At 44.9% G+C, this 105766-nt stretch overlaps 1 protein-coding gene across 1 annotated transcript; it reads left to right on the forward strand.

Moving 5' to 3' along the window:
- The first annotated feature begins 21779 nt into the window (after positions 1–21779).
- Positions 21780–103347, forward strand: Fam160a1 (family with sequence similarity 160 member A1). Its single transcript, XM_032898151.1, has 11 exons — positions 21780–22002; positions 35091–35717; positions 42513–42671; positions 44574–44660; positions 74252–74419; positions 79744–79823; positions 86935–87125; positions 89730–90866; positions 97298–97476; positions 97784–97922; positions 102062–103347. The coding sequence occupies exons 1-11, from the start codon at positions 21898–21900 to the stop codon at positions 102313–102315; spliced, it is 3126 nt and encodes a 1041-aa protein (XP_032754042.1). The 5' UTR covers positions 21780–21897; the 3' UTR covers positions 102316–103347.
- Positions 103348–105766: the final 2419 nt, after the last annotated feature.

Below are 105766 nucleotides of genomic sequence, written 5' to 3' on the forward strand. Positions count from 1 at the left end.
AAATATATTGCTTTCCTCTTTCTTTCCAAAACACACTCTCCTTGGGTAAGAACATTTTAGAGACATTTGTCACCAAATCAGCAGGAGTGTGGCCTTTAATGGAACTTGAGGTTCTGAGAAGTGGTTTGATTGGTAAGAACCCATTTTTGTTTCCTTTTCCTTGACTTCGGCCCTCAAATCTGATAACAAAAACAACTCCTTTATTCTTCCCTGTCCTTTCTTTTCTCTTCCCTGAAACAAGAGTATCAGATTTCATCGAATTTTGTATGGCAGCATCTGTTGTCCCTTTTCTTTCCTGCCTTGAAGGGAAGAAGAAGCTCAAAGGAGTACAGAGGAAATTAAATTATGAAGAAAATAGTCTTCGAGTTAAACAAGACCAACCAAGGTTTGGGAACAGATTTGGAAGGATCGCCACATTGTTGTAGAGTCTAATCCATGCTTCAGAAAGTGTTACTCGTGTTGACAGACCACTGATTTGACTAATTACTCCATAGGCTGGGTGGCTGATTCAATTGCTCAAGTCACCTAGTAATTTTGATCAAATCAACGAGTAATTATGGTTTTTTTTGCAGGCAATAAATATAGAATACTGATTATATTAGATGAAGGTGATAAAAGTCCTGGAAAGAATAGGAATTCAAGGCCCATACCTAAACATAGTAAAAGCCATATACAGCAAACCAGTTGCTAACATTAAACTAAATGGAGAGAAACTTGAAGCAATCCCACTAAAATCAGGGACTAGACAAGGCTGCCCACTCTCTCCCTACTTATTCAATATAGTTCTTGAAGTTCTAGCCAGAGCAATCAGACAACAAAAGGAGGTCAAGGGGATACAGATCGAAAAGAAGAAGTCAAAATATCACTATTTGCAGATGATATGATAGTATATTTAAGTGATCCCAAAAGTTCCACCAGAGAACTACTAAAGCTGATAAACAACTTCAGCAAAGTGGCTGGGTATAAAATTAACTCAAATAAATCAGTAGCCTTCCTCTACACAAAAAGAGAGAAACAGGCCGAGAAAGAAATTAGGGAACTGACACCCTTCATAATAGATCCAAATAATATAAAGTACCTCGGTGTGACTTTAACCAAGCAAGGGAAAGATCTGTACAATAAGAACTTCAAGACTCTGAAGAAAGAAATTGAAGAAGATCTCAGAAGATGGAAAGATCTCCCATGCTCATGGATTGGCAGGATTAATATAGTAAAATGGCCATTCTACCAAAAAAATCTACAGATTCAATGCAATCCCCATCAAAATACCAATCCAATTCTTCAAAGAGTTAGACAGAACAATTTGCAAATTCATCTGAATAACAAAAACCCAGGATAGCTAAAACTATCCTCAACAATAAAAAAGGACTTCAGGGGAATCACTATCCCAGATCTCAAGCAGTATTACAGAGCAATAGTGATAAAAACTGCATGGTATTGGTACAGAGACAGACAGATAGACCAATGGAACAGAATTGAAGACCCAGAAATGAACCCACACACCTATGGGCACTTGATTTTTGACAAAGGAGCCAAAACCATCCAATGGAAAAAAGTTAGCATTTTCAGCAAATGGTGCTGGTTCAACTGGAGGTCAACATGTAGAAGAATGCAGATCGATCCATGCTTATCACCCTGTACAAAGCTTAAGTCCAAGTGGATCAAGGACCTCCACATCAAACCAGATACACTCAAACTAATAGAAGAAAAACTAGGGAAGCATTTGGAACACATGGGCACTGGAAAAATTTCCTGAACAAAACACCAATGGCTTATGCTCTAAGATCAAGAATCGACAAATGGGATCTCATAAAACTGCAAAGCTTCTGTAAGGCAAAGGACACTGTGGTTAGGACAAAACGGCAACCAACAGATTGGGAAAAGATCTTTACCAATCCTACAACAGATAGAGGGCTTATATCCAAAATATACAAAGAACTGAAGAAGTTAGACAGCAGGAGGCAAATAACCCTATTAAAAAATGGGGTTCAGAGCTAAACAGAGAATTCACAGCTGAGGAATGCCGAATGGCTGAGAAACACCTAAAGAAATGTTCAACATCGTTAGTCATCAGGAAATGCAAATCAAAACAACCCTGAGATTTCACCTCACACCAGTGAGAATGGCTAAGATCAAAACTCAGGTGACAGCAAATGCTGGCGAGGATGTGGAGAAAGGAACACTCCTCCATTGTTGGTGGGGTTGCAGACTGCTACAACCATTCTGGAAATCAGTCTGGAGGTTCCTCAGAAAATTGGACATTGAACTGCCTGAGGATCCAGCTATACCTCTCCTGGGCATATACCCAAAAGATGCCCCAACATATAAAAAGACACGTGCTCCACTATGTTCATATCGAGCCTTATTTATAATAGCCAGAAGCTGGAAAGAACCCAGATGCCCTTCAACAGAGGAATGGATACAGAAAATGTGGTACATCTACACAATGGAATATTACTCAGCTATCAAAAACAATGACTTTGTGAAATTAAGTAGGCAAATGGTTGGAACTGGAAACTATCATCCTGAGTGAGCTAACCCAATCACAGACATACATGGTATGCACTCATTGATAAGTGGCTATTAGCCCAAATGCTTGAATTACCCTAGATGCCTAGAACAAATGAAACTCAGGACGGATGATCAAAATGTGAATGCAGATCGCTCCTGAGAGACACAGCCAGAATACAGCAAATACAGAGGCGTATGCCAGCAGGAAACCACTGAACTGAGAACAGGACCCCTGTTGAAGGAATCAGAGAAAGAACTGGAAGAGCTTGAAGGAACTCGAGACCCCATATGTACAGCAATGCCAACCAACCAGAGCTTCCAGGGACTAAGCCACTATCCAAAGACTATACATGGACTGACCCTGGACTCTGACCTCGTAGGTTGCAATGAATATCCTAGTAAGAGCACCAGTGGAAGGGGAAGCCCTGGGTCCTGCTAAGACTGAACCCCTAGTGAACTAGACTGTTGGGGAGAGGGCGGCAATGGGGGGAGGGTTGGGAGGGGAACACCCATAAGGAAGGGGAGGGGGGAGGGGGATGTTTGCCCGGAAACCGGGAAAGGGAAGAACACTCGAAATGTATATAAGAAATACTCAAGTTAATAATAATAATAATAATAAAAAAGAAAGCAAGATACAAAAAAAAAGAAAAAAAAAGAAAATTTCTAAGCCTGAGTGTAAATGAAAAAATAAATCATACATTTTCTAATTAATAAAAACTTATGAGATATTAAAAAAAAAAATTTCTCTCTAGATGAAGGATGTTTCTGTGATAGAGTCATGTAAAATATCTCATTCCAGCACTCCTCTACTTTTTTTTTATTGATGAAACTCTCACAATAGATAATAGAAAAAGTTGTGCCAATTTTTTCGGAGCTGGGGACCGAACCCAAGGCCTTGTACTTGCTAGGCAAGTGCTCTACCACTGAGGTAAATCCCCAACCCACGCTCTTCTTTCAACAAACAATATATTTATATGCAATATTCTATGATAGTAACAAAACACTCAGACTTTAAAAGTCTTTAGATATGATCAAAATAGTTTTGGGAGCCCAAACAACCACACATGCCCAGATTTAAAATAAAAATTCTCTTTCTAACTCTCACATAAAAACCCTATAGATTAGCTGGAATTTATGTCTGCTAATTTCTCTGCTTATTTATTAGATGAATTCTAATACCTGAAACCCAGATACTTATACTGTTTGTTTCTGTTCTGTAATTATCCTTTCCTTGCCTTTTGAAAAATATTTCAATAGAGCATCCTGTTTAATACAGAATTTCTAATTGGCAGTGGTTTTAATACTATATTTGTGGGGATAAGTTTAAAATATTTTAGAAACAGAGACATGTTTACATAGTGGAAAAATCTGTCTTCTAATTTTATCTGAGCTGTCTGTTGGATGGCTTGTCAGCATTAGAGTCCTTGCCTATGAAAACAGAAAACATGTGTATATGTGATGTGCATGGAACTTGGTGCACATTGTGGTACACAGAATTCCTGTCTGTGGAGCTTCTCCGGGGTAACTGCGGTGAAAATGTGTTGTGAAGCCCATTGCCTGTGTTCTTGGCTCCTCCATGTCCTCCATTCAAAAAGCAAGGGGCAAAATAAAACCCAGAGACTGAGGAAATACAGGACAGTGAATTCTGAGGTTCAGGCCATTTTGAACATTCTTGAAGGACTATAAGTATCCACTAGCTGTGTCCTTGCCTCGGTGCAGTTTCTACATGCTACCTCCCCGTGGTGAAAGTAATTTTTGCACCCAATGACATGTATTTTTATTTATTTATTTTTTTGCAACCCTGAATCACACACCAGTTGCTTTGTTGGGTTCTTAACCATTTATCCACCTTAACAAGAAAGAAGTATGTTGGCTTCTTTAAAGTACCTTGTTAAGGGACTGTTGGTCATAATTTTGAATATTTTTCATGCCTTGCCTTATATAATGTTATAATGTAGTCTCCAGAGAAGTTGCAGATATACATCCTAGTAGGATAGAATCTGATCATCAATTTTTGATAATTCTCTAGGGCAGATAGACAGCAGAGTGAATCATCACACATCTATAGACTAATATTATAGAAAATTGTTTTCGCAAAAGAAAAAAGTACTAGGCTTCCCTTTTGCTTCCATATTCCCTTCACAATGCCTTTGATTTATCTGGGTTATTTGTTTGTGTGTGTGTGTGTGTGTGTGTGTGTGTGTGTGTGTGTGTGTGTGTGTGTGTTTAATGTGGTGCCAGGGGTCAAATCTAGGGCCCTACTTGTGCTAGACAAGAGCCCTGTGTGTGAGCTGCATCCCAGGCCTTCTTTGCATTTGAAAGTTAATTGAGTCTACAGTGCAGATCACTTTGTAGTGGAAATAGGAACCGGTGCCTGTTCTTAGACACTGTTTCTACCTGAAGCGCCAACTCCAGGAGCCATAAGACACCAGCGTGAAATGTGTCTGAGGTACGACTTAATTTAGAACCGTCTTTGATTTTTCTTTTCTTGTTCCTCCCTCCTAATAAAGACATTGCCACACATGTATTAATGTAGTGAAGTTTAATTAAAGAAATACAGACAGCCTGGAACCATCTAGACTGTGCCCGGTGCCGCAAAGGCAGGAATACACAAACCGAGGCAGATGCAGGATAGCTGCCACTTCCAGTTGCTTTGGGCCTTTCTCCTCATGAGGCCGGCCTCTTCGCAGGTCTGCTTGGCAGGCAGTAGTGGCAGCCAGCCAGCCAGTCTCACTGTGACAGAGGAATTTCTTAATAGAAGTCATTTTAGCCTTTGCTATTATTTCTTGCACAAGTAGGAAGCCTAAATTCTGGACCCTGAAGCAGACATTGGCGCCTTCCTTACTGCTCAGAGCAGATTACACAAGAGCTTTTCTGCTGTCTGGCCCCTGAAAGGTCAGCCACTGATGGTTAGTCCTCACCCCTGTGTGCTGAGGTGGAAGTGCATGTACATGTGGGCGTGTGACCAGTGCACAGCCTGTGTGCCTCACTTTGCCATATCGCCACTCTCTGAAGAGGGGTGGCCAATCTCTTGCCAAATTCTGCCTTAGAATTCTACCAAATGGTGACAGTGGCAAAAAGAAGCCGACCTTCGAAGCAGTCAGATCTGCTCTTACTGACAGAGTGATTTGAAAAGAGAAGGTTTAAGAAGCAGTCAGGGTCTGGAGAGGTGGCCCAGTGGTTAAGGGAGGACATTGTCCTTCCACAGCATCCAGGCTTGGTTCTCAGCACCCGCGTGGCAGCTCAGAGGACTCAATGCTCTCTTTTGGCATCTGTGGGTGCTAGGCACATGGAACACTGACATATATGCAGGTTAAAAACACCTACACATAAACGAAAAGAATTGCCTATATTTATAGGTAATGGTAATTGACTTTTATCATGTCTTTAGTCTTTAAAAAAAATAAGCCAGATTTTATAGAAGTTTTACAAAATCCCGTAAGAATGTCCAAAGCAGAAGAGTTGGGAAGGCAGTGTTGAAGACGCTGCAGTGTGACTGTGGGAGGTGGCAGTGCAGGACTCTGTCTGTGTGGGGAGACATCTTTGAAGGGAGCTGTTTATGTTGACTCACTTGACTCTCTCTCTCTCTCTCTCTCTCTCTCTCTCTCTCTCTCTCTCTCTCTCTCTCTCTCTCTCTCTCTCCTCACCATGTTGTCTAACCTGCTCTTTGAACTCATGGTCCTCTTGCCTTGCCTTCTAAGTGCTGGGATTATAGACATGTGTCACTGCATCCAGCTTCACTGTCATTTCTCTTAAAAAGAGGTCCTTGAAAAAATGTACTGAGAATCTTTGGAAGTCAACTTGGGGGGACCTCGGGACTGTATTTGCTGATCCTCTGATGTCTTTGACAGAAAGCTTGATAAAACATTAACTTCACGATCACTAGAGCTACAAATGCCACAGACTCCAAACAAGATGTGTGAAGTTAATTCCGCCGCTGTTATTGCACAGAAATATTAAAATAGCTTTTAAAATCAGTGCTGTGTAAAGATGGGGTCGATACTCTTAACCTTTACCCTTTCCTAACACGTGGGTTTGGTCCATATTTATCGCACTGGACTTTAACTGCCTCACCGCTACAGATGTGCAGCAGGTCCTTTCTGTCTCAGCAGGTCCACATCCACGGACTCAACCGACTACAGTTGGAAAACATTCAATAATAAGAACATTGCGTCTGTGATGAACGCATACAGACATTTCTCTTGTCTTTGCTCCCTTAACAACACAGCATAGCAACTGTTGATATGGCTTTTAAGTTATGAGTGCTCTAGAGATGATCTTCTGTGCGGTGCGGATGTGGAGCTTGGCATTACCGAGGTCCTGGAACCAGTCCCCTAGGCATGCTGAGGGACCGCACACGTTGGCTTTCCTTTGCAGGTGTTTGTTTTAAATGTTTTTTCAGCATTTCATGGCAGTGAGATATAGTCTTAAGTGACTGAGTCTCCCAGCAAACTGCTGTCATTGTGCAGATACTTTGACTTTCTCCAAGGGCTCAGAAGACACTGAAGAATGTTATTTTTGCTGTGCTTCAGTTAGACGTGGGAACTTTTCCTTTTGTTTAAGATAGTCTTTTTTATTACATTATTTTATTTATTTGCATTCCAAAAGTTGCCCCTCTTCCTTGTCCCCTTGCCCCAGCCTCTGTGAGGGTACTACTCCCCTACCTGGCCACAGCCCCATCACCCTTCTTTCCTGGGGTATCGAGTTTCCACAGGATTAAGCACATGCTCTCCCACTGAGGCATCTGCTACCCATGTGCCGGGGCCCAAACATATGCTCCTTGGTTTTTTGCTTAGTCTCTGGGAGCTCTGAGGGGTCCGGGTTAGAGGACACTGTTGTTCTTCCTATGGGGTTGCCATCCCCTTCAGCTCCTTTAGTCCTTCCTCGCTAATTCTTCCATATTGGTCCCCAACCCTCAGTCCAATGGTTGGCTATGTCAGTCAATTTGTCTCAGTCAATCGCTGGTAAAGCCTCTCTCAGAAAAGCTATGCCAGGCTCCTGTCTGCAAGCACAATATGGCTTCAGGTAATAGTGTCAGGATTTGATGTGTGTGCAGCCAAGTTGGGCTGGTCACTGGGTGGCCTTTCCTTCAGTTTCTGCTCCATATTTGTCCCTGCATTTCCTTTAGACAGGAACAATTCTGCGTTAAAAATTTTGAAGATGGGTGGTGGTCTCCTGCCTCGACTGAGGTCATGTCTGTCTACTGGGGTCATGTCTGTCTACTGGGGTCATGTCTGTCTACTGGGGGTCATGTCTGTCTACTGGGGTCATGTCCGTCTACTGGGGTCATGTCTGTCTACTGGGGTCATGTCTGTCTACTGGGGTCATGTCCGTCTACTGGGGTCATGTCTGTCTACTGGGGTCATGTCTGTCTACTGGGGTCATGTCCGTCTACTGGGGGTCATGTCTGTCTATTGGGGTCATGCCCGTCTACTGGGGTCATGTCTGTCTACTGGGGACGGTCTCTGCAGGTTCCATCTGCTGGGCACTCTGGCCCATTGGGTCCTGGTAGCCTCTTACATCCCAGGTCTCTGGGACTCTCTAGAGGTTCCCCTCCTCCCCTAACCCCACCTACTGCACATTTCGATTAATTCTCCTGGCCCTCTGGGTTCCCTGCCTGTTTCCCCCCTACCTGATCTTGTTTGCCCTTTTCCCCTTCCCCCTCCCCTCTTCCTCCAAGTTCCCTCCCTCCCTCTGTCTCCCATGATTATTTTGTTCCCCTTTTCAGGTATCTGTACTTGAGCTTTCCTTCTTGTTAAGCTTCCTACCATCTGTGATTTGTATCATGGGTAGTCTGAACTGTTTGGCTGGTATCCACTAAACAGTCAGTACATACCATGCATGTCCTTTTGGGTTTGGATTACCTCACATCAGGATGATATTTTCTAGTTCCATTCATTTGCCTGCAAAATTCATGATGTCTTCATTTTTAATAGCTGAAAAATTCCAGTGTGTAAATGAACTATATTTTCTGTATCCATTTTCCAGTTGAGGGACATGTAGGTTGTTTCCAATTCTGGCTATTACAAATAAGGCTGCTATGAGCATAGTGAAGCACGTGTCCTTGTTATATGTTGGAACATCTTTTGGATATATGCCCAGGAGTGATATATCTGGGTTTTCAGGTAGAACTATTTTTAGTTTTCTGAGGAACAGCCAGATTGTTTTCCAAAGTGGTTGTACCAGCTTGTCCCTAAGCTGAGCTTTATTCCTGGAGGTGGGAGGAGAGAACCATCTCTTTATAACTTTCCTCTGACTGTCATACATGTACCATAGCATACATTCCCTCCACAACTCCTGAACACACACACCACACACACACACACACACACACACACACACACACACACACACACACACACTAATTAGTTAATTATTGGACATCTGCTACGTGGTAGTTCTTTTTCACATTGTTGTGACACAACACCTGGCACAAACAAGTTGAGGGTTTCCTTTACCTCTGTATTTGGGGAATGCAGCCCATCCTGTCAGGGAGAGACTGCAGCGAGTGGTGTATGACTGTGGGGACAGAAGCATGAGCTGACTGGTTACACTGAAGGGACAGGCCGGAGGTCGAGAGCTTGGGCTGGAATCAGAGCCAAGGCAGAACATGGGATCTATGCCCATTACCCAGTTACCCTCTTCTTTTCTTTCATCTAAGTTTCAGTATTAAAGGTTCTACAGTGTCCCCAAACAATGCTGCCCATTGCAGAGGACTAACTGTTCAAACACTTGAGTCTATGGAAGACATTTTACATTCAACCACGCCATCTTGCCCCTGACTTCCACAGGCTTATGACCATCTCGTAAGGTAAAGTACATTCTGTCTAACTTTAAAAGTCCCCGTAGTTTTACAACTCCAGCACTGTTCAAAGTCTGCTCTGTAACTCAAGGTGATCTTTTAACTCTGAGCCCCTGGAAATCGAAGACAAAGCTCTACGCTTCCCATTTTCAGTGGCACCGACTCAATATTCTGATTCTAGATGGGAGAAATGGGGGTACAACAAGGAAAAGAACAGATCAAACAAAATCTAAACCTACCTGGGCGAACACCAATTCATGCAGTTTCATGTCTGACACCCAGAGCTCCAACAGGCTTGGGTGGCCCTGATCCTACAGCTCTGATTTCTATAGCAAATGTAGACTCCTCCTTGCAGTCGGTTCAACTGGGAATCTACAGCTTGTCGCAGCGGACGTGCTGCTTTCTCAGCACCTTAAGCAATGGGGTTCCCACTGAAACTTGGGTTTCAATTTAATGCCATCACACACATTCCCAGTTAGGAGCTTCAAAGAGGGAATGCTACTCAGTTATGTGTAGCCTGTCTTCAACAGCTTGGTGTAAGCCTTCACAACACTATAAAGCGTATGTTCTATGTTTTTGCAAAAGGGCATCATGGGGGTGCTCCTGCCACATCCAGCTTGAGATGTAGCCTGGCCCCCTTCTTCCACAGCTCCAGTGGCCTTTGAGCACTGAGCCAGAGAAGACATTTGCTTTGGCAGTCTATGGAAGGCTGTGCAGGCTCTCTACTTTCTCAGGCGCGATCTACTTCTTCCTTTCAAGAGGATTTATATTTTTATATACTAGATGAATGGAGTCTTGTCCTTCAGGGACCTTTCCCATCATCCCAACAGAGAGTGGGGAAGGTTCTCTTTAATTGCACTCAGTCTCTTAATGATAACGACCATGTTGTCTGCATCCTTAAGCTTACTCTCCATCCCTTGCCAACCTGCACATTTTTCACATCTTTCTCCTCCGAGTTCTGCTCGTTCATGTAAATGTGACTAAGAGCAGTGAACGGTAACTTGAATGCTACCCTGCATCGACATTTCCTCCACCAAGCAAGAGCTCTTGGGCCCCTCTAGAATGGCACAAGCACAGACCTTGCTGTGTATTTGTGTTGACTCTGTGGTCTTCTCAGCTCCCAGCAGAATAGCCGAGTAAGCTCCGCCTCCAGCATTCTAGGACTTCTGTCACCTGAAGCCCCAAACTCCTCCCCCTTCCCCTGAGAACACTTCTGATATTCTACAGACCACATGGCTAGGTTTTTTTCACAACAAAAACGTATTCAGTGATCCTAATTTTCTGCATTAGTTACTTTTCTTATTTCACTGACAGAATGCCTGAAAGACATAGCTTTAAATAGATTATTCTGGTTCACAGTCCTGGAGATTTAGTGAATCACAGCAGTGATGATCAAGATGCAGGGTGTTGGGCCAGAACGAGGGATGGGCTGCAACCAACAGTTCTGCTTCTTGGCAGCCCACTTCCTGCAGCTCGTCCCAGCTCTAAAGCTTCCCAACCTTTCTATGTTGCATGCAATCCGGAGAGAAAGTGTGCAGTTATGTGAGCCTGTGGAATATTTCACACTCAAAGCATCATAATAGCTCACGAATGCAGTACGTGATTTAAAAAGTGGAAAGGGCATAGAGTGAAATAAGTCTCCCTCTCACTGCAGCCCCATCACCACCTAATGTCCCACAGGCTTCCGGTTCCTGTGTCTTCATACGACCATTTCAGTTTTATAGGTATGTGGAAGAGTGCTCTGCTGCTCCCCATTAAGTATGGCATACTGTCTTTGGTATTTTATATCCTTGCATTCTTTCCATATGTATACATTGTAAAAATTAATATATACATAATACATTATATGTAACATTTAAGAACCACCTCTTTTAAAAATTGTGACTTAGTATTCATTATATGGAAATACCATAATTTATTTAACCAGACCATGTTGAAAAATCTACAGTTGCTTGGCTGTATAAATAGTGCTACATTGTATGCCACTGGAGGTAGAGAGATAATAATGATTAAAGTAATGTGTCTGAGGTCTGACTTGACAGTCGCAGACTCCTGTCTGAGGCCTGAATTAGTCTGTTTGTATGGTGTTTGTTGTTAGAAGTCACACACCACCCAACTCTCACTAAAGCCATACCTTTAGGATCTGAACTACTAAGCTCTCTATGTATTCTACACATTTTTTACAATGAACAAATCTTTGAAGTGGCTTTTAGACTTTATTGAAGGAGAAGAGTTGATATGCCTAGTGCCTTAAATAGCTTTAAAAGTCTGGAACCAAATTTCAAGTATAAATTTGCATATTAATTTTGATTTTTTCCTTTTGTTTTTGATTCTGCTTATCGTTCAGTTGTAGAGAACTTGGATGTGACCTAGTTGGAAGGTTGCCTGTTTTTGTAAAATCAATGGGTAAAAACATGGCGGGATTATTCCTTGGTGTATTAACTGTGCCCTGCAATCTTGTTAACTGTTTTGAAGCTTGCACTTATCACAGCGTGAAGCCATTTGGAATGTGTGCATTGGGAGAGTTTTCTTTGTGCACATTCTGTGTATTAACCAGTGATCTGCAAGGTGGCAAAGTGAACGGTTACTTCCTTACTGAAATGATGCCCACTGGGCAGTGGGTGGGTGAGAGCCAGACCGTGGCATATTGAGGCAAGCACAGGAGAATCAGAGGCCTGCTCCGTTTCTCTGGTCTAGCATTGCCACTCAATACTATGAGAGAGGCAGGGCATGGGATGGGAGTGGGGTGGACTGGACGGGGCCAGAGGATTAGAGCATGGAGAGCATTTCAATTTAATAAGATTTTGTTGGACTCTAAGAGGTTGTTTGAGGAAGTTGTGTCCAAAATGATCCCCCTCTGCTATTAGCTGTAATTGAGGGCAACGAGTTCACCTCTCTTCAGGTGTTCCCAATATTTGAAGAGTCGTCACCCTTAGATAGGATTTTATGTGGTAAGCACATTTACGGTAATAGACTTTTTATGTATTTAGTAGCAACCAATTTAGAGCATTCCAAATGTGCATTCTAAAACAATGAGTTTTCTACTGACAGTTGCTCAGAAAAAAGCAAAGATTGATTACTGATCTCAGAATTAGAGCCGAGTGGGTTGGCTACAGATTCCTGAAAGGCAATGTTCTCCAACAGTGAAGACATTACAGATACAAACTCATTAGCAACTAGAATTCCTGTAAAGGTTGTCATCCAAAGGCCTTTATATTTCTTTGATGGTTATCTGATTGTAACAGCTTTGATCAAGGACATAAAATAATTATTTGAGCTGGAAGAGACCCATGAAACAAAGATTGAGTCCTAACCACTTACCTCCGTGGTTTTAAAATGAAGACCTCCCACCTTTGCTCCTTAAGGTCTCACAGCTCCTAGAGACGGAGCTCAAGTCTGTACCCCATTTGCTAGCTTCAAGGCTGAGTTCTGAAGTTGAGACTTAACGCTTTTAGTCCCCACGCTCGGAACTCTCAGCTTTCTGCAAATCAACAGGCCATCAGGAGGGGACAAAGTAGAAATCTAAAGGGAGCCTGCCTTGCCTTTCCAGGGTTCTAGGTACTGCTCTGACCTGGCAAGTCAACCCTGATGATGCAGCACTCCCCATCTGTGTTCCTGACCTACTTTTCTTCTGCTCCATTTGGTCCTTTGGAACCCTTTGTCTTATATCTTCAAATCCCTCAAGTACATAGGCTCCTTCTAAGTAGGTTTGCAAATATAGGCAAGGTTCCCCTTAATAAAATCTTGATTTGACTCTGTTCTTGTTAAAGATAGCCATCCCTTTGCTTAATTTTTAAAAAAAAATGATTTGGAGTGAGAATTTTGGTTTCTTTGAAAAACACGGAAATATTCTGGGAATATGCTTTCGTTTTGACCCCAGGTGTGGGAGATGGGGCTGCTCCATATTATTCACACGAGCTAAGATTTGCCTCGTGCTCTAGCAGGGGTGTGATTTTGCCAGCTGCAGATAGCTTCTGTGATTCTGTGACCTTGGATTCTGGGGACTTCTCAGAAGGTATATAAATGCTAGGGCCCCAAGAAGGAGGTGTGTGTGTGTGTGTGTGTGTGTGTGTGTGTGTGTGTGTGTGTGGTGTTGATCGGTTGCAGTTTGTTAAGTAGTGGTGTGCAAAGAAGAAGAAATTAGATCTCCTCACAGCGAAGAGCAAACCTGCCTCAAGGAGCTGGCGCCCTGCCCCAGTCAGTAGGAAGTAGTTTAATAACAAGTCCCCCTCCCCCTCTCTCCTTTTTCACTCTTACTGGGGTTGAAAAGATTGGAGAAAACCAAAACAAAGTTGCAAAGTCTGGCTATAGTAATTCATTGTGAGAAGTTAATTATTTTTAAAAGATAAAAGCAGCAAGACTAGTATGAGATTATATGTAACTAAATGCCAAAACTTTCATAGTTTGTATTCACTCTGCTAGTGAGAGAGTGATATGTCAAAAATAATTACTGGGGCTTCCTGACAATGTGAGTTTTTGACACATGCCTAACTTTCCTAAGTGTTAGAGCTTTCTAAAGAGTAGGGAGGGGTCAGGCTGCCTGGGCCCCCAGGAGCCACCAGGCTATGATCCGGAAGAGCAGGACCTCAGCTTACATGAAGCATGGCCTTCACTGTGACATTTTCTCCATGCACGGGACTGTACTTTGTTCTCATTTATCTCGTTTTCTTGATAGTCTGCTTCTGAGGCTATAGGGAAAAGGGAGCCTTAGGACTTCTACTTCGATGATTACGTCTCATACTGTAAAGTTTTGTAATATGGAGCATATTTTTATTCTTTCATAACCAAATACTAAAATATACATCCAATCAAAACAGGGCCAGTAAACCACATGTCATTCTATGGCTCCTAATCCTGTTACCATTTATATTTAATATAAATTTTCTTTCCGTATTGATGAGACAAAACATTTCCATATGTAATATTAATGATAGAAATGTAACCAATCGCAATGTCTTTGGAAATTATGTAGATGGTTCTGGTTTCGTTGTGAAGTTTTTGTGATTAAATTCTAGGCTGTTATAAATGTGTTTTGACAAGCTATCTTTTTTATCCTTACCCCTTCAAATAAAGAATTAGCAACTACACCCTGAAACCCTGAAACCTGTTTGTTACCACTGTTACAAACAGTATTCTGAGTAGTGTGTGTGTGTGTGTGTGTGTGTGTGTGTGTGTGTGTGTGTGTGTGTGTCTGTATTAGTGATTTGTTTGAAGAAAGAAAACAATAACTTGTACAGGTCAGAATATTGTGTAGAGCTCTCTTAAGCATGAAATTTGAGTTGCTAGGCACATGTGTACTTATGGAAAGTGTTTGGCTCTGTATGAAGAGTGACAAAGGTCACCCTAACTGTCCCAATACCACATTTGGCTTTCTTTTGTCTCTGCTTCATTTGTTTCCTTTGGTCATGATCTGGAAATGCAGAAAAATGAAGGGAATAACATAAAACTGGGAAAATACAGGAAAATGTAGACAATGTATTGAAACTGGCAATCTAGGAAGTGTGTGTCTGATATAGCTCTCAGAAATATGGAGCTGTCTCTCTCAGCTTTGTATTGCCCCAGAGAACACAGGGATTTAATTCTCTAGTACCTGGGCAAGGAGGGTGCATGAAACCATCTTGTGTGGAACCATTGTAGTGTTTGTGGCTATGTTGAGGATCTTCTGGAACAACTTTTCTGTCTCCTGTTTAGGTTATCTAACGTGCTTCGTTTCTTCTTTCTCTTCCAGGTTTTCTTTTTGTTATGGTTTCTATATCTATGACACAATTTGAGTCTTTGACCCCCTGCCTCAGAAAGTGTGATTGGAAAAGTATAAACCAACAGAGCTCTGTTTTCCTAGAAAAGATGGACTCCTTGAGGGAATCGGGACAGGGATGTACTGTAGCCCAAAAGGAGAACGTAATGTCTTAGAAAGTGCTTTGGTCTTGGGAACCAGAGACTTAATGTTCTTTTTCTATGAAAGCTGTCTTGTAAGCTCAGAGCCTTGGCTAAGGTGTTTTCCTCCGCATTGTATTCTTCGATCCCAGAGAATACTAAATAAATATAAGTCCTCTCTGAGAAGTGTATTAAAGCACCTTAGAAAACACCATTCTTCCCCCTTTTCCATTTTCTTTACTCAGAGGTGATCTGGAGGATGTATGCTTTAAAGAAGGACTTTTAAATCCTGGAGTTGGAAAGCATCTTAAGAAGTCTTGCGGTTTTCTGATCTCTGGGATAGACTAGGTGCTTTGATTTTGCTTCATTATCACTTTTAGCCTCTGGATAAAGGTATTGGTGGTGTCTTAGAGACATAATGCTTGGGACAGTGAGGACATTGACTCATAATCCAGTTTTATCACATGCAGCGAATCTAAGCATTGATAAGCGATGGTCAGGTAATCTAGGCCAAGTAAGGAGCCCAGGAGTTGGGGTCAGAGGGAATAGGAGAACTCGTGTTCTGAAAACATGGGCTGTGCTCCCATTGTTTAAAACATCAGCTGGCAGTCAAGCTGCAGGAGCCCTGCGGTCCAGACTGACCCCGGTTCTGAACGGACCCAGTCAAACAGCTCCCTGCACCCAAATCCCGTGGGAGGGAGAACTAGACCTTCAGAGGGGCAGATATGCCTGGGAAACCAGAGGAGACTACTCTCTGCCCACATTTCTGACTCTAGAGGAAAACACCTAGCGCCATCAGGGTCCCCTGTGCACAGGGACCCAGAAGTAGGGGCAGGCCCTGCTGGTTGCTGCCCTCACGGAGAGCTGAAAACCAGCCCCAAGGAGCGACTTCAGGCCTGAGACCAGAGATTAGACCAACTTTTCTGCTCCAAGTGACCTGCCTGGTGGACTCAGGACGCACGCCTACAGAAACAGCTGAAAGCCAGTGGAAATGAATGACTACACACCTGAAAGCAAAACGCTCTGTTCCCATAACTGGCTGAAAGAAAAAAAGAAAACAGGTCTATAGCACTCCTGACACACAGGCCTATAGTCAAGCCACTGTCAGAAATAGCAGAACAAGGTAACACCAGAGACAACCTGATGGCGAGAGGCAAGCGCAGGAACCCAAGCAACAGAAACCAAGACTATATGGCATCATCAGTAACCAATTCTCCCACCAAAGCAAACACTGAATATCCAAACACACCAGAAAAGCAAGATCTATATTTAAAATCACACTTGATCATGATGATGGAGGATTTTAAGAAAGACATAAAGAACTCCCTTAGAGAAATACAGGAAAACACAAGTAAACAAGTAGAAGGAGAGGAAACACAAAAATCCCTGAAAGAATTACAGGAAAACACAATCAAACAGGTGAAGGAATTGAAAATGGAAATAGAAACAATAAAGAAAGCACAAAGGGAGACGACCCTGGATATAGAAAACAAAAGGAAGAGACAAGGAGCCATAGACACAAGCATCAAATCACAAGGATAATAGGTATAGAAGAGAGTGAAGACTCCCAACTCAAAGGACCAGTAAATATCTTCAACAAAATCATAGAAGAAAACTTCCCTAACCTATAGAAAGAGATGCCCATAAACATACAAGAAGCCTACAGAACTCCAAACAGATTGGACCAGAAAAGAAACTCCTCTCATCACATAATAGTGAAAACACCAAATGCACAAAACGAAGAAAGAATATTAAAAGCAGTAAGGGAAAAAGGTCAAAGTAACATATAAAGGCAGACCTATCAGAATCACACCAGACTTCTCACCAGAGACTATGAAAGCCAGAAGATCCTGGAGAGATGTCATACAGACCCTAAGAGAACACAAATGCCAGCCCAGGTTACTGTATCCAGCAAAACTCTCAATTAACATAGATGGAGAAACCAAGATATTCCATGACAAAACCAAATTTACACAATATCTTTCTACAAATCCAGCACTACAAAGGATAATAAATGGTAAAGCCCCACACAAGGAGACTAGCTACACCCTAGAAAAAGCAAGAAACTAATCGTTTTGCAACAAAACATAGAGAAGACAAGCACAAACAAAATCTCACCTCCAAATACAAAGATAACAGGAAGCAATAATCATTATTCCTTAATATCTCTCATCATCAATGGATTCAATTCTCTAATAAAAAGATACAGATTAACAAACTGGATACGTAATAAGGACCCAGCCTTTTGCTGCCTACAGGAAACACATCTCAGAGACAAAGACAGACACTACCTCAGAGTAAAAGGCTGGAAAACGACTTTCCAAGCAAATGGTCTGAAGAAGCAAGCTGGAGTAGCCATTCTAATATCGAATAAAATCGATTTTCAACTAAAAGTCATCAAAAAAGATAAGGGAGGACACTTCATATTCATCAAAGGAAAAATCCACCAAGATGAACTCTCAATCCTAACTATCTATGCTCCAAATACAAGGGCACCTACAAACATAAAAGCTAAAACTCAAAACACACATTGCACCTCACACAATAATAGTAGGAGATTTCAACACCCCACTCTCATCAATGGACAGATCATGGAAAAAGAAATTAAACAGAGACATAGACAGACTAAGAGAAGTCATGAACCAAATGGACTTACAGATATTTATAGAACATTCCATCCTAAAACAAAAGGATATACCTTCCTCATGGTATATCCATACATCACCTCATGGTACTTTCTCCAAAATTGACCATATAATCAGGCACAAAACAGGCCTCAACAAATACAGAAAGATAGAAATAGTCCTGTGCGTCCTATCAGACCACCATGGGATAAAGCTGGTCTTCAATAACAATAAGGAAAGAACACCCACATATACATGGAAGTTGAACAATGCTCTACTCAATGATAACCTGGTCAAGGCAGAAATAAAGAAAGAAATTAAAGACTTCTTTGAATTTAATGAATATGAAAATACAGCATACCCAAACTTATGGGACATAATGAAAGCTGTGCTAAGAGGAAAACTCATAGTTCTGAGTGCCTGCAGAAAGAAACAGGAGAGAGCATATATCAGCAGCTTTACAGCACACCTAAAAGCTCTAGAACAAAAAGAAGCAAATACACCCAGAAGGAGTAGCAGGCAGAAAATAAACTCAGAGCTGAAATCAACCAAGTAGAAACAAAAAGGACTATACAAAGAATTAATAGAAACAAAAGCTGGTTCTTTGAGAAAATCAACAAGATAGATAAACCCTTAGCCAGATTAAGCAGAGGACACAGAAAGTGTGTCTAAATTAACAAGATCAGAAATGAAAAGGGAGACATAACAACAGAATCAGAGGAAATTAAAAAAATCATCAGATCCTACCACAAAAGCCCATATTCAACAAAACTTGAAAATCTGAAGGAAATGGACAACTTCCTAGACAGATATCAGGTACGAAAGTTAAATCAGGAATAGATAAACCATTTAAACAACCCCATAACTCCTAACAAAATAGAAGCAGTCATTAAAGGTCTCCCAACCAAAAAGAGCCCACATCCAGATGGGTTCAGTGCAGAATTCTATCAGACCTTCATAGAAGACCTTATACCAATACTATCCAAACTACTCCACAAAATTGAAACAGATGGAACACTACTGAATTCCTTCTATGAAGCCATAATTACTCTCATACCTAAACCACACAAAGACCCAACAAAGAAAGAGAACTTCAGACCAATTTTCCTTATGAATATTGACGCAAAAATACTCAATAAAATTTTTGCAAACCGAATCCAAGAATACATCAAAACAATCATCCATCATGATCAAGTAGGCTTCATCCCAGGCATGCAGGGATGGTTTAATATACGGAAAACCATTAACGTAATCTACTATATAAACAAACTGAAAGAACAAAACCACATGATCATTTCATTAGATGCTGAGAAAGCATTTGACAAAATTCAACACTCCTTCATGATAAAAGTCCTGGAAAGAATAGGAACTCAAGGCCCATACCTAAACATAGTAAAAGCCATATACAGCAAACCAGTAGCTAACATCATACTAAATGGAGAGAAACTTGAAGCAATCCCACTAAAATCATGGACTAGAGAAGGCTGACCACTCTCTCCCTACTTATTCAATATAGTTCTCGAAGTCCTAGCCAGAGCAATCAGACAGCGAAAGGAGATCAAATGGATACAGTTTGGAAAGGAGGAAGTCAAAATATCACTATTTGCAGATGATATGATTGTAAATTTAAGTGACCCCAAAAGTTCTACCGGAGAACTACTAAAGCTGATAAACACCTTGAGCAAAGTGGCTGGGTATAAAATTAACTCAAATAAATCAGTAGCCTTCCTCTACCCAAAAGAGAAGCAAGCCGAGAAAGAAATTAGGGAAACGACACCCTTCATAATAGACCCAAATAATATAAAGTACCTCGGTGTGACTTTAACCAAGCAAGTAAAAGATCTGTATGATAAGAACTTCAAGCCTCTGAAGAAAGAAATTAAAGAAGACCTCGGAAGATGGAAAGATCTCCTATGCTCATGAATTGGCAGGATTAATATAGAAAAAATGGCCATTTTACCGAAAGCAATCTACAGATTCAATGCAATCCCCATCAAAATACCAATCCAATTCTTCAAAGAGTTAGACAGAACAATTTGCAAATTCATCTGGAATAACAAAAAACCCAGGATAGCTAAAACTATCCTCAACAATAAAAGGACTTCCAGGGGAATCGCTATCCCTGAGCTCAAGCAGTATTACAGAGCAATAGTGATAAAAACTGCGTGGTATTGGTACAGGGAAAGGCAGATTTCCATTTTATGACTAATCCCTGCTTTGAAAACCCTTTCATCATGAGTTGCCCTGCCACAACTGTAGAAGTTCTTGCTTTTGAATGCTTCATGTTCTCTTGTGTTTAATTCTACACTTACAAAGAACTTTACCTATAAATTCAACGTAAGTCAGTACCAGATCTGTTCTCACGTTTTTGTGGTTGGTGGAAAAGAACAATTGATCATGGTTCTCTTTGTGACATCCTTATGATACGTTGTAAATAGCCAGCTCCTCCAAACCTGCACAAGTCTGCAGTTACTTTCATGTCTGTCTGTCTGTCTGTCTGTCTGTCTATCTGTGTGTTTTTATGTGCGCAAACTCTCTCTCTCTCTCTCTCTCTCTCTCTCTCTCTCTCTCTCTCCATCTCTCACACACACACACACACACACACGTGCCATGGCACATATGAAGAGAACAAAAGGTAATTTGCAGCATGTTCAGATTTTCTCCGTCAACTGTGTGTAGATCTGAGTATTGAACTCAGGTTCTCTGGCTTGGCAGCGACTGCTTTTACTGCTGAGCCATCATGCAGATCCAGGTCTGAGGATTTACGGGCTTTCCCAGTGCTCTAATAATTGTAATTACTTTCTTCTGGACTCTCTTCAATCTGTACAATGAAAGAAATAATATTCTAAACTCTGCCTAGTCCTTTTCTGCCTGACTGACCTGGCCAGATAATAGTAAAATCTTACTGCTTTTGTCAGAGATCCCTACACATTCAGGATACAGTCTGTGACCTTAATTTTTTCCAATGATGATAGTATTATAGTTAGATTTTCTTCATATTTTATCCAGGTAATTCATCTTTTATTTATATGTTTTTCACCTTTTATTCACAGCTAATCTTGTTTTTGATGGGTCATTCCTAACTGGTTTGTCAAGGTTACTTGGAATCTTATATTTTAGAAAAACTAGAAAACTTTACCTACTTTATAGCCACAAAATGATTGAAAATCAATCTTCCTTCTTTCCTTCCTTTCTTCCCTCCTTGTGTGTGTGTGTGTGTGTGTGTGTGTGTGTGTGTGTGTGTTCGTTCGTGTGTTCCGGTTCACATGTGTGTGCCTATGTGTGCATGTGGAGTTGCGAAGTTGGCGTCATGTGTCTTCCTTGATCAGTCTCCACTTTAGTAACTGAGGTAGGGTCCCTCACTGAGGCCAGACACTACTCTTGTGACTAGTCCAGCTGGCCAGCTTGCCGTGAGGATTCCCATCTTTGCTTTCTGGGTGCTGGAAAGATAGGCCCAGCACCAACCAAGCTCTTCTGTAGGCTTGAAATCTGAACCTCAGTCTTCACGTTTGCCCAGCAAACCCTCTATTCCCTGAGCGGAAGCCTGGAGTTCACCCACGGGTCAGGAAGCTGTTTTTTCCTGTGACTGTTGATTCCCAGTTTTCTTATTCCTCTGTGTTTCTTAAACTTCTGTGAAAGTCAATAGCACAGTTTCTTATTTGGTTGTAGAAACTAAACGTGGGTGATTTGGTTCAATAACTTATGTATAGTGAATGCTTTTAGTGGAGAGAAGAAACCCCATAATTGTTTAACACATGAATATAGGTTAGTGGCACCTTAGTTTATAACTTTTTAGTAGCAAGTTGAGAGACTAGAAGTTTTAGGTTGAATATAAATAATAGATTGAACTATCATATAGCTACTGTTTGCATTGGATTTTGTCTGTCCTTTTATTTAAATTTAATAGCCAGTGTCCTATTTAATATATGAACATAAGATGTATTTTTTTGATTATTGTCATTACAGGTTTTTGGAACATGACCGTGAAGACTGAAGAAATTATATTTTTAACATGATACTTGGAGTTCATGACTGCTTACGGCATTTCCTCGAAAATTAAATATGACTTAGACGTGTCAAAGGTTTATGATGTCATCGGTTTCAACAGAAAGCAAACTCCAGCAGGCTGTAAGCCTGAAGGGAGTTGACCCAGAAACATGCATGATTGTGTTTAAGAACCACTGGGCACAGGTAATATATGAGCTCCGTGTCTTATGCGGCGTCAGTAGCCCCCAGCCTCTGTCACACTGAGCCAAGATTTCTTACTCTCTGACAGCCAGCTGGCTTTCCAGAAACATGGGGTGGGAGGGCCCTTTCAGTCAAGAGAAAAGCAGCTTTCTCCTCCTGCTTTCCAGTAGTGAGTATCTGGTTAAAAACAGTTTTCTCAAAGGACTTGTTTATGAAGCATTTGCTTAGTACTGTGCTGAAGCCTTCAAATGTTCTATGCCATTTAGTCTTCTCCAGAAACCAATAAGGTAGCTGGTAGAGAATGGAGCATTATGGGATAAATGACCATCTGGAGGTTCTGCAGCCAACGAATTACCAAGCCAGACCTTGGTACACAGACCTCAGTCCCTTGAGTCCAAAGCCTGTGGGTTTGACATCAGTGCTCCACCATTGTTAGGCCCGGGAACCCTATACAATGTAAGAAAAGGTACCTGGCTCTATGTGAGTCGTCTTTTCTAAGCACATTAGTTTCTATGGATGATTCACTCTGACTCCTCTGTAGCTTTTCTCTGATCTGCTGGTGTGGATAATTAAGGGTTGAATGTTGAGAAAATTTACCAGCCTGCCCCTTTCCACAGGAAGCTTGCAGGTAGTAAAATAAACAAAACTGGTGTTTCTTTGCTACTTTCCAACGTTATACTCCCCAGGTGAGCTGGTAAGTGGCTATTTATGTGACAGTTTTTTAATGACTACCAGGTTCCTTCCTGTGTCCGGAAACAACGCATGGGTTAAAGCCTGGAGCCTGTAAATCACAGCAATTATAGGGGACACGGTTTAGATCAAAAAAGAGCAAAATCAATTCTGCTTCTGGATTGCTCCCATCTTGAAGTTGCTTTTCTCTGCCCTGCACAAAGCTTCTGTGATTTTTTGTGCTTTCCCATTATTGTGAGTTATTGTTCACATTTTAATGGATTTACTATGGGCACTACTCCTGGAGGAAAGGAAAGAAAGTAATTCAGGGTTATTCTTGATAATTAGATAACTACCTTTGCCTTTGTGCGTATTAAAGCACGTCGAAGCAGAGGCTCCAAGTAGGCTAGTGAACCTGGGATGTGGCCAGCAGGCCTGCTTCTGCCGTACCTGTTTGAATGTTTTTATTATTTTGTGCTTATACACTTTATACACTTTGTGCACAGTGTATCTGCGTACTATGTGGTCATTTATTAATTTACTTAAATATTTGTGCCTAGTTTTAGAGCGGGTTACTACACTACTGGCATTCCAGCTTACCGTCCATTTGACTGGCGAAGCCTACCTTTTAAATGTGAAACCTTTGCTCTGGGGCCTACTGAGTTTGCATATAATACATTTGATTATGAGGCTTCCTTCTGAGGTTACTGTGATGTGATCCACTTGGCTTTGGGTGCTGGGCTTAGAGACACAGATACACCACTGACCTCCTGACGGTGTGTACATAGGTCGTCTGCCCTGCTCTGTCCTGTCTCGTTCTCCAAAGCAGTTGGAGTGCTGCTAGTATGTCCTGTGTCAGGGATGTGACTGCCTTTTTACTGGTTGAGAGTAAACATTGGTTCTAGAATCCTATTGGCCATTTCCATGTACAGCATGAATGGCTTTGACATTATCAGCCACTGTGTGTTATTTGAAGCACAGTGCAGGTGCTTAGCACCCTCCTGTTGAAATACAGAGCTGAAGATGGGACTCTCTTGTTAGAGGGAATGATGTTATTAAACAGTTCTCGTTGTAAAGTGTGAGTCTGTCTTACGACGGTCCAGCCATTTCCTTAGCTTTGGCTGGGTTTTCTTTATGAATGAAATGAAAGGACCTTTTATTAATTTCTTTAGACTTGGCTTTTCCTTCTAAATAAATCTGGGAAATGCCCGCAATCTCTGTCTACAGAGTTCTGGGAACCTTTCCACTAACTGTATGAATGGAAATATTGGCTGAGAAATCAATCCAGGTGGGTGTCTAAGTGGCTGTTTCCCCGTAGAGGGTGAGTTAGCCAACAGTTCAAGGACATCTCTGGAGCATCTAGTTGGGACAGCTGCAGGAATGAAGCCAAGAGAAGGGGCCGGTCTGCGTGGGGGTAGTGGAGGAAGTCTCAGTTTAGGCAGCTTGGTTGTGGAAGAAGTGTTGATGTCAGAGGAAGGACACATTACAAGAGGAATGTTGTTAGTAAATGCTGTTTTCTCTTTCTTGTTGGTAAAGAAGGTCAGGAAGGAAAAAATATTTCCAGAAAAGCAGAGGTGTGGGCTGGGAATGAATCCCTCTGCTGTCAGGACTGGTTGTTGTGAATTCATCTCTGGACCTGCATACGTTGGCTCTTTACTGTGGCTTCTCCTGCTGAGGTGAAAAAAGACCACTCAAGTTAAACTCTGGCATGTGCCCCACTGTCCCTGCTCGGACTCCAGCCCCAGCTCCCCTGAGGCAACCAAGAAAACCTGAAAGGCCTCTAGGAATGTGGCACCGTCAGGACTAGACAACCGCCTTTTATTTCCTGGAGCGTGCTATTAACTGCTCAGTACAGTGCTTTTGTTTACCATAAATTAGGAAAAATGAAGGCAGCAAAAGCCTGCGCTACCTGGAATTCATCTGTGTTAGGAGACTTCAGTATAAATTCACCACAACTGACATGCGTTCGACAGTCTCTGCTGAACTATTTATGAGTCACTTCTATCGCAGAGCTCGAGTTACACAGGTGACTGGGATGGACGGATGAGGGTGGCTGCTTTCTGTCTTGGCCTATACTGTCAAGGGCATCTAGTTCTATATCTAGCACAGCTCATGCCCAGGGCAGTCCATCATTCCAAGGATGAGGTCTTGAGTTGCCTGGCACTGCACTTGAATTCCCAAAATGCCCCTGGGCATGATGTCATAGCTGAAGAGTGCTCTGCAGACACCTAGGAGAAGCCTCCTCCGTAATGGTGACACTGGAGAATGGAGACTTAGGAAGTTGTGCCTGGCCCATGCTTCCTCTCCCCTTCTTGAGGGGTCAACTTTTACCTTAAGTCACAAGTGGACTTAAATCCAGACCCCTCTAGTTGAACTTCCCAGTGGCATGTGACCATCCACCAACCAGGACGGCACAGACCGTTCCTTAGATCCTAGCTTCTGTGACCCCAGAATTGAAGTTGCTTGACATTCGTGTCTGCCGTCGTCCTGGCAAATGTCCTCCATCTCATGCCTCTGTGTGAAGTGCTTGCTGCTCTTTCTGCTGCAGTGTTCCTCTGTCCAGTTAAATGCTGCTTTCTACTGGACACATTTGGAACATCATTTCCTCCAGACGCTTTTCTGCACTCTTTCATGTTTTTATGCCTTGCCCCAACATCACCCAGGCTTTCTTTTACCGTCGCACCAGTTACCTCATATAGCAATGGTCTGTACACCATCCGGTTCCCTGCACCATCGCGAAGCTCCTCAGTGTCCGAGGTGGTTAGCGATCCGCTTATATTTCTGCTACCATAATAGAGTGTGGCGTGTCGTAGAGGCTCAATAAACCCTCGAACAGCAAAGCAGCGAACGGAAGGCCCTTCAGAAGAGCCGGGCAGTCTAGGGAGCCGCTGAAACACGCACTGATTTTAAGCCATAGTGCAGTATGCTTCCGGGAGGAGCCTGGCCTTACCTTCAGCGAGAAGGAAGACTATGCACTAGCGTTGGATTCTTAGTCATTTACAAGAACATCGCACAATATGGCGGGTTATTGCTTTTAGCTCCTCTGTATCTCTGCCTTTTCTGAATGCGAGGGGTCCGAGTGGAAGGAGGCACTGAACTGCAGCTAATCAACTGCTCAAGTGGACTGGCGGACGGATTAAACCGCCTACCCTGGCTGTTTCTCACGGCGCACTTGTATCGCGACTGCATGGACCTTGCCGTATTTATTGTCCCCTTACTTTCTTCAAGCAGGAGGACAGAGGACGTGGAGGTGGCAGTTGTAGGAAGCTAGGCAAGGTGGTGTATGCTTGTATTTCTAGTAGTTTGGCAGCAGAAACAGGAAGAGCAAGAGTTCACAGTCAGACGAGGTATTTAGCGAATTCCGGGCTAGCCTGGTCTACATAGTAAGACCCTTCCTCAAAACAATAAATAAGAAAACAAATAAAAATTTATATTTCCATCCATCTAATAAATAAGCTAGATCTTTTTTACCAAAAATTTTGTTTTTTGTTTGTTTTATGGCATACTTATCCTTTGTGTCCACACTTATACTCTATGGGTTTTGTTCTGCTCTATTTATTGTGTATAGAGGAAATGAAAAAAATTGGAGAAAGCCGGACATGGTAATACATTTCTGTAATGCTAGCCCTTGAGTGGCTGAGGCAGGAAGATCATGAGTTTAAAGCCAGCCTGGACTAATGGTGAGAGCCTTACAAAAAACAAGCAAGCAAGCAAGCAAGAAGATGTCAGGACTGTATTACAGTAATGGTGTTCCAGGAAGAAAGTACACTGGGCCTTCTTTTTCACCTTGGAGGAGATAGAAGTGATAGAAAATGGAGGCATATAGATTGCTTATATCAAATTTGCTCCTACAGTAATGAAAACTAGAGGGCGGGCCTTCCGTCTGGTGTGTAGAGTAGAGCTCTGAGTACCCTGAATCCGTTAAAGAAACACAGGAAGAATATAATGTGTGGATTTGGCACCTTATTCTCTTGCTCCGCTTAGCTTTGCTTTGTGTACGCACCTCGCCGCAGACAAGATGACTGAGAATGCTAAAGGACATGGGGAGATTGGAAGTTTAGAAGGCTTAGAGAATTCTGATAAACCTTCCCACTAACATTTAAGCATGCGTGTTCCTTTACAGATTTCAGGTGTCCTTTAACTTGACAGCTGAAAGTCAATGGACAAAAGCCATGCTCCCTAAGAGAGGCCGTCAGCTGGTGCTTCTGGGAAACCCTGACATTCTGAGCCTGCTGCAGTGCCCGGGCTCTCCTGATACGAATTCACCTAGTATGCGGTCTGAAGGGCAGGGCCTGAAGCTAACGTTCTGCTCAGAATTTTTACTTAGAACCTCCTTCCTGTGTTCTTTTCATAGTTCTAATTTATCTTTCAAAAAGGGTGGTTTATTAGCAAGTGTCCTGGCCTAGGTTATTGTGACCTTGACACCAGTTAGAGTAACTTGGGAAGAGGGACTCACAATTTAGAGAATGCCTCCGTAAGACTTGTCTGTGGGCAACTCTATGGAGCCCTTAATTAATTAATTAATTAACTAATTAATCAATGACTACTGTAGGAAGGGTCAGCCCATTGTGGGTGCTGCCACCCCTGGGCAAGCGGTCCTGGGTAGTATAAGAAAGCAGGCTGAGCAAACCGTGAGAAACAAGTCAGTAAGCAGTGTTCCTAAGCTTTAGTTCCTGCCTCCAAATTCCTGCTGTCCATTCTTTCTCCCTGATTTTGGATGATGTACCACAAATTGTAAGATGAGATAAACCTTTTCCTCCCCAAGTTGCTTATAGTCATGGTGCTTTATCATAGCAAGAGAAATCCCAAGTAAGAAGTGTGTATTAATTATATACAATAGTGAGTTCCTTATGGGACTTTCATATATGTAATATGTATTTTTACCATATTTACCTCTCACTACCCTGATTTGTTCCCCCCACCCACCCAGATACTCCATTGACCCCTGCAAAAAGAAACTTCTTTGAATAAAACTGACTGGCACAAACAAATAACTAGGAAATATTGACAGGTACTTCTGTCACTTAGCAACACAAAAGTAATAGCTTCCCCGGTGGGGCCTGTGTCTCCAGCCCCTTTGTGGTTTTTGAACAGTCTCTCATGTAGCTCACATTGTTCTGTGGTCCTTGCACCTCTATCTTCCAAGTCTTGGGATTGAAGGTGTGCACTGCCACACCCCGCCTTCATTATATCTCAAAATCCCTGGTTGAGACAAGTCTCTGCAGCCTCTGATAGAGCTGATATCATGCAGGTGGAGCGAGCAAACCTGTTTCACAAGGACATTATAGTTTTGCTGTTAGAAGACAGAAAGCCAGGCACGGTGGCGCATGCCTGTAATTCCAGCTACTCAAGAAGTCTGCCAATTCAACATCAGCCTGGGCTACACAGCAAGTTCAAGGCCAGCCCAGGTGACTTAGATTCTGTCTCAAAAGCAAAACAGACAGCAGCAGCAGCAGTAGCAACAAAACAAAAATAGCCTGAGGATGCAGCTTTCGTGGTAGAGCATGCGCCCAGTGTAAGGCAAGGCCCAGTTCTGAAAATAGGAGAAAGAAGGCAGGCAGACAGGCAGGCAAGCAGACTGGAAGGAAAGAAGGAGAGGGAGGGAGAGGGAAAAGAAGGAAGGAGGGAGGGAGGAAAGGAAGCAGGCAGGCAGATAGCTTGCGGCCCTGGTAAGACCCTGTAGAGACAGGAACTCAAGGGACGTCCCAAATGGAAAGACTCAGAAATTAAGTACTGAGCAAGGACACAGTGGAAGCTTAGCTTCTGCTGTGGTTGTTTGGTGCATAAAGTGTAATTTGGCCCATGACAGTTAAATCCTCCCCTTCTGTGCAGTGGAAAACGTTGCTTAGTAACTTGAATTTTCCCTCAAATGCCACTTTAAATTGCCATTCCAAGGGGTGTGGAGCTGTGAGTGTTTTTTCACACGTCTCTCGTGAAGTAAGTGTGCCCCAGTCAAGGTGGCATAATCGCCTGCTATGGAAGGCATGGGCCAACAGTAAGATTGGACTGAAGCAGGTCTCCTGGCAGAGAAACACTTGTATTTATCACAAAGAATAATCGTCTGGTAGCTTGAGGTAAAATTGTGTGATTAATGTGGGCCCTTCCTTTGTTTCTTATTTAGGGTTCATCACTAGTTAATATTCAAGCCCGTTATCACTGGCTGATGGGGCCATATTAGGGACCAAGGGTAGGAATATCTGATGCTCCTTATGCAAGAAATAGGCTATTTAAAAATTGTATCCTTAATAACACTCATATCTAAAGGTCAAATGGCTTTGAAATTAGGTTAAATTTAGCTGTTTTGATCTGCTGGTAATTTGAAATCCATTGTTCACAGTGTTCATTTTGTGTTTACTCTTAAATTATGTTAATTTATACATGGAATTAAATATGACCCAGGCTCATATCCCCTGCCCCCTCTCACACACACCCCCTCTAGAGATGAGAAAGATGCTTCGTTACGATGAATGCTTCTATTGTTTTTAACTGAACTGGTTTATTTCATGAGTGTGGGCTTTTATCATTGCCGATTACTTTATTAAATATTATTTTCAGTTTAATAAGGTAAACTTGTTTTGTAAAGGAGATGTTTACAAAGTATCTCTCTCCGACTGTGACTCTTGCAGAATCCCCACAGCTGATGGTACACAGCCTGGTCAAGGCTTGCTTGAGTGTGACAGAGCAGCTAGTCCCAGCAAGGGCCAAGCCTGTGGGAGGCACTGTATGCAGCCTCAGTGTTGAATTTCACCACTCACCCGTGTAGGTGGAGTCAGCATAGAGGGTAAAACTGGGTGACAGGCAGAGGAAACAGGAACAAGGATAAGAGGGTCTGATGGCAGTGATGTGAAGCCAGAGAACAAAGACAAGGAAAGCCCAGGTCACATGAGGAGTCCGTCTGCAGCAACTGGGAGGACCTGGTCCCCCTTGGATAGAAGCGCTTTGGCATTCCAGTGCAGATTTGAAGACTCCTGCTAGGGTAGGAGCCAGTCCCTGGGCGAGGCCTCAGAGCCCGCTTGGAAAGCAGGTCACAGGTGTGTCTGCTGGCAGGAGCAGGAAGGAGAGTAAGCCTGGGAAGGTCCTACCGAGAAGAAAGGCTCAGCATCTGTAACAACATGGCACCGGTCAGCACTTGCTAAATGTGGGTGCTCCGTGACTCACACACACACACCCATCTCCCAGGCAGTAAAACTGCCCATCAGGGTTGGGAGTGAGAAAAGGGATCCAGGGTGTCTGCTTCCTTCCAGGTCAGCAAACCTTTCATCTCTGTAGATTATTCAAATTCTGCTCCCAGGTTTCTCTGCCCACTTACCCAGAAGGTTTAGAAAGCAGCTGTCTTAAAGAGGGCTAACTTACTTCATTTTAAAAACTGCTCAACAAGGCCTACAGGTGGCTCGGTGTTTGAGACAACATACTCATCTCTCAGAGGACCAGATTCAGTTCCCAGCACCCCCACCAAGCAGCTCACAAGAGCCTGTAACTTTGCTCAAAAGGATTTGACACCTTCTGACTGCCACAGGCACTTTCATACACCCACACACACAGACACACACACACACACACACACACACACACACACACACACACATACACACAGACACACACACACACAGACACACACACACACACACACACACACACACACACACACACACACACACACAGACACACACAGACAGACACACACACACACGCGCACACACACACACACACACACACACACACACACACACACACACACACACACACACACACACACACACACACACACACACACACACACACACACACACACACACACACACACACACACACACACACACACACACACTGACACACACACACACACACACACAGAGACACACAGACACACACACACACACACCCACACTCACACACACACACACAGACACACACACAGACACACACTGACACACACACAGACACACACACACACACACACACAGACAGACACACACAGACACACTGCACACACACAGACACACACACACACACAGACACTTTACACACACAGACACACACACACACATGACACACACACACACACACACAGACACAGACACAGACACAGACACACACACACACACACACAGACACACACACACACACACACACACACAGACAGACACACAGACACACACTGACACACACAACACACACACACACACACACACACACACAGACACACAGAGACACACAGACACACACACACACACACACACACACACACACACAGACACACACACAGACACACACACACACACACACACACACACACAGACACACACACACACACAGACACAGACACAGACACACACACACACTGACACACACACACACACACAGACACACACACACACACACAGACACAGACACACAGACACACACACAGACACACACACACACACACACACACACACACACACACACACACACACACACACACAGACACACACACAGACACACACTGACACACACCACACACACACACACACACACACACACACAGACACACACACACACACACACACAGAGACACACAGACACACACACACACACACACACACACACACAGACACACACACACACACTGACACACACACACACAGACACACACCGACACACACACACACACACACACACACACACACACACACACACACACACACACACACACACACACACACACACACACACACACACACACACACACACACACACACACACACACACACACACACACACACACACACACACACACACAGACACACACACACAGACACACACACACACACACACACAGACACACACACACACACACACACACACACAGACACACACACAGACACACACTGACACACACAGACACACACACACACACTGACACACACAGACACACACAGACACACACAGACACACACACAGACACACAGAGACACACACAGACACACACCGACACACACACAGACACACAGACACACACACAGACACACACCGACACACACACACACACAGACAGACACACACTGACACACACACAACACACACACACACACACACACTGACACACACACACAGACACACACAGACACACAGACACACACAGACAGACACACACACACAGACATACTTTAAAAAATAAAGTTAAAAAGAGGCTACACAGTTTGGTTATAAAGTTCTCTGTTCTCTTCCCTCCCCCTTCCCCTCTTCTTCCTTCCCTCTCAATGCGGGGTCTCTCTATGCCGCCCTGGCTAGTTTAGAACTCACTGTGTAGATCATGCCAGCTTCGAACTCACAGAGATCTGCCTGCCTTGCCTCCAAAGTGCCGGGATTAAAGACGTGGGCCACCATGCCCAGCTCAGTTCTCTTTTAAAGATGTTTCCTAATTGGACTGGGAGTTCTAGCTCAGTGGTAGGGTTCTTGAGTTGGAATCAATATTATGTATATGTAAATAATATATATAAAATGAATATATACATACATACAAGTTAATTAGTCTGAAGGAAGTGATTTATGGTTGTATGAATTGTTTTGCTGTATATATTGCATACATATATTAGATACACAATAAATATGTGCTTGCCTATGTGACATAAATATATACCCCTGTTTATGAGTTTGTATTATATAGGCACTGCTTATGAGTTTGTATTATATAGGCACTGTTTATGAGTTTATATTATATAGGCACTGTTTATGAGTTTATACTATATAGGCTTTCTAGAGAACTGGATTTTCAATAATTGCTTTATGTCAGGATTTTCCTTCTCTTTGTATACATTAATACAAAATAACCTTTCTTACTTCGATCTTTTAGATTTATCTTATGAGCTCACAGCAAATTACAGGGAAGAACTAACTGATCTTAAAGTCTCACTTGTCTTCGTTCCCTTCTCTACTGTCCCTTCCTTTTTGACTTGTTAGAATCCATGCTGGCCTTGAACTTGTGGTCCCCTTTCCAAGTATTGGGATTACAGGCATGTCCTGCTAGGCCCAACCTTATGCATATGAGTGTTTGCCTGCATGTATGAATGTGCATCATGTGTGTGTCTGGTACCTGCCCAGGCCAGAAGAGAGTGCTGGATCTGCTGGAACCAGAGTTACAGAGGGCTGGGAGTTGATATGCAAGAACAGCCGGTGCTCTTAACTGATGAGCTCTTTCTCCAGCCCCATGTCTGTTCTTTAGCAAATCATTTCATTTATATTTACGTATAACTTGTGTGCAATAATATGATTCACGTACATAACAGTGGTTATAGTGTATGGTGATGTATTTGGTTATGATTCTATTATTCGTGACCATCTGGGTCAATGGTATTTTTTTTTTCCTTACTAGAAAAAAAACTTTGACATGGAGAGTTTAGTCAATTTTCCCTCAAATCAGATTAACAAGTCAAGGGCAAGAACAAATTCACAACTAACAGCACCAGAATGTTTTGTTTTGTTTTTTAGAAAGACCAAGGTGGTTCAGCGTAGCACTACCCATATATAAAGCAGTCTCAGTTTTAGACAGTTTACACGGTGAGCAGAGTGAGAAGTGTAATTGCATTTTTCCTGGAGACCTAGCTGTAAATAAAACTCTCACAAGTAGACGCAACACATTTGTAATCATAGCACCAACAAAGCACAGCCCATTTGTCCTTCAGAATGCAGAACCTTCAAGTTAGGGACTTTGAGGACTGTGGTGTTGAAGAAAAGCCCCTTTAGGACCAGTGTGTCACTGTGTTCCTCCCTGAGGAACACAGAGCCAAAACCCAGAGCCAAAGTGAGCGCAGTAGGCCTGCAGGGAATTCTGCAGCACCCGGGAAGTGTAGGGTAGCAAGTGCTCTCTGGAGGCATGTGGCAAAGATGTCCAGGGGCTGCCTGTGGCCACCAGTCAGTGGGCCATGTATCATTAGGGTGACTGTTGAAGAAATGCCCTTTCTCGTGAGAAATGTCAAGTCAAGAGTTTTGGGCTCACTTTTCCCCTTGTGACACAGTCTTCTCAAATTTATGATGGAACTTGATGGAGATTATTGATGGTGTGAAAATGTGTTCGTTATGTCAGGATAGACTTACCTGGTCCAAAAAGATTCCTTTTCCTTGCCTCTGACAGGAGAGAAATGGAGACCTTTCCCTGAGAAACAATTTCCCTTATTGCTCATGCATGCTGACATAGCATTGTGTATTTGCCAGCTTCCTGGAACAACTCAAAAAAAAAAAAAAAAAAAACTCTGTTACCTAAATACAGAACATGTAACAGCACATCACAGAAGTGGGCCAGGAGGGAACCGCCAAAGGCAAACATTGCATTCTACGCTGTTCAGAAAGGCAAAGAGAAACAAAGATTGAGTCAGTGGTGAAGCGCCAGGTGGTTTTAAAAGTACCACGTGGAGTATTTTAAAGGAGTCAATCAGATGAGATTGTCATGGCTATCCCAAGTCACTGAGGTAAATGAGAACTAAGATGTAAAATAACTTACACTGTCAGGTACCCATGTACACGTATCAGTGGGAACAGTGAGGTTGGAAGCTTCAGATACCAGCAGTAGGAAGAAAAAGAGCTGGACCAACTATGTGTCGTGACCTTTACAAGTGCTGAACAGATGTAATTTACCTTAGCCATCTATTAGGTGGCATCTGATTTTGTTTCATTAGCTACTTTTTATCACTGTGTCCAAAACCTTCATATCACCCCAAGCGTCAGGAGTCTATTTTGTAATTGATTATCTTGGAAAGGTATTTATTTATTTATTCATTTATTCATTTATTTATTTATCATGAAGAACGAGATGTTCAGACTCTTTAGACGTTGGTTTTTGTGTCTATGCCTTCTGTTAGGATCAATTCCATTTGTGCTACAGTGTTTCACTTTCCATTGATTGCTCTTACTCCTCTGTTGTGTGTGGTTGGAGAGGGCATCTGTCCCTCCAAGTGGAGAAGTGAGGCATAGTGTTTGGGAACAGCGTGTGTAAGGAGTTACGTTGCTCTGCCCAAGTCTTCAGAGCAACTGCATTATGGGAGAAAGCCAGGTTTCCTTTTAATTATTTCATGCATTTGAAACGTAAAAGGCCACGTTGTGTGATAGTTTAAGGGGAAAGTAACTTGGTTTTTTTTGCATATAAAAGTTTTTTTGCATATGATTGCTTTTGCACTTCTTTGCTTTTCTTATCCTTTCCACTATTGACATACTCGATAGTTTTTATATTATATATAATATTCTATATCGAATATATATAATATTCTATAATATTCTATAATTCTATAATATATATATTATATATGATATCCAGCATCAAATGTATATAATTTGTACTGAATCCAAAGGCTCCATGTTTTGTGGCAGTTTGGCAAGGCCAGGGGTGGACTGCTTTGGAGATTATGGGAAATGGCAATAGGTGACAGGTGGTGCTTGCTATATTGCAGGTTGTGAAAATCTTAGAGAAGCATGACCCCTTGAAGAACACCCAGGCAAAATATGGGTCCATCCCCCCAGATGAGGCCAGCGCTGTGCAGAACTATGTAGAACACATGCTCTTCCTGCTGATCGAAGAACAAGCCAAGGATGCTGCGATGGGGCCAATTCTGGAGTTTGTGGTCTGTGAGAACATCATGGAAAAGCTCTTCCTTTGGAGCTTGAGACGAGAATTCACGGACGAAACCAAACTCGAGCAGCTAAAGATGTATGAGATGCTGGTCACCCAGTCCTACCAGCCCCTGCTGCACCACAAACCCATCCTGAAGCCCCTCATGATGTTGCTAAGCTCCTGTTCCGGGACAGCCACCCCGGCTGTGGAGGGAAAGCTTGTGGTCCTGCTCAACCAGCTCTGCTCCATCCTTGCCAAAGACCCATCCATCCTGGAGCTCTTCTTCCACACGAGTGAGGACCAAGGGGCCGCCAACTTCCTCATCTTCTCTCTGCTGATACCCTTCATTCACCGAGAGGGCACCGTAGGCCAGCAAGCACGGGACGCTTTGCTATTTATCATGTCTCTCTCGGCTGAGAACAGCATGGTGGCCAATCACATTGTGGAAAATACCTACTTCTGTCCAGTAAGTCCCTCTCCTTGGTGTGCTTGCCCCGCGTCCCACCCCCTCCCCTCACGTGCCAAGACTATGCTTTTCTGCTGTTCGTTCCAAGTTGTACCTTCTGTGGCAAGGTCTTCCGAGGAACTTGCTTGGAGGCAGAGCTACCTAAGTTTCAGTGCTAAAATTTGGCTAAGCGGCGACAGCCCACAATACCGCTCTAGTCTCTCTACCGTTTCTCAATTCATCTTTGCTGTGTTAGGCAGAGAGGTTGATTATATTTGCACTTTTAAAATCCATAGCCTCCCAGATTGACTCTGCTCCACTGAATCAAGGCATGAGGTAAGGCCCCTCACAGCTGGTTTCCCAAATTAATTTGTTTCTCAGCAAGATAATGACTGTTGTAGGTCTAAAGCATTGATTTTGTTTTAAAAATGAATGCATATTTGCAGCGACACAAAAAGTTCTCTACTTCGCATAGTTCCTTCGTCCATGCTATGGAAACAAAGCAGTGTATATTAGAGAAGTGCCCAGTCACACCAAGAAAAGTATGGAATTTTCAGGGATTTTGGTGTTCTACTGGTTAACCAATAGCTATCAATACTTTCTAAACTTGGTGAACACTCTTAGTATCTATTCTTTTCATTAGTCTTTACACTGTAGCCTTAAATACACGTGAGATAGTTTGGAGATTCCTGGTGAGTTTTGTTGGAAAACACAAGACAGGTTGCTATGAGGAGATAAGATTTTTGATGTTGTTGTTTTTGTTAGTTAATAACGTATGGATGATTTTTAGATCAGGAGAACACTCCATAGAGGACATTTAGAAATGTGTATTTGTGGTGTGTGTGTGTGTGTGTGTGTGTGTGTGTGTATGTGTTTTATCTGTCTTTCTGTCTGTCTGTTTAGCATGGGGATATGAGGTTAGTGAGGAGGGGTTCACCTGCAGTCAGTGTTCACAGAGTGTACTAACAATTCCAAGTGTAGGCAGGAATGAAAATAGGAATTCATATTAATTACTGCTGGGGATGCAAATTGGTGCAGCCACTTTGGAAGACAATTTGATAGTTTCTTTTTTAAAAAGTGGTTTATTTATTTATTCATTTTTCTGTGTATGGGTATTTTGCCTGTATGTATGTCTGTGCATGTGTGTAGTGCCTGTGCAGGTCAAAAGATGGCATTTGATCCTCTGCAACTGAAGTTACAGAGGGCCGTGAATCACTCTGTGGGTTCTAGGAATTGAACTCAGGTCCGTTGGAAGATCATTCAGTATTCTTAACCACTGAGCCATCTTTCTAGTCCAACAGTTTCTTATGAATCATATCGTCCATCACCTGCTTTCCTTGGTATTACACAAAGGAATTAAAACTTCTGTCCACACAAAAGCCTGAACATGGGTGTTTCTAGCTTCTTTATTCATAGTTTTTAATTATAGTAGCAACCAAGATGTCCTTTAGTATATGAATAAAATCTGATCCACCCAGATGTTCAAAATATTACTCAACTAAATGAAGTGAGCTTTCAAATCATGAAAAGACCACAGGAACCTTAAACACATACTACCAAGCTGAGAGAGGGCAGTCTGGAAAGACTGCACACTGCCTAGGTCCACCAGAGGATATGTTATCAGTGAAAAGAAAAGCATGCTCTAAAGTTGGCAGATAAAAGCATGGGGCATTTGGTTCTTAGGGTAGTGAACTGTGGTACTATTAGAAGGATACATGTCTTGTATGTTTGTCCCAGGCCACAGAATGAATAGCAGAAGTAAATTCTAGTTTAAACTGTGTACTTTGGGTGACTATAATGTGTCCAAGCGTTTCAAGATATGGAAAAGACAAGAACTTCTGAGAGTATAAGTAGATATGCTAACTGAGGAAAGCAATATCCAAAGGTTATTAACATCGAACATTGCCTACTTTGTGGCCCTGAAGCTTTACTTATAAATACCGGGACAAGGATGTTCATTTAGTTGACTAGTGACTTAATGAAAATAAAAGTTAAAATATATGAAACAAAACATAATTAGACTATGTATTAGCATGTATCTATAGCTATATGTGTGAAGACTAACAAATCTAAAATCGTGTTGCATAATGATATAGGTAACAAAGTTCTACCTACCGTGTTAGCATTTACATAAACTTTACATAAAGCTCAGAATGGTACCTACCAGTTTTTTTTAGGGGGGAGCACACACATATAATTAAGGTAAAAATATAGTTAAAGAAAAAAACAAGCATAAGAATAATGTGTATTAGCTTCAAGACTGCAGTCTGTCTTGAGGATGATGACAGGAAGAGGATGGAAATGAGAGTGGAGTAGAACTGTTCTCTTGGCCCTGTGGATTGACTGATCCTCACACGTGTGGCTTGGCTGATCCCAGATCCTCACACAGCGCTCGACCGCTCAGCCATACCCTGGCTGGTTTTAAGAACATGCCAAGAACTCTGAAGAAACTAGAGCAAAAGGATACAATTTGATAAGTATTACGGATGGTTTATAAGTCTATTGTTTTCTGATTATCTCTAATAGTTCATAACTTAAAAATTCAAGTGCATTGGGAGAAGAATGGGGCGTGGCTCTAGTGTTTAAATTTCCATTAACTGTGTTTAAGCTGATTTCAGTAATTGTTGCTTTTATAAGAATGTGTTTTAAAACATTGTACAGTTCATTGAAATTGGAGGGAAAGCAACATTACCAGCTGACCTCATTTGCTAGATAGAGGACAAGTTTCTTGTGTTAGATTACCCCTCAGGATAGAGCCCATAATTTCATTTATACTCAGTTTTCCATAATTACATCTGACAACATAATTAAAATAAAAAAGCCCCCTTTATTTTGCAGATAAAACATATGCTATTAACCAACCAGTGAAGGGCCACAGTCGACAAAAAGCTTTCTCTAATTAGTATGATTGTCAAAGTGCGTTAGCATCAGGCTGTTGGAAGAGTAATGACTCTCTTAGCAAACTGGACCTCATTTGGAAACCTGTGCCGTCCAAGTTGCTAGAAAGAGCTGCCTGGCTCTGCTCTCCCACCCCTTGATTCTCAAGAGAGAAGGAGAATATGGCTACCCTGCAATCTGCTACCAACAAATGGCTGGGCGCTAAGTGATCCTGTTTTGTTTTTTAACCAAATGTTGATGGTTGCACTTAGACCATTTGTCCCATGTTGGCAAAGTCTAGTAAGCATAAATCAGGCTGTGCACATCAGAGCAGGTGACCTTTAGGTACAGAACCACAGGTAGGAAGTTATTTATCCCATATCCAAAATTTATGATGCTTTTTATTTTGGCAAATTGTAGCAAATGCTGTCTACCAGGTGTTTTGCTGCTAGCTTCCAACCAAAGCCATCTGCTAAAAATCTTTGTTCCGCTAAAATTAACCGAGTACTCTGGGATGTTTAAGGATTGACCTTGACTTGCTCAGTGTTCAGTGGAAACCACTGCTCTAATCTTGCATGTGTTCTTGTCTTTAATCCTTACAATAGCTCAACTCATTTAAGGTTATAGAGTTTAATAACTACCAGTTAATGGCAGGATCCAGCTCAAAACCACATTCGTCTGATACTAAAGCTGCTTGCAGCGTTACCACACCAGACTGTCAAGGAGTCATTGTTTTCACTGTCGTTATCCATCTGGCCCTGAATGATGATCCATCCTTTCTTCCTGTTTTATTTCTTTTCCTTTTTGTGTATGCATGTGTGTATGTGTTTCCATGTGTGGAGGTACATACATACATATGTACACACATACATATTTGGGTGCCTGTATTTGTGTGTGCGTGTGCATGTATGTTTATGTGTTTCCATCTGTGGAAGTACTACATACATATATCCATACCCACATCTATGCACATATCCATCCATATATATGCATACACACATATTTGGGTGCCTATGTATATGTGCGTGTGTATGTGTGTGTGTGTGTGTTCATGTGTTTCCATGTGTAGAAGTACTACATACACATACACATACCCATAGATACATCCATACATATACATACACACATATATGAGTGCCTGTATATGTGCATGTATGTGTGTGTGTGTGTGTGTGTTCATGTGTTTCCATGTGTGGCAGTACTACATACACATACCCATAGATACATCCATACACACTTCTATGCACATATTCATCCATACATATGCATACACACATATATGGGTGCCTGTATATGAGCATGTATGCATGCATGTGTGTGTGTGTGTGTGTGTGTGTGTGTGTATGTGTGTGCACGTGCACGCACACCTGCACCTGAAGCCGATGTCAGATTTCTTCCTTGATCCACCTATGTTATCCATTGAGACAGAGTCTTTCAGTTGAAGCTGGATAGTGCCATTTTGGCTGCTCCAGATAGCTTGCTCTGGGATTCTCTGTCTCGCTTTCTGAGCCCTGGAATTATAGCCACACCTCCTTGGCTTTTATGTGGTGCTGGGGGTTAGGATTCTGGTCCTCTTGCTTGTGCAGCAGGAACTTTACCTGCTGAGTCATCTCCCCAGCCCATGATAATTTCATTTAAGGATACTTTTGGGAGAAGATAAGTGAAAAGTACTTCGTTAATATTTAATGTATTGAGAATAAACATAATGTTTTACAGTTTTGTGGTCAGAATCAATAAAAGGCTAAAGGAGTACATTTTATTTTTGATTACCTGTTGAATGCAGAGATGTGTGTCTTTTATAATTTAGTTTTCAAGTTACGCAATGAAATTCAAAAGTACATCACTTTTGATGTTAGTTCTTGAACCAGAAAACAAAACAAAAGAAACAAACAAATGAAACGCACCTACACATCTCTGTTTGCCTCTCTTTGTCCCCGCTCCCTTGGTATCCTCTGTATTCTTGAGGGTGAAGGTGGTCTTCCTTGTGATCATTATCTTGGAGGCTGGCCTCTCTGTCTCTCCTCCCCTGACTTGGTCTGTTTAAGCACCAGCCCTGTTATGTATTGCCCATAGCCTATGTTCTAAAAATGTGTGTAATGTGTGTAAATGAATCTGAACTTAGTGCCTTGGAAGGCAATACAGTTGTCAATAGCTGTGAACACACACACACATACCACACACACACACACACACACACACACACACACTCCTGTCCCTTAAGCATGTGTAATGCTTATTATTTAGCAGAATATTTTTCTCATATTCTTTTTTGCCACTCTGAAGAAGACAATGGCTATTGACCAGCCCTATCTTATGGTGGCAGGAACATGGTGGGGACACCCACCCTCCCAGCTGTCAATTTCGCATGGAATGTGTCTTCAGGCTGGGCAGGTTTCCTCCTGTTCACATCCTAGCCCTGCCCTTTTAGAATACTCACTTAAAAAGTGAATATTAGGTATGTATTATTTTTAATTACTGTCACTGATGTATGTAATTTGAAAATTAATGTTGCTGTAATTATATTGATATACTGAATAGTTATTCCCAGCTTTTTAGTCAGACAAATTAAGCTTGTCTTTATGAATTCATCTTCAGAGCCTCAGAGTGGTTAAGAAACCAGGAGAACGCAGAATTAAAGTCTTTGTTCTGTGGTTAATTTAGCATGAGTTAGCAAATGTAATTGATTTTTAAAATGTAGTATCCAGATTAGACTTCTCTTCTAGGGGACTTTGGGCTCCATATGCATTTGCCAGAGGTTTCTGATTTATGTAGACAACTCATTTGGGTCACATTCAAAACTAGTATTAAAGTGATTTGTATGGGTATGTTGACAACGAATTAAATACTTTAAATAGAAGATATTTTCCTTCGGGACCACAGATGCCCTGATTTTTAAAGAGATAAAGGATCAATCTTGCTTACAGTTTTGTTTCCTGTACTTAGCACTTGGCCTGAAATTAAGTAGTCAGGCTTTTTTTAAATGAGTGAATTGATATGTGGGTGAATGAAGGTTTCTAGGAAATAGGACAAAGATCGATTGATCTATCTATCTGTCTGTCTGTCTGTCTGTCTATCTATCTATCTATCTATCTATCTATCTATCTACCTACCTATCACGTATGTATGAATCTATCATGTATGTATCTGTGCATCTATCATGTATCTCTATCTATCTATCTATCTATCTATCTATCTATTTATCTATCTACTATCATCTATCTATCTATCTATCTATCTATCTATCTATCTATCTTCCATCTATTATCATCTATCTATCTATCTATCTACCTACCTATCTATCTATCATGTATGTATGAATCTATCATGTATCTATCATGTATGTATGTATGTATGTATGTATGTATGTATGTATGTATGTATGTATCTACCTATCTACCTATAGTGTTGCTATGGCCCATCTGTTTTATTGTCCTTTTTGTACATCGTGGGCTCCTGTGCCACCTCAGCTCTTATCAGTTCCTCTGATAGCTTCCTTTTTTTTCTTTGTGCTAAGACCTATCATGTCTTATCATTGAATTCATTGTGTTAGTCTTGGAAGATCATGTTTGAGACCCAACACACCTGACTCTATCAGTTACCCGTATGTCCAGTATAGATTGATGAGAGTCACATTTCAGTCATCTTTGTGTTTTGCCTTCTCATTTGCTGGGTTCCCAGCTCATCCTGGTGCCTAGTATAAAAGATGAATCACCCTCCCCGACCTTTTGACTAATAGCTAAGTAGGTCTGGATTTGCCTTGCTGTCTGCTGGGGTAGCCTTCCTAGTCCGTCCACATGTTTAACCTCTCCTAGCTAGTTGCTACCTTCTCTTTATTAATCCCTTGCTGCTCAGAGTTTGGTCTTTGGACCAGTAGCCTCGGCATCTTTGTGACCATGAGCTTCAGACGGGACTACTTTGCTCTTTTTGTTTCCGAATCAGGTGCTTGCGACGGGACTCAGTGGCCTGTACTCTTCCCTGCCCACGAAGCTGGAAGAGAAGGGTGAGGAGTGGCACTGCCTTCTGAGGGACGACTGGCTCCTGCTGCCTGCCCTCGTGCAGTTCATGAACTCTCTGGAGTTCTGTAATGCAGTCATCCAGGTACTGCAACCCGGAAGCCATCGTGGACCACTGTCCGGTCAGAGCTCAAGGCTTGCGGGGAACTGGCATGCATGGGCACCCTTCACTATTCCAGTTTCCTCCACATTAACCCTTTGCTAATTTTGAGCCACACTTGTGGAATAATGATGCTTTGCTTGGATCCCATTGAGTATCCTGAAATGAGTGAAAACGTTTGGTAGGATTCTGAAAGTTCCAATTGAGAACAAATGAAAAGATTTTATTTTCTCTATAAAAAGTGTTATTCTGTTCTGATTATCCACTTACCCATCAAAAATAAGTTCAGTGGCTGGCTCATTAAATAGATATTTTTAGGCTGCTTAAGTGCTCCAAATTATAACACTTTTACTTCAAGGTCTTCCCAGGAGCTTACAAAGGAAAACACTTTATTTTGCTTAATGGTGCACACTACATAAAGAATATTGTTATCCCAATTGAATTGGGAAGAAGTTAACAATCTTCTTAGCTACACAAATTAAATTTGCTTTGAAATTGGCTCGCTTTAGGGGAAAAACAGCCACTGAACTCTTGTGTATCTGGCTTTTTGATTAGATTTTTTTTACCTTCAAATTTCTTGTTACTGTTTTCAATAAAAATCCAATTTTATATATGTTTAAGGGTATACTAAGTTTTCATCAAAAATTTCTTCTGTGTAGCATAAATACTACCTTTATATTGGATTTATTAAGAAATCAAGTTTGTTTTATGGTGATTGTTAGGGTGAAAAATGTTACGTATAATCTGTTTATCTACCAAATAAAGAAACAGCTTCTGGAGGAAAATGAAAGTAAATTACTTTGGTTCCCCTCTCATTTTTATTGCTAAGTCAAAGGAAGTTTTATTTGTATTTAAGATAAATGGATTACATTTTAAATTATTTTCTCTTTAATATTACAGTCTATCAACATTTTCTGCAGAAATGTATGGATATAAAATTGATGGAACTACTATTAGCTCCTCTTTAGATATAGAGAAAGATTGTCAGTAATTTAAACAGCTAGACTTACTTCCCTAGAAATTGCTTTTTACTTTTTGTTTGATTGAATCTTTCCTCTCTCCCTCCTCCTCCTTCCCTCCCTCCTCCTCTCCTTCCCTCCTCCCTCCTCCCCTCCCTCCCTCCCTCCTCCCTCCCTCCTCCCCTCCCTCCTCCCTCCCTCCCTCTCTTCCCTTCTGCCCTCATTAAAGCTGCTTCTTCAGGCCTGGTGAAGAACAGGAAATATATTTATTTGAAATTAAAGGCAAACATTATTTTAAAACATTGAAGCAATGTTTTGGAGTTAGGGAGCCCCTGCAAGTATCAACTATGTCAGTAAAGGTTTGTCTATGTTCCTTAGATTTTGAAAATCCATTTTGGGGAAGAAACACCAGCAATGCTTCCTGCTTTTGAACAGCTGACTGCTTTTTCTGAGGATATTTTACAGAATCTTTCCCCCCTAAATATCAGAAATATCAGAAAATGCATCTTCAAAGTTCTCTGTTAGAAAAATAAGTGTATTTAATTATTCTTTTCTATAGTTAAACTCTTTTAAAAAGGTAACCACAGGTAGATATGGAGCTTAGGAGGAGTTAAGGGGCAAAAATTATACTTTATAATTTACTCATTTTAACTTATAAATATTTATGCATGCTCAGTCTATTCATTGTCTGTCTTTTCAAGTCAACGTTAAAATTAACATCTTTTCTATGGTTGGGGGTATAATTTTAGCTGTTTATATTATAATAGGTATATTTTTAAATAATCACATCATTGTGTGGTCTGAAGTATTACTGAACAAGTGAAGCTTAGCCCAAATTCAGGGCTTCCTTTTGAATTAAGATGGAGACAGGACTGTCTGGCTTTGAGACACCGTGGAGAGTGAACCGTGTCGTCTGCTTCCGTCTCAGGTCGCTCACCCCTTGATCCGCACGCAGCTCGTCAGCTACATTTACAACGGATTTTTGGTACCAGTATTGGCTCCTGCCCTCCATAAGGTCAGTGATTGGCTAAGGTCATCTGTGTCATTCGTGAGGGAAGGGAGGAGAGTAAACGCAGTGCAAGGAGTCAGCAGTGCAATGAGTCAGCAGTGGACACAACCACCCAGCGCTCTAAGCAGTCTCAGACACGGGCCTTAGAAATATCCATGGTGTAAGTTAGATGGGGTCCATTTAGTGCAGCGGAATGTCAAGTTGGACAGTCTGCAGGAGAGGTGATGTGTGGTCTTTGACTCTGAGCTTGACTTCAGTTCTAGAGTGGGGCTGCTGCGAATGTTCTGTTAAGCTGTCCTGTGAGACACGTCTTTCATAAAGAGTGTGTGGGCTGCTTGTGGGCATGGGGAGGGCAGAGGCGGCGCCGGGGCCACGGCTTTACCTCCTCCTTAACAGAACATGATTTTCTATTATAACAATTCTGCAACTGCGAAAATGAAAGTGAAGCCATGTTAAGGACCCAGCAAAGGTTGGTTGTCTCATTAGCAACACTCTAAATGCCTATGACTCTCACTTTATATTTAATAAATCAACTGATATCTTTCCCATTGTGAGTTATTATGAGACACCCACGGACCTAGAATTCTAATTTTAAGGAGTCTTTTTCCCTGGTTGGGACAGAAGCAAGAATAAATTCATAATGTGACTTGGACAAAATGCCCTTCTTTCTGTATGCTTAAATTACATTTTATGTGTTCTTACTTTAGAAAGTTAAAAACCTGGATTCTAGCAGTGTGGAAGGGTTGCAGTACGCTCTGCTGCCTGTCTGGCTGTCTGGCTGTCTGGCTGTCTGGCTCAGAGGAGCCAGGCTCGGCGCTGCTGTTGCTCTCTGGCTGTTTACCGCCTGCCCTTTTTGTTCAGTGGACACATTTTGTGAAACAAACTGTGCTTGGTCTGATAAGGCGTTTCCTCAAGTTACTTTAGTGTTTTATAGACACAGAGAGACCAAGTCTGTGGAATTGGAGCTGTCTTGGGAAATGCAGGGCATACAATTGGAGAACATGGGCCTTCTGTGTTTCTACACTGTTCTTCTGTTGGCCAGTATTCTGCTGTTTAGGGAGGGGGTGTGTGTCTGGCTTTGGAGGTCTCTAAATCTGTGCGGGGAGGACCTTTCCTCTTCAGTGAAAGACTGCTGTGATTGCAGACTCCCGTGTGTAGTCTTTCTTCCTCGTTTATCCCCTAATTATCCCTCGCTCACCTGTGGACGCTAAGTAGTGCTTTTTATCACTATTGTATTTTCCACACTGTTTTGTTATTATAATTAATATACCTTAATGTTATAAATGTTGATGGAAATTCTTTTCGCATGTTAATGGGGTTCCGAGTGCAGTTTTGATACACATACAGATGAATGTAATATTAAAGTCAAGTTAAACGCATTTATCTTCCCATTCATTTTCATCTCTTTACGGTGAAAACTCTCCTTGGAACTTTTTCATAGTGAGGCACATCCCGTTATCTGTAGACACCCTACTGTGCGCTCGACCAGCAGAGAGCATCTTGCTGTGATCTCACTGTGGCTTAGCACAGTGAGCTCTGTAACTGAACTGAGCATGAGCTCAACTCAGAGCCGTTGTGAAGACCACTCGACCTCACTTCCTCACAGCACTTAGGAACGACTGAGGAACTGAGGCATGAGCCATGCTCGTTCAACATCCAAGTCCACAGCACTTCCTGGGGGTAACACTCCCATGTGTTTTGTTCTCCGGGATATATCCATTGCTCAGTGTGGACATCTCCTTAGACTTAAGAAGTATGGAAAACCAAATTAACCAACCAACCAGCCAGCCAGCCAACCAACTAAACAGAAACCAGCACACAGTGGAATATTTAGGAAAAGTTGTCCCTTTTGCAGACAGCGCTCTAGGAGAGAGTGATTTTAGACAACACTGTATACATAACCTGACTCCATTCTTAGTTATGTCCATAACTTAAAATCAGGGATTTTTAAACTGTGAAGTTAACACATGTTTATTTTTAAAGGTCCATGTAGTATAGAATCCAGGAGATGAACAGTGAATGTTACTGTATTAGATTTTAATTTCCAACTTCCTCATTAAGATTCTTTAATTTTTGTCTATTAGTGACAGATCTTCTCCAGATATTTCCATTTAGTGTTCAGAGAGACCAAAAACTGACTGTTCTCTACTTTAATTATTTTTCTTATCATTTTCCACTTTTCTATGTTTTTCCTGTTTTTAACACTTATAGTTGAAAGGGTTAGGAACAAGCTGCCCTACACCTCTGGCTCTCTCTTGGTGATAGGCACCTGTCCTAGAGCCGCGGATCAGGGACAGACACGCAGAGCAGGCCAGAGCTGGATGTATCTTGAGAGGCCCCCAATGGGAGCAGTGGAACCCTACTTCCTACGCCTCCCCCTTGGATGCTGAAAGGGTTACCTCAGGTCTGGGCTCAGGCCCGCTATAGGAATTCCCATTGTGTTTTGTAAACTTCAGATCTGCTCCCCTGACAGAAGGGCCTTAGTCAGTCTTCTAAATAAAATCCCTTTGTGCACTCTCTCACCTAAATCATGAGACTTACCTGCGTAGGCAGCTTATAAAGGTAAGCTCATTCCCTCTGCCTCATAAATAATACAAGTAAATTCATACTTAAAAATTGCTTCACATTTCGATCAATATATTTCATCAGCATTCTTAACCAGAGATTAAGCATTGCAAAACCTAATGAAGGAACCAGGGAGATGGCTCAGTGAATGAAGTGCCTGCCAGATAAGGAGGCAGATCTCAGTTGGATCCCCCAAAATCCACATCAAAAAGCCAGGCTTGGTATCTTGTATCTTGACTCCCTGTGCTGCGGGGACAAGGCAGGGCTATGGCAGGTGGAGACAGGTGGGTCTCGGAAGTTCTTCGGCCAGCTGTCCTCTCTGAAACAGTGAGATCAGATTTAGTGACAAAGTCTGCATCAGGGAGCGAAGGAAGAGAGGGAGGAAGGACACTTGACATTGACCTCTTACGCATGGACGTACATGCCTCTACCTACCCTAATAAGTAGCAAATCAGATGCACACCACATCCCACATGCACACTCACAGCCTTGTGAGTAGGGACAATGGGAGGGGTGTGTGGGCTGATGGTGGGCATCCCCGGCAGTTGCTCCTCGCCGCTGCAGACGGGCATGCGACTCGCACTCACAAGCTTGCACTATGCTCTCTTCACCCAACACTGAGGCTACATGGCTTTCTTCCACAGTTCTGTGCAAGCTGCACACACAGAGAAAGCTCTGGGGCTGGGAGTAGACTTTGCTGAGCATGTTTGAGGCCTTGGGTTTAATCTCTAGCATGAGAAATAAAGGTGACTCGGAAAGCCCTGCACACAACGTTTTTATCAATTCTCTTGGCATAACATTCAACCTTGCTGAATGCTTTTGGTGTCTGGTCCTACCTGAACTAGCTCAAGGCTGTTGATTTTAATTAACCTACTTGTATTAATATTTGTATGTTCTCTGTGGGGAAAATATTAATATACCCAGGTTAGGGTGGTACCCCAAACCTTCTGAGGATTTTATATAAAACATGGCACATAAACATATCATTCTTCTAAACATTTTAAATTCCCAAATACATATAGCCTCCAGAGTTTGGAATAAGAGATGGGAAGCCAGCTTTGGACATTTTTGGAAGGAGTTAATTTTTACAGATAGGTTGAACATGCTTTTGTAAAAGTCATTAAAGAAAATGTTATTGATAGATATAGTAAGCAAATAAATTCAGCTGTAGATACGTATATAGGCATTCAAGCTTGTTGGTTCTCTCTTACTTCAGATTAAAGGGTATTTTGTCTGCTTCTCATGTGTCTGGTGAATTTGTTCAAGCTAATATTGGTTCAGTGCACTAGCCTGCATTCTCAGAGAAGTAGAAATGAAGGAAGGATTGTATTTCAGGGAACAAGGCAGGAAGGCACTTGGGAATCAGGCTGACCAAAAGCATCACCCCTGGAACTTACATCAGCTGTCACAGTGTCAGAGGGAGAGACATGTAGCTTTTATCTGGAAGTGACACATGTCTTTCTATTCCTATATCATCCTCTGAAGGTAAGCGAGGCCTCGGGTCACACCTCCCTCAGAGGGAAGTGTCGTTCTGCGGTTTTATCAGAAGAAATGTTTAGGGTGTGAATATTTGCCCTAGTGACTGTCATTCCTATGTCAGGGTCCCAGTAGTTCCAGGTGGGCCCCAGATTGTGCTGTGAGGGGAACTGGGGAGGTGAAGTGGTTTTGAGAGGCTGATATTTCAGTGCTTTGGTGCTGTATCAGAAACCATCCTTAGAGCTGGGCTTATAGCAACCATTGCTCGTTCGTGTGACTTGGACACTGCACAGTGGGACATTCCTGATTTAAAGCCTGGTCTCAGCTGAAATGATTTCTGTGACTAGGGCCTAAGCATTTGGGGCTGGCTGGACGTTCTCTCCCCTGTGCCTCCTTTTTTCTATATAGGTATAGCTAGGGCTTCTCCCAGCATGGCAGCCTGGGCTATTTGGGTTTCTGTACTACTCACGGTCTCAGGACTCCAGAGAGTGGAGGTTCCGAAGCTTTCAAGAGTGCATGGCAGAAGTGGCCAGTGTATTAAGGACCTGGGACAGTGTCATTCCTGTGTAGTCTCATTTTTCACGTATCACACAGCCAGGTACAGAGCCTGTCTCTTGATTCAAGAGCATAAGGGAATCTGTGGCAAGTTTACTGTGACCATAACACTGAGGTCTGAATGAGTGTGTGTGTGTGTGTGTGTGTGTGTGTGTGTGTGTGTGTGTGTGTAAAGTGTAAAGAGTGTAAAGAGTCAGGGGCAAGGGGCCGTGTAGAAAGTGCCAGCTGATAGAGCTGTGAAAAGTTATTAGGATGTGGGGGAAGTGGACCTGTTTAGCAGGAGTTCTCTGGGGGGAGCTCAATCTTCTTTGTCAGCAGTTCAGTCCCAGAGCAAACACAAATCAAATCAGCAGCTGCAGTCCAGTCCTTTCAGCAGTCAGACACCACACACAAACCAGCAGCTGTAGTTCAATCCTCAAGAAACTGCAAGGCTCACCAACTGGCCCAAATAAGTGGAGTTGCCTTCCTGCCTGTCACCAGCCTGGATTCTCTGCCCACGTGTAGTATTGGGGGCCCTGTGTTAGCAGGAGAATGGTAGGTAGGCAATGTGTCTTAGAAGACAAGGCTGACTTTGAAGTTTGTCCTGGTCTCTAGCAGAAAAGGGGCTTGGTAGGGAGTGTGGGTGGGAAAGGACTGTCCAAGGAACACCCTGGCACACTTGCAGGATTTCCAGAAGTGACTTGGGATACTCTTTGTTTTGGAGGTTGCTATGGGTGGGTCCTTCACAGGCTTCTAGGAAATGGGGGAGAAACTTGTGATGACCTCTGTTCAAAGGAGCTGTAGACCTTGAGGGGTGTATGCTATGGTGGGCAGTGATGGCAAGGGAATTTGTCACATGTGTCCTTTCTGCATGCAGCTCACAGGCATTAGCCATGGAAAGTCTGACCTCAAGGCCTGTACCTTTGGTTTTGCCAAAGAGCAGCCGGCTATATTTCATTTCCTGTAAGTGTGCTTGGAAAATAGAAACAAGAAATCCACTAGGAAAAAAAAAAAGATTTTCCACCATCTTCTGTGTGCTGAAACTGTGCTTGAACAATATACATGGGTAGAATTAATTTCAGACATTTCCTTCAGGGCATGTGTGTTGGCTTCCCATGAGCACTGTGGGGCCCGTTTGTTTTGCAATCTTGCCTTCTAAACACACACATACATATTCATGATCTGCATCCTACAAGCTCAATAATTCATGGCTTATTGACTTAAGTCGATGGATGGCAGTTTTGGGGTGATTGAAAAGATGGGAATTTCAAGAGGCTGGGCACAGCCACAAGGAAGTTGCCCACTTCACCAGTCATGTGCTTTGTAGGTGGGGTGGGACAAGGACTTTAGTACAGCCCAGTTTGGCTCTCCTGGATCAGCATACACTCGAGCTTTATGCCCAGTGGAAGTTGTGACTGGAGACTTTTTAAACAATTAAATAACATCTTCAAATTATCATCATTATAAAATATTAATGGGCTGTGGTTGGGTGCCAAGCTTACAGGAGGAGCAGCCCGATGTGTCTAAGGAGGAGAGAGCAGAGCAGCTGCGATCTCAGCGTCATTCATCCCTGCCCAACTCCTGTGTTTCCTGGTCTGGAAGACAGAAGAGAGGACTAAGGTGGCAGAGGGTGGACAGGTCCCCTGCCTGCTCTTCTGGAACACTTGCTTCTGCCTGTGCTCTGGGTCCTTTTGCCGTCATCTCTTCTTGATGGAAAACACTTTGACATTTCGAGTCTGGTTTCCAATGATGTTGGGGAATTTCACTGAAAAAAAAAAGCCTTCAGTACAGAAAGAAAGGAGTCCAGGCATGGGACCGGAAGCAGCTGTGCTCACCACCGTATCACCAGTGACTCAAAGCATGGAATTAGTGTAGCATGCTGGCTGTGGCAGCCCGGGGTTTTCGTTTAATCTTAGGGGTTCTCTGCTATGCCTTGTGTACCTTCCGTTCAGTTAATTGGTCACCCAATGAGACTCTGGCTCTGCAGTGAACCACACTGGACATTTTAGCATGGTGGTTTTGCTGCTTTTTTACATTTTTATAGTTTTACTTATGTATTTCGTGATTTGCTCTATAAAATCCATTGTCTGTATTAGTGACCAAAGCTTTCAATTACTAAAGGGCCCTGAATATTGTCTTATTTTTGCTAGTTACTTACTTATTTTCCTGTAATAATGTCAAGGTCTAATTTTTTTTAATACGCTCCAGCCCCCTTTTTACTTGAGTGAAGATTCTGTCCCAAGAGTGACCTCGCTGCTCACAGTGGCCTCTAGTGTGGTGTGAGGCAAAGGCAGACCCAGAAGCAACCCAAGGAAAGAAGTCGGTTCTTTGACGAAGTTACTACTATTGTCTCGGAGCTAGCTTCCGGGATAGCTCTGGCTAGCTCCCTTGCCCGAGGAGTGGTCCCTGCTCCAAACTAAAGGCCCTCCCCACATTAATTAACATATCCAGGATAATCCCTCACAGGAACCCCTAGGCCTCTCTTCCTAGTGATTCTAGGTTCTGCCAAGTTGACAATTAACAGTAGCATCATGGTTGCTCTGTCTTAAACAGTCTTGTGAAAGTGGAGGGCCCTGTTGTAAAATTTACCAAGGTTGATCAGTGATTTCAGGCAAGTAAGGCCCTGAGGAACTCATAGTCAGCAAGGTAACCATGGACAGACCAAATAATGACTCTGTCCAGCTATCTGAATAGACCTACAATAGCTGACTGACAAATATAAGAGACTTTGTTCTTGGGAAGTTCTTGGAACTTGTTCTTGGAAATGCCTGATTTATTAATTGAAAACCATGAATATGTATATCTAATACATCCATTTAGGATATCATATTCAGGTAATAGAGTTTATGGAAGCAAGATAGATTCACATAAAAATGTACCTCAAAATGGGTTTTGGGATTAGTGAGGCTTTGGTTTGCAATCTGGTCCCTGGCTGCTTTAATCAGCTCTGTGATTGTGACAGTGTCCTCACCCATGTGTTTATACAAAATGATACTTGCCTCTGTGGGATTCTGTGAAGAATGAATAGATATTATATTTGAAATAATTATTATTGTCACTGACACTTAGCACTAAGTACATACACCTGTCATTATTCATGAAGGTAACCAACCAACCAGCTCTCTAAAATAAGACATTGTCACATGGTGTGGTACTGCCACCTGTTAACTCTTGCCCCATTTCAGCCAGTATGACAGTCTGAGTGTAGACAGTATACTTCATATTTCTTACAGTGCTTTTGGTTGGTGGAAAGCCTTAGGCTTCCTCCTCTCCTGGTTCTTATGAGCTATGGTATCAATTCAGCTGTTCTAGATCTGCCATTCTGTTTATTCTGATTTTCAATAGCAGGTATTCTTGGACAAACCAGTTACATTGGGTCTCTTGAATGAATCTTTGGGGATTCTGATTTGACAGGAGAGAGGAAGTCTGAGAGTTTGAACCCCAGCCACCTAGGCTCTTCAAGGGCCACACTTGGAAGAGCACTGAATCACCTAGATGTGCCTTTGGGCTGCCTGTGGGAGATTGTCTTAATTTTGTTAATTGAAGTATGTGTGTGTGTGTGGTGTGTGTGTGTGGTGTGTTTGTGTGTGGTGTGTGGTGTGTGTGTGTGTGGCATGTGTGTGTGGTGTGTGGTGGTGTGTGTGTGTGTGTGTGTGTGTGTGTGTGTGTGTGTGTGTGTGGTGTGTGTGTGTGTGTGTGTGTGTGTGTGTGTGTGTGGTGTGTGTGTGTGGTGTGTGTGTGTGTGTGTGTGTGTGTGTGTGTGTGTGGTGTGTTGGTGTGTGTGTGTGTGGTGGTGGTGTGTGTGTGTGTGTGTGTGTGTGTGTGTGGTGGTGGTGGTGGTGTGTGTGTGTGTGTGGTGTGTGTGTGGTGTGTGTGTGTGTGTGTGTGTGTGTGTGTGGTGGTGGTGGTGTGTGTGTGTGTGTGTGTGTGTGTGGTGTGTGTGTCATGTGTGTGGTGTGTGTGTGTGTGTGTGTGTGTGGTGGTGTGTGGTGGTGGTGGTGTGTGTGTGTGTGTGTGTGTGTGTGTGTGGTGTGTGTGTGTGTGTGTGTGTGTGTGTGTGTGTGTGTGTGTGTGTGTGTGTGTGTGTGTGTGTGTGTGTGTGTGTGTGTGTGTGTGTGTGTGTGTGTGTGTGTGTGTGTGTGTGTGTGTGTGTGGTCTTTACTGTTGGCAGCACTTTTCCCTGACTGAGATCCTGCAGTGTGGAGGAATGGAGCTGAGCATGGAACATCCATTGCTTTCTGCCCTCTGATTGTGGGTATGACATGAGCAGCTGCTTTAAGCTCCTGCTGCCTTGACTTCCTTGGTGCGATAAACTGAACTTTGGTCGTGAGCCAGAATACACCTTCCTCCCTCGAGCTGCTTTTGTCGGTGTCTTACCACAGTGATGAGACAGTAACCAAACATCGGGCTTTAGTCTCATGTGGAACCTCCGGGGTTTTAACTCAGTGACAGACCCAGTTTTGTCATTTCTAACAATACTCTGCGTGCCTCAGTCCCCAAGCTTATGGAGAACATCAGACAATAAGATGACAGTGATTTGAGAAATGAATTGTGGGAGTGGGTAAGGGCTCAGGTCAAAGTACTCTGTCATTTGAGGACACAGCACTGCTAATCAAAAACTACTACTACTACTACTACTACTACTACTACTACTACTACTACTACTACTACCACTACTACTACTACAACTACTACTACCTGAAGGTGTGTAGTAGAAGGAGGTGGTTGGCTCCATAAAGGTGTTTCTTCTCCAACATGTGTGTTTGTTGTACTGAAGGTCCTGACCGTTGTGAGGATGGTGACAAGTTCCACTACCCACTGTGCAATGTCTACTCTGCTCTGCTGTGTGGCACTGTTTAGGTCTGTGGGCCGTGTTCTCAGTACCAGGGACACTCCTCTCAAATGCAGATGGCATCAGCCAAGGGTGACAGTGGTGGTACTCACCGATGTTACCTGTACCTCAGAATGTGATAGGGTTTCCACCTTTCCACCACAGACCCATCCCCGCCAGACTGCTGTGATGCTGCGGGGAGGGGGAAATGGGTGCTTCTCTCAATGTGACTCTGCAATGGAAGGCACGGCGCTGGCAGACTTCGGTTGTCACGATCACTGCTCCTTTCCACGTCTGAGTTTGCAGGCAATTGTGTGCAAAGATGATGCACACAGATGTGCAGACCCACATCCAAGCACGGGCTTCCCTTTAGCAATATAGAAAAACTTAACAGTCCATTCTGTGGCCTCCATTAGCACGTGCGAGCCAACTGCAAACATATAAAGATGATTAATGTTTATTGGGGAGGCCTCTGGGGATATGGAAATGGTGGTAATCAGAGCTATTGGAACATTTGCTTCTTTTCAAAAACAGAAAGTTGTGTAATTAATGGCTAAGGTCTTGTTGCCGAGTTTCCAGACTAATTGAGAACCATATTGCTCAGTATCTTGTAGTCCCGACAGCTCCATCCAAGGCCCATGGCACACCCGCAGCTGAGATTAGCTGTGCTATTCAGGGTCTGGAAGGCTGACACTTTCTGCTCATCTTTCATGTTTACCAAATGGTGGTAAACTGATTCAATTATTGTCATTCGTGACCACAGGATCAATGGTGGTGTCACCTTGGACCAACTACGTAGTGTCTTAGAGTGTCCTATCCTTGTCCCTATAATGCTTTATCTAGTGATGAGCTTAACATGAATAAACAAAACTGTCCCAAATAAATGGAATTAAGGTAGAGATTAAAGAGTTAGGCACGTTTGTTTATACAGGTGATTGGAATTCGTTGTGAGATCATAACTCTTTAATTGTGCACATCCAAATCCAAAAGGAAACCAGGTTTAGGACAGGTATTTCTTTAAAAATGTAAGGGAAGATATAAGTTTTAAAGAGAGAAGGACAAAGATATTTATAATATTACTGAAGAAGCAGTGATGTTGAAGAATCGTGTTTGGAGCATGTTCTCTCCATGTAGAAATGAATTTGTTTAAGGTGAACTTTACTGCGCTGGGCTTGGAGTGAGTGTAAAATACCAAGTGAAAGGAAATTGGCAGCATGCTGTTGCCATGGTTGTTTGTCAAGATATAAACTATCTAAACAAACCCTGTGGTATTTACATTTATGTCAAATGCTTTAATATAACCATAGTTTATATTAAATCATAGATCTCTAATCCCCAAGCCCCGAATGCTCTGAAACCACAGGGTGCATTTTGGATGGGTGACTCTCAATGAACAGTAGATTTAACTGTGCAGATTCTTTCTGTGTGAGAGAATCCAGGAGGTTAGACCTCTGGAGTCCAGTAGAGTTCTATTTCCTAGAGGAACAGTGTGGCAGAACCCCTGCTTATCTCTCGTCTTCTCATCTGGCTACGTGGTGCACAGCGCTTGGTGCCTAGGTATTCTGGGAGTACTTTTTAGTAAATGAATTAATAAGATCTCAGTTTTTAATCTAATTAGAGAGTCCTGGGCCCTATGCCACAGACCTGTGCTCCCAGCTGCTTAAGAAATTGTTGAGGTAGGTGGATTGCACATTCAAGGCTAGCCTGGGTCACAGAGTGAGTTCAAATCCAGCTTGAACAACATTGTGAAGCCCTGTCACACAGCAATAAGGAAGCAGTGTGCTGGGGCTATAACTCAGTGGTAGAGCTTGCTGAGCATGGGTCCAGCCCAGCGTCCATTCTCAGCACTACAAAACAAAGAAACGAAGTGTATGGATTTCATGACTCCTCCTCTGTGCTTAAAGTCCTATCAGATCCGATGAATTACACAATAAATTAGAAATAGAAACGTAGCATGTTATGAACACTTGCAGAATTAGTAGTAGACATAAGTATAGATTATGTATTCCTTATTTCTCAGTCAAAGGCATTGAAGACCTGAGAAGGGAGTTGACTTGGCCATGTTTACACAAATGTTACCGACCAAGCTGAACCAGACCCTACTCCCCAGTGCTGTCTGTCTCCTTGTATTAGCTTTTTATTTTATTTTATTTTTTTTAAATAAATCTTAGATCCATGAGTCTTCCAGACATAAGTTTACTTCTGAGTTCCCAAAGCTGAATTTAGAGAAAATCTTCCATCCTTTTGTTAAACACAAGATAGATGTCTGTGGAGAACAGAACCTTAGCCAGGCTCTGGCACAATGCAGATGTTGCTTGGGTTCACCAATGTAATTTTTCAAAGTCCCTTTCTCTAAAAGGAGGGTTTGCGCCACCTAGTGGAACCAAGAAGAGGCTCTTGGGGTGAAGGTGTTGGTGGCCTTCCCCCAAAGAGAAGAAAGGAGCAGTTTTAGCTCATGAATCTCCACCCTCTCCTTTATTTGTGGTGTTCACAGCCCAGGATGCCACTGGGTCACTTAGTGCCCCACTGTGCTGAATAAGCCCCTGCACTGCCCATGCTGCTGTGGTGGGGAAGAGGTGAGGCTGGAGGATTGGCAGCAGCCAGGTTTGCTCTCTCCAAGGGAGGTTTTCAGTCATTGACTCAGCAACTCTATAAAGCGCCTTCTCAACACTGCCAGGAATCAGTTAAGTCTTGTTCTTCCCAGGAATTCCCTCATGGCTCTTTTGGACAATTGTTCAGGGCTATACCATATTCTAGTTTTTGGAAGCCTCCAAATTGTGCCTTTGTTGTCCTTCAGTCGAGTTAGTCTTTTCACAAGCTCTGGGGAAGATTCGTTTTGAGTGGCAGGAGGTAGAAGGCAGCATCCCTCTGCAGGATCACTTGAAGACTGAATGGCCAAGACAGGACCAGGTTTCCCAGCACCAACTTTCCCTGTGATTGGAGGGGATTTCCAGCCTCTTGCACTGGACTGTTCCTTGAAAAGAATGCTTAGTCATCTTTATAGTAAGAGTTACAGCTCAGCAAAAATCAGATTTCTACAGCTCTTCACCCACTTACCAGGAGAAGTGTCTTCACTGGTATGGCAGTGTCTGGGAGGTGTTAGGGACTTGAAAGTCAGACAGACCATGTGACATTCTAGTGGTGAAGGTGACAACCAGAATCAGGAGGACAGTGGCCTAGCAGGGACGCTGTCTCAGCAGAAGGCTAGTCTCACAGACAGGCTGAGTTAACTAGGTCAGGATGGGTCCTAAGCAAGGTGTCTTTCGGGAGATTCAAAGAGGAATTGAGACTGAGAACCGCCACCAAGTTGTTACCCAGGTGTTTAGGGTGAAAGCCTGGGCTCTGGTAGCCCCACAAGTCAAACTCAGTCACCTGTCCCCAGAGAAAGAAGGTTTGTTAGATACATTGATACACTGGGAGCGGGGAGGTTTAGTGTCCCCAAGTTAGGGTGTCAACATGAGGTTTAGGTTTAAGTAGAGGGCAAAGGCTTGACAAAATGGAGTAGTATCAGTATGTCGCCTATCTTTGGCCTCGGCTTCCTGTCTGTTCTGTTCTAATATCTACAGTACTTTTTAGGTTGCTAAGCTGTTAATGCTAAGGTGCAGTCTTGCTTCCTAGTTTGTTTCCTTCTGCTTGTCCTTGGAAGCTTTGTCCTTCCCGGAGTTGAAGGTAATGCACGAAGGAAGTTTAAGGGTAATTGCTTACCTCTGTGATGTCCACTGAGTGCAGACAGGAATGGAAGGCAGAGGTGCCAGGCGCTCATCCTGTCTGCAGTTACCTCATGGGGAAAAGTGAGGAGCCAGTGTCTGTTAGCAAAATCAGGTTCTGAGTGCCTTGAAAATGCCCTCATGTGAGAGCGCTCATTTGACACTGTGGGTCCAGTCCAGTGACTGCAGGGATGTAGGTGTTTTCCAAAAGTATTTGGTCTTTCTATTGGTTTAGTATTAAATTTCACCTTTACCTATGGATTTAAAGGAAGTATACCCAACCAGTTCTTGGAAGAAGTTTCTGGAGTAGGGGCCTGGCATGACACTTGGAGCTGTTTTCTTTGGCCTGGGGGGAAAGTCTTGATTTGAGGGATAGAGGGGGTGGGGTCTGTGGAATGATGAGATATCAGGGAGTGGCACAAGTCCTTTGGAGTGTGGTAATGTACCCCCTTTTCGAAGAGGATCTTGTCCACCTAGCTGGTCCAAGCAGTTGATGCAAAGGCCCAGTTCTGAAGGATCTCAGAAGACTGCCGCCTACAGTGTTGCCCTGACATCTCTTCAAGTAACAGAAAGAACATGGAACATTGGCTTGAATCTGCTCTCTTTCATTTCTTGTGTGTTTTTTGGGCAATTTTTTTTTAGTCTTAGTTTTCCTGTTAATTATCTTAAAGGACCAAGGAGAATTAGCCCCAATAATGTGTGTCAAGTACCTAACACATTGTTGACAAAAAGCTAGGACTCTGTGAAAAGTAGTCATTTGGGGAGCTAGCACAAATCATATATAATTAATGAAGATCATAATTAACAGCATTCCTTTCTTCTTTTGGAAATAGCAGCTTCATGGCCTGTATGTAGTTGTTGTCTAGTGGGGATGACAAAGAGGTGTTGATAGAGGTCCCGGGAAAGGTGTTCTCAGGTTGTCCCTCCCCACATAGCAAGCATGTGACCAACCACAGTTCCATCACACATCAGCCCCTCACACGCAGTTACCTGAATTAGTCACTCTCAGCACTGTGACAGAACTCCTGAGATTCAGCCCAAGTGGGGAAGGGGTTAGGTTGTCTTCACAGTTTTAGTCCATGGTCACAGGGCTCCATTGACTCTTAGCCCTTAGTGAGGTGGAACATCTGGGTGGGAAGCATGTGGCTGAGGGAAAGAAACAGATAGGGCAGAGGAGTGTGGATGGCAGGCAGGATCTGAGAATAAGATACCCTCGGGGTCTGGAGAGATGTCTCAGTGGTTCAGAGTATTTCAACCCAGGTCCAGTTCCCAGTACCCACATGGCAGCTCGTCATCTACAACTCCAGTTCCTGGGCATCTGATGTCCTCTTCTGGCCTCCATGGGCACCAGGCATGCACATGGTAAACATATAATGTGCTGGCAAAACAGTCATACACATAAGTAAATAAATAATTTCAAAGATATACCCTTCGTGCCTCCAGTGACCTACTTCCTGTCTCTGGTGACCTACTTCCTGCATCAGGTGACCTACTTCCTGTCTCTGGTGACCTACTTCCTCCATCCAGCCCTGTTCACCTATGAACATCTCAGTGGATTAACTCATGGGTGAGTTTCACTGGTGAAGTTAGTTAGCGCACATGATCCAGTTATCTCTTAAAAGTGCCATCAGCTGGAATATCAACACATAGAGCCTTCAGGGGACATTTTATATTAAACTACACTGCTCCCCAGGAGAATTAATTTTATCGTTCACTCATTTTTTGTGCACATTCGGCTGCTAATTCAGAGGATATGGAATATAGATTTCTATTTAAACAACGAGAGAGATATGACTTAGTGTTTGTTTTGACATGTCATACCTGGTGCCATGGTGTCAGGGTGGCATTTAGCATCCATGAACGTTGAGCCACTGTGGGTGACTAAGGGTGGTGAGGGCCCCAGTACGACACCCATCAGTTTAGGGTTCTGCATAGACTCCACGTTGGGATTGCCTGGGTGCTGTTGGGAGTTTGTCTTGCTGCTGTCATTTGCCATGATGTAGCAGTATGTGGAAGACAGTGCCACTTCACCGATGTGCTCAGCCTGACAGTAAAAAGCATCTTCATGAATCAGTATAAACGGAGCTCACAGCCAAAGCAATCTGAAATAAAGTTCTAGAAAAGTCCATATAATCTGAGTTTTCCTTACCCGTGTTCTGAGACAGTGGGAAATAGGAAAAAGACCAATCCGGCAGGTGGATTACCACGTGGCATCTTCATTACTTATAAAACTTACGCTGGAGAATAGGGCTTCTTGTAGATGACATTTTCTAGTGTTGGCCCTCAGAATTAGATTAGCCGTAGAAGCTGCGGTAGGAGGAGCACAGACAGATGGGTGCTTCCTGCCAGATCACTGGCCTCCGGAGAGAAGAGGAGAAGGGTAGACTCAGCCTCTCATCACCTCCTGGGGAGAAAGGCTGGGAGAGGCAGGCAAAGCCCTCTGCAGATTGTGAGTGGTGGACAGACACAGGCTTCACCCTCCTGTGCCCAGGCTCCAAAAGCCTTATCTCCCATACATCTAACAAGGTTATAAAAAAAATGGCTATTATAGGTTTCTCCATTCCAAAGAATGTGCCCTGTTACCCTCAGAAGACCATTTGGACCCCTTTGCCTGGCTTTGCAGACTGCGTCTAACCTGGCCCCATGCAGCCTGTCACCCTCTGCAGTCTGTTCTTGTCCCAAACTCCTGCTGGGTTGTCCCTTTTACTTCCTGCCTGTCCACCCAGAGTGCGTTTATTTAAGTCCCAGAACAAGCTCCACACTGAGACAAGCTTTGCACTCGAGCACACATTGATTTCTCTCATCTGTAAACTGCCTCTGAGCTGTCTTGCGCAATCAAGGCCAGGGCTCAGCATCTCTGTCATTGTATGGGCTTCGTCGGCCAGTGTGTTAGGGCCTGCAGACACGTTTTGTTCTTCTTTGTATCTTCACTTGTGTATATGCAGTTCACGTGATCGATTCACAATTGGCAGAGTAAATGTATCAGAGGAACAGTGGCATCCTTTTTACCGCACTGGTTGTATTTCTTATGCTAGGAAGTGAGACACTTGAGACACACAATTCACATTAGCTCCAAGTCAGAGAGTGTCAGGATTTTAGAACTAAGGTCATGGTTCTCTAGGTCAACATCAGTGTTTTACAGCTGAGAATGGTTGTGAGAGAAACAAGGCTTCTTCCTGGTTGTAGGCCATCTATCAGATATACGGCCTTAGATTAGCCCTCGAAGAGTTAGTGGGAAGCTCCATGATTGCATTAAATGGTCCAGTGAGCCTTTGAAGGTATGTTTCTGTTATCTTACAGAGCCTAACAGCTTATAGTTTTGTCCAGTTCTATGGCAAAACGCTCTACATGGACGCTTCTGCCATACCTCACTGCCGCCCTTCTTGTATTGTGTGTGTGATGCACTGTGGAGGATTTACGGGTGTGTAAGCTTGTGCTATACCTGTAGCTACTGAGACAACAAAAGTGTCTTGGCCTGCCCGGGGCCCCAGATACTAAGCATTAAATGCAAGTGTCTTCTCACTGCACGCCATTTTATACTACCCCACAATCTACCTTAAATCATTACGCAGCATCCCTCAGAGAATCTCAGCTAAGAAAGAAAGCTCATTTGTATTCTCTGATCAGTAAAGATCAAGGGCAGTTACCACAGTACTTAGTCACCAGGGCAAGCCATACAAACTAGGTTCCTCAAGAGGACAGCAGCTTGAATGGGGGCTGGAAGAGGAGCAGATAGCTCTCTGCCAGGACGGCCCAGCACCAGGAGCTGGGATAGGTGAAGGATGAGAGCTGGCTAGCCAGCTCCTGGCACCTACATGCTGGGCGACGGCATCTTTACTTGTGTGGAGTGGTGTGTAGTGTAGTGCAGTGTGGCATAGTGTGGTGTGATGAGTGGGGTGGTGTGCTGTATAATGTAGTACTGTGTTGTGTAGTGTGGCATTGTGTGTTCTAAGGTCCTCGATGATTGTGTTTATTTTTTATAGAGAAATTGCAGTCATAACTAAACATGCTATTTTGGTTATTTGTGTTACTTTCTTCCCATTAAATTTAAAACTTTTCTAGAATTCTCCTTACGAAACTAAATATTAGTATTGATTCTTATTTGTTAGCAGAAAACTCAGTAGAGAAGGTTATACAGATACAATGTTTTAAAGAGTCACACGTTAATGAGTTATAAAGTCAGCTTGATAGGTCATGGCTAGCATTTAAAATAGAAACAAGTAATAAATATCAGAATGCACACTGTGCTTATCCCTGGCGAGCGCCGTGTGCTGGGCCATGTGCTTTTTATGATGAGTCAGGGTGTAATCAATCTTGGAGGGACTGCTGTCATGCGTCTGAGGGGAGGGACTGTTGTCATGTGTCTGAGGATTACTTGAAGGTGGGGTCACAGCAGCCATTCCACTTCTGCTTTATTATCAGCTGTCAGCGTTGGCTGCCCTTCTCTTATTATGAAACACTCATTTTATTAATTATTTCAGCACATTTATTTTGAGTACCCAGTATGTGCCAGGCAGTGCCTTAAATGCTGGGGAGGAGATCTCTGTTAACATTTACAATGCAAATCACCTTGGTCTAAGAGCAACCCCTGCATTGGTTTGCACAGATTAAGCTGTGGATCACAGAGACCTCCCTTCCCAGATCCTTTCCCACTCCTAGCATGGCTTCTATTTATAGACTATGTTCCTGATCAGAACACAGGTAGTAGTCACAGCCAGGTGCAGAGGAAACCCGTTTTTAAACTACAAAGTCAGAGTTTCTTCCGAGGAAGGGAGACTGAACTCGGGGAAAACGTTTCCTAGTGTCTCCCATAAACCCAGAGCTTCTTAGCTATTAGTGAATTGTGTTTCTCTTGATGGGAAGCTGCAAGTCTCTGTGATTGTAGCTACAGGAGAGACCCAGGCACTGCGGAGCCATGGGCAGACCTGGGCAGGTTGTCTACTGCAGTCTACGGCACTTCGAGGAGAGATGAGCTCACACTTTCCTTGCCAGGCTTTATGCCTTGGTGAGGGGGCTGCCTCCACAGAAAGCAGAGGCAAATCTTTAAGGATTAAAAAGCACCCTCTCTTCTGACCAGACCATCAGCTAAACAGACCATGGACTGGGGAGAGCTACCTCTATCCAAGGTAGCCCTTTCTCTAATTGCTGACATGCTCTGTCAGCTCAGAGGTGGGTGTCTCAGGAAGCCTCCGGTGCCATTGAACAATTGCCCCCAGACGTGCCTGATTCTGTCCTGTCAGCTCCAGGTCTTCTTGCCTGGTCTTACCATGTTTTAGACTCACAGAAGTTAGGTGACCAAGTGTATCTTCTGTCTTCCCACACAGACGAGCACAGAGTTCTGTTTTAGAGTCTGAGGCGGGCAGTGCCATTCTATCTGCCGTGCTCTCTTTGTAGGAGAAGAAATTAAACTTCCAGTGACTTGTGATTTGAACTGAGACATTAGATTTCTCTCTTTAATCCCAATGAGTGCACGGAGGGCCTCCCTCTCCCCCACACAGAAAACACAAAACAAGACTCACACAAAACCCCCGCCTTATCCATGGGAGCCAGGTGGTGGTCACCTCAGAAACAAGAGGGAAAGAGCTGCTCCGGAGTTTGGGGTGAATCATTTATTCTTCCCCAATGCACCATCCCAAGAGAGCATTCGAAATTGATCAGCAGAAAAGGCCCTGTGAGTTTATCTTCGGGCGAGTTGTAAGAAAATGGAGGGTGAGGAGCCCAGCCCAGGGTGTTGCCTGCTTGTTGCTATCTTGCCATGGTTGTCTCTTGCCCCATGCTGGCTCCCTGTAGGAAATGCTGCCCCTTGTTTCTGTTTGACTTGCACCCTGATGAGATGCTCTGCTGAGCCTATCCAGTGCCAGATGATGAGCAGGTTTGTGGATGACGGGAGGAAAACGACCACGGTGACTGGAATTATTGAATTTGCTCTGACACACACCTGTGTGGTGTCTGTCTCTCCATTGTGTGGAGATTTCTTTGTGGTTCATGGAAAATAAGCCAGGAGTGAAATTTGTCTTTTGTTATCAGAGCTTGTTTTTGTTATAGTTTTTGTGCCTGGGAAAATTGGTCTAAATATAAAATTCTGCCCCCAAATGATGCACTTAGCCCAGCAGGCAGATAGAGTCCGGGGAGAAAGTGCAGGCACAGGATGCGACCCTGCCTTCTGTAGTCTGCTGCCTGAGACCTTAGCCCAGACATTCCCCCTCCACCCGTGAGCTGGGAATCAGCTTTACCAGGATTAAATAGGGCTGCCGTGTTAATCTGGAAGAGACGTGAGGGAAAGCCTGAGGAAGCATCTCTTTTCCCCAGTGGATCACTCCTGAGTTAGGCTCTGTGTTTTCAGTGAAGTAGTATTCACTATACATGGAGATTTTCCGTTACTCAGATAATCAGCAGATGAACCTACCGACCAGTGAGCCACCCTCCACAGACCGCGACGCCAAGCTTTCTTTCTGTTTCTTCTTCTATAGCAGATCTCCCCATGCCCATCTCAGTCTATTGAGTATGTTCTGAGCACTTGACTGCACCGTGTTCTTTGAGAATTGGCTCAGTAGGTCAGATGTACGTGTTTCTGCAGAAAGTCGGCAGTCCTAGAAGAAGGATAAATATATGAAGAAAACTGAAAATGACACTGATTTATCTGGGAAAATGGAGGTGGAGGAGATTGGTATAAGAGGAAAGTTGCATTCGGGCCACACTTAGCAGCCATATTGCTGGCTCTGTTGTCCAGCTTCAGATTACCTTTCTTCTTTAACCCTGTTCCTGGAGGAACTGCCTTTCTAGGGAGTCAGTTCTCAAACGATCGCGGGGATGCCATGAAATAATATACTCAGCAGATTCCTTCGATATACGGGAAACATTCAGCAGCTGAGGGACAATGATGTTCTTACCATTTCTCATGTTGAAAATAGTAAACTTGAGTCCAGGATCCAGAGTGTTTCTCAGTAAACAAGAAAGGGCCGGAGGACGTTGTATTTGGAACAGCTCTCCCGTCTTTGCTTTTGAGTTACTCCCACCCCGGTCTCCTCAGAGTTAGACTGTGAAGTTCACTCTGACATACTACTTGGAGTATGCCCTCCCTCCTTCCTCCTCCTTTCTCCTTGCTGTATCGGCTGGCCTAAATTCCTATGCAACCCAGGCTAGTCTCTTTGAACTCCATCCTCTGCCCTGGCCTCCCACATGCTAGCATTACAGGCATGTGACATCATTCTTGGCTTGCAGTACCTCAGTAGCCAAACTCTATTAGATGAAGTTTAGTTATACTGAATCATATATTAAATTATAGTCTGGTAAATCACATTGAAGCTATGGGGTATAAATAATATGCATGTGGTGCCGGACAAGAAGCTTTGAAATTAGCCCTTTGCTAATTCCTCCAGAGAGTTGGGGGTTGGTTTGTGGTTTATGATGGGCAAGGGAAAAACAAAACCATGTTGGTGTTATAAGGATGGCTTGGGCACCTCTCATGTGAGCAGAGGTCTCTAAGACATGGCCATTGTTTGTTGGCAATAAAAACATTATTTCTTCTCTAAATTATTGTTTAACTGGTCCTGTGGGATTAGAATGATCTGCAAATAGATGCCCATGGCAAATAGGAAAAAAAATAATGTTTTAGAGAATCCCGTGTCCCATGTAAGACCATCCTTTCTTAGGATACATTTAGAGTCCCCTGATTGCTGCCCCCTCCTAATTCTGCAAAGTACTGACAAGGGAGCAGGGGAGAGGAGGGAGACAGAAGAGCTCTTTCTGTATGAACTGCTGTACTTTCTCTCCACTGCTAAAGTGCACTTAGAGAAGCACAATTTGTTTCATCTGTAACCGGTACCCCTGATCACCACACCCTCATTTAGATTGTTTTAAATGGACACCCCAGCTCAGAAAACGATAGTCACTTTTCCTGTTAGTCTTATCTGTGCATTTGTCTTTAATTCTCAAATACAAATAACTACCCCCATTTTACAGAGGAGGAAGAGATTAAATGGCACTGTGCAGTTCATACAGTAAAAACCGTTAGGTTTGAGCCTGAGTCTGCCCACCTGAAAATTCTGTGCTCTTTCTGAAGTCCACTGTCTGTCCAGGGCTGGCCATCATTCCCTCCGAGGCTCACATGACTCCTTAACTCCTGGTTCAGATCTAAGTCCAGGTCTCAGATTGCCCCAGTGTTCTGGCCTTTGTGTACAACACTTAGAATAAATAGTGTTTGGGCTGTCTTTCCATCCCCACCACTAAGTGCTGAATTCTCAATGTGTTCAACATATGTTTGTTGAAGAGGGCTGGCCATTCCTTCAATGTGGGTGAAGTTAGGAACCCCAGAAGGTGCTGTGTCCATGACGGTCAGCAGTATGCACAGCAGGCCACCTTTATCTACATTGAAAACAGCGTGGGGTGTAGAGAACAGGTTGATCAGATCCCAGATAATGAAGGAATATGTGGGACTGAAGTGGTCGGAAAGAACAATGTTAATCTGTGTACCTCTGGTTTGGGTCAGCTGAGACCAGAATTGCCTTAGTGAGGGAACCTCTAGCCTTGAGAGACCCACACTGCCCCCTGGAGTGTGTCTCAGTGCCCCAACCCTACTTTCCATTGGGTAGATGGAGAGGTATTCACCATGCAGGGGCTGTTTCCTTCTTCTGTCAGGCAATATAAGTTATACAGACACACAGACACATACAGACAGACAGATGTGTGTGTGTGTGTGTGTGTGTGTGCGTGTGTGTGTGCACATTCATTTATTATATGTATTATTTGTGTGTGTCTGTCCCAGTGTGGAGCCCAGAGAACAACTTGCAGGAGTCAGTTCTCTCCTCCTCCCTTGTGGGTTCCTGGGATCAAAGTCAGGCTTGGGAGCAAGCACTTTACCCACTGAGTGTGCTGCCCCGGCTGGCATCTTTAATGCCTGTAAATGCAGGCAGAAGCAGGCTGAGACTGGCTTTTATTTTAAAAGTAGTTTCCTTAGAATATATTGCAGATGCCCTCACTGTAGCCTTCTCTCTCATTTCTTTCTTTCAAAATTATTTTTGGGAATACGTAACTCAATGATTTGGATGTCACCTCCGTCCTTCTCTGCCTGCCTCTGGCAGTGGCATCAGCACACTGTGTGGCCTTAAGGTGGAGGAGCAGAAGGGAGACAGGAGGGGGCTGCAGGATTCATCAGCTCAGACTGTTTTCAGACCTTCAGTAATTGAATGCTTTCTGTCCTGAATTTTTGGCTGAAGTTTGGGGTGGGAACCAGATTATCTGTCTCCCCTTTTGTGCTTGAGTGTGTTTCTGGGTGGTCTGTGTTCTTAGAAGAAGGGGTGGCTGTGAAGGGCCGTCCAGTGGCTGCCCTTGGCTGCCCACAGTGGACAATCCTGCTGCCATTGGCTTGTTTCTCTGGCAGCAGCCAAGGAGCTCAGAATAGGTTCAGGAAAGACCTGCTCGCTTCTGTTTCCTGTGATGTAGCAAGTCTCCCTTCTGCTGCTGGTCCTGTTTCTCCACACTGGCTAGAACCATGAGGTAGAAGTACTCATCATCGACCCACGGGACCAGCTAGTTAGTTTCCTCCTCTGACGTCAGCGAAAAAGCCAAAGAAAGCTGGCTTCTACTTTATAGAGGATGTATGTCATAGTCACCTGACCCCCACTGCCTGCCACCCTCCCGAGTGACAGAAGGTAAGATCCATCTGTTTGCCCAATGCGACTGCATCACAAAGAAACACTGAGCAGGTGGGAAATTTATTTTTCAAGACACATATAAACCTGCGCCGTTGTGGAGAGGACTCTGGTGCTAATTTAGATGCAAATGGGATCACCCAACTAGAGCTGATTACAGTAGGGTCAGGGTGTCTCTCTGCTCAATTTCACTCCTACGCAGCACGTTAACGTGCTGTGGCAACTGTGGGCATGATGGCTGGGCCTCTTTTTTCTGAGACAGAGTTTTGACTTTGTAGAAATAGAATGTGACATCCATACAGCTCCTTTTTAAAAGAAAACAAGCTGCCCATTTGGTCCGTTTCTGAAAAACTTGAAATAATAATAATAATAATAATAATAATAATAATAATAATAATAATAGTATAATTTTAAAAAGATGCTTCTAGAGTAAGATAAGAAAGAACCAGGAGGACTGTAAATTCAGTTGCCATCCTGTTCAGAAAGCCAGGGGCAGACCTGAGCTCTTTGTAGCCTGGCGGGTAGGTGGGGCTGGCACAGCCGGTCAGAACTGTGTTAATGCAGTGTCTGTTGGATAGCTTTGCTTCTCAGTCAGGTTTTTGTACACGGGCATGTCGTGATTCCAGGGTATACCAGCAAAGCACCTGCATATAACGTATCGCGATTGTCTGTACTTCTAACAAAACCTATATGCCTAAGTTCCACAGAACAGTACTTGCCCTTACTACACGCAGGCTACACTAACATTTTCTATTTGAAAATGGTCTAAACCATTAGGGAACCAGTCAATTGAAATCACTCACGCAGTCTCAAGCTACATATTTTTTAGAACACACAACTTTAAGGGGCCGGCAAACACAGCTGACATGGAGAAAGAGCCAAACAAGGCCTAAAGGAAGATGGAGAAGTGGCTAAAGATTTCTTCAAAGGACATTAGACATTAGTCAAAACCGAGTACCCGAGGCAGGCCTCGGTCCTACCACTTGGCCTGGGAGCAGGCAGGGGAGTGCCTAGGCGGCAGGAGCAGGAGCATTCCGCGGTTTACAGCTGCCTTTATCTTACCTTTAGGGAGCTGGTGGGATTTGAGTTTTCACTATGCTTCTTGAGTCATTACTACCCTACCCTAAATATGAAATAGCATTCTCGACCTACGCCTGTGTATAGACATTGTTGATTTGAATGACAAGTAGATTGGTATAGCTGGCTATTTCTGTGTGAGCTGGTAGTTGCCCGCCACCCTTTATAGAACAAGGTGGGTACTGATAACCTTCTGAGGCAAAAGGCCCTTCTGAAGTTCCAGCTGGGTGTCCTTCACCACTGCCACTTCTGCGTCCTGCTGACGCTGCGCTGGGCCCTAGCAGAAGGCTCCATTGCGCATTCCTCAGGCGAAGTGTCTGTCATCTGTGGCTATGGTTAGCTTTCAAGTGATCACACTTAGGCTCTTAGTCTTATCCTCATTAAGGACGCTGTCTATCTGGGAGGATTAGAAGAAGTTTCTGAGAGAATGATAATGGGGCAAAAAAAGATTTTCTGGGATAAAAGGCTCTGAAGTATACAGTGGGGAAGAGCTGGAGGAAGGGGGCTAGGTCTCCCTCGTTGCGCTGTTAGTTTAAGGTAAGTGTGACCTCAATCTGTAAAGAGTTTACAAGTGATATTTAATGGGATTGGGCTGTTAATATTTATAGCATGTTATGTAAATGCTGCCCCCCAAGTGCTTCCTTAAATCCTCTTAGCTTATTAATGACAGCTTTGATTTCTAAAAGGAAATAAAATCTTTTCATTTATCCAGCCTAAGAGTAGTAAACAATAGCAGCCCCACACCCCTTTCATGTTGGCCCCTGAGGACGGACTTGGATCCTTTCGAGTTGATCGCTGGGCTTTGGAGCTTAGCAAGGTCACGTGTGACCCAGTGGGGAAGCTGCTGCTGCAGCAAAAGCGGCTTCTGGGTTCTCAGGCCAGGCCAGGCTGGCAGCGCTTGGTAAGGTACTGAGGAAGCTAACCATCCGGAATGGTCTGACTCCCAACTCTTTTCCACTTAGGTGTTTTGCCTTCATCCTTTGGGTTGAGGTTTTCAACTGACCCTGATGTTGTAGTTAAGGGGATGTGCATAGTGGGGCCCCTTGTTTGTAGCTGAGCGTCACTTTCTGTTTAGTGCTGTTTAGTGGCATTAGTTTTGGAGCTCCTCACTAAAAATGTATCTACACACCTGTGGTCGTAATGCTTTGGAGACTGAGGCAGGAGGATTACAGTTTAGAGGTCATCCCTTGGGAGGCTGAGTCAGGAAGACTATTAGAGTTTACTTGGTTCATGCAGAGAGGCCTGGGCCAAAAGCTAAGGGATGGCATGGTGGACAATGGGCCAGGGTCGCGTAGAATTTCATCCACAGAGGCACTTGTGCATGCACACACACACACACACACACACACACACACACACACACACACAAGTACACACAAGAAGAAAAGAAACAGCAAAGAGGAAAGGCAGATGGAAAAGCATCCATTCCCTGTGCCTCCAGGACACAGGTAGAGCGAGACTTCTTAGGTGTTTGCTCATCGCAGTTCCTTTTGCCCGGGTTTTACCTGACCCCAGATATACAGGCTCACTCTTTATTTTCCTCAGTGACATAACCAGCAAGAAAGAGCTAGAGGGGAGACGGCCTTGTTTTGGCTTATAGTTAGGATGGTACACAGCCCATCGTGGTGGGACGTGTGGCAGCAGAAGAGTCAGTCACACAGCATCTGCAGGAAGGAAGAAGAGAGAAGGCGGAGTCAGGGCTCGGTTCTGTAACTCCAAGGCCTGCTGTCAGCGAGCGACTCTTCCAGTCAGACTCTGCCGCCTAAGCGGCACTGCCAACTAGACACCAGGTGTTGGGGGACAGTTCATTTTACTACCAGAGGTTTATAAAATAGATAAGCAAATCAAATGCTTATGTTAATAAATCATATTAAAATAAATTAAGATAAGAGCAATTATTTATTACACATATAATTTTGCCATTTATTAATACGAAATCAAAGTTGCATGCTGATGAATGGTCCTATTTATTTTTCCATAAAATATTAATTCTTGACTGAATATTTGATGCCGCAGGATGTAGAACGTTTTCAGGGTTTTTCAGAGTTGATTGATGCTTTGATTTTATCATCGTCAGTTCTGAGAGTACCACTTCACATAAATACATGGCACAAAGCGGTGGCAGGGTGGCTTAGGATCGTTTCAGAAATTGTTAGAAATCCTAACCTAATGCTGATTAAAAGTTTAACAAATTTTCTGAGTTCTGTGAACCTCACGTTAACAACTCAAACGGCAGAGTCTACCGTAAGCAAGCGTTCTACCGCAGTGCAGTCCAAATGTGCCGTACTCACGCGCTGAGGGTAACACAGGAAATACTGACAGCCTTCCTAAGACAGACTGTGGTGCGTCCCTAAGGGCCGGGGCAGCATCGCCACAGTTCATAATGATTGCCAGTGCAGAATCCGAGCAGAGTTTCTTGGCCTTGTGTGGCATGACAGCATACGGTCCCCATGGTAAGTGTTTAAAACCAAGGCTGCAGTGAACTTTCAGAGTACAAGAGTGAGTCACGCCAAAAGCACCTCAGATTGATTACAGATTTTATTTTAAATTCCTTTGCTGGCTATGTATTCAGAATCCCTTTATTATTCCATATTTTTCCCAGTCTCCATATTTATTTATGGGGTCCCAGCCACAGTTTACAAAGCTGGGGTGCAGAGGAGATGGGAGAACTGTTATGTTCAACTCTGGTATACATCAGTTGCTGGCCTTGACGGGTAGCTGCCATTCACCCTCGAGGAGGTCCTCTGTGTGCCTAGCTTTGTGTGTGCAGTGGGGTGACTGGGCGTGAACTGCAGGGCAGCTTATCTGTGTCCCATGCAACCGCAGAACACGCCAGGCCATTGCAGCTATCCGCAGAGGCAGGGCAGCTTGTGAGGTGCACTTTCTCTGTGCGGTTTCCTTCCCCAGAGTCGATGCTTCCCTGATTCCTCTTCCTTTATTATATTTGGGCTACAGAGAGCCCATTAAAGTGGACGTCATGTGCTGTTCTGAATGCTTGTGTGCTCACAGCTAAGAGGAAGGAGGGTGTTTGCACTCCAGAGATGTGCCCCCATGGGAGTTCCAGCAGATTCTGAAAGAGTAAATTCAAATGGCCTTCATTACCATAAAGTCCATTATTTATTAGAATAAAGAAAGGAGACAGCCGATTTGGAATATTTTACCTACCTGGACTCATCTCTCCAGAACACAACTGAGCACCAATAACTTATAAAAAGTAACTCAAACCACTCACCCGAGAACACCACGCCTGCATCCACAGTGAGGTTGCTCATGGCCTGTCTACACTGATCCCAGAGCTCTGGATATCTGCAGTCTAAACTCGTCTGTGGGTTTTTAAAGCCGAAAATTAAAAGGAGAAGAGAAATGCAGTATAAAGGGAGTGGCCTTGGTACCATTACAGTGACAGTGAACACTCTTCCCTTTAATTAATTAATTGATTAGTTAATTAATCCACTTTACATCCTGGTCACAGCCCCTCCAGTCTCCTCTCACACGGCTCCTCCCCCTCCCCTCTCCCCTTCCCCTCCCCCCCACCCCCGTTCCAGCACCTGACACATTAAGTCACTGAAGAACTAGGTACACCCTCTCCCACTGCAGCCAGACATGCAGTCCAGTTAGGGAAACAGAATCCATAGGTAGACAACAGAGTCAGGGGCAGACCCCACTCCAGGGGGAAGTGTATGAAGACCAAGCCGCACATCTGCTACATATGTGTGTGGAGCCCAGGTCCAGCCCATGTGTGCTCTTTGGTTGGTGGTTCAGTCTCTGGCAGCCCCCAAGGGTCCAGGTTAGTTGACTCTGCTTGTCTTTTTATGGCATCCCTAACCCTTCCGGGTCCCTCAATCCTTCCCCCAACTCTTTAAGACTTCCCAAGCTTTAAGAATTCCCAGGTTTGGCTGTGGGTCTCTGTATATGTATCAGTCAGCTTCTGGGTAGAGCCTCTCAGAGGACAGTTATGCTAGACTCCTGTCTACAAATGTATCATTCACAGTGTCAGGGATTGGCTCTTGCCCATGGGATGGGTCTCAGGTTGGGCCAGTCATTAGTTGGCCATTCTCCATCTTGTCCCTGAACTTCTTGTAGGCAGGACAAATTTTGGGTCGAAGGTTTTGTGGGTGGGTTGTGTCCTTATATCTCTACTAGGCGTCCTGCCTGGCTACAGGCGGTGACCCCTTCAGGCTCTATATCCCCCACTGCCAGGAGTCTCAGCTAGAGTCACCCTCATCGACTCTCTGGGGCCTCCCTCATCCCAGGTCTCTGGCACATCCTAGAGATGTTCAACCCCACCCTCACCCCCACCCCAGCCCACCACACTACTACCTACCCACCTTGATTGAGGGAAGCAGGAAGTGGGGAGAGAGGGTTGGACAATGAACACTTTTAAAGGGAGGGAGAAACACAAACTAGAAAGAGGAGATGCACGCAGACAGCGTTGCCATCTGCTTTGTTTAGAATGGAGTGTACTGGACGACGCTAGGTGTTTGCAGCGTAAGGAACCCCAGAGCATGAGCTGAGTATTGGATGGTTTCAGTGCATTTGAGGGTGGATATTTCTGTGCCCAGCAGCGATATTAATAACCTGGCGATGACCTCTGAGATCAGCTGCGACATCTGCTTTTAGGAGAATAGAGAGCATGCAGTAGCTCTTAGAATCAAAGTTGAGGGGCTGAGGATGTGACTTGGTGAGTGACGTGTGGCCATGCAAGCACAAGGACCCAAGCTCAGCCCCCTACCATGTATGTAACATGCTAGGTCGCAGTGTGCATCAGTACCTCATGGCTATGGTAGCAGACATGGGGGATTCCCAAAGGGCCGTTCACCGTCCTAGTGGGATAAGTGGGCTGCAGGCTCAGTAAGATACCCTTCCCCCAAAGTAAAAACCCGCAAGGTTTACGGTGATCAGAGGGTACACCTGACATTGACCTCTCGCCTCCACAAACACAACTTCACAAACCCTCCATACACAAATGCCTAAGGCTAGCATTTTGATGCTTTAAGCCTCCAATCCTTAGCTCTGTGAAGAATCCAATTCAGGTCTGATTCATTGAAAGACTGACATTTTTTTCTATATAGGAAAAGCACATAGGTAGAAAATCTTAATTTGCACTATAAAAAAGTCACCATTGCTCTATTAAGCAGTAAGTTCTTGTAGCACTTTGTAAATAATGCTTTATGTGCAGTACTCATTTATGAAAATATTGGCTTGCTGCTCTCCAGAAACACATCTGAGAGAACATCTGCAGCACTCCATGTCTGCCCCTCTCCTTTGCAATTTATTATATTATCATTAAATTTGCCATAGCTTAGTCTCCTGAACGTAAAGAATGCTCTTACGTTTACAGCGCCTTGTACTTAGAGGATCCCAGTAAATGTTTATTGAAGGACTAATAATGAGACAGATTATACCGAACTTTCTAATTAATCCTTTATTAACCATATAAATACCTTTCATACTCTCGCGCACTACTTTCGAGTATGTACTAAAGCGTTTATAGGGTTTAACTGCGTTTTGACTCGAGCTGTCGGAGCATATGGCTGCCTCCCCTCTGCCTTCCCCTTCCCCTTCCCGAGCTGCAGGGCGGGTGTTATGCACCATAGACATGTGGTTGGCTCCAGCTAACGGTTCTCGTGGCAGTGTGTGTCCCTGTGCTGAGGTGGGGTGTTGGGGTGGGTCTCTGTCAGTCTGAGAAGAAGCTCACCTGTGCTCCCTCTGCCATTGGCCCTGTGCTCACCTGTGCTTCCTCTGCCCTTGGCCCAGGTGACTGTGGAGGAGGTCATGACCACAACCGCGTACCTGGACCTCTTCCTGCGCAGCATCTCTGAGCCGGCGCTCCTGGAGATCTTCCTCCGCTTCATCCTACTGCACCAACACGAGAATGTCCACATCCTGGACACCCTCACCAGCAGAATCAACACCCCTTTTCGGGTACGGAGAGCCTCTGAGGAAGGGGGTGCTCAGCTCAGAGTCCAGAGAAGAACGGTTTGGGGAATGAAATTATCGATATTCCCCTCCCTCTCTCTGTCCCTCCCTTCCCAGTCCCCCTGCAGCTGTTATCCTCTTTCTTTGTGGAGAGACGATTTGATAACAGTTTTTTCCTATCAGGTGTCCCTTTGTTAAGGAGGTGACACTGCCCCCCACACCCCTTTTTTCTCTCTTTTTGTCTGTGTCAATGCTTTCTTGTGTGGAGCTGGCAAAATGCACTTCTGAAGGAGCAAGATTCTAAGGACATAGAGACTTAGGTGCAGGGTGAGCCAGGGAGCACAGTGGTCAGGGCGTGAGGTAGCTGGTCTCCCTCTGTCCGTTGTGTTTTGAAGTGAAAGTCCAGGAAACTGAGTTCGGAGCTCCGCTCAACTCCAAAGATCTGTTAAACATGGTGCATGGCGCCCACGGCAGCAGTGCATCTGCCGCACGATGGCTGCATCTGGTTCACTGCAGCCACTGTTTAAAAGAAAAGGTAAAATCTAACAGTGCGACTTTGAGTTTACACTGTATGCGTGTGCTATGTGTTTAAAAATAATATCGAGGAGAGGAAGAAGAGAGAACAGAACTACACAGGAAGAGTATCTTTGTATTTTGTTTGAACTAATTTAGTGGAAGTCGAAGGTAGTGTCTGATAAATTTCCTGGAAGAAAAAAGCAGCCACTAAGGAAAAAATCTGACACACACAGAACTACACACACACACACACACACACACACACACACACAGACACACACACACAGACACACACACACAGACACACACACACACACACACACACACAGACACACACACACACAGACACACACACACACACACACACACACACACACACACACACACACAGACACACACACACACAGACACAGACACACACACACACACACACACACACACACACACACACACACAGACACACACACAGACACACACACACACACACACAGACACACACACACACACACACACAGACACACACACACACAGACACACACACACAGACACACACACACACACACACACACACACAGACACACACACAGACACATACACAGACACACACACACACACAGACACACACACAGACACACACACAGACACACACACACACACACACACACACACACACACACACACACACACAGACATACACACACACACACACACACACACAGACACACACACACACACACACACACAGACACACACACACAGACACAGACACACACACACACAGACACACACACACACACAGACACACACACACATATTTTGCATACATTATACATGTTTGTAAATATATATTACATATAACACACATATATTATACATAAGTACATGTATTGTGTGTATTTATAATATATGTGTACAGCCAAGAGGCACGAATGGTGGCAGAGGTCTGTAATCCAGCACTTAGGAGACTGAGGCAGAAAGTTTGCAAACCTGAGGCTAATTGGCCCACATAGCAGGGCACTGTCCCAATAAAGAAAAACTATATGAAAAAATTAAGGAAATTAAACTGTTACACTAGGAAAAAAAATCCCATTTAACAGTTAACCTGACAGCAGCAGGGTGCACGGTCAGCCTTCTCCAAGGAAGGCACAGGCCAAACCGACAACAAGGCTAGAGGATGTAAAAGCACTGACCTCATGCAGTCTGTCTGGTTACAGTGAGTCTAAGTTACAAACAACGTTGACAGATGTTTGAGGAATCCACAGGTATGTAGGGATGTGCACACGATAAACAACATACTCATGAATACCAGCCGATCGAGACATTACAAGGGAAGGGGGAGGCGCCTTTGAGTGGTTACAAACATGGATGACCCTTGAAGGTGTTACACTCAGCAGCATAAAGCTGTTCCAGCCAGCAACCAAACCACGAACTGCTCGTCTGCGGTGGATAGGAAAGCATAGTCAAGCTTACAGAACCCGAGAGGAGAGGGATGATTTCCAGAGACAACGAAGCAGAACAGTGGGGACTGCCTTAAGCTGAGGGGGGATCTACGAAAATCAGAACTAAAACTTAGAAGAGAAAGTGTTCCCTTAAGGTAAGAGTGTGCTTATTAATTATTTAGGTGCGGTGCTTCTGTTTATATAATTAAGAAACAAAGACCCAGATTAAATTAAAGCTGCCTTCTTTTTAGATGACCTGATCTTCTATGCAAACAAACAAACAAAAAATCTAAGGAATGAGCTAAAACAAACCATTAGAACTCATAATGATTCAGAGGGCCGCAAAAAGACAATTTTTGTGTAAAATCAATTCTATTTTTATGTGATAGTGAGGGTTTTAACGCTTCTTTTTCTGTTACTGTGATAAAATGTTCTGACAAAGACAGTTGCTTGAAGGAGGAAGGGTTGACTTTAGCTTACATCTCAAAGTAGAGGTCATCATGGTAGGACGCCCAGGCAGCAGGAGCCTGAAGTGGCTGTCACAGTCACCTCCACGTTAGGAACAGAGAGGGGTAACTGCATGCATGTTGAGACTGGCCTGTGGCCCACACTTAAGATGGGCTCTCCAATAGCAATCAAGCTTATTATGATACCCGCACCCACATATATACATACATACATACATACATACATCACACACACACACACACACACACACACACACACACACACACACACACACACAGAGGTTTATCTCCCAGGTGATTTTAGGTTCTGTCAAGTTGGCAATTAACACTAAGCTTCACCGTGAGCCAGGTAAAAATCAAATTAAGATCATTTACAATCATGTCAAAAGTAATAAAATAATTGGGAAGGAATGTCATAAAAGCAGTGTAAAACATAGTGCAAAATTACAAATGTTTGTGGAAGAAATCAAAGAATTAAATAAGTGGGAAAACATTCTATGTTCATGGGCTGGAAGACTTGATATTGCTACTCTAAAAGTATTACCCAAACTGATCTACAGTTTGAATTCTTTCACTAAAAAACTAATTAGCCTTTGTTGAGATTGATAGGCTGATTCTAAAATTCACACAGAAACCCAAAGTTCCCAAAATGGCCACAACACATTTGGAAAAGAGACAACTAGGAATCAATCTATGAAAAACCGGCCCTGAGACCACATATATGGAACATTATATGGGCTAAACGTGTTTGGGAACACATGCACACTTGTGCATGTGTGTTTGTGTGCATGTGTGTGTATGTATATGTATAAAACAACTAAAGAAAAAGAGACCATGAGAAAAAAGAATGAAATTGAATTGCTAACTCATACGATAAACATTGACTCAAAATGACTCAAGGTTTAAAGAAAATGAGAAAAACTGTGCAGTCATGCACGGTTAGAAACTACTTCTAAGATGACACCAAAAACACGAGCAACAAAAGAAAAATTAGACAAAACTAGACATATTCAGGTGATGCTCCTTAGTGTTTTAAGGATACCAAGAAATGGAAAGGAGATGTAGTGGGTGGACACACAGCCCATGAGCCTAGCATTCTGGAAACCGAGGCAGAAGTATCTCGTTGAAAGCCAGCCTGGGTTACAGAGCGAGACCGTATCTCAGAAACAAGTCTAAATGAAGATCCAGTGAGATGCCTCAGCCGGTAGAGGTTCTCACTATGCAAAGCTGGTTACCTGAATTCAGTTCATGGAAGCCACCTAATGGTGGAGGGGAGGACCCATCCACTAAGCTGTTCTGTTACGTCCACGTGTACACAGTGGAATGTGTGCCCACACACACCATGCACGCATGTACAATCGTAATAGTTTCAAATAACAAACAAATCTAAAAATTTGAGAAGACAATCCACAGGATAGTTGGAAAGTTTTAAATCCTATAAAATACTTGTACATAGAATAAAGAACTCCTACAACTCAGTTATTAAAAGAACACGCACCTTGCCAAGCACCTTGCCAGTGATCGGCAGGGGTTACTATGGCAATGGATAAGCAAGATTTGAGACTGAGAACATGTTGGGTGGCTGTGTTGTGAGAAAGAACAGAAAGGGTTCCCAGAGAGAGGTGATGCTAGGCTAAGTCTCAGAGGAGGCAGGAAAAGGCATTCCAGGTAAGCGAACCAGGTAAGGGGAGGTCTTAGGGTTTTACTGCTGTGAACAGTCACCATGACCAAAGCAACTCTTATAAGTTTAATTGTGGCCGGCTTACAGGTTCAGAGGTTCAGTCCATTATCATCATGGTGGGAAGCATGGCAGCGTGCAGGCAGACGTGGTGCTGGAGAAGCTGAGAGTTCTACATTTTGATCCACAGGCAACAGGAGGAGACTGTCACTCTGGGCATAGATTAAGTGCAGGATACCTCAAAGCCCACCCCCACGGTGACACACTTCCTCCAGTAAGGCCACACCTACTCCAATAAGGCCATGCCTCCTAATGGCCACTCCCTGAGGGCCAGGCATTAAAACACATCTATTCAAACCACCACATGGAGCACAGTGCCCTGAATGGGAGGGGGTGTGTTGTGTCTGACTGCCTAAGCCTGTCACCACCCTGAGCAAAGGAGATGTGTGAAGCCAGGTCAAAGACAGCTATTTCTTAGCAATACCTTTGCTGGTATAAGTTCATTCTGCCTAGAATACAAACTTGTGTTTACTTTCCTCTACGACGAACAAGGGTCTAATTTACTTAAATGGCTTGGTAGATTGACAACAGCCTACGATACAGAAGCTACAGTGGTTTTATAATTGGATATTTCCTCTGATTATTCCTTTTTAGGGAATAGAGATTGAAAGAATTCATGTGTTTGTAAAAGAAAATTCACTTTTTTTTTTTTGAGTGAACTCCTTAGGGAGGTAGATTTTCATACTCAGAGACAGTACAGAAAATGGAGCCAAGGAGAAAAATTTGCCCCAATAGCAAGAGAGAAATTGAGGCTTGGAGCCACAAACTCTGGAGAGAGCTGGCTAGGTTATAAGTACTTCCCAGTGAGCCCGGTACCGTTAATAACCAGTATCATATTTGAAGACACTTAGGACAGTAAGTGCTCTGAAGAGGAAGTGGGGAAGATTGTGTGTGTGTGTCGGGAGTTGGAGGGGCACACTCTTGTTATCCGGATCTTTTCAGATTCACAATATAAACACCAGCATCTCTCAGGCTGGCCCTGGGTTCCTAGCCAACTCTTCCCCTAGGGAACTGGTCTACTGAATAGATTTGTTCCCGGCAGCAATGTGTGTTTTATGAAAACTGCCAGGGATAGCGAGACCATTTTGTTCTGTAATTCTGAGTTCTTCATCACCTGTTGGGGGTGGAGTTACCTGCGTGACACTGACACGGCCCGTGTGTTGTCTCCAGCTTTGTGTGGTGTCATTGGCGCTGTTCAGAACTCTCATCGGTTTACACTGTGAAGATGTGATGTTACAGCTCGTTTTAAGGTGAGTTCCCGTCATTTTGTTCTCGTGAAAGAAACGTTTCCTCTGTACCACCACTGTTGTGTTTCACTTTGGCAGTGTAAGTGAAACAAGGGCCATGCCTCTGAGGAAGAACATTATTAAGAGAGCCAACTTAATCTTTTTGGTGTTATTTACCAAAGGTAAATTTGTTTTATTATGGAAAGTTTTTAGTGAGGGCATTTGTATTATATTATAAATGTGTCCCTGAAAACAATAAGGAGAACGTTGGAAAAGTTTGCAAGTATTAAAGCTCTTTGGGGTCATGACTGAACTTCATTCTCCTGAGGTACCCTTTTGGAGGGTGCCCTCTTAAGGGACCCCTGTTATTAAAAACAACTTTTAAAAATATAAAGCACTTGAATATAATCTTCAGCCTTTTCTTTAGTAGCATTACTCCGCGACTGTCCAGTCAGTGCGCTCCAGCCATGAGGACAGCAGGGAGCAGAGAAGGGGCAAGGTGGGGGACAAAATGTTGCTGTTTGAGGATGGGAGTCTCAGACAGCTAAGATGGTCTGACCTTGGTAGTTAGGCACAGGCTCAGCAGTCCCCAGTTCTGCCTTCTCCCCTCTCTCCCACCCATGGAAACCTGTGCTTCCATGAAGGAAAATGACCTCGCTTCATTGCTAATGTGTGGTTTGTTAGCAGGCTAGCACCCCTGTGATTGCCTTTCCTCCTTTGTGCTGAACCCAAATCCTAAATTTTGGAACGTACTCCTCCAGTGAGACCCATCCTGACATGGGCTGCAGGGTGTGTAAGGAGGGGCCATAGAACTGAGGTCCCCATGAGAAGACGGCTGGAGCAAAAGTATCTGGCCATGTCCTTTGTAACTGCTCTACATAGAGCAGAGACAGGCCAATGTTACCTTCCCATAGAACTGGGTTGGGTTGTGCTGTCAGCGCCTAAGCAGGCTGGTGTATAGACACAGAATTCTGTGATCGCCTAAGCGGGCTGGTGTATAGACACAGAATTCTGTGATCGCCTAAGCAGGCTGGTGTATAGACACAGGGCTGTGCTTTCTCATGGGTAGGGCATGGAGGAGTGCAAAGCCTTGGTAGCAGAAGGGTGAGGCCTGGCCTGAGGATCTCCGCTCTGAGAGGTGGGTGGCCAGCAGTTAGAGTGCAGGAAGTCAACCAGGATACCCTTGAGTGTACCCCTCCTCCATAAGGACCTGTGAACCTGAGAACAGGGCCAGAGGTAGACCTGGGCTTTCACTAGTTCACACTGGGTTTTGGTATGACTTGGGTAGAAATCACTGAAAGGGGCTGGGAGCACAGCTCCTTTGATAGAGCTTGTGTTGCAAGCACAAGGACCTGAATTTGATGCCCAGAACCCATGGGTGTGGTGGTGTCTGCTTGCAATCCCAGTGCGGGGGAGGTAGAGACAGGAGCTCTGGAGTTCACTGTCCAGCCAGACAGATAATAGTCTAATCCCAGACCCGTGAGAGACCATGTGCCAACATAAACAAGGTAGATGTTGCCTGGGGAATGATCTACGAAGTTGACCTCTGACCTCCACGTGTATAAATGTGTATACAGAGGGGGAATGAGGCGGGGAAGGATGGAGGTGGAGGGGGTTGGTTACTGAGGTGAATCCAGGTTCACTGATAGGACTTTCTGGGAATGCCTGGGTCTTGTCAGAAGTGCAGATTCCCCCCAGAACCTGGTGAATCAGAAGCCCTGTAGGCAAGGCCTGTGAGCTGTGTCTTAACAAATGCTCTAGAGTGGTGGGTTTTCAACCTGTGGGTCGCAATCCCCAAGTTGCATCTCAGATATCCTGAATGTCAGATGTTTACAGTACAATTCATAACGGTGGCAGAATTACAGTTGTGAAGCAGCAATGAGACAGTGTTATGGTTGGGGGTCACCACCACGTGAGGAGCTGTATTAAGGGGCACAGTGTTAGGAAGGGTGAGAAGCCCTAGTCTAGAAGATCCTGGGATTCCCCTGGAGTTGGAGCATCACTGGCTGGAGGGATGGTCGATGGGAATATAGCATCCCACCGGCGGGGAATTAAATCCGAGTCTTGAAAGACTTGGTGGCACACCATGGAGGGCCTTACAGATTGTTGCTTTAAGGGAGACTATCATTTATAAGATTTTTAAGTAAAACAGTGTTTTTTGAACTTTTGGGGTTTAAATCAGGTCATCAGTAACTAATCTTAAGGCATTAGCAGAGAACAAATCCGATCATAAGGACACAGCTGGTAGTCTGTTGTAAAAGGATTACTTCAGCCTCTCAGCAAGTGTCTACAGTCAGGACAGAATGCATTAGCAGGGCCTGAAACCCAGCCCAACAACTTGGCAGAGCACTTTTTACTGCTCAGACCCAGGCTCTCACTGAAGGTAGGCAAAGCTTGATTGCATTTAAATGTTAAATTCCTAAATGCTGCTCCACTGACAGCAGGGATAAAGTGTCTGTCTGTCTGTCTGTCTGTCTGTCTGTCTGTCTGTCTGTCTGTCTCTCTCTCTCTCTCTCTCTCTCTCTCTCTCTCTGTGTGTGTGTGTGTGTGTGTGTGTGTGTGTGTGTGTGTGTGTGTCTGACCAGGCAGCCTGACCAGGTCCGAGGTCCATCGCTTCCTCACTGTCGGTCACCAAGGCCGGAGTGGGGCAGCTTTGCTTGCAGGGTGAGCCTTACAAGCTGCGCTCTGGTCCCTTTTTGTCTGCTCACAGCATTCAGATCTGTCCTCAGCAGTGGTGCTAAACATGGCTGCATCTGAGAGCCAGGCCTGGACCTTATGAAAGAGAGAAGTGAACCTGTGTCTGAGTGTGCCCATGTCCACACTAGGGCTAGCTGGTTCTGTGATGTCCCAGGGGTGCCTGCAGGGCACCAGGCTATTACAATTTCTAAGCAGAAGGAGGAGGGGGTGCCAGGCCTGAGGTACAGACAGCTTGACCGTGGAGAGGAAGATGCCAATTGTTCTTTACTGCGTACTTCCTATTTCCCACTCCACTTCCTGGTGGAATGCCGGAAGGAAGCACCCGAGGAGACCCGTGTAGGCCTCTGGCTCCCTCTCCTCCCTCTGAGCTGCGGATTTTTCTGTCCTACTTCTGGAATATGCTACCTCGTAGGATTATTGAGAGGAACAATTGAGGTGATATCCACAAAAACATTTTGAAGCAGTGTGGGGTACTACATACACTTAAAGGATGGGAACCTTCTAGAAAATATTTTTTAAGCTCATGAAAAATAATGTCTTTTCTGATCGAGAGTCTGTTCCCGAAGCAAGGGCAACAAAGACCTTTATTCTTCTAGGCATTTGAAAGAGAATAGAAGTAGATTATAATCTGCCCCTTTCATTTTTGCCTGCTGTGCAGTTGTTTGTACCTGAGAAGCTCGGGGGCCCCCGAGCGGTGGGCAGCATAGGCTGTGTGGATCCCTCCTAAAGAAGAGTTACATAAGCCACCGTATCTCCGTCTGTTGTGCCTTAAGTGCTCCTAAGTGTCGATACCTCAGAGTAGTGTCTGAGATGAGAGACTCCCAAAGAGAGGAGAGGTCAACGAGCAGGAAACCCAGGAGAACGGCCCACTTGGTGTGCGCACCCATGAGAAGCTAAGCACAGACTGGGAATACTGGCAGGCAGTGGTGCGACAGACCCTGTGCTCCAGGAATATCCCAGTTGTGGGGAAAACCAATTGCTTGTGTCTGGGTTGCCATTTCTCAATGTTCCTCTCGGTGTCTTTCATCAGGTTTGTGAGCTCCGTTGCCTGTTGTGTCCAGATAGGGACAGTTTTACTTGAAGAGAGACGATGTGTACACAGTTCAGGAACACTCTTGTCTTGCAAAGTAGCTAGTGGACAGTGGCAGAGGTGGACAGCCAGCCCGGGAGAGGTGAACAGGAGAAACATGGCAGAACTATGTGAGCAGTGAAGGTCTTTGGAAGCCCCCTTGCCTGCTCGCAGGCTTCTGTCTGGGGTGGCTGCTTCAGTTCCTCGTCTCTGCCTTTTATTGGGTTGTTTCCTTGCCAGTGTAGCAGTGACCAGTGCGTGCTCTGGGTCACCACTTGTTACTCACTGGCTAGATTGAATGATGGCCTGTTTTTTAAAAATTTCTTCTTTGAGTGTTTCATTCATGCATATATCTTGGTCATCTCTACCTCCCACACCTCCTCCTGCTCTGCAGCCCATGCCTTCCTCCAAAGCTCCTTTCCTTTCCTGTCTTTGTTTTTGTTGATAGTTTATTTTAATGAATGATACCCACTAGAAGGTGGTAGAGGGTTGAGGAAGTAATGAAAATATTTGTGTGCTTACACACACACACACACACACACACACACACACACACGTAAATGCACAGGTAAGTGGACTCCCCAAACCCGGAATATTGCAGAATTACTTAATCTGGATACTTAAGCACAGTACTTCTTAATCTGTGAGCTGTGTGTGACATTATAGACCTACAATCCCAGTACTCATGAGCCTGAAGCAGGGAGATCATGACCTGGAGGCCATCCTGGGAAGCACAGCACTTCTGTCAGTCAGTAAACACGTGCAGAGGTCTGAAATTATTGCTTCCTAATTTAAATAAAATCTCCAAGCAAAATTAAGTATGATATAGTCAAAAGATGGCTTAATGAAAAATACCCGTACTGAATGCCTATGGGTCTTTCTTCTAGCAACAACCACAGTATATTATGTTTATTGTTTGAGACGCTTTTAGCCTATGTTCTGTTCCCAATCTCTCAAAATGATGGCTGGACACAGGGCTAAGGCATGGTGTGCCTTCTCACCCTTGATTTAAAAAAAGACAAAAAACAAAGGAACAGCAGCTGGGAGTGCTAGGGAGGTTGCCCACTGGGGTGACTGTCCCCATCTCCACCCATAGAGCCTCTGCTTAAACCAACAGGGGTCTCCCTGCTTCTGCTGAGAACCTGCACTTTCAAAGTTGTACATTGTCTTCTCTTTCTTCTAAGATTATTTCAAGCAATCCACTGGTAGTATGTGATAAATAGCTTTATTAGCTTTGATTCAGTGTTCCTTTTTTTTTTTTTTAAAAAAACACTATTAAAAACAAAGAGTAGAGGCATGTGTATCAATTTAAGTTGGTTTGAGATGCAAACAGGCATTGAGTTCATGCTGTCTATAAAGTGTTGATTCCATGCGTAGTTAATGATTCAAGTGAGCATACAGTCGTGTGTAATCTGCATGGCTGTAGACATGCATGGCTGTGGGCCTCACTAGGCTGGGAACAGAAGGGTTCGTGTCAGTGCCGCAGGATAGGTTTCCTTGCTGGTATCCTTGCTACCTCATATCAGACCGTAGTCTCTTGTGAAAGGGCAGCCATTCCGTCCCCGAGCGAGGACTCTTATTAATATGCACTCATGAGCACGTCTTTCTCCCACAGTTATCATTTGGTGTCTGCTGTGCCATTTCCCCTGCCCTGGCCCTTTTTCTAGATGGCTGCTGCCTTACTCCCATTATATCCTGGGCCCTGGTTGCCTGTGTCTGCCTTCCTGTGCTAGCCCCTCCATCCAGCTGCCCTGAGGTGCTGGGGCAACTGGATTACCTGTGATTCTCTCTGAATTTCAGCTGGGCAGTGCTCAGACAGAGGTGGGGATGCTTCTCTCCCCTCTGTCACCCCAATTACCCAGGCGTCTCTATTCAGACAGCCCTTATGAGGAAGGATGTCTTTATTTTCCACCCACATCATCCTATCCTCACCCCTGTAAGGTTCCAGACACAGGTCTCCAACGCATCTGAACAAACCAGTCTTCTTCCCAGTACTTCCTTCCCTCTCTGCTCCTTTGTTCTTGTTGGTTCCAAGAAACAGCTTATGAAATTAGATGCTGCCACACCAGAGGTGACTGATTGGGTGAATCTGACCCTTAGATCAGTGCGTGTGCCCATGAGGGTGGAAGGCATTAGGTAGGAGATAGGACCCTCTTCCCTAGCTACACTAGGAATTTAAAGTACGCATACCTGGTGAGTGCTCTTGAAGCGATCACTTAGAATGGATCAAGGGACGCCATGTTTTTCTCCCTGACTCAGGCTCCTTGCAGCAGATGGGCTGTTAGAACAAACTTAGGTCTCCTTCATTGGAATCAGCGGGAGATGTGGGAGAGCTGCCCCACGATCACCAAGTCCTAAACATGGCCTGAGAGCTGTATTTTTTGTCTTTTCCACAGACTCCTCAGCCACAGATTGCTTGCCTTTGTGCTGCCTCTTTCCCAGGAGCTGTATTAGGCAGTAGAGCACATTCTGGTTTATTTAAAGCTTGTGCTTGCTCAGATGGGTGCTTAGGCTACTGTGAAATTGGCCCCAGTATTGGGTCCTTCAATCTACTTGGTCCATCCTTGTTGAAACTAGTGTGGTGTTTCTTTTTGGGACAGGCAGGCACTAAACATGCCCATTCTACCCATAAAGCTCGCTAATGTGCTCCACTGTGTCTGAAACACAACCAGACCGTTCTCTTCCCTGGGCTCGTGTTAACATGACAATGCTTTCAGTCACTAGTCAACCCGTGCAGCCGGGTCCAGGGCTCCCCACTGAGCTGTCAGGCATCATTTTCCCTCATGGCCATGGAGAACAGGAGAAGGTGTAGAGAGTTTTGCCACCTTCACTTAGAGCCTCTTAATTTAGAGTCAGGGATCATAAGACAAAACTGCTGAAGCAGTCCTTGCTCTGGCAATACATTTGCTGAGTAGGAAGATCAGACATATTCATCATGCGAGAATAGTAATGCTTCCAGGTACATGTGGAGGAGGGGAAGAAGGGCTCTACCTTCCAATATGGGTCCAGGAAGCCTCCCTAGGGAGTGTGGTGCTTCCACGATAAGAAATTGTCAGGCAGAGAAGTGGGAAGGCTCACTCCAGGGGGAGGTTGCAGTGGACTTAAAGGCATAGGGGTAAAGAGAAAAATGAGGTGAGGAAGCTTGTAGAGAGGTCTAGAAATGTATCAAGAGAACAGTTTGTTGGAAGGAAGAAGCTGCTCTTAGCATCCTTTTAAGCAAGGCGGTGGATAGCCAGTGGCCAGTGTGCTGGGTGGGAGAGGATGAGTCTTCCCCTGCTCATGACTAGTTCCAGTCCTTTTATGGAATCCTTCTGGTAGTGGTGGTAGGGCATTGCAGAGACACTGAAAGCTGGTTCTTTGTCGTTTCAGGTATCTGGTCCCCTGCAATCACATGATGCTGAGTCAAAGGTGGGCTGTGAAGGAGAGAGACTGTTACTCCGTGTCTGCGGCCAAGCTGCTTGCCTTGACCCCTGTCTGTTGTGCCAGTGGCATCACTCTGACGCTTGGAAACCAAGAAAGGGATTATATTCTCTGGTCCAAGTGTATGCATGATGGCTCAGGTGGGAACACGTTAGGAATGGTCTTTAAACATGATGCCACTCCATCTCTCCTGACAAGACGTGTCTCTTTGGGTAGACAAAATAACTGGGGTTAGAGAATAGTAGGGGCCTTTTCCTGTTCCTATGGAGTTACAGACTCTGCGGTTAGTATTCACCGAAGCACCTGTCTTTGCCTAGTCATTTATCACAGATTTTTACCTTATGTGTCCTTTCTACTGGTATCTTCAGAGCCCAAATAGGAAAATTTGTGCCAACATGTCTTCTAAGTGAGTTACAGGTTGAGTCTGTAACCAAGGCAGGCCTGGTTTTTAATTTCCAAAATTCGAAATTCAGGTTAAACATGATTTCCCAAAACGTTTTCTCTGTGCAGTCACATTTCAGGGCAGGGAGGAGGTAGTGCTGCCATTTGTAGATGGAGAAAGTCAGGGAGGAGAAATGACTTGTTCAAGGTTATGTATCGAGCAGCTTCTCTGACCACCATGTTTGTTCTGAGTCCTGCCTCTAGAGTTGCAACAGATACACATCCCAGTGGGCGGGCCACATGGCGAGCTGGCAGAATTACCGTGTGGCAGTTGCCAGCTAGGACTCTGATCTTACCAGCTTTTGGGGGGAAATTCTTAATCGTCCCAAACCTTTCCCCTTTTTTTGTGACAAAGGACTGCTCCAAGGATGCATGAGTTCAGGCACACAGGGCCCTTAGACTTTGCCAGCATGTAGCCACTGCTCAGGAACTATTCCCAGGAATAGTTCGATGTCCTTTCTCTCGAAGTGTAAAGGAAGAGTGACACTAAACTTCTAACAGTAAAATGGTAAACAAGGGGACATGTGTCTGTCTATTTTACTGGGCTTCATCTACACTCTCAAAGGCTCAAGCCTGACCCAGTCTGGTAGAGATTCCATTATGAAGGGGCACAGAGCTCACAAAGACATGGCGCTGGAGGGTGGAAAGGCTCCAGAGCAGGCCAGTGCTTGGATCACCCATGGCCCTGCCACAGCCGGGGCGGGTGTTCTTCCGTCTATGAGCAAGTGGAGAAAACAGTGTCCATCAGATAGGATCGTTAACCCCCATGTCAATGATAAAGCTCTTACAATATTTGAGAAGTTTAAGACATGGTAAGTCAGTCTTTTCTAAACATTTCCTTTGCTGGGAAATCACAAACTTTAAAACAGGTGTTTTCACGACTATTTCAGTGATGCTGTTGAAATTTGTAACATGAAGTCAGTTGCCTTCAAACACAGGATACTTTCTCTGTTTTGGCTTGACTGAGACTTGACTTCAAGAGAGCATTTGATATGTGCCAACATCCTGATTGATGCCAACAAGGTGGAGTGAGTTAATTGCCTTTCCTAGAAACCCAGGATTTTTCTACCAGAGAATGTGGTTATCAAACTCATGATCACCAGCCTTCACTTTATCATCAAAAACAAAATTAAAATTAAGGTACTTTGAAGTCATCACACAATGTAGCAGGCTCCACATTGGGAACATTGTCTGTCATCTCCTCATCTAGGAAGTTGGTCCTCATCAACTCTCATTTCTCCCGTGACTAATTAGAGGGAAGATAGGGCCCCTTGTTTTTGGTGCCTAGTCTTGTTAATAAACGAATTTAGCAATGGACTCATGAGGAAACACAAAGACAATTTTATTAAAATTTGAGGGAGAAACACCAGGATAGGCAAGCTGTACGTCTTGGGAGTTGATGGGGAGAGAGAGATGGGGAGGAGGGAGAGAGATGCCACACCTCGTGCCTTTCAAGTTAGGGTCCAAGAAAACAGATTCCACAGCATGTGGGTGTCATACACGGAGGCTCAGCAGCACATGACAGGAGTGGTGGTAGGGTCTTTAGAGAAAGAGTAAGGGAGCCCACGGTTTGAGGAAAACGGTGCGTAGGATTTGGGCTAGCGTCCAAGAGGGAAAAAAGAAAAGACAGAAAAGAAGGAAAGTTAGTTTTCTGAACACTTCAGGAAAGCCGGTAGGCGCTATGGCAAGGGCTACATAAGAAGGTACACAAGGGAAGGATTCTGGGAAGGCAAACACGCTATCTCTTTAAGAGGATAATTATCCTTCCCGTCTCCTTAGCACATCTTCAGACAGATCAGCTGTCCTGGGAGGTAGAATCAAGGCCGGGTGATTGACAGGCCACTTAGATTAACCCTCAAGGAAGGAAACAATAGCACGTAAAGTTCTGATTTCTGGAGCAGGTCAGAACACCATGTCTCCACCTGGGACCAGACGCGTTATACATTGTTTGACCAGGAGTCCTAAGGAGTGAACAGGCTAGTGTTTACTTTTCTGGTGTTGCCAGGAAATGGGAGGTGGTCTCCAAAGCTGACCATGAGAGAGGGGACCATCCTTACGGCCTCTCAGGCTGTCTGGTTACCACACAGCATCACCTAACAGTTCTCTGTTGGCTATAACCAGCACCTAGCCAGCTTTTCTTTGTCTCTTTGCGAGGTTTCAGTTTCTGTCACTCTCTTCTCCTCTTAGTTGCATTTTATTATTCAGAAATAATTTAATTAAACATCGTTAGACCTAAACTGGTACCGGGTTTGGTACTGTGTGCACTCATTCCCACCGCTCTGATGCTGTCTGCCCTCACACAGGTCCTGAGGAGCAGCCGCTGCCAGAAACACCCTGCTCGCCTTCCTCACCTCCCCCTCCTCCCCAACCTGCCCCAGCAGCCTGCATTGTGGAATACGGGAAAGCCCTGGACATCAGCTACCTGCAGTACCTGTGGGAAGCCCACACCAACATCCTCCACTGCATGAGGGACTGCAGAGTGTGGTCAGCCCTCTATGATGGGGACTCACCGGACCCTGAGACCTTCCTGCAGAGTCTGTCAGAGGAGAGCCGAGAAAACTCATCCCACCCAGAGGCCAGACTCTCACAGCAGCGTATTAGGACGTCAGGGCAGACAAAGGACAAGAGCCAGTCAGAGCTGGAATGGGATGACAGCTATGACACTGGTATCTCCTCAGGGGCTGATGTGGGCTCCCCTGGGCCTTATGATGATGTGGAGACCCCAGCCCCACCAGCACCTATTGATCCCCCCAAACACATCCAAGAGATGAAGAAGAATGCCATCCTTCTCTTCAAGGGGTCCTACATTGAGGAGTCAGACTTCCAGGATGATGTGATGGTGTATAGGCTATGTGCTGAGAAGGATGCAGAGGACACCAGGGAGCCACAGGGGGCTACCACAGACCCACCAGCTGAGGCTCAGCCCAAGGCCCAGCCTGAGGCCCAGAGTCTCCCCACGAGCAATGGACCTCTCTTTAGTCCCAATCCTGAGGCAGAGTCGCAACCTGGCAGGGAGGGTTCAGACCTGTGTCAGAACATGTTCTCAGAAGCCAAGCCAGAGAGCGAGCCTGGTGTGGCCTTAGACTCAGACCCAGAGTTGACGGTCCCCACGTCTGAGGCAGAACCCCAGTCAGACTCACCGGCTGCCAGCACAGAGGGTGAAGATTTCATCGCACAGTACGATCAAATCATTCAAGAACTGGATTCTAGCACGGAGGGCTTGACGGAGCAGAGCGTCCCCGCCTCTGAGCCCTCGCTTCTTACACACGAGGACGAGGGGAGGACAGAGTGCAAAGTGGAGGAGGAGGACGACGACTTCGACTCCCTCATGGCAGACACACCTGCTGAGGAGGCTGCACCTTCCCCATTTGGTGTCGGAGAGGACACCGCCACCTTCACCAGTCGCCACCCCGCGAGGACTCAGGGCACCCCATTCACAGGTGACAACCTTAAATTGCTTTGTGCTCTTCAGCTTTTGCGAGTGCTTATGCATTTACCTAACAGGAGTGAAATGTCTTTGCAAGGAGTGGAGGGGACAGTCTTGCTTTGCCATTCCTGCCTCGATGGATTTTTTTGGCAAGTCAGGTTTTACACTGTGCTCTGTGGCAGCTTCTGATGTCCATGGTAAAGTCATAGGCCTGGTTAGACCACACCAGAGTCCAGTCATTGTCTAAAACCCCATTTCCTCGAATCTAATTTATCTTTCTCCCTCACACTTACCTGTATGTGTGTTGTTTTAAAACAATTGCTGGGCACTTAAAAAAGTTGGAGGGCGGGGCTGGGGATTTAGCTCAGCGGTGAGCGCTTACCTAGGAAGCGCAAGGCCCTGGGTTCGTCCCCAGCTCGAAAAAAAGAACCAAAAAAAAAAAAAAAAAAAAAAAAAGTTGGAGGGCATGCTCCACAGTGGAGGGACCTGTGCTCTGTGTCTGTTCCCAGTGGCCAAGCAGTGACATCATGCTAGAAACATTTGTAGGATGACCGTTGGACGACAGGCCATCCATATTACTTGGGCTTTGCCCTAAAGGAAAGACTCGACACCTCAAAATAAAACAAGCTAGGTTCACGCGTACTAACCGCCTTCCCAAACGCAGGTGCTCCAGTGCTCGCCCTGCCAGCGGCAGGGAGAATCTGTGTAAGAGGCCAAGGGCTGGGCCGGGCTATAAGATAGGTGGGTCAGCGAGGAAGTGCGACAGAAACCATCATTAACGATTAAGCGGAGAGGTCTGAATCTAAAGTCTGCAGACAGTGGCCCAGAGGGAATTCTCACAGAGAAGAGCTCAGCGAGCTCATCGAAGGCTCGAGTGGGAAGCCTGGTCAGCACTTGATAGCAAACAGAATTACTAGGAGTAGCTAGTGACACAGAGGGACAGGCGATGGCCTCGCGTGTATACCCTGGCTCTACGCTTCCCAGGTGTGGGGCTTTGATACACGCACATGTCTACAGCCCTGTGAAGACAGACGGGCAGGAGGAAGGGCCCCACTATTGTTCCTTCTGGGGGCTCCCCAGACTCATCTGAGAACTGTCTCTCTTGGGCAGTGGGGAGCTTGGTGAGGAAGGACAGTGTCCCTACCTTCTGGGACTCCCACAGGCAGGATTTTTTTTTTAAGGTTTCCTTCTGGCCCAGTTAAAGAGCTCTGCTGTGATTACAAGCTGCTCCTCACCCATTTCCCCCAATATTTATTCATTTATTTACTGATGCCTGAAGATGTAGTTAAACAGGGAGACAGCTTTTAATTCCACAATTGTCAGGTTTGAGCTTCTAGCTGAGATAACATTCCGGTGTGAACAAGTTTTAATTAAAATTCAACCAGTCAGTCAACCATAAGTGAAAAGGATTAGATCATCTTAGGTTTCCCCGCTGATGGGGGAAGGGGCAGAGTGAGGGAAAGGTGCCAGAGCAAACTGCCTGTGCCTCCTAACACACTCGACAGGGAGGAGCTGCCTATGCCTCCTAACACACTCGACAGGGAGGAGCTGCCTGTGCCTCCTAACACACTCGACAGGGAGGAGCTGCCTGTGCCTCCTAACACACTCGACAGGGAGGAGCTGCCTGTGCCTCCTAACACACTCGACAGGGAGGAGCTGCCTGTGCCTCCTAACACACTCGACAGGGAGGAGCTGCCTATGCCTCCTAACACACTCGACAGGGAGGAGTCCCAATGTCCTGCGACCTTTTTGTGGGACATTGGGACCAAGTCCTGGCTAATGAAGGCTGCCAGCTTTCTGACAGAATAGTTACATCCCTGGGGAGTGTGTGACTCAGGGAAGGAGGACAGCTTAGGGAAAGCCTAGAAAAGCACACGCCTTCCCCTGTGAGCTGAGGAGATGCAGGTTCCTTGGTACTCATGGTCTCCATAGCGAAAGCCTTGCCTTCTCCCCTCCTCTTTCTGGAACGTGACAGTGTCAGGAAACATCTCTCCTTGTGTGAGTCCCGTGGTTTCTAAACTTCCGAGTGTGGGCTGAGGCATTAGCTCACCTCCCCTCTCTCCACAGAATTCTCAGGAATCATCAGCAGAAGTGAATTCTGCTGAGATGACTTTGCTTCCTAGGAAAATCATGGGATTCCATGTTTCTAATTCTGTTTATTTATGAACCCTGTAATATTTGGTGAACTGTATGTGTAAGACCCAGAGACACAGAATGTACAGCCATTCACAAAGATGCCAGCAAAGACTGTGTTTGCAGTGAAGTGGGGTTCAGCCATTGTGCTCCAGGCTGGAGGGGAGCCCAGCGGAGGGAGGGCAGTGTCACAACAGAGGCTCTGAGGGTGAGTCCAGGAGGGAAGAGCATTGTGAGGCTTTGTCCGCCTGATGGCTGTAGACAGGGCACTAAGACAAACAAAGAAACACATCTATCCAAGCCTAGAGTGTGGACCACTAGAGTTTGCTGGGGCTCCACACATGGGCATGTATGAACGGTTCCTTACACGAGCATGGGTGACTAAAAGCCCATCCCACAGGAGCGGTGACTCACAGCAGCAGCACCCCTCGAGGTCCTTGCACAACTTTCAGGCAGCTACACTGAACAGTCTCCTCTCCCCGAGCCATCACTAACTACTCATGGAATGTTGAGGAGAAGCCTCATGAGTCTTGCAGGTTCATGAGCATTGTAAAGTCCTGGGAGCCTCCCTCCTTCCTCCTGAAGACCTGGCTACACTTCAAGCTGGCAGTGTGCAGGCAGAGCACATGGAGGTGAGGACAACGGAGCTCACAGGGCAAAGAGGTGTGACAGGAAGCCCGGGCACACTTGGTCTTAGAAGCTGAAGAAGGGAACCTTGTCACCCTGACCTAAGCATTAACTCAGAGGGCAGCATGCCAGGATCTGAAGGAACCAGCCTCAGTAGTGTGGAGAGTGTGGGGTTGGGAGAGGTGGTGGCAAGAACAAGTGGGAGATGTGCTTGTTATCAAGGCCATTGCGTTGACCTGGTCATTCTGTTTCTAGAGCTACGCCCACAACTGTATTCATACTTCCGTGCCACACATACGTACATCCATCTATCTATCCATGCACATAGACACATAGCTACATACCCACATACACACACGAGGATGTTCACTGCTGTGTGTTTACAATAGAGAGAGACTGGAAAGAACCCAACTATCCATGAGTAGGAGGCCAGACCGCTTATGCCACACTCTAAACGATCAAATGTTCTGTAGCCTGGAGCCCATGTAAACAGCTTTCTGTGATGTGAGGGACATTCTGCAGGACAGATTGTTAAGTGGAAAAGTAGGCTCTATAACAGTGAACAGCTAATGTTGTCTTCGTTTAAAAACCACAATACTGGAAGACAGACAGACAGACAGACAGACAGACAGACACACACACACACACACACCTGGGAATTAAGATAATATGCTGGCTAACAGCCCTAGAAACTGTTGGTCCAAATTGAAATTTTGTCTCCATTATTTACGAGTCGTGTGTATTTAACATTCTGCCTTATCTTTAAACGAGATAAATAATTAACATGTGACCTATGATGAGTTTATCAATGAATCAGGAAAAATACTTGGAACTCTGGCTTCTGTATAGGATATGCAAATGTTTTCAACAATAATCCAGACATTATTTTATTGTATATGCATCTCTGTAATATACTAGAGTCTGTGACAAGAGTTTTCTTCCAGGAAGTGGCTTGTTTTACAAGCCTTTATACTGTTCTAAAGGTGCGCATGCATGTGCATGAGTGCGGTTACATATGTATTATACAGTTTAAATCTCTGTTAAAATGGAAAGCCTGTGCTAGAGTCCAGACAGAACGTGAAGGGACTGCCTAAGGCAGGGATAGACATGAAGGTGCGCATTTAGATGTTTCCAAGCCTGGATTTGTGAACAGAGCTGGGTCACAGAGTTGATGACAACTTTGTTTGCAGAACTGAGAGGTGCAGGGAACAGGGAAGGGGCTGAGCATTTGAAGGAATAGAGATGAGTGCCAGGGAGGGAAGTAGTGAGGCCACAGTCCTTCTGCAGACTTGTAAATTCTATGTAAGTCCTGTGCATCAGCTTCGTAGGACTGGGAAGTGCCCAAGATCCTCAGCTCTCCTCTGTCTCACTGTTTCAGAGGATTCAGTTAAGTCACCCAGCCCCGGTGCCTTCATGAGTCCTGGGGTAATGCAGCACTGCATCATGGGTAGTATGTGGTCCAGGAGCTCATCTCATGGTATCATGGGGACAAAAAGGAACAAGGAAGATCAGGGTCCCAGTACCCCCTCAAGAGCATGTCTCTGCTGACTCAATTTCCTTCTACAAGGCTGTACTTTGTAATGTTCCTAATGTTTCTAATAGTGCCACGAAGGGGACTGCGCCTTCAATAGATACACAGGCTGTTCACATGCCCCTTGTAGTAGATGCACGGGGACATCTGCAATTTAAACTAGTAGGTGAGGAGCTCATTGTCCCCTCAGGAGTAGAGGGAAGAATATTCCCCTTCTACTCCCAAGGTTGCCTGTGGCTTTCTGAGTGCAGCGCAGTCTTCTGATTTTCAGATGCTTACGGTTCCCCTGGCAACTGCTTTTTGCTAAGCAGCTTTCTTTGATGTGCTAGAAGCCAGCTAAGAATAAAGGCAGGATTCGGAGAGTTGAATGTATTTTTTTTCCATTGGCCCATGCCTAAGAATGATAGTTAGCACCATGGGTGGATTACGATGGCCGTCTGCTGGCCTTGACTCAGTGGACTGTCACTCAAGTGAGACACTGATGGGATAACCTTACTCGCCACCATGCGTGGGATCTGTGCTCTTCATCCCCCTTGTAGTAGTGAGGAGCTGTACATGTCGACCCTGGTCACTGAAGGCCAGCAATACTCGTGTTCGTAGGTAGGAGGGCTGGATTCAGACAAGAAGATTCTGGGCTCAGAGAGAGGAAGTCAAACAGGCACATTAGGACCATGTTTTGCTGAAGGGTCTACCTAGTTGATCATGATTTTATTAAGATTTTTTTTCTTCATATGGAAGGAAACAGATAAGGAACAAGATGTTAGTGACTAGAGGTGGACTGAGGGACGGACAGGCAGACAGACAGACAGAGAGACAGAGAAAACTGGTCGGAGTAGAAGACGGTAAGGAAAGCAATTCAGAAAGCTAGAGTTGTGTGTGATGATTTAAGAACCCAGGTGACATTTCTAGGGTCTTTAAAGGGACAGTCACTGGTTGCTTTCAGACTGGGATTCCAGTCTGTGGGGTTTCTGGGTATGTTTAGCCGACCCTCCCAGATTTGTTTGGCAAAATTCTCCAAGGCTCGTCAATCCCCTTAGGGTTCCTCACCCACTCACAAAGGAAGTGGATGAAGGGTTCTGCCAGCCCTTCCCTGGGGAGTGCAGCATGGGACGGGGTGGGACCTCTGAGAGATCCTGACAGGACGGCCAGGCACTCACACATTCTGGTGCTCAGCATGGTTGTCTGTCCTCGCCTCTCTGAGACCTCGTTTCCGTATAAGGAACTTAGCTGCTGGCAGAGTTCTGCATGAAGCATCTCGAGATGAAGTGTGTTTGTGTTAGACTCACGCGAACGCTGGTGGAGCGTTCATACGGCGTGTTTATCTATCAAGGGTTCTGTGCGTGTGTTATAAATACGCGAGGCTTAGTGGCATCATCAACGGCTCCACTGGGGGAAATACAGAATCCCCATCGATCTTGCTTAATGGAACACTTTTATGGCAAAAATTTAAAACATCTTCAAGTAATTTTATTAATTCCAGATTTATTATTTTTTGTTTTCCTTGCCCTCAGTAAACCGACACATAAACCATATTAACTCGCTACTGACCTGAAGCAGCCACAGCTTCCTGTTGCTCATATATATTTTTTTTCCATAAGCTGCTTTTGTAATCACAAGGCTTTGCTTTTGTTTTTGCCTTTTTGTTGATGTTGTTGTTGTTTTGTTGTTGTTGTTGTTGTTGTTGTTGTTGTTTTTGACACCTCTGTGTCACACTGACCCCTGCCTCCTGAGGCTCAGTCTTCTTTCTCTCTGGTCTGGAGTGGACAACGCAGATACCAAGTTGCCAGGAGTCATCAGGTCTCCATCTACGTACACAGACGTGTCGCTATGACACGGGGACCTCTGGCATCCGCATGCAGTCTGCGGCACGAAGAGGCAGTGAATTGTACATTTTGATCACTGACAGAATCAAGGGATGAAGGCGCACTGGGAAAAGCCGTGCATCTCGGGAAATAGTTTGTCTGAGCTTTCCGAAGTTCCTCGAGCTTTCAAAGCGAGGTGGTTGTGGAGTCAGGGTGTCAACTCTCCTTTCCCAGGAGAGCCAGGCGTGCGTCTCCGTGTTTACACCCTGCCTGTGGCCCCAGGGACTCTGCAGCTCTAAGGACTCTTGCTCCTCGTGTCCAGCCAACCCTGACACTGTGTCCTTCCTGTAGGTCCATTCCTCAGCGTGGTCCTGTCAAAGCTGGAGAACATGCTGGAGAACTCCCTGCACGTCAACTTGCTTCTTATTGGCATCATCACCCAGCTGGCCAGCTACCCGCAGCCACTCCTGCGCTCCTTCCTCCTCAACACCAACATGGTCTTCCAGCCTAGCGTCCGCTCCCTCTACCAGGTATGTCATAGCTACGCCCCCACCCCGTTCCTTTTGTCCTTCCCTTCCTCTCATGACTTTGTCCCAATCAGCTTGCTTCCCTTCCCCGTCCTGGCAGGCTGGCCATCTAGACTATTCTAGACAAACTGCAATGCTTCATTTGGCTTGATGTTTTGAGTTCCTTACCAGGAATACGGGCAGTTAAAAATGAGCAAGTGTCTAACACCCTAACAGCTCCTGTAATGAGGGATGGACCCAAAAGACAGATTGGTGACTGAGAGCGGAACTGGGCTGGGAGCAATAGCATCATTAATGTGGTTTTTGACAGGTCCTTGCATCTGTGAAAAACAAGATTGAGCAGTTTGCCTCCGTGGAGAGAGACTTCCCGGGCCTCCTCATCCAAGCTCAGCAGTACCTACTCTTCCGGGTGGACATGTCTGACATGACCCCTGTGGCACTCACCAAAGGTCAGCCAGCTTTCTCCACTGTGCCTGTCTTAGCCTGCACCTAGTCCCCCCGCCCCCATTTTCTTTGCAGGTATTCTTGGCATCTGGAACCTATAAGCATCAAAGACCATGCTTGTGTTCATCTTAGAACAGCCTCTTCCTAGTGTTCTTAACTCTGGAAGCGAGTGCGCCCAGGCCTTCACTGGCCTTTCCCCTCCATGGGGGATCTGGCTGGACATCCATTTTCCTAGCTGAGGTGGTTCAAGGAAGGAGCTGGCGTGAGATGTTGTCAAATTCCACTAAATCACAGCAGCCCCCGTGGACTACAGGGAGGCATCACGTGCACTCCTAGAACCATCTTTCGGCCATCCCTGCCCTGCAGATGGCATCTGTTCTCTTTATTATATTTTTAGAACATTTTGTACCAAAAAATAAATGTTTCAGGACTGCGGGGGTGGACACCGTTTGTTTGGAAGAGAAGGGAAGCCTAACCTCAGCAACTCCTGCTTCACTCAGCAAAGGGGAGGCGTTAGGTGGCTCATGGCAGGACAGAGAGAGGGTGGGTGGCAGGGACGGGTGACGGTGTAGCTGAGAATAGTCCCAGGCCTGGGGAGTACTGCTGCCTGGCCTTGCTTCTTGTTAGGCAATTCTGTTGGCCATTGTCTTCTGAGCTGTGACACAGACCCTGGTGAGCACAAACAAGCCGATGTCCTGTGTGTCCTGGCCGTCCTTGCCACAGTCGCCCAGGTGGGGAGGTCCAGGCGCGCCGTCCACGAGGCAGCTGAACAGCGGGGAGACTGGGGTCTAAGAGCGAAGCTGTGACCAGAAACAAGACTGGAAATGACAGGCAGAAGCGGGACTCTGAGATTTACACCTTCATAAGAAGCTGAAAAGTGCCCAGAACCACGTGTGGCTACTGGCTTCTGTCTCTAGTGTCTGCCATTTTACCCTGGTCACTTTGCTGCACTGGGTCTTATGTTCCTGGATTGAAGGTGTGGCTACGGATGAAACCCTGGGCCTCCAGCACGTTGCACACGATCTACCACGCGTCAGCTCTCTGCTCCCCTCATGGCATTTAAAGGGAAGGTTTGTTCACTCTCTGGCCACAGCAAGAACTCTGGTTGTGGTCCTTCTGGGACACAACGGAGATTTTAAAAGAAAGTTGGGCCAGGTACCACTGGTAAAATGACGGGCCAGGTTTGACTTGTTAGAATTCAGAAGAGAAGGTAGGGCCTTTGTGGGAGAAGGAGGTCTGCTGGGTGGGAAGGTGGGTCTCCAGAGTCCCCGCCCTGCCGTCTGGTGAGTGGAGTTTGTCCTGCACAGCGGCTGACATCCCCGGTTAGTTTTTGACACTGTCTGCAGCAGCTTTCAGCCCTGGTCCTGATGGTCGTTGAACTGCCTTCCCTCGCCTTCCCTTTGGTTGATACACATGCTTGCTGGGACCTTTTTATAACTCAGGTGCCTGCGGCCAGAGCTGCTCCACCATTCAGCTTCTGTGTTCTTCACTTCCTGGTGTCCCTTCAGAAAAGCCAGCCTCCTCGTGGCCAGTTAAAACAACCACTGCTCTACAACAGGAGAATGGAGGAGTTTCTGTGATGACTGAGTGGGCCAAATCATTGACTCCTGAAGTTTAGTTACTTTTCCAGCAGAAAGAAGAAGGAGGAAGAAAGAAATCCTACTCAAACACATTAAAACTACACAGTAATAGTGCTGTGACCCGACTTGCATTTAGAGTCCTTTAATTGAGCTCTGGTTCTAGAAGGTGGCTAGATGTTAACCCATTTTACAGCAAAGGAAACTGACCTGGTGAGTCAGGTCAGGGCAATCACTCGAATCTGCTTCTGGTGTCACAGTCAAAGGCCATGTCCTGGTGGTAAGCCAGCTCGGGCCCACCCCAGGGGCTGCTGGAGCTGCCTGGAAGATGTCCCTCTCTGTCTTCAGATCCTTCGCTGCTCTTCTGCTTCATGAACAACAATTTGTGGATTCCAGCTGGGCAGACAAACCTTAGCAGTGACATTTCGAATTCACAAGTCATGCTAGATTCAAAATACCCACAGAACCCATGGTTTAGAGAAGAGGGGGAGTTGAAATAGGAAGCTGGAAGTTAGGCATGAGAGGCCGCTCTGAGGAGAAGCAGAGTGTGGAGGAGTGGGCCATTTCCCCAGCCACACTTTCTTCGAAGTGCAGTAGCCTCCCTGGATAGGCTGGCCGGAGGCTACACATTCTCAGGGGCTTGGCCCTTGAGGAGCCTGAGGTACAGCACAAGAGAAAGTGCAGTGCTTGGCTCAAACCCCGTGCCAGCCTCCAGGGAGTGGGGCAGGGACCAGGGCAGGGAGGGACTTAGTGAAGTCAGTGGCAGCTAAAGTGTGCCACATGCAGTCTAGTGGTCCATGTATTTGATACCTAGTGACTCATTTGATCATTATAGCAATGTCATGAGCTACTGACAGTCAGAGGAATTGAGAGCACAGAGAAGCCACTTGACTGGTGTAGCCCATCCAGTAGGTGACAGAATCTGTGCTCTGAGCTATAACCCCAGTGCCTCTGAAGCTTAGCAAGATGTGGGTAAATGGAAATGTGCGGAGGAGCCCCAGAGGGCGGGACAGCCAGCACAGCATAGACTCTGGTCCGAGTCTACTGATCTCCAGTTGGACCCAGGCCAACTTCCTCAGTGAGCTTTGATGGCACATGGCAGAGCAAAGTGCCTGAGGACTGGTGTGACCTTGTCACCAAGGCTGACCTTGGACCTCAACCTTGTCTGCACTTAATGTTAAAACCCCTGCCAGGGCACGTGAGCGATTTCTGATAAGAGGTAGTAGGAGACAGATTCTCAACAGCTTTTCTGGTTCTCTGTGACACGAACTGTGATACGCTTTAATCCAAAGGGATATTTAAAGCAGCAAAGTGGAGGATTTTTTTTAACACTAAAGACTGTAGTAGTAAGATGTAGAAAGTACTATAAATGTCAAGAATTTTTAGTGCTGTCGTTAAGCAACACTCTGAAAAGTGTTGAAAAATGGGGCTGAATTCTAAAAAGCAGCCAAAATAATGAAGAACTTGAATACAGTGATTTAGAAGGAGTGATGAGATCATTTGGGTAGGGGCAGAAGGTGGCATAAATAATTCCTACAAATGTATGAGGGCCGGAGAACTCAGGGATCAGAGTCAGGGATATTGAACCATTTTAATTAGGAGAACTGATTTGGTATAAAAATGCAAATCAGCTGGATGTGTTAGAACCTGGGCTTGTGACAACTTGGATTTACATTGCTAAAGCAGACACAGGCCTCTGGAGCCCTCTCTAGGTGTTGGCTGTCTAAGCCCTTTGTTGTCATTAGATCCTGATGGCTGTGTGAGATTCTTAGCCTGGTCCTCACCATTATCTCTGGTGATCTAGAGGGATCTCTCATTCTTCTTGTGTTTTAGAGGCTAGAGGACCCAAACAGAATGGGCGGGGGTTACTGGGAAGCTGAGGTCAGAGCAACAGCTGCAGAACACAGGAATTTAAGGAGCTGCACCTGGTGACCAGGGCAGCCTTGGCAGGAGTAGAGTAATTGGCTCAGTACTGGGTGTCGGGAGAGCAGAGGGGCCACAGGTGTCCTTGGTCCCATGAGCCCAGTCTCCACTCAACTGACAGCAATGGTAGCAGAAGCCATTGGAAGTCAGCCTGCCTGCCTACTGTCCATCTACCTGCCCATCTGTCTATCCATCTGTTCATCTGTCCACCCACCCACCATCCATCCATCCATCCATCCATCCATCCATCCATCCATCCATCCATCCATCTGGGAGTTTGCTCTGTTGCCCAGGCTGATATTGAACTACTGAGCTCCATCACATGACCCTTCTTCCTCGGCCTCCCAGATAACCAGGACTTCAGGATGCCAGCGCAGTGTTTAGCTGGGAATTTCTTGCCAACCAGTATTATTGTCACATCCCATGCATTAGGTCTCCTGTATGTGATCTCAGGTAGACAGTCCTGTATTACGGGCTGAGTGCTAGCTGGGACAAGCTGGGCAAGCTGGACAACACCAGGGCTGTCTTCAGGATCTAGTCAGGCTAGGAACTGCACCCAGGACTGCTCCCTCCACGAATGCACTTGCCCCTCACACATCCCTTATCACTTAAGAGTCCCAGGACTGTCTTCTTTCTGTTTTCAGATCCCATTCAGGAGATCTCCAGGCCAGAAAGTGACAAGACCCTCACGGATGGCCCTCCACGTGTGCTTCAGCCCTTCCTGGGCAACAGAGCCCAGATGACCAGGGCACCCCCAAACCTGCCTCTGCCAGTGAAGAACACCATGCTGGCTGCTGCTCTCTTCCCGGAGTTCCTGAAGGAGCTGGCAGCCTTGGCCCAAGAACACTCCATTCTGTGTTACAAGATCCTGGGGGACTTGGAAGACTCTTGCTGTTAGCCTTTTATTTACTATTTTCCTAGAGATTTGGTTTTATAAGGTTATGGTGTCTTGACTGGACGCTAAACGCAACGCTGCTTATCAAAGATGTCTACTCTGATACTTCCTGACAATACTTGATTTACAGGGAGGGTTTTGGTACACCTCCTCTCTGCAGCCGGGTCTCCCCTTGTATACAGAATGTAAGTCTTGTGAGCTGGCTGTCTCCTTGGCAGGTTCTTTGTGCTGTTTCTCCTCTTCGCATGGTTGGTAGTTGTTCTCCTATGCCTTGGAGGAGACATTCAGCTTGTAGTTCGGATGCCGTGAGCACACGCTGAGGTTCTGTGATGTCTGGGTACCGGGTGGGGGCCGCCCCTCCGCAGTCTCAGGGAAGCCCCTGCACGGCGGCTGGCAGCCCCGCACTCTGTGAACGGTAAGATGGTGGAGGGCCTCCTGCCACACAGGACACGCCATTTGCCACTCTGAATTTCACTTCTAGGACTCGCAGTCTCTCCACACGTATTGCCTTATGTTGTGGGAACATCCCCAAGCCCCAGCTGTCTGCCCAAAAGTTCACACAGAGAGAATCTAGAATGCAGGGATTTTTTTCCCCTGTTGCTTGAGAGCTGCTCTAATCACTGGAGCACAACCAAAACACAAGACAGCCTTACTTCAGTGAGATTTGCACAAAAGGAAGCATACCTATGCAAACTCTGGATCTTAGGTGTTTGATCAGATGAAAAAAGTGTGGTATCATATACTTATGTTAAAAATTATTGTTTAAGTGTTTTATGAAAACAAATGTTAACTTGTGATGCATAGAGGATTTTTTTTTTTTTGGTTGGGGGAGTGTAGAGTTTGGAGTGGGTGCAAGAGATAAAATCATGCTAACTGTAACTGAAAAACTCTGGTTCTTACTTTACTAATATGTTACACCTGTACAGAAACGTGCACTATTCAGCCCATGTTGGCAGCTGGGACGGAAAAGCATACAGGTCACAGGGAGCTTGTGAGGCCAGGTGCCGCTGCTGACTCCCTCCACATGCCATGCTGCATGCCAAGTATCCAGCGGTGGAGGATGCCCCAGTTGGGATGCCCTAGTGTCTCCGGCTGCTTGCCAGCCTGCTCCCAGTAGCATGGTCAGACTTTAGTCATAGCCCTGTAGAATAACTACCAAGCAGGGAGGACACACACACACACACACACACACACACACACGCCCTCCCCAGTAGAAGGATGCAATACCTAGCTCTCTCTGTTCTTCGTGGGCCTCTGTGCTGAGCCCCAGGGTGACTGATGCCAGTCCCATAGGTGGTGCCTCAGGAACACTAGTTTGTCAGTCAGGCCCCTGGTACAGGAGAGCAATGGGGGAAAAGAATCAGATCTGAGGCTCTGCAGGTCTTCAGAGGATCTTGAAGAAGCTTTAAATTGAGACGGCTGGAGAGCTAACCCAGGAGTGAGTGCCCAAGTAGATCTGGCCTAGTGACAATGTATCATAGCCTAAACAAGAAATCCCCTTACCTGTTCATGGAACACTGCTGACTTTACATGTGTTTAGAAAACCAGTTTGTCCAGCCATGGTAAATTAGCCAGCACATGGGAGGCACAGGAAATTGGCCCGTTCTTGCCTTCCTGATGGGTGCCCCACAAGTCTCCATTAGAAGACAGTAGCTTCAGGTAGTGAGAGGGGAGCAGCTAAAGGAACTGTTTCTCCTTCATATGTTTAAAATGTGCTCCAGGGACTCTGTCCTCTGCCCCGTGACAGGTGTCCTATCAGTTGTCATGCTTGAGGAGTAACAGGAGATATGGATCCTGGCCCAGGTCCTGGATTGGCGCCACTGTGTCTAGCCTAAGGGGCCAAGGCAGGAACAGGGAGTGGAGGAGGTTCCTGGAATTTCACAGCATTAACCTGGATCCATAATTCAGGGTCTGCTCTAAAGGTCTAGACTGAGTGTTTTATGGTTAATACACGAGGGCACAGGGATAGTTAAAATCGATTCTGAAAGTAGCCAGGTAAATGTAAAAATTTTAACAAAGAAAATCCAGTGTAGTTTCAGCCCAAGACACAATTTCATGGGATGAAACACAGTCTCCCAGATCGGAAGTACAGTTGCAAGGACAACTAATCAAAGATGGTTTGATTACTAAACCCTTTCTCCGGCAGAGCCATTGTGAGCCAGCCCCCATTTGGTCCAGCATTGTTGTGGAAAGTACTGTTACCTGCTGAGTGGAGTTTGCTGTGTGGCAGGGGCATACAGCGGTGCTTTGCAGGTCCTTGCTAGCAATGAGCCGTCCTTAGCAGGTGGCTTTGAATTTGGCTTAGATGTAGCTGTTGATTATTTTCCCATTAAGACGTCCTGAGGTGGGGTGTGTCAGCAAAGCATCCTCCTGTGAACACAATCTAGAAACTGCATCTGTGAAGGTTTGGGCAGCCGGCGATTCTCAGGGCCAGCAGTTGTTTGCTTCCAGCTCCACTGGGAGGTCTAACGTTGTGATGCGGCTACCCGTTCTGGCTACCCGTTCTGGATCAGCGTATCCGGGGTTGCTCTCAGTGGGGAAGCCTGGCCAGCGTGGTGGGGCCTGTCGCAGACATGGTGTTAAATATGACTGTCTGCAATTCTCATTTAAGGGCAGTCTAGTTGAACTGCTCATCAGCAGCTGCGTGTTTGCAGACTGGCAGCCAGGCTCCCCTTTATGAAGCTCTCTGTCAGGACAGCTATTATTACGCACGCCACTTCAAGTCGTTGGCCCAGGACAGCCTAATGTACAGTTTGCTGCAAACCTCAAGTCATCTCTGCAGTTAGCGTTTCCTGAGGCAGCAGCTCCCCTGGCAGCTGAGGCCACAGCTTTAAACCATTAGGGAGCTTTCTTAGCCCCTTTCTGAGTCAGCCACCAGTCTGTGCATCCTACGACACTAATTCCCCATCAGGTCTCGGCTTATACTTCTCAAGACTGAGTAGTCCACCCTTAGGTCTGTCAAAGGAGGAAGCGTTTTAAGAGAACAGAGTTGCATTTTTCTTCTTTTGGGATGACCATCGTAAACCTAATGCCTCACAAAAAGCTCTTGGAGGACTCAGAATGGCTTCTGGGACCATCCTGCCTCAGCAAATCCCTTCTCCATCCAGGCATTTATTAGTCCAGCACTTGTTTCGGAGGACAGATTACCTCGGCAGCTCATTAGCTGGATAAACAGGGCTTTCACAAGAGATTTTCTGTGATGCTCTTTAGGGACAAAGACCATGGGAGAGGGAGAGGAAGGCACAGTGGGTCGGTATCTGTATTCTTGCTCTCAGAACCCTTAGCTAGGACTGGTCACAAGAAGTCGCTCTTGGTTCTTGCTTTGAAGGTGTGAGTTAATCCGGGTCACTGTTGCCCACACAAACCTGACCACAGGATCCTGTCCCTGTGCACCCGGTGTCCACTTCAGGGAGGTTTTGTGGAGTTTAAATGAGCCGTGTCGCTTCAGAACCTG

This window comes from Rattus rattus, chromosome 3, assembly GCF_011064425.1.
Source record: "Rattus rattus isolate New Zealand chromosome 3, Rrattus_CSIRO_v1, whole genome shotgun sequence".
In the NCBI taxonomy this organism is placed as follows: Eukaryota; Metazoa; Chordata; class Mammalia; order Rodentia; family Muridae; genus Rattus; species Rattus rattus.

Excerpts from the sequence above, each read along its gene's own strand:
- Fam160a1 (XM_032898151.1), top strand. The coding sequence starts at position 21,898 with ATGATGTCATCGGTTTCAACAGAAAGCAAACTCCAGCAGGCTGTAAGC. Across the intron at positions 44,661-74,251 it reads TGGCTCCTGCCCTCCATAAG|GTGACTGTGGAGGAGGTCAT; the intron begins GTCAGTGATTGG and ends CCCTTGGCCCAG. Across the intron at positions 87,126-89,729 it reads GTGTATGCATGATGGCTCAG|GTCCTGAGGAGCAGCCGCTG; the intron begins GTGGGAACACGT and ends GCCCTCACACAG.